Source organism: Ursus americanus, chromosome 17 (genome assembly GCF_024610735.1).
Source record: "Ursus americanus isolate L20-20 chromosome 17, mUrsAme1.1.p, whole genome shotgun sequence".
Taxonomy (NCBI): Eukaryota; Metazoa; Chordata; class Mammalia; order Carnivora; family Ursidae; genus Ursus; species Ursus americanus.
The window spans coordinates 53,913,997-54,058,175 of record NC_142143.1 but is presented as its reverse complement, the minus strand read 5'-3'; positions in this window follow the sequence as shown (position 1 = coordinate 54,058,175).

Here is a 144,179-nt window from a genome sequence, read left to right as displayed (position 1 = left end):
ATAATACTTTTACAGGTGGAACTATCAGCCACATGGCTTTGCTGCTTTGCTGGTATTGTTCTTTTCCTCCATCACTTTAAAGAAACACTGGATAATACAACTGGATTTATTTTAGCTCATACTTTGAGACATTTACTTTTCTTTCAATGACTTTGGAAAGGGCATATTCACTGAGTAAGACTAGTTATGATTTTACAGAACATATCTCACACTTCTGTGATCTGGGGTGTATCCTTAGAGAAAAAATTGAACATACACACCTCACTCCTAGCCTTCTGCAAAAGATAAATGGGTAAAAGCTGAGCTTCTGTGCATTTAAATTCTGAGTTGTGAGCTTCTCTTTCCTGTGAGAAGCTCAGTTATAATAAAAAATAGAGTGTGTGAAAGGAAAGAAAGAGCCCTTGCAAAGGAAGGAAGACTGTCACTGTTTAGAGTGAATAATTTAAATCAACTACCTATACAACTCAAAGTGTGCTGATAAGGGTTGAATTTCCTGCCTTATTTTTTATTGACAACATTCAGTCTTTAATGGCTCAAAACTCCCCCCCCCCATTTAATAGTAAGAACAATAGTCATGTCTTAGCTACATGAATGGGGATTACTTTAGGATTTTAAAAATATGCATTGCCTTGGGAGAAAAACATACAACCTTCAAGGTGAAACTTGAAATATTGCCTTTAAATTATTAATTATATTTTATGGAGATACTATTTCAATCTCACTTGACTTTTGAATTCGATTATTTAGTGCTTGGGGCTATACACAGCTACTATAAGAAATTAACTTCAGAAATATTTTAAAAGAAAATAAAGACAAAGAAAATGGAAACTTTGCTTCTTTATGAAAAACCTGAAAAATCTGTCTACTAATTTTTCAAACTGATCAAGTAGGTGATCTGTTATTTATCATAGTTATAATATTTTAGTAGTTAAGTTACTAATCACCAAGCTAACGTGTATATAGTACCAATTTGCAGGTGGTTTTGGGATGTTTTACATAAGAGGAAAAGTTAGATTTTCTTGAAGATGTAGCTAGTCTTTGCAATTTTGGAGGAGGCATGGAAGGTAGTGGTAGGCTGATCATTTCTAAGTATAATTTGTTTTCATTCACTTGGTCTACTTACCTAGGTTTTCCTATGTCAACATAAGTAGATAATGAGAAAAGGAAAAGATCAAATAGATACACATGGAATAACAGAGACATTTTTGCCAAGGAATACAGTCATTAGAAAAACTCCACAACAGTACCTCACAACTTCCTTCAAAACTAGGAGAAAATAGGTGATGACCAATGTGATGTTTACATAGATGAAAAGCATGGATACATTCAATGGTAGCAATTAAAAAGAAATTCAGTTTAGTAAGATGACTTCTTCAAACAAATGATCTGAATGCATGTTTTGCTTTTTGAGAGTTATATAGAGAGGAGCAAATCTCAGCGTTGGTTTGGTAGGATATGCATTCTCATGAAAGTGGATCACACGGTTACAGTGCCCACAGCTCTCTCTGATGGGTGACACAAGTAATGGTGAAATGAGGATTGAACTGAAATCCTTGTTCACTCAGACTGTTTACCGTCTCTCAGTGATGAAGGATGAAGGAATATGACAGGCAGGAAAACCCGAGTGTGTGAGTAAATAAAGTGAAAAATGATGGATAAGCGCAGGCTCATTAACTCCACAGCAATAAGAACATAAATGACAGAGTCCAAACTTCACGAGATTGAGAAATGATTCCAATGGCCAATACTTTTTAGTGCTTGTGATATACTAGAAACTTGACTAAGAATTGTATATCTCTCATATCATCTCTTGACCTTCCTGACAATAGTATATAGTAATTACTTTGTTACCACCATATTATGAGGAGGAAACCGAGGCCAAAGGAAGCTAAACAAATTGGATCAAAATAACAAGCTAAGTGAATGAATTATCTAGGTTTGGACCTTAGGCTCTGATTCCATAGCCTATATTTTCAATCTCTCACTGTGGTTCAGGGGTAAGAGAAGACTACATGACTCCCAGCATAGGAGATCTTACTATGACACCAGGATTAAGTATTCATTTGATGCTAACATTCTTGGTCAGTTTGATTTGAGGATCGAGTAGAATATCTGTGTCCTCTGGGTGACAACGGTAAATACGCTACGAAAACTCTGGTAAGAAACATTATCTGTAATAATTTAGATAAGCTGAAGGAAACATTCTTTAAATGTTCTATCTCTTGGCTAAAAGAATTCATTTAAGGGAAGCTGTGAAATAAATGAGGGACTAGGCACTAAGTTAATGATTGCAGCCATTTAAGATGATAACAAAAAGTCTATGTAGCATCAGAAAGAAAAGTGACGAAAATAATAATTAGCATATGCAGAGTATAAGTTGCATATATGTTATAATTAAGGGTATATTTTAGAAGGCACTCTTTAAAACACACAAAAATATATCAAATGCTAACAAACGGTTTTGTCAAGTTGTGAAGATTTTTTCTCCCTCTAATTTAAATTTTAAATAATGTAGTTCAATTATTTTTATAATAGAAAAGAATGAATAAATAGAAAACCAAAACAGAAAAACAAGAATATGTTTGAAAGAGACATTTAAGGCTTGTAATACACAGGATTTCTTGACCTGTGGACGTGGTTGATGATCAAAAAGGAGGAGCTGAAGATGATTCCTAGTTTTTCTGAAGAGTCAAATGCATTCTCCAAAACAAGAGGAGGAGGAGGTTTGGGAGGAAGGTAATTGAGTTCAGTTCAGATACTGTTGGATGTTGCAGTTAACACAAATTTTGAATGCAGGAGAAGGAGATAGAGATTTTTGGAGAAAAAAATCTGTTAAGTTTTTGTCATTAGGTTTGTTATATGCTGAATATCCATCAGACATCTGGTAATTTTATGCTGATGTTTGGAACAGAAGTTAGGGGTAGCGATTATCATAGGAGAGCTACCTGCTGATGCATAGCGACTGCAATTCTGAGAGTGTGAAATTATCCAGGAAAAAGATTCCAGGGAGAAAATTCTGTCCTGCCAATGACAGAATCTTGAGAGACTTGGGTGTGTGCAGTGGATTTAAGCAGGTGAGACAGGGCATGGAGTCCATTTCAAAGGCTGGTCCTCTGTTTCTTCTGTGAGTTACTGAGAACATTGAGAATGGAGGTCGACATGGAAAGTAAAAATGATTTAAGTGTAAAACTGTGTTAGAAAGGGGATGAAGAAGAAATGAGGATAACTTCAAGGTACCTACTGGTCTGAGAGATTGAGTGAAGGGTGGTGTCACAACTGATGAATGGGATAAAGAGGCTGAACAGATTTAGCAAAAATTCATGGATCTAGATTTTGAGTCTCAAATGTCCATGGTCCATCCAGGGAGAAGTAGCCAGTCAGCAAATAGATGTGATGAGTGAGGTCAGGGCCAGCAATAAAGACCAATGTGGAGATGGTGGTGAAAATCATGGTAGTGGGTACAATATTCTGGAAAGAGTAGGTCAGACAGCATCAAATGCTGCCAAAAGGGCCAGGACAAGGACTAAGAGGTGATCATTGATTTGGCTATGGAAAGAGTCATTGGTACTTTGGTCAGGGTATAAGATCAAAAGTCCAGCTGTGTTGGGTTGAGTAGTGAGTGGGAGTGAGAGAGTAGTAACAGCAAAGACAGACTACTTTCTTAAGAATGTTGGTAGTTATAAGGTGTTGAGTCTTTTAGACTGAGGAAGAGAGGCATGGCATGTTTTCAGGATGTTGCAAAGGAGTTGGAGAAGAAAGAATGGTTGAAAGTACTTTAATATGGAGCTAATGGATAAAGTAGGTTCTCTAGAGACGGTGTTGGGATGGAGTGGGAATGGAGTTGCCATGGAAAGAATAGTGATACTTAATGCTCTGAGGAGACCACCCTGAAGTGCTTTGCAAACACATGTTAAAACAATAGTTCTCTCCCTCTCTCTCTGTGCCAACTTAAATCTGTGTTACAACTAGACTGGCATTGTTCCAGAAAAATAATTAGCAATCTTCAAACTAATAAGTTCTTACCACTCTTCACCCTTGAGCTAGCTATTGGAATTACCCAAGTAAGAAGTAGCTCTATTAATAATCAGCTCCTGATATTTGGATTGTCTTTTTGACTTTCAAAGTCAAGTCCTTTTGACTTTGAAATCACAGTCTATTTCCTCTCAATCCTTTGGCAGTGGAGACTCTCTTACATTTGAGATGCCACTAGGCCTTCAATGTGAATATTCTGTGGCGCCTATATCTTAAGTCAGATCACCCCAAAATGTCCTCCAAATTTAGTGAAAATTCGTGAGGCAGCAATAGAGAAAAAAATCAATTTCACTTACATGTATTTTAAGCATATATGACATATTTTCCATCTCTTGCCCCAAACCTTCATTTTCAGAATGAAGAAAAACTTAAGATATCTGGAGGGATGAGGTAACTTGTTCGGGGTCCTAGAGCTGGTTGATAACACAACAGGAGCAATGAATGAGACTTCCTGCCCTGAATTCTAGTCCTTTATGCTGTGGCATACAGTTAGGGCTTTACATGAAATATGTGGATGCACTTTTGTTCTTTTACCTTTTTCCTCTAAAAGTATATCTATACATTATTGTAGGTGGCCTCCAACAGTAGGTGCATCCTCTTATGACCCTGGATGACCTAAATTCGGTCTGTTTGAAAGTTCTGTGACCTATGTATGTGAATGGAGCTGGCTGCCAAATAAATGAGATGCTATTTCTTCCAGCCTTACCGGTGATCTTATAAACCAGCTGTGAGTGGTCTATTTTCCAATTATCCCCTTTGTTGGGAGAGCTGATTTGGAGGACTTCTTCAGCTTTAACACTTGCATGGTACAATGTACTATGTCCTGAGTAATATGTAAATAAAAACGAGGGGTGCCTGGCTGACTCAGTTTTGGTAGAGCATGTGACTCTTGATCTCAGAGTTGTAAGTTTGAACCCCATGTTGAGTGTAGAGATTGCTTAAAAAAGTAAAATCTTAAAAAAAAAAAAAGAAAAGAAAAATGAAAATAAACAAATGTATCTTAGAACTGGTATGTTATTTGTCCCAGAATTTGGTTGGTTCCAGTTTTATAGATTTAAATATAAAACATATGAAAAGATTCTTTTGAAAATTGAGCCTTTAAGATTTTCGTAGAGGAGGAGGGTCTGCATGTGTCGATTGAATTAAACATGACATGGGATTCCCAGGGTGGAAATGCGAGCCTTTCAGAGAGTGTTAGGTGGTTGGACTGAAGGGACAAATAAATCAGACTTGGAAAGCTTATAGGTCTTACCAAATCGTATTTACACTCTTGGGGGTAGCAGTGTGTAAAACAAATTAAGATGTGTCACTATTGGTATCTAAATCCCATGATAGTTTTTCAGTGCTTTCCTGGAGTAATAATCTTCCTTAGTTTGGGTTGATGTCATTTTGTTTCAGAATTGGAAGTTCTTTTCTATTCCTCAGACCTTTGTCTTTCATTTTAATGATATTTTTTGAAGCTAGAGATTGAGCACAACTAAGCAAAACAAACCAATACCCATTGTTGACTGTGTTGTATTTAAGGGTATTCCTTCAAAGAGAAGACATAAATAAAGTGTATCAATTAGGAATAGGTTGGTCTAACTTTAACAATTAAGTGGGCAGGAACAGGCTTAAATTATAGCTCAGCAATTGGGGAAACCCTTCTCACTCTAAGAGGCTGAAGTCTGTAGCTTAGAAATAACACTAGTGTGTTAGAAGTTCTGACATGTAATCCTTATTTGCAGTGAGGATCGTTATAGTGCACACACTTTGGCATTTCAAGGTCTGAAAATTGTCACAGCAATATATTTTTTTATGTTTATATCAGGTGATTTTATTTTTCTTTGATTTAAAAAGACTTACATGCATCTTGTCCTAAATTTATAAAAAACAGAAAAATATGAATAGAAACTAATAGTCCCATATTAAACCTACTGTATAGAAGTAACCACTGTAAACATTTGGGTCTTCTTTTCTCCTAGATTAAAAAAAAAAGTTAATCATTATCACAATATAATAATACTAACAATGCCAGTAGTTATAACAACATTTATTGAGAATTATGAACCAATAAAGCCATAGTTTGTTTCTTGAATTTATCGAATGAAGAAATTAATGTAAGCACATAGAGTAGTGCTTTATATATTCTAGGTACTTTATGTAAGTTTCCTTATTTGATCCTCAGAAGCATATTATAGGGTAGGTGATATTACTGTTCCCATATTACAGGGGACTAAAATATGGAGAGGTTAAGTAACTTGCCCAAGAGTACACAGAGTAAAGTGGTAGAGTATTTGAATTCAAATTTAAGCAGTCTTACCCAAGAGTCTGAAGACTTAACCATTACCCTTTGCTGCTTATACACATGCTCATTTATATTTAATTTAAATCATACTTCAGAAGTGATGTAATATCTGCTTTTTTCCACAAATATATTATCACAAGGATTTCCCATGTTAATAAGTTCTTCCTAAACATAGTCACCTAAAACATCACTATATGACTATATCCTGTTATATGTAGTCATTCCCTTTAAGAAATAATTAGGTTATTTATAGATTTTTGATATAAATAATGCTATGATTAAGTTGCTTTTACGTAAATCTTAGCATTTCCTATCATTTTCTTAGGAAAGATTTCTAGAAGTCTACAATTATTGCTTGCTATGAAGACATTTTAATGTCACACTTTTAAAAATTACAATGAGTACAAGTTAATTTTGGAAAAAAAATTACCACATCTATAAATAAACTCCAAGTCTCTTTAAAAGTTAATTAATGGGAGTACCTACATTTTAGAAGCTTTTATGATGTGATGAGAGAAGGCAGGGGTCCAAGCAATGGGAAACCATTCTCTAACTCCAGCCTGACCTTTGCTCATTAATAAGCCACTGCCTTATCTTTGTATGAAACCCCTGGAGCTAATCCACACATGGATTGCCCATTGATTTTGAATAAACTGTCTTCTCAGAGCAGCTTTTTAGGGGCACCCAGAAAGAAAAGAAATTAGGCCAGAGATTGCAAAGCTCCTATAGATGCTTAAAAGTTACAACATGCAATGTTGTTTTTAATCACAATTCACAAAGACCTCTTTGTAACATGAAAATAAAATAACAAAATAGAACTCTGTTCTAAAGTAGCATTTAGCATGAATATGGGAATTTGAAGGTACATTATAAAATAAAGGCATGATGAACTCCCTACAAACATCTGTATTTTCACGCAGAAGCCAGTTCCAGTCAAGTGAGTAGGTCTAAGGTTGTGTTGGTGTGACTCAGTAGCTGACAATGTGGCAGGGTAACTCGCCTGCTCTTTGCTCTATTCTTGTTCAGTGCTTCACTTCTGTTGCTCATCGTGGCTTTATCAATCCCATCCCCTGACCCCAATCTTATTGAACCACCATGCTGCTCTCTTTTTGTCCTCTAATAGGTTCCTTTATATTTTCTATCTTGCTATCCTTCCCTGGACTCTCAAAATTAGAAAACCATTTATTTGGTTCTGTCTAGGTTTTTATATACATATATATATTTACATAATATGTACATATGTATAAGGATGTGTGTCTATACATACAAATGGTACACGTGTGTGTGTGCACACACACACATATTTGGGAATATTTTAAATATATATTGTCTTCATTAACCAATAGGCCTGACCCCCAGCTGAAAATGTTAAATCGTTATTCAGTGTTCTGTCTTTATTCCTTCTCTTCACATTCAGTGCTTTCTTACTGTCCTGTGTCCGGGCAGGTTTTCCTACCTGGGCCCAAATTTGTCACGACTACTTTCTGAAAAATGACAGCTAAGTAATTGAATGAGCAAGTTCAAGCTAAATGAAAGGACATGGTCCTGGCTCTGGTAAACTGAAAAATGAAAGCGAGAGGATTAAATACAAAGTGATTACAACGAGAATACATCAGTATGCACTTAGGATTGGCTAGGAGATTAAGTTCCTGCAGTTACACCTTTCCTTAAATAACATACAAATGCCCCCTTTCCAGTGCTCCCTCAGGGAAGGTAGAACTATGTATAATGTTACCTATTATAAAGGACTTATCGGTTCTTTATTTAGAAGCTTTAGACTGAAATTCCTGACTTTTAAGGAACACTCTGTGAAGAACTTCCTTTGGTGAGTCTCTAAATACTAAAGAGCAGGGGCTTCCAAATTTGGCCGCACGTTAGAATCATCTGGGGAGATTTATAAAAATGCAATGGGGCCTGGGAATTTATATTTTTCAAAAGTTCTGCAGCTGATTTTGATGCTTAGCCAGGTTTGGGAACTGCTGTTTAAGTGCCTGCTTGGATATTAGCTAAGTCAGCTTCTGTGCCTTGAGTGGGTATGCAGTAGGTGGTTAACAGTTATTGAGCTCACATGTTGTGCCAATCACCCTAACATTTTATATCCCAGGAAATTTGCCTAAGTTTGTAGGTGGCAGAAACTGGTCAAAGAGGTCAAAACAAGACTCTGCACACTCATTCTTATATAGCCTCTCAACAAAATGTTGATGACTAAGATACAAAAAAGGTAAGGGACAGGCTGAGGTTAAAAATTCACTCTTTAACTCTCACATTAGTCAATCAGTTTCTTCACCATAAAATGGAGATAATATCTTTGTAGGATAATTTTTACTTAACTTATTCTAACATAATTTCATTCTTTGAGAAGTTTTGCAAAGCCAGTACAGTCCTCCTATATACCCTTCACCTAGCTTCCTCTAATGTTAACATCTTATGTAATGTAATACCTAATATAAAGATTGTGTATAACCATGGTATATTCATCAAAACTAAGAAATTAACGTTTGAATTTCCCCAGGTTTCCCATTAATGTATTTTTTTCTCAATTTTGTTGAGAAATGTTAAAATACATCATTATATAAGTTTAAGGCATACGGCATAACGGCTTGATTTACATATATTGTGATATGATTATCACAATAGGTTCAGCAAACATCCATCTTCTCGTATAGGTGTAATAAAAAGTAAAGAATAAAAAAAGAAAGAAGGAAAAACATTTTTCCTTGTGATGAGATCTTATAAGGTTTACACTCTTAACTTTCCTGTATCTCTTTTTCTATGAGTTGGTGTGTGTGTTTAGTTTAGATCTGCGTATAAGTGAGCTCATACAGAATTTGCCTTCCTGTCTAACTTATTTCACTTAACCAATTACCTTCAGGTTTCACCCATGTTGTCAAAATGAGCATTTCCTTGTTATTTTTTAAGGCTAAATAATATTCCATAATTACCCCAACTTATTTATTCAACCATTGATGGACACTTAGGTTGTTTCTGTATCTTGGCTATTGAAAATAATGCTGCTATGAGCATGGGGGTACAGATACCTTTTGAGTTAGTGTTTTCATTTCCTTTGGCTATATTCCCAGAAGTGGAATTTCTGGGTCATATGGCAATTCTGTTTTTTTTGAAGTTCCTCCATACCATTTGCATAGTAGCTGCACCAATTCACAATCCCACCAGATGTGCAAAAGGGCTACGTTTTCTCCACATCCACTCCAGCATTTGTTATCTCTTGTCTTTCCTTATCATGGCCATTCTGAAAGGTGTGAGGTGGTATGTCATTGCAATTTTAATTTACATCTCTCTAATGAGTAATGATGTTGAGCACCTTTTCATGTACCTGTTGGCCTTTTGTAGATCTCCTTTGGAAAAATGTCTATTCAGGTCCCTTGCCCATTTTTTATTTTATTTTTTATTTATTTTTTTTGCCCCAAGAATAATTTATTTTTTATTTTTTTTAATAATCTTTTTTGTTATGTTAGTCACCATACAGTACATCCCCAGTTTTTGATGCAATGTTCCATGATTCATTATTTGCATATAACACTCAGTGCACCATGCAATATGTGCCCTCCTTACTACCCATCACCAGCCTATCCCAATCCCCCACCCCCTCCCCTCTGAAGCCCTCAGTTTGTTTTCCAGAGCCCTTGCCCATTTTTTTTTATTAAAGATTTTATTTATTTATTCAACAGAGATAGAGACAGCCAGGGAGAGAGGGAACACAAGCAGGGGGAGTGGGAGAGGAAGAAGCAGGCTCATAGCGGAGGAGCCTGATATGGGGCTCGATCCCAGAACGCTGGGATCACGTCCTGAGCTGAAGGCAGACGCTTAACCGCTGTGCCACCCAGGCGCCCCTCTTGCCCATTTTTTAATTGGGTTATTTGGATTTTTTGTTTGTTTGCTTTTATTTTCAACCTTTCACTGTCAAGTATAACAAATCTTTTGTTTGCTATGGATTTGTCATATATGGCCTTTATTATGTTGAGATATATTCCTTTCCTGCCTAGTTTGTTAAGATTTTTTATCCTAAATGGATGTTGAATTTTATCAAGTGATTTTTCTGCATCTACTGAGATGATCATGATTCTTTTCTTTCATTCTGTTAATGTGATGTGTCACATTGATTGATTTGCTTATTTTGAACCATCCTTGCATTTCAGGGATGCATTTCATGGTCCCTTTAATGTGCTGCTGTATTTAGTTTGCTAGTATTTTATTGAGAATTTTTGCATATTCATCAGTGATATTGGCCTCTAGTTTCTTTCCTTGTAGTGTTCTTTTCTGGTTTTGGTGTCAGGATTATACTGGCTTTGTAAATGAGTTTGGGAGTATTCCCTCTTCTCTGATTTTTTGGAAGAGTTTGATAAGGATTGGTGTTAATTCTTCTTTGTTTGGTAAAATTCACCAGTGAAGCTGTCTGGTCCTGGACTTTTCTTTGATGGGAGATTTTTTGATTACTGATTTATTCTCCTTACTAGTAATTGGTCTATTCAGACTTTCTATTTCTTCGTGATTCAGTCTTGGTAAGTTGTATATTTCTAAGAATTTTTGCATTCCTTCTAGGTTGTCCAGTTCTAGTTCTAGTTCCTTAGGGTGTAGAGTTAGTGTATTTATTTTAGTGATCATAGTGATCTTTAGTGATCTTTCTTGCTTCTTCAGGTAGGTGTTTATTGCTTTGAAGTTCCCTCTTAGAATTGCTACTACAACCCAGAAGTTCTGGTATGTTGTGTTTCCATTTTTGTTTGTCTCGAGAAACTTTTTTATTTCCTCTTTAATTTCTTCTTTTATTCATTGGTTATTCAGAAGAGTGTTGTTTAATTTTTATGTGTTTGCCCTGATGTTAGATGCATAAATATTTACAGTTGTTATAACTTCTTGACGTATTGACACTTTTTCATTTTATAATGACCTTTGTCTCTTTTTACAATTTTTAGTTTAAAATCTGTTTTGTCTGCTATAAGTATAGCTACCACTGATTTTTTTTTTTTTTGGTTACCATTTTGTTGAAATGTCTTTTTCCATCTCTTCACTCCCAATCTATATGTATCTTCAAGGCTAAACTGTGTCTCTTGTAGGTTGTAGGCAATGTATTGTTGAATCTGTGTGTGTGTGTGTGTGTGTGTGTGTGTGTGTGTGTTTAAGCCATTCAGCTATACTATGTCTTTTAATTAGAGAATTTAATCCCCTAATGTTTAAAGTAATTCTTGATAGGTAAGAACTTACTATTGCCTTATTGCTAATTGTTTACTACTTATTTTGTAGATCCGTCATTCCTGGTTTCTTCTCCTTCTACCTTTTTTATATTTTGGTGTTTTCGTGTTTGTATGCTTTGACTTCTTTATCATGGTTTTTTTGTGTAATTCCTACAGGATTTTTCCTTGTGCTTCCTGTGAAACTCACCCAAAATACCTTACACTTACAACAACTTACTTTAAACTGATAATAACTTCAACATAATTTTCAAACTTTAGACTTTTACTTCTTCTCCCCCTCACATTTTAAGTTATTGCTGTTATAATTTACATTTTTTATATTGTATAACTAATATGTTATTGTACTTATGGTTATTTATACTACATTTTTTTCTTTTAATTTTAAACTAGATTTGTAAGTAAATTCTGCATCACTATTACCACATTGCAGAATCTACAACTATATATTTACCATTACTGGTGAGATTTACACTACCTTTTTGTATTTTTATGATGTTAATTAGTGTTTGTTTACTTCCACTCAAAACTCCTTGTAGCATTTATGTAAGGCAAGTCTGGTGGTAATGAACTCCCTAAGCTTTTGTTTGTTCAGGAAAGTTTTTTTAATCCCTCCTTTGTTTGTGAAGGACAGCTTTGCTGGATATAGAATTCTTAGTTAAGAGTTCTTTTCTTTCAATGTTTTGAATATGTCATCCCATTCTCTCCTGGCCTGAAAATTTTCTGTTGAGAAATCTGCCTGTAATCTTATGAGGCTTCCCTTGTACATGACTACTCTCTTTTTTCTTGCTGCTCTTAAAATTATTATTATTATTATTATTATTATTATTATTATTATTATTTTTGTCTTTGACTTTTGACAATTTAATTATAATATGTCCCAGTGTAGCCCTATTTGGATTCAACCTATATGGGATCCTTTAGGCCTCATGGATCTGGATGTCCAGTCCTCTCCCTAGGTTTAAGAAATATTCAGCCATTATTGCTTCAAATATACTTTTGTCCCTTTCTCTCTCTTTCTCTCTCTCTCTCTTTTTTCTCCTTCTGGAATTCCCATGATGTGAATATTGTTTCTTTTCATTGTGCTCCACAATTCCCATAGGTCTTTTTCACTCTTTTTTATTCTTTTTGCTCCTCTAATTGAGTAATTTCCATTGTCCTATCTTCCAGTTTGCTGATGTTTTCTTCTACATGGTAGGTCCACTTTTGAAACTCTATTGAATCCTTCAGTTCAGTTATTGTATTTTTTCAGGTCTAGGATTTCTGGTTTCTTTTCTTTTCTTTTCTTTTTTTTTTTTTTTGTGGTTGCTGTTTCCTTGTCAAACTTTTCATTTTGTTCACACATTATTTTCTTAATTTTGTTTGGTTGTCTGTAATTTCTTGTAGTTCACTAAAGTTCCTTAAGGGGATTATTCTGAATTCTTTGTCTGACAGTTCATAGATCTCCATTTCTTTAAGGTTGTTTTTTTGGAGTTTTATTAGTTTCCTTTGTTGGTGTCATATTTACCTGATTTTTATGATCCTTATATTGGCATCTGTACATTTGAATAATTGATCTCCTCTTCCAGTTTTAGCAGATGTGGTTTGGCAGGGACAGTTCTTCACCAGTCTCCGCAGTTTGGGTTTCTGGTTGTGTCTGCTGGTAATGTCTTTAGGCAGGTGGGGCCTCCTATTATGGTCTATTTTTGGTCAAGGCAACTCTTCAAGGTTGTGGTTAGGGATGGGGGATGTACCACTGGCTGAGGTTAGTTGGATAAGACTGCCGGCTTGGTTCCCAATCCAAGTGAGTCTGTAGGATGGGCTCTGCAGTTCTCTGATCAGGCTCACTAGCTGGGACTGGGTACTGTATTCAGTAGTACACAGGCCTATGAATTAACTTCCCTGCCTTGGTAGGTCAGCAGTTCAGCACTCAAGGCCTGTACAGCTTATTGTTAGGGGATCCAAATCAGGCCAGAGTGTGCACTGAATTTCTTGGTCAGGTGAAGCCACTAATTTTGCTTTGAAGATGAGGGAAACCCATGAGCTGTACTCTTTGTTCAGGTGCCATTATGTATGTATGCATGTATGTATGGTATGTAGGGCTTTTGAATGGGCTGTGTAGCTTCCCATGTACTCTGGTTAGGTTCCCTAATCAGAAAGGCTGAAGGCTTTATTCGGTGATGAGTGGGGCTATGAATTCGATTCCCTGCCCAGGGGCAGTGGGAGAAGCATCTCCTAAGCTGGTAAAACTCTTTGTTTGTTATGTTAACTCAAGCTGACCTGTACCACAAGTGTCCTGACTGAACAGGGCCACTGGCTTTGGTCTGCAAACTGTCAGCTCTGCCTGTGCACCTCTTGGCTTGAGTACCACTGGGCTGCACAGCTTCCAGGAGTTGTCACCAGCCCTTCTTGTCAGATGGTGTGGAAAGACACTCTCCACAGTGGGTGGGGCTGTGTCTTAGCTTTCTTGCCTTGGTAGGAGGGGGAGAAGTTATTCTAGACTTACTGCCAATTTCCTAAACAGGCTGTCAGGTTAAAAGGGCTGAGAGCTACCCTCAGCCTTGACTATGAATTAATCCCCCTGCCTGCGCATTGCAAGGCTTTGATCTGGGGGCAGTCACTTCAGCCCACCTGTCTCTCAGCTCAATTACCACTGGGCTGCATTGCTTCCAGGAGTTGTCACCAGTCCTTCTTGTCAGACAGGGCCTGAAGATACTTTCCACAGTAGGTGAGCCTGTGATTCAGTTCCTTACCTTGGCGTGGGCAAACCAGGCTCTAGGGCTGGAAGAACACCTCATTTGAGGATCCAAATGAGGCAGATCTTCACCCTACTGAGTTCCCTGGTTGGATTGTGCCCCTGACTTTGTTTTGCAGATGAGCAAAGGCACTGGTTGGATTACTACTTGAGTACTGCAGGTATGAATTTGGTCTACTAAGATGCATGTGCTGTTTGTTGCAAACTTTTACTCCCTTCTTCATCATAGTTAGATTCCCTGTTGTTGAGCTCCTTAGATTCCCTTGCAATACCTGTGGTATGAAATCAGAGTAGAAGCTTCCATGAAGCAACCCACCATGCTGGGGGAAGGGAGTTGGTTGTCCCCTTCCTACCAGTTATCTTTTCCCACTGGAGGAGTTGGAGGCTCAGGGGAGACCTCCCTGTGTGGTGCCCTGGGGGAGGGAGAATGCAGTCACTATGTAGCCAGTTCTCTAATGCTTTTAATGCAGTCTGTTTGGGTCTTTATGGTGCAGGAGGTACTTCAGCCTCATTCCAATGTTCTAGGAGTCCCTCACTGGTGTCTTGTTCTTGAATAGTTGTTACTTGTTCTTCTCATGAGGGGGAGTGAAGTCAAAACAGCCTATGACATCTTGATGATGTCGCTCATCCTAATGTATTTTTTTGTTCCATTACCCAGCTCACAATACCACATTGCATTTAATCACTGTATCTCCTCCAATCTGTGATAGTTTCTCAGTCTTTCCTTGTCTTTTGTGATGTTGACATTTAAAAAAAGTAGTGGTCAAGTGTTTTGTAGAATATCCTCCATTTTGGATTTATCTGGTGTTTTCGTATAATTACACTGGTGTTATAAATTTGGGAAAAGTATACTATAGAAGTGACACACACATCCTTCTTGTTCCATTGCGATAGGGCCTTTGTCTGATTTTTGACAATGTATTTCCTCTCAATAAAGATTTTTAAGAAGACACTACATGACTATTTGCAATGCTCAAATAATCCTTGCATTAGGTAGGATCTTTGAGACCTTTTCCAACTCTAAAAGTCTAAAACTAGTAAGTGAACATCACAAATAAAAAACCACACATATGAGATGAATATGGGATTTGGGTAGAGTTCAAAGACTGGAAGTAATCAGCTCTCCAAAGAATAACCTCCATCTTAGAAAGTAGTAGGGTTTTCCTACATGGGGACTGAATTCAGAATGTGACATCTCCATTACATTGGGGGCTTTCCTTCACATGAAGGCTTTGTTAGAGCTCCTGAAGAGGCATCTGCAAGTAAATCTTTGCTGTGTGTAATTAAAGCCACTGGGTTGCTCTTGTGGTTTTCCTCTGTGTTACTAAAAATTAAATCGATGTGTAGTTAAGTGGAAAGCAATCTAATTGGAAGAAAGCAATGATCTGATTCTAACTATGACTGTGGTTTGGATATGTTAAGTTACCTTTTTTGCTTAATTTCTCTAACTGTGAATCCTAATTCTTACTGAAACATACTGTCTTATACTGGATTCAGATCATATCTCCAGGAGCAGAAGCTGTGGGCAGGTGACTGGAAGTGGTGCTTGGGATTTAACCTATACACACATGCCTTCCTGTCTCCTTTCCAGTTTGAGCTCGGGGGGGTTGTTTGGGCTGCCCAGTGAAAAGAAGTTACTTTCTAGTTCTTTGATAGGCCCCAGGTAGGGAAGGCAAAGCTATGTGTGCAATGGTACAGACTTCCTAGCTCCTTCCTTCCGGAACTTTTGCCAGCTCTAACTAACCCTGAAGGCATAGGGGGAAGAAATGCTAGCAGGAGAAAATTCTCAGAATTTTCCAGAAATGTTGATATTCGAAGTTGTGGAAGTACCTTCCGGGCTGAGGCAGTGACCAAACCATAAGAAGCTTTATTGTCATGCCTTCAGGATACGTCGACAGGCACCCTCTAGAAGTATTTATTCTTGTTAAAACCAGTGTTTCTGTTCTTGGTTCACTAGAAGTGAATGGAGTTATTAGCTCTTGCAAGGCAACTGTGAAAGATAAATACTGTAGCATGGAAAACAAAACATATCTCCAGAAATACAATGCCTACCCCTGGCAAATGGGATTAACATGGCTAACCTAGAAGAGTTAATTTCATATTTCAACATATGTATTATAAAGATGCTTCATTATAAAGTGTAATTTAAAGAATAAAGACACCAGGGGCTCCTGGGTGGCTCAGTTAATTGTTTGACTCTTGGCTTTGGCTCAAGTCATGATCTTAGGACTGTGGAATTGAGCCCTGAGTCGGGCCCCATGCTCAGGGTGGAGTCTGCTTGTCCCTCTCTCTCTGCTCCTCCCCCTGCTCTGTCACTTTCTCGCGTGTGTGTATGCGCTTTCTTTTAAAATAAATAAATAAATAAATTAATTAATTAAATCTTTTTTAAAAAAAGAATGAAGATACTAAATAAACTGATTTATTTGAAATGTACTAAAGTTCCTTTGGAGAAGTGGGGGACAACTGTGACACTGCAAATGCCATGTAGGAATGTTTAGTGTATATCTTGGAAAGACTGGTGCCAAGGAAAATGCTCTTGGAAATCAGAATGCCTGATTTAATACCGAGGATGCAGCCACCTACCAGAAGTATGCACCCAACAAATCCTACCGTTTGGCTTCTTCATCTGTTCCATTAGGAAATCAGACATGATTTCTAATCCAGTTTCTAAATTCTATAGTTCTTTGACTTTTTTTGAGATTTCTTCCTTTATATTGATGAAACCATTGATTCTGTATTGCTGTTATACTGTATGTAAATACATTATACTTTAATTCCTTTAATATTCAGGAAATATTTGACCATATACTTTTCCAGCTTAAAAAAAAACAAAACCTTGTAAGTATCCTCACACAGTTTAATCATTTGTTTGAAAAATTGATACATTTTTGTTTTTATGTTTAACTAGATAAAATGACTGCTTCAATCTCAAGGGAGAGAATAGTTTAGTTATGATTTGAATGTTTGAAATAGAAAATAACCTTATACATGAAGATATAAACAATTTAATGAATCAATTGTTTATCTGCCCAAGATCTTCCAAGATATTTTATTGGCAGGAAAATGGTTAAGTGTTTGGAAAACAGTTTCATTGTGATAAGTATAATCAACACATTTCCTGTACTATAGTTAGAGACCTGTTCATAAACAACATTAAAAGAAAAATAAAATGACATAATGTCTGGGAGAGAATTCTCTAATAGGAACAGACTCGAGTCCATGGTTTGTAGTTTTGCAAGTACACGCTTCCTTCCAGGAGGCTCTCTTGACAGATTTATCCTGATCATAGGAGTATTGTGTCGTTCTGGACAAAGGTGGGATCATTCCGCTGTGGCCTGTTCCATTCTGTTATCCTTGCTGACCAAAGATGGAGAAGCAAATTACCCAATAAACTCAAAACCATACTACAACTTCTGAAACTTTTGCCGGGTCTAACTAACCCTTGAAGGCAGAGGATTTTGAGGATCTTTAATGACACCTTCAGTAAATCCCCCATTACACTGAGAGGCAAATGGAGTTTGTGATGGGCCAGATGTTTCTTGAATAAATACACATGTCACTTCACATTAAATTCTAGTCTGAGACTAATCCCAATTTTAAAGTTAATTGCTTTAAAAAATAATGGGGAATCAAGTTCTTCATTAGTGGTTTTCTACAATGGTCTTAATAGTTTGTAATAAACAAAATAAAATAAACATGTGAACTACTTCGGTGATCACTTTCCAAGTCAGAATAGTTGCAACCTATATAGGAAATAGCAGAGTCAAACGTTTTCGACAATATATCTGAAACTTGTCATCACACTGTGAATAAGGATACCATACTTCATTGTCAGTTGTGTGATAAATATTTAACAGCTGGCTCTCTGGGGAAAAGCTCTGACTTTTGTAGTGTTTGCCCATGTCTGTGGTGTAAATATTTTCACAATGGCCAATTTCAAGCTACCAAGGTTACTGTATATGGAATTGGGAAGAGCTGTGGCAAGGTCAGCTCTCAGGAGCCAGTACTAGCAAGCTTTATCACAACACTGATTATGCCTGTTACACGAATGGAGAAAGAGGAAGAACAAGGGGCAGAGTTAGGGCCATGGATTAATAAACAGAGAGGAAAATGCATGTTTCCCAGGTTCAGTGAGGTAAGCCCAGCAATTTCACAGACATCCCTGTCTAGAAAATTAAGAACAACCATCTGTATAAAAGTAGATTAGGATCAAGATGTAATTCTTTTTTGATAAGGCTTTCTACCACTGTTTTATAAATTGGATTCTTAAGAATTATGTGTTTTTCATCCAAAATTATGTATGTAAGATACTTCCCTGTATGAACTTAGAGAGTACTCTTGGGCTGTTTGGCATACCAAACAGGAGAAACCACGTGAACAGTGAGTGTCCTGTTGTTGGACTTCCGAATGAATGCAACTCTGTAGATCTCAGCCAGTTCAGCTTCTTATAACTTTGAGGAAAAGAATTTGGGAGCTAGGACTTTGCTCCTGTGGGCTGTGCAGTATGACCTGGGTGCCTTTTGGGGTAATGTTTTAGTATAGTCACATCCCCTTTCTTACTCTTGGTCCGAATTGAGCCTTATTTCTGTATGTGTAACCAAAGAGGAGCTAAAGCTACTATCTTGGTGTTTGACAGGAAAGACTCTGAAGACAAAGCTGATAATGGTGACTTAAGAGTCTTATTTCTGAGAGTTTTTGTTTAAGTGTTTTATGGTGTTTGCTATAATCAAAACACATATAAGCCTTTTTGGATTGCTGGTATTCCTTAAGTGTCTGCTTAAAATAGCTCTTCTTCAAGCCCAGGAGTTTTTTTCCCCTTTTGTGAGGGGGAAATGAGCCTTAAATGTTAGCTTCACAATTTTTTTTTTTAAGATTTATGTATTTATTTTGAGAGAGAGAAAGAGAGAGAAAGTGTGGGGAGGGGCAGAAGGAGAGAATCTTTCAAGTAGACTCCCCGCTGAGTGAGGAGCCAGCCATGGGGCTGGATCCCACAACCCATGAGATCATGACCTGAGTGGAAACTGAGTCAGATGCTCAACCAGCTGAGCCACCCAGGTGCCCCTGCTTCCCAAATCTTTTAAACACTCTCTTTTTCTCCTGTTTCTTTTCCTTCTTTCCCATCTCTCCTTTTTGTCCTCCTGCTCTCCTCCCTCTCACCCCTCCCTCACCTCTTTTCAGGGAGAATGAGTAGAATAAACCTAGAAAATGAATTACCATCGAAATACAAATACAGGAAATTCCAGGGCTAAGCTTCATAAGGCAAAGTTAACTTGGCCATCAGTATGCTGCGTTTTTTATTTTTCTGAGGTACTGACTACATTAGTATAAGGTAACCAGATGTCCTGCATTAGGCAAGACATGTCTTAGATTTCAGGGTTTTTTTTTTCCTCATGACAGTATTTCTGCACAAACATTCCTACCAGGGCCACTCTGCTGAGTGGCTTATTTTGATTACACAATGCTAAAAACCTCCTGACCAAAATTGTCTTCTGGAGTCCTTGAACGTGGACATTTGATCTGACATAAACTGCAGAAGTCTGGAGAAGCAACATCAGAGAACTAAATCATTCACTGGTAAGATCTCTTCATGTAATGGATAGGTTACCGCTTATTACCATCTAGCAGGGAACACGGCCCATAACAAAGGACCAGGGATTTCTCTCTAGAAGGGGGAGTAAAAAAAAAGGTGCTTTGCTTGAGCAGCGTCAGGGCAAACAGCAACGGGAGGCAGGAGAAAAGAGAGGCTAGATACAGGTGGAAGTAAATACCTAAAGGAGGGTGAGAAAGTAGGAAAAGCAAGAGACTACCCGGGCACACTTGACTTTTCTGACTGCCTGGCGGCTCTTAGAAACCTCGACTCTTACCCCAATTCCCTGATCTTCTGTTCCTCACCCTTCCCTTTCTTCAAAATTCATTTGCTTTTGCTGCTCAGGATAAGATTCATTTGCTAATCCTTAGGGCATTTATTTCTCTAATTTGCATAACTAAGGAGAAAAGCCCATCCACCTGACTTGATTCATTCTCCGCTCTCTGCTGATGCTCCTGTACTGATTTGACACACCCCTCCTAAACTGCAGCGAGCATGCATTCCACATCTGTGCTAGGAATCTCTAAATTTGAAATCACATCGAAACATATGGTGACTTTATGCTAGTGATGGAACTCTAGGTTTAAATTTGTGCCATCACATAGTTAAGTAAATGGTGTTTGGTCAAATCCTATGGAACATGCAAGTCCTGACCCACTCTTACATCTGTAGTTTGACCTCCTGTCGTTACCTACCACCCCCCAAACCTGTGCTTAGTTACCAAACAATGTCACATACTGTTCTGTCTCTGCACAAGCTTTTCCTGGAGTACTGGAATGTACTCCTCCCAGTGTCTCTTTTCTCACTTCCGTTTGAAATGTGTATACTTTTCATAATGAAGAAGATAAAATACAGTTTATTTTAGAACTAAAGTATGCTAAATATTATTTAGTAAGGTAAGTGGACAAGAACAGGTTGAAAATTTTTGAAAAAGAATAGTAATGGAGCAGTAGTAGGAGATAGCCTAGTATTAACAATATTATCAGATAATAATAATGAGTGAATTAAATTCAATTAATTAAATTTTATAAAGGCTTGGAGAGGTAGATCTAAATATACAGAGCCACATAATGATAATGATCATAGATACAGAGTCAATCATGAAACAATTGTTAATTCTTCCTAAAGTAATTTCTAAAATAAATACTATTTATATTACAATTTCACAGTCTTTTTTCACGGAAATTGACAAGCCAGATCTGTTATGGAAAAATGTCCAAGAATTGACATTTTTTAAAAAGGAAGACAAAAGAAACACTTGCTCTACTATATACCAATAAAAAGTTAATAGTAATTAAAACAGTGTGGGGCTAGACGAATGAATCAGAGAGATACAATAGAATCTCCAAAATGGATGATATGTATATTAAAATTTGATACATGATAAATGTGACACTTCAGGTATTATGGGAATACTCTACTTTGAAAATACAAACTGTGTTTCTATTTCCCACACTTAAAGAATGAAAACAAAATGTATTGAAAACTTCAAGAAAAAATATAGAATAGTATCTTTAATGCCTCGAGCTAGTGAAGGCTTTCATAAATAAGTTGAAAATTGATTAAATTGATTTAAAAAATAAATGGTAAATAAAGTTTAAAAAAACAAATGAAAGATGGGATAACTACATGTAACACATATAACAAAGGGCTGTGTTGTCTGTATTTTAAATTTTAAATAATACCAAATTTCACTAAGAGAAAGGCCACCCAATAGAAAAATGGACAGGTATGCAAGCAGTCAATGTATAGAAAAGGAAGTATAGATAGATAATAAATGTATAGAAATATGTTTTACTTCATTAATAATCAAGAAAATTTTATAAAACAGAAATTAGCTGCTACTTTTAAACTGCCAGATGGGCAGTCTTTAAATATTTGCTAATAGCATATTTTGGGAAGGGTGTGGGGAAATAGGCACTCGCCACACAGCTGAGAGAGCAATGTGGCTCCATTTATTAACATTTAATTGCACATAACTTTTGAGCCACCAGTTTACTTCTCAGTAGACATCAGAGAGATTTGAACAAGGAAGCATTTGCAAAGATATTCACTGAGAAACTTATTTTGTTTTATTAGTAAGGGAGTGTCTAAACATAAAGAAACTATAATGTACTGTAGACATGTAAATGCATCTATGATGTATCATTGAGAAGAGGACATTTACATAAGAATAAATGATATTTGTTTAAAATGCATGTATACTTGGTGATTTCATATTTGTATGCAAATGTATAGAAAAAAACTTTGGAAGGATGTATACCAAACTGGTAACTTGGCTGTCTAAGGGGATGTGCCTTGGAGTGGGAAGGTAAATGTCCAGCCTCTACCAAAACAAATCCTCTCATTTTTCTGAAACACTGGTTCTGGCACTAGGCTATGATGTATCCATAAAAGTTTGTCTTTGCACTTTTACTTTCACTGCTCAGTTCAAAGGGACACAATTGTCCCTTTCAGCAAAGCTGTAGGTCCTCCTTGTTATCAGTAGATGCATATATTGGCAAGTCAACTTGGTAGAAACGCCAAAGAGTGACGGAAAAAGTCCTTCTGGAGTATATCCTGCCCTCTAACCTTTGCTGCAAGAGCTGTCAGGAAACAACCTAATATAGTTTCTCCACTACGGGATCTTCTTGTGAGACTGGGTGGCTGCCCTGTTCTACGTCCTCTGAGGAGGCTTTTCATTTAAGGAAAATTAGTGCTAACATGAAACTAGGTATTTTGGGGAAACTTGAATGTGAGACAATGCCACATGGTTAGGGTTACCACACGGATTTGCTGTTATGTTTACTGATATATCTCTGAAGGGAATCCTTGCTTTGAAAGTGAATTTTTGGGAATGGAGAACCTATTTTTTCCCCTCCCTTTGCCTTGTCATTCTTTTTGGCCAAATGGGTGCTTTGGGAACATCCACTGCAGCTCCTGCTGTTCTGAGCCACTGAAGGCTGTATATAAAATTTCTACCCTTAGGTCTTGGGAGAATCAACATTTAAAGCTTTAGTCTTAGGGGATCCAAATAGCCACAGTCTGGTCTTAGAAGATTATTTTCAGACTTCTTAAATGTGCTGGCTTTTTGTTCCATCCTTAAGTTGATCAGGTGGTTGTAATTACTTGGAAAGAGGTATGTATAGATAGTTGTTCCATTTGGAATAATTGATGGTGACTAGGAAAATGGCCACACAGAGATTTCTCTATTGAGAATCCATGTGAACGTTGAAGACCTTGAGCGTCTGACCTATGTGCACACGTGGTTGATAGGGCTTGAACCTAGTCTCTGTGATGTATTCTTCCCCAGACTCTCTTGAATTTTCCAGGTAAGAGCTTCAATTCCTAACTTTTCTGTGTTAGCAGAGACCTGATTTGTGTGGTAGGAAATGTTACAGTCTCTCTTACTTATTGGTGGGAATATTTAAAATGTCAAAAAGGATGCTGTTTAACTTTGGAGTCCTCAGTACACCTATGAGAGAGATGAATAACATTATATTCATTGGAATTTTAGTACACAAAATAATATCACATAAGCATCCATTATAATTTATATTACATCCAAGTTATATATTACGTCCAAGTTATATATTACGTCAGGGATACTAATTATGGTAAAATTTCAAATAATTTATTAATAATGGGCCAGTGAGTGACTAATACCACAATTCTGAGGGGCCAGCTTATGTTTAGTGTGAATTGAAATGTGTGAGCCCCCTTCTTGTTTCTTTAGCTCTCTTTTTGGCTTGGTAAATGTTAAAAACTTGGGAATGAATAGATTTTTGTGTGTGTTTTGAATTATCATAAACATTATTTACTTCCTCATCTTTATGTTAACAGTAGCTTGTTTCTGTTTTGTCTTTTTTTTCTCCTACAATTTCATCTGACTTTGGGCTGTTATAATGTACTGTTATAATGACTGGCTGTTATGATGTACAGTACTTAGGATTGGATGCCGTGTGGAGAGCATGGACTTTGGTATTAGGGAGGCTGAACTTCCAAGCCTATCCCTGACACACGCTAGTTTACTTGTTGTGTGACCTTGGGCAAATTATTCTTAACCTTCTTGTTTAATAATAACATGGAGTATTGCGGGGACTTTATGATAATTATGGAAAATTTTCTTCATGCGCTAATGCATACACGTATGTGTGTGAATGTCCATATACATGTATGTATGTACTTGTGTTTACAATAAACAGTACTCTATAAAAGATTAATTTGTTCATGTAGTATATGAATTTTTTTCATGTGTACATTTGTCTCTACCACTGGAGTTCAGTCTTCAAAATAGCATTAACTATGTATTATTTATCTGGCATTCTTCCGATGGTACTCAGTGTGGTGATTTGCACAAATTAGGTACCCTTTAAATGTTTGTTTCATTTAATAATTGAGGGTTTTTTTAAATATAAGAATAAGTTTTATTGAGACCTGAGATCTAAGGTCCTTGTGAATTAATTTTCAAAAATAAAACTTTGATGTATTAGCATCTTTTTCTTTTCTAAAAACAAAAGAAACCAGCTTTAGTTAAGTTCCTTGGCTTCCTTTTGATTTTTGGGCCAGGTCAGGGCTGGATATCAGATGGATGACAGGAAAACACAATACACTGAACTACTCTGGGGGAAGCCTCAGCCATCTAAGCACCCAAATGTTTGCAATTTTTCAGCCTTGCTTCATCTGTAAGTGATTCTATTTTGGAGACCAGGAAGAGAGAAGTTAAAGGTCAAGGGAATCTAGTTCACTGGAGTAGTTTGTAACAATCAGGAGAACACAGAAAGCTGAGGGAAGCCGAAGGTCTTCCTGTCCTGGCTACGTGTACCACATGGAAATCGATTTGCACTACAAAAAGGGGGGTGGTGTAGGGAGAGACCTAAAGAATATAAACAGATTTAGTTCGAAACTGTAATGAGAAAGGGGAAAGCAGAAATACAAAGCTAACAAATGCCAATAATTGGAATTTATGTCTAAGTTGGTGTTTTGAACCTTGCAATCTTTTGAAGAATGATCTAAACAAGGATATTTTTATGCTGTTCTTCTAGTGCTCCTTATTTCTTGTTGGTATAAAGACCCCACTGATGTGAACCTTCACTCACCAGGGGTAATGTGTGGCAATCCTAGCAGCTTCATTTGCCTAATCAACACGACATCAAGGTTGTGTTACTATGCCAGGTTCATGAGGCCACGGAGGCAAGAAGGGGAAGGCTTTGGTTTCTGATGTATGTACAAATGGCAAAAGCCCCAGCAGTCTTGAATCTTTCTAAGTATGACATGTGTATGTACTTAAATGTAATATAACTCATTATCTATATTATATATAAATTTGAAAGAAAAAAGACTTTAAAGTATTGTTCTTGAATGTTCTAGAGCAAATATTCCTCTTTCAAAATACAACTTTTGTAACACACAGATGATGAATAGTAGCCAAGTGCTTCACGTTTCATTCATGCAACGACTATTTTTGAGTTCCTCCTATATGCTAGATACTATATTAGGGAAGTAGCATTGGATAAGCAGTATCATTTTTAAAAAATATATTTATTTATTTATTTGAGAGAGAGAACAAGTAGGGGGAGGGGCAGAGGGAGAGACTCTCAAGCAGACTCCAGCTGAGCATGGAGCCTGATATGGAGTCTGCTGAGGGGGACCCCTGAGATCATGACCTGAGCTGTAATCATGAGTTGGACACTCAATCGACTGAGCCACCCAGATGCCTCTGAACAAGTAGCATCTTTATAAAGCTGATAGTTTAACAGGGAAAGGTGGGAAATAATAATGATAATATTAATAACAATATTAACAATAATAATAATGAATTGTGACCAGTATTTATACGATTGTACGCAGGGCACCTTAGTCCATCTACCAGGGAAGGATGGAAAGCTTAGCTGAGAAAAATTTTGTTTTATTTTAAAGATTTATTTATTTATTTTGAGAGTGAGAGAGAGTGAGGAAGAGTAGGGGGAAGGACACAGGCAGAGAGAGAGAGAGAGAGAATCTTAAGCAGACTCCCCACTGAGCAGGGAGTTTGATGTAGGGCTCGATCTCAGAACCCTGACAGCATGACCTGAACCAAAACCAAGAGTCGGATGCCCAACCAACTGAACCACCCAGGTGCCCTGAAAAACTTTAAGTTTTAAAATATTAGCTTTGAAAGCTGCTAAGAAGCAAAAGAACTTGATCAAATTTGCCCTTGGTAAGATAGATCATCCTGTGGAGAATAAATTGGGCTTCGGGATGGGGTCATGCAAGATGAAGGTGGAATTTTTCCTAGCTCTTTGGTGGCAGTCTTCTAGAAGCTCAGATTCTTCCAAGTAGGTACAAACACATCAAGGCACTATGGGAATACATTCCAGGACTGACGACGCATGTGAGGGGGTAGGAAGCAGGATGGTTGTCAGGTCTTGCTAAATTCAGGTCTGTGGAGAGTCATTGGCTCATTGCTAGGCAGGTAAGACGGAGAAGGCCCTAAACACTGGATACACAGTAATCAGGTATCAGAAGTCCTGAGTGTTCTCCCTGCCGGCAGTGTGCCTCTCCTGACTTGTCTGTGTTTTGACTTGTGATCAGCTTAGACCTTGACTCAACAAACATAACTGTTTTTCCGTAGGAGACTTTGCCTTTTGTTTTGCTGCTTCAGCTCACGACCCCCCCCCCCCCAAGTCTCTGGGCAGGTTTACAGCCCCCTTGCCAGTTGTAGAAAATTTCCTCTCTGAAATCAACTTTCTAAATGAAGCTTTAGGATTTTAAAGATATTGACAAATTGCAATATATCTCAGAAAATCTTGAAAGTTATTTAAAATAAAAACCCAAACAACTTGTCTGTTGAAGTAGAAATCTAGACATTAATAAATAGTCTCACTAGTTATTCCATTGCCACCCCCATTTTAAAATGTATGCATACCTTTTAAGCTCTTCACTATATTGCCATTGAACTTGGTTAGACACCATTTGTCAACTGCAGATTAACTGCTGCATTGCAGGTGGGCAATGCATTTCCTCTAGATTATAGCACATGCATGACTAGACAGCTGTTGCATGACTTTGTGCCTAATCCTCTATATGTGCACAATGGAAAAATAATATGAAGGGAGCAGAAGGCCAGTTCATTCCAGGAATGTCCTAATCCTTAACGTTGAAAGTGATCATCGGAGGAAATGAGTTGCTTAAAAAGGAACAGAATTTAGATATCCTGAAATTCAATTCTAAATGTAAAGTCAGACTTAGGACTCACCATTGAGAGTATACTTAAATCCTTGAAAAGTTCTTGCTTTGCTTTATAGTTCTTGATGATCTTTGATACTCGGAGTCACACAGGATTACACTATAAGTAATCACACATGTACTGTGAGAGAATGGTTTCTCATGCATACTGATATAGTTAGATTCGACTTTTTTTTTTATTTTGGCACAATACATAGCATAGTAATCAAATTATAAGCTCTAATTTTACTTGCTGTGTTTCCTCATTTATTTTATTGATAACTGGTATATGATTTATGAATATGTGTGCTTTTTTCTGCACATATTATGTGCTCATATTTCCCTTCTTTAGAGTTTTAGCTCTAATTCTTTCAGTAAGAGAGCTATTTTTATTTTAAACTAAATTATATTTTGCATATTTAGGGTAGATTTTATTCTCCTTGATAATCATTTATAATTAATGAAATAAGTTGTAAAGTCCTTAGTGGAATACCATTTGAAATTCCTAGAGTTTTGAAATTGGAACCTTAGTAAGGTTTAGAATGAATAGATAAAGAATGAATCATTTAATTAAAAGCAAATTTCTACCTAAATCTGTAAATGTGCCCTATTTTCTTCATATCTAAATTTATTTAAAACTATCAAGTTGTCTGGGAAATTTATTGTGATTTTTGGTTTTCATTAGTCATACTTTCTTTTGTATAGTAAACATACATACATTTTTGGCATAATCTTCACACAGTGTTTTCAGATTATGCAATGGATGTCTTTGGTAACATAAGTGCATATCATTTTCAAATATAAAACCATTTCTAAAATATACTAGGAACACATTCAAATGAATGCTGCAGTAGAACCTTTTGCAAAGTAAATAACACCATGATATTGACCATCTATTGTATTTTTTTTGTCTTTCTGGATTATTTTCATAAAACAGGGCTGTTTCCTTCCAGGAAAGGAGAGAGAAACTGCCTCTCCTCTCTGCTCTCACTTCCACCTGTGGCTCTTCAGTAGCTTCTTTCTCCAGTCCACATCTGGTAAAGCAGCCTCTGGACAAGAAAGTAGCTCCTGCAGGGAATGCATTTTTGGCCTCCTTTGTAAAGAGGACTTCAGATGAAGCCAGGCCTCATTAAGAGCTACCCATCATTTTAACGTAGCCTTTGCCGAATTCATCCGAGGTAATCTTTACATTCATTTGCAAGGGAATTGTAATCTGTTGTGTGTTAATTGTGGTTTCTGAGAGTCACTTCTCTGTCTTCCACACTTTTCTCTTAATATTTTCTCTGAGCCAGCCTGTCTAGCCCAGTCCTGAGTATAAATAGCTCCAAGTTTGCATGTCTTGAGCACTAATGCCTAATGCCCTGTGCTATTGCTGGGTTATGTGAAACCCTTTCTTAGGTTGAACACAAGAAGCCCATGATTATTGGTACCACAGATTCTCACATTCTTAATCAGTTCCACCTGGCCAATAAACAGTAAAGCCAGGACAGCTTCTCTTCTGTGTGGGTTTTCTACTTTATGGGTAATAAAGCTGTCCTCGGTGTGATTTAGGAATCCCTTTGATGCCTGCTCGTTTACTGTATTGATATTTCAGGGGTGTTGGCAGTCCCTGGTGTGACTGCACCACTGGCATCCCCACACTGTGGCGGTGAGGTGGTGTGGGCAAATCATGGGCGAGCCCCCGCTGGTAATGCATTGTTTTTTTTCAACTTAGGTCCATCAAGGAAAAAATTAGAAATGGTCTTGTTGAAGCAAGCAAGCTTAAGGGTGGTTAGATTTCTTTCAAACATGGGGAATGGAAAGAAAGACGAAAGGAATGGGAGGGGAGAACAAAGGGGAAGAGGAGATGTAATGTCATTTCATGAATTCCATGAAAATTCCCCATTATTTAGTTGCAGTGGTATTTTGTTAAAATCAAACCATTGCTGGAAATCAGGCTCCTGGTCTGCAAGTTAAAGAAATGATTGGACTAATTCTTAGCTTTTCTGTATCGAATTAGCTAGTGAGTCAAAGTGCTCTCTGCAATTTCAGGGAAGAGAGAGGTATTAAGAACATTCTCTCTTGGCCCTTTTCCAGCTCCAAGTTGAGGTCTTTTTATTTTCAAAGCATGGTTTTGGCAATGGTTTGGTAATATTTTCTGGGGGTGGGGTGGGGGGTGTAGTGGTCACGGTGGTGGTGGTTTTTATGTTTTTATTTTTGGTTTTTCTGGCTGATTTGTGTAAGATACTTGAAGTGGGAAAGACTAACTGGTGTAGGAGTTTAACTCAGATCAAAAGAGAGAAACTGAGGCATCCGCAAGAAGTTGATGCTTTGTGAACTTGGGAAGCTCTCATTGGTTGGCACTATTTATTTTGAACTATTTCTTTTAACCACATTAAGCAATAACTGTTAAAATGGGAACTCCTTTGGAATTTGAAACAGTTTTGCTACATAGTACCCTTCCTTATATTAGTATTACCTTTTCCTGTCTTTAAGTATCATGTGGATCACGTATTGACTGGAATAAATGCCATAAGCCGTATCATTACTATCATCACCACATTTTAATCATAAGCAATAGTACTTGGCTACAGCTCAAAGAGCTTGGGAAAGTTCTAAAATATACAAAAGAGAGCTCTTCTGTGAGTCCCTAGAGGCAAGGGGTATTTATCAAATGTCAGATAATTATTGTCGTCATCTATGTATGTATATTTTAAAGATCCAGATTTTCTCCTATAGTATTCCCCCATCAGTTAACGTAACTTAATAAATATTTTCAAATTATTTGTATAGCTTTCAAAAGATTTTACTGTAAATATTTATTTATTTTTACTGTAAATGTTACTCCATTTTGCAGATGGTAAAATAAGCTATTACTAGAGACTGTATATGGGATGTTAAGAATGAGCAGAATCTGTATATATGTGGGAGACCATCTGACCTACATCTGCTAGATACTGTAATAACTGCTGGAACTAAAAAAGTAAGGAAGGCATAGTGCGTGTTTTTAAGAACTATACAGTGTGATGGAATGATAGATTTTCAACTCATTAATTATAATAGAAAGGGACAGAGCTGAAATAGAGGCTAATTTTGTCTGAGGTTGTTGAGTCAAGCTCCCTGAAGAGGTAGCTTTTGAATTGAATTCTGAGTGATGAGTAAGGGTTTGGTAAAAACAGGGCAAAGAAGAATACTGCAGATAAAGGGAGAAGTCGAAAAAGTCATCCAGGAGTGAAAATCCATGATCTGTCTGGGAAGAGCTGGAGTATGGAAAAGAAACACAAGAATCAAGCAATACAACTTCTTCTCTCTGCCTAGTTTTTACTTTTTAGCTGCTCTGACAGAAAGTTGATGAGAGAGCAGGTTGACACTTGTGTTCAATGTCCTACAAATGTAAATAATTGGAAGTAGTTTAGAATAGAAGAGTGAAAAAATACAGCAATTCTAAACCAAAATGGTGGAGTCTGTAAGCAGTACCTCATGACCACATGTCTAATTCTCCCAGGACTATTATGCCTGCTTCTATGAATTCTTTATGCATGTATGCAATTATTAGTAACATATTCCTGGCCTTTTAAAAAATATTTGAAATAATAATGATTTTGATAAGCTTAAATTATTTGATAGCAACACAGGAATTTCTTGCGTTTATGTAAAGTCAACATATCTGGTTGATTTTAAAGAACTAGTTATTGATAAAATTGGGTTTCAGTAAATCTTGACTGTGAGGGGAAAGACTGTTTTATATTAGTTTTTTCTTTTTTGTCTACCAAAGTTAATATTTATAATACTTTGTCTCATGTGTTTCTCCATGGAAATACAATTTATTCAAATACTAGTAAGTTAATGTGCCATCTTAATTGAAGCTTAGCAAGTAAGAGATGCTCAGTTATACTCCCCACATTCTACATGGCCTACCTCTTTCACCCTTGGGGCATCTGGGAAGGGAAATGTCAAAATATCTTTTGAAATGCTTTTATTTTAAAACTTAAAATAGCACAGAGTACGATTTTTGGCTTAGGAAATGATGTGGGATATCGCTGAAGAATACCTTGCTGGACAATTAGAAGTTTCCTAGAGAAATAAAATATTCTATGGAAAATTTAAATATTTAACCTATATTACAGGGTAGGAAAATTTTGTATAAAAATACAGGATATTACTCAATCTTATAAAAGAAGGAAATCCCATCAAATGCTACAATGTGGATGAACCTTTAGGACATGCTGCTAAGTGAAATAAGACAGTCACAAAAAACAAAAAGTACATAATTCCACTTATATGAGGTATCCAAAGCAGTCACACTCTTAGTGCTAGAAAGTAAATTGGTGGTGCCAAAGGTTGGAGGTGAGGGATGAAAGGGGGAGTAGTTGTTCAGTGGGCATAGTGGTTCAGGTTTGCGGGATGAAGAAACTCTAGAGATCTGTTGCACAACATGTGCATATAGTTAACACGAACGTGCACTCAAAAATGGTTAAGATGGTAAATTGTATGTTAATGTGTTTTTTACTAGGCTAAAAAAAGCAACGAAACAACAAAAGCAAAAGGTATTCATTCTACCGTGAAGATTCACATTAGAAAGAATTTCGAGATGCAGCCTTTTAAATTCTTGTAATGTACTGTGGACATATTTTTGAGGCTCTGTCTGGGCACATAAAATTTTAATTTAAGTCAGTTAAAATATGTTAATTAAAGATGTAATTTGTGATACGTGATATGAAACTTTGCTTTAATTCGTTCTTTCAGTTTATGGTTGAGTACTTTATAACTTGTAGATGTTGTTCCTTGCCAAATGCATTGTTTCATGCATTTGGGCAGGAAACCATTTCCTTCCCCTGAAATCACAATTCATTATCGCTTTGTATTTCATACATGGGAAAGGCTTATCCTGACTGCCTTGCATTGCTGCTGACTGGGTAGGAAAAACCAAGAGTGAGGAAATATAATGACTCTGGACTATGAGAAGTTCTGGGCTTGCTACTTCTTACTGCTTGATTTCAGAGCAAGGAGAAACTGTTGGGGGAGAGATGGCGATGAGACCAGTCAACCCAGATTTCGTGTTTTGGGTTTTTTCTTTACAAGTAGGGGGATGGGCTGGTTCCAGCCAGAGTTGTACTTGGAATTGTATTTTCTTGGGCTGTAGGGTTTCCTGAGCCCCACAGGGTGGGTCAGGGTGATGGAGTATTGAAGTGCACTTAGGAGAGTGCTTCCAAAGGACTATCCAGTCAGTGGTTTGCAAAACTATCCTTGTCCCTCCTACACCCTGATGACCTCAGCGTTAAAGCAGACAGAAAACTCACTTGTAATTTGCTGATGTGTCCACTAAGGGAATCATTAGAAATTTTCACAGGAGTCTTAGTAAGGCCAACCATTTTTGCTGCTTCTTCCTTCATAGTCTCACCTTACATAGTATCACTATTCACCTCCTAGCATATGATATAATTTACTTATTTATTATGTTTTTATCTGTGTTTCCTCCACTCCTTCTAGGAAGATAAGCTCCAAGAAGGCAGAGATCATTTTGTCTGTTTTGTTCACTGATGTATCCCAAGCATCTAGAATGGTGCCTGGTCTGAGTAGATACTCTCTCAATATTTCTGGAATGAGACTTAAAAAATATATCCCTTCCTTTGATTACTACCGACACACCAGTGACTTGCAGATCTCTATCTCTGGTCAGAACTCTAGCTTGATGTTCAGGTTCTCGTAACCAACTACAGGGATGGTTTCAGGGACGCCTAACAACTGGCTGATACCCTGTAATCCAAATGCTAAACTGAATAGTCTTAAAAGCAAGACCATGCTATCATATAGACAAGGATTTGAAGCCTACAGGTTGTGTAACTTTGGATACATTGTTTAAGTTCTCTGAGACTCAGTTTCTTTACCTATAAGAGTGGTACAACAATATGTAATTATTGGGGTTGTCGAGAAGAGTAACTGGTCTTGTTTGTGCATGACACATAGTAAGCTGTTAATGAGTGATAGCTGCAAGGAAAAGGAATAATTATTCTGATAGGTAGAGCTCTTTGATTACAACGTTATTGAAAGTATTTCATTTTCCAACACTGTAGTAGGACCAGTGTCATCCTATGGAAGATCAGTACCGAGGCCATGTTTTTCATGATATCTTTCACTAGCAGTACCAGGTAGGACCTTCCCAGAATAACAGTTATGCTTTATATAAATCAAAGATCAGTTTGCCATTTCTGATGAATGATCAAGGGCATCCCTTGAGAAAATCCCATTAGTTGTAATGATTACCATGGGAAAAGATGGAAAAGGCCGAGTATTTTTTCTACTGGTTTACATTTCAGGCAAATTTTTAAATGCATTTGAGATCCTTGAATAGAATTCATGGTGAATAACCAATTTCCTGACAGATTGTTACAATCATTTTCATCCCCCTCATGTGTTCTCAGAGTGAGTTCTAAAGGCTTTACCTTTACACATGGAACAAGAGTGTGAACACTTTGAGGGCCTTGAGCTATGAAGAGATGCTAGGTTATAGGTCCCTGACTGGCATGCGTCTGCTCTTGAAGCCACCAGCACCTATAAGAACTAGTCAGACTCTTTCTGGAAGTGCCTCCCTCAGCGCTCGGGTCAGTAGCTGCTACATGATCTTGGGCAAGTCATTTCTCTTTTTCATATTATATGATTTTGTTTTTCATGGCCAAAAATGCTATCCTATGGAGTTTAATATCTTTTTGAAAGCTTAATACTTTCCCAGGATAATCATTATATGCAGAGATTTTGATTCCTAAGCAGTCTGACAAAATGCATATTTGATAAGCCCTCATTTACACGTAAATAAGATGAAAAGGGTGAATGGTGTTTGTTAGACCATACTGACATTTGGTAAGCTCCCCAGGTAAAGACAAGATAGCCTGGGAGCCAATTAATAAAAGTTGAAGAAAATTCGATCATGTGATGTCATTTTCTCCAAATTGTTCCCTTTAGCAGAATACCATGTATTACGATCCTGGCTTCACTTTATTCTCTCTCAGTTGTCCACCATCTCAGGCTATTCTGTTAATCAGTCACAAAAGGCATATGACTTAGGACCCGAGAGCTATTTTAAGTCCCTTTGAAAATATTCGAGTCCTGGAAACAAATGATGTGCTCCAAAATCTGCAAAAGAAAACCATAAAACTAACATTGATCAATGTCTAATTAAATGTGTGCAGAATATAATATTAAATCAAGTTCATTAATTGTTAAATTACTATTCATAAAATTTTCATGACATTTGGAAGCAATCTGTAGTTTAGATTTCCCTTTTTGTAAGAATTCCTGAATATGCAAGATGTTTATTATAAAATATAACCAATTATAAATTTACTGAGATGTCTAGCCAAAGAATTTCAGAAGCAAAACCATAAAAATCCTTTCATAATTTTCTACTAACAAAACAAACTTCTGTGTGATTTGAGTGTATTTTAACATATTGTTATAGTAAGTATAATAACAAGAATAATAAAGGCTAACATTTATTTAATTTCCATTATGTGCCACATATTATTGTAAGCTCTTGTTCAATTATGTATGTGCCACTGTTTTTTTTCCCTTCCCTCTGCCTCATTTCTAATCAGTCTCCCGTCCAACATTTTACCTGCAGTTTTCCCTTAAAGCAGTCTAATTCTTTTTCTCTCCATTGAGACTTGCCTCTTCCCCCAATCAGGACCTCACTGTCTCTTGACTGAACAATTGCAAAAGTATCCATGCATCCCCTCCTGTCTCTGCAGTTCAGTCTCCAGTGGTAGAATGCTCCTTCAATCTGAAAGTCCATTTAAAGTCCTTCATGTCTCCTATTACTCTTAGGAGAAGGTATAAAATCTTAAACATAGCCTACAAATGTCAACCGTCTTAAAAGCAGCTTTTTCTCAGGAGCCCCCTCTTTATGCTCTGGCCAGAGGAATGAGATGTGTCCTGTAGCCTTCTGCCTCAGGAACCAGGAGAGAGGACACAAGCTGCTTAAGCTGTGTGTGTCTGATATGTGGAGGCATTGGGAGTAGAGGAAGATGTATGTAAAACCGAGGAGACTGTCAAGGAGAGACTGAGAACTGGTGAGGGAAAAGAAGAAACACATATTTGTTGAGACTTGAGGCATGCAAAGTCTGGCTAGGTGCTTTACGTGCGTGGTGTCATCTGGGAATAATGCTTGGCACAGCCCGTGAGGTTAGTGTGGTGATTGAGTGCGCTGATGGGGAAACAGACACTAAGGCTGAGCTGCCAGGACAGCGCAGCTTGTGAACATCAGGGTTGGGGTTTGAAATTGATTCCAAAGCCAGTGGTTTTCCCACTCACTACACCATTGCTGTTTGATCACCATTATAACTCCAGTTGCTTCAAGACACCAATTATCTACCCAATAAATGATGGGGACATTGAATCCCAAGATAAGTCACCTCCAGCTTAGGGACATCACTTTTGAAGCAAACCATCCCGCTTTTTCCTAGGGCTTGAGGTAGTTTCTGTGGGGGGCCGAGTGACTTTTTCTACATATATCTTTCTTCACAACTGTATTCTAGAGATTTGAAACCATATTAGTAATTTACTGTTAGGGACAAATCTGATTTTCATATATCTGTATACATAAATTCTTTCAGCATGACTGCTGGGAAGTGTGGTTTTCTCAGAAGTAAAATTCAGCAATTCCCTGAGTACAATGACACAGTATTTCCATGACTTTTAAAAGTACCTGGGTACATTGTACTTTTTAGTTTTTATTAGCATGTATGCATAAATAGTTTAAAAGTTCCTCTGGAGTGAGGCAGGTAACCACTTGGAGGCTTGCCTGGCAGCTGCTTACCACCAGCCAACAAATTTCTCATGCCAAAAGCTCCTTCTCTTGGCAAAGGAGCCGATGAGCACCCAGATGATAGCCACGTCTGAGAGGTGGCGTGTCAGCCTCCATCAAAGTTCCTCAGAAGCTAATGCATAATTCTTTTTTTATTTGTTGCTTTCTCTCCGTGTAGTTTAAAAAATCTGTTTAAAGATGTAACAAAGACTTATGACACTTTTAGATCAGCTCTATGACTCAAATGGAAACCAGCAATGGCTTCAAATTGTTCTCTCAGGGTTGTTCCCTGAATGTTTAAGCTAACAGCTATGAATATTTATTTGTACAAGCTACTACTTAGTATCTCCTTATTGAAAGTTTTCATTATGGGAATTTTTGATTATATTTTCTTTCCAATAAATCAGAATTCAGCAAATAAAATATCTCATATCTGATTAAATGTGAGATGAGAGGAAAAGTATGGCTGCCCAGGAAGCGACTATAGGCATATAACTGATGTGAAGGGAAGCCCACAGTGGCTCTGCACTTTGTTTTTATTCCTGGACCTTACCTCTCCCTCTCAAATCAGGTACGGAAAGAACTTGTAGCTCACTACAGAGGATAGCTAAAAACAGGGCTCCTCTGGGATGGGTGAGAATAGTGAAGTAGAAACTGGGGCTCTGTTGCATAAGCCAGAAAGCACTCATGCCCTCAACACTAAAGTGTGTTATAGCTAGGGAGTTAAGATGGCGGAGGAGTAGGGGACCCCTTTTTCAGCCGGTCCCCTGAGTCGAGCTGGATAGGTACCAGACCAGCCTAAATAACCACGGAATCAGCCTGAGACGCAGGATGATGCATCTGGATCTCTACAAATGAACATCTCCAGCGCTGAGTATTGAGGTACGAAGAGGGGAGCTGTAAACCGTGCACGGATATCGGAAGATAAACGGAAGGGGGAGGGAGCCGCCGCGTTTGGGCGCCGGGAAGCGGCAGCCACCTGCACGGGGGAGCGGGGGACACACAGAGGGCACCCGCGAGAGAGCGGACTGAGACCGGTGAGCCGTGAACGCGCGCGCGCCACCAGGCATCTCCCGGAACACCGGAATCCCGGTGTGCTCACGGGATCCAGACTGAGACCGGGAGCTCCCGGAGCGCGCGCGGGGCGGCTGGCGGCTGGCGGGCCACCTGCACGGGGGAGCGGGCGGACTCGCGGTCGGCACCCGCGAAACAGCAGACTGAGACCCTGAACCGGGTGCGCGCGCCACCAGGCTTCTCACGAAACTCCGGAATCGAGGTGTGCTCACCGGGCATAGACTGAGACCGGGAGACCCGGGAGCGCGCGGGGCGGCCGGTGGCTAGCGGCATTAGAAACACAAAGGACAGAGACGCGCGGGCCGGTGGCTGGCGGCATTAGAAACACAAAGGACAGAGACTGGGCGGCCGGTGGCTGGCGGCATTAGAAACACAAAGGACAGAGACGCGCCGGCCCTGGAAGTGAGGGCAGGGTCGCCGAGTTGGTGCGCACATCCCGGGACGCCGCAGGGTTGAGCAGCACCAACAGTAACAGAGTTAAAGTGGCCGGAACATCAGTGGAGAACGGGCCGCAATCCCTCTGTTCTGCGACAATGCAGCCTCTGCTGCTCTGACCCTCAGAAGAGGCATAGCCGGCCGCCAGGGAAAGCCGCCAGAGAACAAAAGCCTGGAAATATCGGCTCAGAGAGTGCCCATCCCCATCCTCCCTCGCAGGGGACACGGAGACTCTAACCAAACAGGGCTGCCTGAGTATCTGCGCGGCGGGCCCCTCCCCCAGAACACAGAAGGCAGGCTGAAAAATCAAGAAGCCCACAACCGGAGGCGCCTGGGTGGCGCCGTCATTGAGCGCCTGTCTTCGGCTTAGGGCGTGATCCCGGCGTTCCAGAAAGGAGTCCCTCATCGGGCTCCTCCGCTGGGAGCCTGCTTCTTCCTCTCTCACTCCCCTGCTTCTGTTTCGTTCTTGCTGACTGTCTGTCTCCCTCTCTCAGATAAGTAAATAAATAAAATCTTTAAAGAAGAAGCCCACATCTCTAAGATCCCTATAAAACAAGAGGCACGGCCTGGGACCCAGTCAATAATTTTGGGCTCTGGAAACCCCGCAACCTCTCTTCATCAGAATGACAAGAAGGAGAAGCCCCCCCCAGCAAAGAAAAGACAGTGAGTCAGGGGCCTCTGCCACAGAAGTAACGGATATGGATGTAACCAAATTATCAGAAATGGAATTCAGAGTAACAATGGTCAAGATAATGAGTAGACTTGAAAAAAGTATTCAGGAAAATATTACTGAGAATATACAATCCCTAAGGGCGGAAATGAGAGCGAATTTGACAGAAATTAAAAATTCTATGAGCCAAATGCAGGCAAAACTAGAGGCTCTGACGGCCAGGGTCACGGAAGCGGAGGAAAGGGTTAGTGAATTGGAGGATGGGTTAATAGAGGAAAAAATAAAATTAGAAGATGGTCTTAAAAAAATCCACGCCCACGAATGTTGGCTACGGGAGATTACTGACTCAACGAAACGATCCAATGTTAGAATCATCGGCATCCCCGAGGGGGTGGAGAAAAACAGAGGTCTAGAAGAGATATTTGAACAAATTGTAGCTGAAAACTTCCCTAATCTAGCAAGGGAAACAAAAATTCGTGTCCAAGAGGCAGAGAGGACCCCTCCCAAGCTCAACCATGACAGACCTACACCACGTCACGTCATAGTGCAATTCGCAAATATGAGATCCAAAGAAACAGTATTGAAAGCGGCCAGGGCAAAGAAATTTCTCACGTACCAAGGCAAAGGCATCAGAATTACATCAGACCTGTCTACACAGACCTGGAATGAGAGAAAGGGTTGGGGGAGCATTTTTAAAGCTCTTTCAGAGAAAAACATGCAGCCAAGGATCCTTTATCCAGCAAGGCTGTCATTCAGAATTGATGGAGAAATAAAGACATTTCAGAATCGACAGTCACTAGCCAATTTCGTAACCACGAAACCAGCCCTACAGGAGGTATTACGGGGGGTTCTATAAAAGTAAAAAGGCCCCAAGAGTGATACAAAACAGAAAGTCACAGCCAATACAAACAAAGACTTTACTGACAACATGGCAGAATTAAAAGCATATCTCTCAGTACTCAGCCTGAACATTAATGGTTTGAATTCTGGTTTCAAACGCCACAGGGTTGCAGATTGGATAAAAAGAAATGACCCATCCATTTGCTGTCTTCAAGAGACTCATTTCGAACCCAAAGATGCATTCAGACTGAGAGTAAGGGGATGGAGTACCATCTTTCACGCAAATGGACCTCAAAAGAAAGCTGGGGTAGCAATTCTCATATCAGATAAATTGGATTTTAAACTACAGACTATAGTTAGAGATGCAGAAGGGCACTATATTATTCTTAAAGGAAGTATTCAACAAGTGGATATGACAATTATAAATATATATGCCCCCAACAGGGGAGCAGCAAGATACACAAGCCAACTCTTAACCAGAATAAAGAGACATATAGATAAAAATACATTAATAGTAGGGGACCTCAACACTCCACTCTCAGAAATAGACAGAACACCCTGGCAAAAACTAAGCAAAGAATCAAAGGCTTTGAATGCCACACTCGACGAGTTGGACCTCTTAGATATATATAGAACACTACACCCCAGAACCAAAGAATACTCATTCTATTCTAATGCCCATGGAACATTTTCAAGAATAGACCATGTTCTGGGACACAAAACAGGTCTCAGCCGATACCAAAAGATTGAAATTATCCCCTGCATATTCTCAGACCACAACGCTCTGAAATTGGAACTCAACCACAAGGAAAAATTTGGAAGAAACTCAAACACTTGGAGACTAAGAACCATCCTGCTCAGGAATGACTCGATAAACCAGGAAATCAAAAATCAAATTAAACAATTTATGGAGACCAATGAGAATGAAAATACAACAGTCCAAAACCTATGGGATACTGCAAAGGCAGTCCTAAGGGGGAAATACATAGCCATCCAAGCCTCACTCAAAAGAATAGAAAAATCTAAAATGCAGTTTTTATATTCTCACCTCAAGAAGCTGGAACAGCAACAGAGGGACAGGCCTAATCCACGCACGAGGAAGCAGTTGACCAAAATTAGAGCTGAAATCAATCAAGCAGAAACCAGAAGTACAGTAGAGCAGATCAACAGGACTAGAAGCTGGTTCTTGGAGAGAATCAATAAAATTGACAGACCACTGGCAAGACTTATCCAAAAGAAAAGAGAAAGGACCCAGATTATTAAAATTATGAATGAAAAAGGAGAGGTCACGACGAACACCACTGAAATTGGAAGGATTATTAGAAATTTTTATCAACAGCTATATGCCAATAAACTAAGCAATCTGGAAGAGATGGAATCCTTCCTGGAAACCTATAAACTACCAAGATTGAAAAAGGAAGAAATTGATTTCTTAAACAGGCCAATTAATTATGAAGAAATTGAGTCAGTGATAAACAACCTTCCAAATAACAAAACTCCAGGCCCGGATGGTTTTCCTGGGGAATTCTACCAAACATTCAAAGAGGAAATAATACCTATTCTCCTAAAGCTATTTCAAAAAATAGAAACAGAAGGAAAGCTACCAAACTCATTCTATGAGGCCAATATTACCTTGATCCCCAAACCAGGCAAAGACCCCCTCAAAAAGGAGAATTACAGACCGATTTCCCTAATGAATATGGACGCCAAAATCCTCAACAAGATACTTGCTAATAGAATCCAACAGTTCATTAAAAGGATTATCCACCACGATCAAGTGGGATTCATACCTGGGATGCAAGCGTGGTTCAATATTCGCAAATCAATCAGCGTGATACATCATATCAACAAGAAAAGACTCAAGAACCATATGATCCTCTCAATTGATGCCGAAAAAGCATTTGACAAAATACAGCATCCTTTCCTGATTAAAACCCTTCAGAGTGTAGGAATAGAAGGTACATTTCTCAATCTCATAAAAGCCATCTATGAAAAGCCTACTGCAAATATTATTCTCAATGGGGAAAAGCTGGAAGCCTTTCCCTTAAGATCAGGAACACGACAAGGATGCCCACTCTCGCCACTATTATTCAACATAGTACTAGAAGTCCTTGCAACAGCAATCAGACAACAAAAAGGGATCAAAGGTATTCAAATCGGCAAAGAAGAAGTCAAAATGTCTCTCTTCGCAGACGACATGATACTCTATATGGAAAACCCAAAAGAAGCCACTCCCAAACTATTAGAAGTTATAGAGCAATTCAGTAACGTGGCGGGATACAAAATCAATGCTCAGAAATCAGTTGCATTTCTGTACACGAATAACGAGAACGAAGAAAGAGAAATCAGGGAATCCATCCCATTTACAATAGCACCAAAAACCATACGTTACCTTGGAATTAACTTAACCAGAGACGTAAAGGACCTTTATTCTAGAAACTATAAATCACTCTTAAAAGACATTGAGGAAGACATAAAAAGATGGAAAGATATTCCATGCTCATGGATCGGAAGAATTAACATAGTTAAAATGTCCATGCTACCCAGAGCAATCTACACTTTCAATGCTATCCCGATCAAAATACCGAGAACGTTTTTCAAAGAACTGGAACAAATAGTCCTTAAATTTGTATGGAACCAGAAAAGACCCCGAATCTCCAAGGAACTGTTGAAAAGGAAAAACAAAGCTGGGGGTATCACAATGCCGGACTTCGAGCTGTACTACAAAGCTGTGATCACAAAGACAGCATGGTACTGGCACAAAAACAGACACATAGACCAATGGAACAGAATAGAGAGCCCAGAAATGGACCCTCAGCTCTTTGGGCAACTAATATTTGATAAAGCAGGAAAAAACATCTGGTGGGGAAAAGACAGTCTCTTCAATAAATGGTGCTGGGAAAATTGGACAGCTACATGCAAAAGAATGAAACTTGACCACTATCTCACACCATACACAAAAATAAACTCCAAATGGATGAAAGACCTCGATGTGAGACAGGAATCCATCAAAATTCTAGAGGAGAACATAGGCAGCAACCTCTACGACATCAGCCAAAGCAACCTCTTTCATGATACATCCCCAAAGGCAAGAGAAACAAAAGATAAAATGAATTTATGGGACTTCATCAAGATTAAAAGTTTCTGCACATCCAAGGAAACAGTCAGAAAAACTAAGAGGCAGCCCACGGAATGGGAGAATATATTTGCAAATGACACTACAGATAAAGGACTGGTATCCAAGATCTACAAAGAACTTCTCAAACTCAATACACGAGAAACAAATAAACAAATCAAAAAATGGGCAGAAGATATGAACAGACACTTTTCCAATGAAGACATACAAATGGCTAACAGACACATGAAAAAATGTTCAAAATCATTAGCCATCAAGGAAATTCAAATCAAAACCACACTGAGATACCACCTTACGCCAGTTAGAATGGCAAAAATAGACAAGGCAAGAAACAACAATTGCTGGAGAGGATGTGGAGAAAGGGGATCCCTCCTACATTGTTGGTGGGAATGCAAGTTGGTACAGCCACTCTGGAAAACCGTGTGGAGGTCCCTTAAAAAGTTAAAAATTGAGCTACCCTATGATCCAGCCATTGCGCTACTGGGTGTTTACCCCAAAGATACAGACGTAGTGAAGAGAAGGGCCATATGCACCCCAATGTTCATAGCAGCAATGTCCACAATAGCTAAATCGTGGAAGGAGCCGAGATGCCCTGCAACAGATGACTGGATTAAGAAGTTGTGGTCCATATATACAATGGAATATTACTCAGCAATCAGAAAGAATGAGTTCTCAACATTTGCTACAACATGGACGGCACTGGAGGAGATAATGCTTAGTGAAATAAGTCAAGCAGAGAAAGACAACTATCATATGATTTCTCTCATCTATGGAACATAAGAACTAGAATGATCAGTAGGGGAAGAAAGGGATAAAGGAAGGGGGGGTAATCAGAAGGGGGAATGAAACATGAAAGACTATGGACTATGAGAAACAAACTGAGGGCTACAGAGGGGAGGGGGGTGGGGGAATGGGATAGACCGGTGATGGGTAGTAAGGAGGGCACATATTGCATGGTGCACTGGGTGTTATACACAACTAATGAATCATTGAGCCTTACATCGAAAACCGGGGATGTACTGTATGGTGACTAACATAATATAATAAAAAATCATTATTAATTAAAAAAAAAAAAAAAAAATAAAGTGTGTTATATCCTCTGGGTGAGTGCGTGTTGTCGGTGTTAGTAGCATGGAGGAGGGAATAGGAGTGAGAGAAGTATAGATCTGGGCGGAGTTCTGTTCCTACTGTTTTCTAGAGTATGACCTTGGCCAAGTTTTCTAACTTCTCCAATCTTAGTTTCCTTATCCGTTATTGCAGATCACAATACCTTTCATAGTATTGCCGTAAAGAATAAATTAAAGCAAATGCATTAGTTTCTTAGGGCTGCCATAGCAAATTAACACATACTAGGTGGCATAAAACAGCAGGAATGTGTTCTCTTACAGTTCTGGAGTCTAGACGTCCAAAATCAAGGTGCTGACAGGGCCATGCTGCTTCTAGGAAAGAATCTTTCCTTGCCTCTTCTAGCTTCTGATGGTTACCAGCAGTCCTTGGCATTCCTTGTCTTGTGGTTACATAATACCAGTCTCTGCCTCTGTCTTCACATGGCTCTCTTCCCTCTTCCCTCTGCATCTGTGTTTCTCAAATTTTTCTCTCTTTATAAGGACACTAGTCATTGGATTTAGAGCCCACCCTAATCCGGTATAACCTCATCTTAACTTGAATATGTCTGTAAAGTCCTTATTTGCAAATAAAGTCACAATCATGGGTCCTGGGAACTAGAACCTTAACACAGCTTTTTGAGGGACACAGTGTGAACCACAATCGTATATAAAATGTTTAGTACTCTGACCATATGTATGCCCATTTGGAAGCTTCTTATGGTTTCAATTTTAGATATGTGAAAAACATATTGGAGAGCTTCCCTTTGATCCTGTAGAAATCATTTTTGTGAGCTTCAGTTTATTCCCGTTTTCCTCACTATATCCCATGGTTCGTAGACCACTATATTCCTACTTTTGAGACGTCAGAGTCCTGGAGTGCAGCTACCCCATGCAGCTAGTTCTGGAATAGGTTCTAGAGCATCTCTGACAAGTTGTTGTCTAGCCCCTGCCGAGAGAGCTGCAGGACAGGATCCTCAGAACCATGCAAAGAGACTCTTTCTCCTTCTGATTATCAGTAAGTTCTTCCATGTCGAAGGTTCAGTCACCAGTCCTAGGTCTAGATCTGAGAGTAATATAACAGCAAGTCTCATTCCTCTTCCTTATCTCAGCCTTTCACAGAGTCCAACACAGGGATCAGGCACATCTGACTCCTCATTTTTTCACACTAACCAACCCTGAGTCTTTATCTGGGCTTCTCTGATAAGATTATAAGTTCCTCAACATTTTGGTTATGTTTTTATTAATACTCTTCAATTTGCCTATAACAAATAGGGTTATTTTCCTTGTCGGAACAAATAGTGGAATAGAATCCCTTGGAGGTTTAGCTCTGAAGCTGGGTGATGAAATGGGTGCTGGGTCCAATGCCAAGCGAGAGTACATCTGAAGCTGAGCTCTCGAGGTTAGCCAGTGGGCCCAGGAAGGGGACCAGAGGGTGCCAGTGACTCCAACAGTGTCTGTAGTATGGCTTGTATTTCAAGTAATGCAAAAAAAGAGATACGTATGTACTTCATATAAATAAATATTGACAGTTTGAGCAAGTTATTTTAACTCTTTGAAAATGGGACAGTCATAATAGGCAAACCATTTAGACTCATAGGGACTACATTTCTCCAACCGTTAAATGATAGTACAGGCAGAACTTGTGTTTTCTATCTGAATTTATCTATGCATTTTTTGTTTGCTATTGTTGCCTAGTATCATATTATATTTCTGATTGTTATGTTTTTATCTACTTATTTGCAAGTTTCTACCAATGTCCAGCAAACTGATGCATGAACTCATCAGTATCATTTTCATCCATATTGCTATCATAATATACTTCATGAAAGCCTGCTGTATGCACATCAGTATGAAATTCACAATCAGGATAGAAGGCATGTGTGTAATCAGGGTTTTAACACATATACACACAAACATAAAATGTAATCCACAAGTATATAGTGCATTAAAAAAAAAACTGGGACTACTTGTATCGATTCTACGTAAAATATCCTGGCTAATTCAAAGATCAAATGATACACGGTATGAAAATAACTTTACCAAGTGACAGTGGACGCTTAATGAGAATCACTGTGTGCCGGCCTGTGTTCTATAAGCTTTACATGTGTCACTAATTTATATGCCTTCACAACAGCTCTGTGTGGTACAGGCTAATCCTTTCACTGGTTTATAGAAGGGAAAACTGAAGCACAGGATGGCCAAATGACTAATTGAAAGCCGCATGACCAGCTAGTGGAGGAGTTGAGATTCAAATGCAGTCACTGTCTCTCAAAAATCTGTTCTCAGAACCACTATGCTTTACTGCTACTCTGGAAACCTACCTAAAAATATAAAGTGGCCTATTCATGTAGTGTATTACAAAATGGTATATTTTGCATGGAAATGGAATTGCTAGAAATAGGCAAAGTTCAGTTAATTTTTGAAGTTTACATTTACTTGATTATTTTAGTCTAAGATCAGCAAATTAGATATTAGACAGGCATATTAGGATAGATCTAAATATTAGTAACTGTGAAGTCTGCATTATGTTACAGGTGTTTCGTGCAATATTAGGATGTCCTTGTACTTGGATTTAGCTATAAAAAATTTTTCTCATACCTTTTCTGTGTGTGTGTGTGTGTGTGCGTGCGCACGTGCGTGCCCTCTTGGGAGAAAAATTAAAAGGACCACTTTTTAATAACATAGAAATTATATTCTACTAGTCTGAAAGATTGGTTTTTATCCCTTGATTGTTAGAGGGTTTACTTCCCCAATAAAAGCAAGATATTCATAGTTTGCTTTAAATCCTGTTCTCATGTCTGACATACCATACTCATAATCAGGCGACACCCCTACTGTGACCGACTATGAGTTTCTAACTTTTGCTTTGTACCAATTTGAAAAGGAAAACTGTTGATAAAACTCGGTATCTTCTAAATTCTTCCAGTACTAAATACTTCCAATACTTTTGGTGACATTGATAGATGAAGTAGCAGGTGATTCCCAGGGATGTGTATCCTGTTCCAAATCTAATTGATTGTGGCACAAAAGCCTTTTATGTGTTTGTCCCATGACCAAGGGAGAGGTCAGGAGATTATATCCACTGCTCTCACAACATGTGGGAAATCAGTGTTTGAGGAACAGTCCTCATAGGGATGGCTGGATAGATAGTGATTGGAAGGAGGATTGTTTATTTCTCCCATTTAACTTTTGTTTGTAAAGAACACTAATTAGATATGAGGTTAGTGGAATGTAGTCTGTGCTATAGAGAAAGAGTAGGACATGATTATGAGTAGGACATGACAATTTCTAGAATTAGATTCCTTAGGTTCAAATGCATCTCTTATTGCTTCGTAGCTCTGTGTTCACAAGCAAGTTACTTATTAACTCTGGGCTTTAGTTTCCTCATCTACAAAAGAGGAATAACTGCAGTAGCCATTTCATGGTTTATTATTAGGATTAGCAGTTAATCCTTGTAAAACACTTAGAATAGTAACTGACACATAGTAAGCCCCCATTGAATGTTAGTGATTACCATTATTGTCAATGAAGAATGCCATCATTTCTTCTTCCATTTATGACAGGCAAGCTTCTGTTAATTCTTGAATATCCCATTATCCCCTCCATAAAGTCTTCTCCAACAGCCATTTGCTCCTCCTTGGGACTACCATATTAAATTCCCCACCACTTTCCAAGAATATGCTTTTATATTTTTCTTCTCCATTAACATTTGAACTCTCAGATATCAGAAATTATTTAATTTGGGGACAATACCCAGCACAGTACTTAGTATATTAGACAGCTGTGATTAGTAAGTAAGTAAAAATTGAGAGTTTGCTGAGATACTGCATAGTCTTTTCTATATTTATTATCTATTCTTTCTCCTAAGTATGCTACCAAGATGCAGTTCATTGCCAGAATCCATTACTGGTAACAGCAAGACAGCTGAACTAACCTAAAGAAGGTTACCAGAATCCCACTAAAATTGAGGAGATGGTTTTGGAATTATACTTACTTTTGGCAGAATGATAGGAGGTCATACAAATTCCAAAAGTCATAACTGGTTTCCCTGCCTTCAATCTCAATCCTTTCTAATCATTTCTACTTCTTTCCAACAGATTATTCTTTCTAAAACACTGCTTTCAACATTTTTTTTTCTGCTCCGAAGCTTACAGTGTTTTCTGATACAATTATAGATATAATTATAATAGCTAAAATTTTGAGTGGTTATTTGGTGCCAGGTACTCTGCTAAGCACTTCCATGTGTATCTCACTGGATAAGCACATGTAATACATTTATTATTATGATATCCTATTAGAATGGAAACTCAAAGAGATTAAGATCCCTGACTTTTTAAGTCAAAAATGAAACTATTTCCAGATTAATGCCTAATTGACACTCTCAAAACATCGAGTGAATGAGTTAGGCATTATCATCATTACTGTTTTATAAATAAGGAGAGTAAGAAACAGAAAATAACCCAGAAAATGAAAGCTAGAGCCAGGTTTTTAACATGTATAGTCTGTCCACCTCTTGGACAGCCTAAAGATTAAATGCCACACTTTTCAGCCTAGCATTCAAGGAGCAACAAATTCTGCTTCACCTCAAGTTTTAGACAGGCTGCTTTTCTCACCTGTTCATTGAACTTGCCATGCTCATTTACAGTGGCAAAGTGTTTGCCCTCCCTAGATTGTCCTTGTATTTTTATTTAATTTTGTTGTATGTATTGACCTTGTTCGTCTAAATGGACTTTAGCTCTTAGAAGGCAATGTGTTTTACTATCCTTTATTATTTCTCAGTGGTTCAATTCCAATAGTTAAGCTTTACACGTAAGAAACATTAAATATTCATTAATTCAGTGAATATTTATTGAGTACGTAGTATGTGTCTTTTTGGATATGGAGATGAAGCAGTTTTCATGAAAGACAGTGCCGTTATTTTCAAGAAACATATCAGAAGGCAAAAAGTAAATAAATATATTAACACAGAGATGAAGGTAAGTGCAGTGAAGAAAATAAAACTGAGGAAAGAGCTGGCAAGTGATGGGAATTGGCAATGTTTGATGGTGGTGGTGTGGGGGTGGGGGATGGGTGAGGAGAAGCGTATCTGAGAAGGTGGCACTTGAGGTAGGTTTGTGAGACTTGAAAGAAGGAGGCAGCTGTAAGACAATCTGGGGCAGAGTGCTCTGGCTAGAGGCAACAGTGAATGGAAAAATAAGAATAAGCTTGACATGTCTGAGGAAGGAGGATTTCCCACGTGGTTGGGTCATGGTGACTGGAGGGACAGACATAGGCAGTGGCTAAAGTATGTAGCATTTTGTGCGCCAGAGAAAGAGGTTTTGAATTTATATAAACTGCAATGGAATCCCACAGAACGATGTTAAACAGCGAAGATAAAGACTTGCTTTGTATTTTTAAAGATCATTTGTATTAAAAGATAATTGTGTAGCAACAGGAACTATCACTCATTGCTAATTAGGATGCAGAATGATATTCCATTTTGGAAGATAGTTTGGCAATTTTTATAGAACTAAGCCTATGCTTACCATATCATCCAGCCATCACATCCCTTGGTATTTACCCAAAGGAGCTGAAAACTTATGTTCACACAAAAACTGTTCACACAGTTATTTATGGCCAGATTTATTCATAATTGCCCAGACTTGGAAGCACACAAAATGTCCTTCAGTAGGTGAATGGATAAACTGTGGTACATCCTGTCAATGGAATATTATTCATCACTAAAAAGAAATGAGCTATCAAGCTATGAAATAACATAGGAGTGTCTTAAATGCATATTACTAAGTGAAAGAAAACGGTCTGAAAAGGTTGCAATACTGTATGATTCCAGTTATATGACATTCTGGAATAGGCAAAATTATGGAGAAAAAGATCTTTGGTTGCCAGAAGTTGTGGGTGGGGGGAGGGATGAAAAGGTGGAGTACAAAGATTTTTTAGAGAAATAAAAATTCTCTGGATATATATGTTATTATATATTTGTCCTAACCCATAAAATGTACAACACCAAAAGGAAACCCTCATGTAGACCGTGGGCTTGAGGCACCTGGGTGGCTCAGTCAGTTAAGCATCTGCCTTTGGCTCAGGTCATGATCCCAGAGTCCTGGGATCGAGCCCCACATCAGGCTCCCAAATCAGCGGGAGGCTGCTCTTCCTCTCTTCCCTGTTCATGCTCTCTTCTCGCTGTCTCTGTTGCTATCTCTGTCTCACTCTCTCAAATAAATAAATAAAAATCTTTAAACAACAACAACAAACCCATGGGCTTTAGGTGATCACAATGTGTGTTAATGTAGATTCATCAATGGTAATAAATGTACCCCTCTGGTGGGGGATGTTCACAACAGTGGAGGCTATGCATATGTGGGGATAGGAGGTATAAGGGTTACCTCTGTATCTTCCTCTCAACTTAGCTTTGAACCTAAAACTACCCTAAAAATATAAAGTATTTTTTTAAAAAGTACTTAGAATAGAGTAAGAGGAGAATAATGGAGAGTTGTTAGTAAGCTCTTGTAGTAATCCAGAATAGAGATGGTAAAAATGTATTCCAGGGCAGAGGAGATAGAGATGGAGGGGAGAATTCAAAAAAATCAAGCAGAATATCATTTGATGAAGAGCCAATAGAATTTATTGATGAATTGTGCATGAAGGATGATAAAAAGAGAAGAAATAGAGATGATTCCTAGGTTTTTGGCATGAGATCTGGGTAAACAATGGAGCCATTTACTGAGGTGAGGATGGCTTGGGAAGGGACAGAGGATAATGACATTAATCAGAGGATCAAGGTTAACCGGTGGATAAAGAGATCAATCATAAGTACTCATTTAGTTTCTTACTTATTTGCCACCTCAACCCATAAAGGATCTTCATGAATCATCTTATAGTGGTAACACATATTTATAATAATGATAAAATAGCCATAGATAATAAAAATGAAGGGGAGCCTGGGTGGCTCAGTCGTTAAGCGTCTGCCTTCGGCTCAGGGCGTGATACCGGTGTTCTGGGATCAAGCCCCGCATCAGGCTTCTCCACTGGGAGCCTGCTTCTCCCTCTCCCACTCCCCCTGCTTGTGTTCCCTCTCTCGCTGGCTGTCTCTATCTCTGTCAAATAAATAAATAAAATCTTTAAAAAAAAAAAGGAAAGAAAAGAAAAATGAAAAGGAACATAAGCAGAAGTAGAAAGTCATGTGCAGGGTAGGAAAAATATTTGCAGGTGATTAGACTCTAAATAATTACTATTATTCAGCCTCAGATTTGGCTCTGATGGAAACGGGAACTTGGTCAGTTTGTTAATTTCCATGATCAGACGGACAGAGTATAACCATGCCTCAGGAGAGGAAAAATTTTCAGGCTTTAAGTTTTTAAAACAGATTCTTCACAGTGAAGCTTAGAGGAGGGTGGACTGAAGGATGCAGTGTGAGAATTTTGATTCAGCCCCCATCAAGAGCCTTCTAAAGAGACCTAAAATGCCAGAGTAATTCAAAGAAGTCAAAATTGTGACTAGCAACTGTACCTGAGGATTGCCCGGCCCTTATAGTTTCTAAGCTCAAATTCTCCTTAAAGGCTGTCCTGAATGATACTGACGGGCTTCAGTAGAAAGACTCAGCTGCTAGTCTCTTAGCTGCATTTAGCTATTGTTACTCGCTGAGGGCTCTAAATAGTCTACACTAACCCACAGTCTACACTAACTTCGTACTTGCTGTATGATGATAAATGTCTTGGTTTGTTCTATTAAATCTCAGAATGACTAGGGATTCAAATTGCAAAGGCAAACTTCTCTGCTGTTTTTTTTTTTCCTTTTCTTTTCTCCTTCAATATTTTATTTCAAAAAAATTCTTTCCATGTATCCCCAGAGACAAGTTCTTTGCAGAACCAGATGTAGTGGCATTTGTTGATGAAGAGCATACACTCCTCAATTCTACACAGACCAGGTTATCTTGAACTTTGGGCAATGTCTCAAGACACACATGTTTATTTAAACATCTGGTTCATCTGGTAATTAAAAAAAATTTGAGGGTGCAGCTCTGTTTCTCTGAGATAAATCTGTACAAGCATTTTATCTGCAATCTGTGGTTAAGGATGGATTTAATAATTTGAACATGAGAATCTCTCCTTAAAATGTACTACAGATGTAGAAAGATAACTTTACAGCATGGAAGTCTACTCAATGTGTTTTTACAATAAAATATTCAATCAAGTAGAATGAATATTTCAAAGTATTACCTTTCTTTGTATATGTAATGAAAATGCTTATAATACATAGAAGAAATCATTTATAGGAGAGCTCTATAAAATTCATGGAAATGCAAAGTTAAGTTTCATATAACTTAAAATTCCAGATATTAAATATTTAAGATGGGTGATGCAAATATTTTATTCACTTGTCTTAGTCCATTTGGGCTGCTATAATGAAAATACTGGGTGGCTTAAACAGCAAACATTTATGTCTCACGGTTCTGGAGGCTGGGAAGTCCAAGATCAAGGTGCTGTCAGATTTGATGTCTGGTGAGGAACTACTTCCTGGTTCATAGATTGCTGTCTTCTGGTTGTGTCTTCACATGGCAGAAGGGCTAAGGGCACCTTTCAGATCTCTTTTATAAGGACACTAATCCCATTCATAAGGGCTCTGCCCTCACGACCTCATCAGCTCCCAAAGGCCCTACCTTCAAATACTATCACGTTGAAGATTAGATTTCTGTATATGAATTTGGGGGGGGGATACCAACATCCAGTCCACAGTAATATTGTAACATGCAGAATTGTAAAAACTAATGCCAAAAGGACAAAGGCATTAGTTCGCTAAAAAAATAAGTACTTTCAAAGCAAGGTAATTCCATAGAAACCAGAGGCAGTATTGAGTTGTTAAAACCATGGCAATAATAAAAACACAATGTACTAATATCATGTTACATTATATTTAACGCTTATCTTTGAATGATCTCACTATGTATTAGTATATGTTATCTTGATTTTTTCCCTATGATGACAGTCACACTCTGTATGTTTTAAAATCATAAAACACATACTTTTGTGCACTAATTTATGCAATTACACAAGTGTTTATTGGGCACCTATGTATAAGGCCCTATGTTAGACATGGCCAAGATGATTTATAGTCTAGTTGAGAGATAGTTTAAACACAACTAACTCTAATAAATGCTTTAATGAAGGACAGTGAACTAAGAATAGATTAATTTCTATTATGTAAAAGGTCTTGTGAAACTGAGAGGATATGGAGGAAAGAAATGAAGTAGACTTCTGCTAAATGGACGTGAAGAAGTTTCTAAACTTACTAGAAATGTGTTAGCATATTCCATTCTATTCATCACCTCCTATTCTTCCTACTAGTCTTCAGATATTACGAGACAATGTTATTAAACACTGCAAAAAAAAGTTTTTTCTTGGTTCACACACACACACACACACACGTGTTTGTGTATACGTGTGTGTGTATGTGTTTTGTTCTGTTTTGCTAGATTGCATGATAATTACCATTACTCTGAATCTAGCCTGTAGGCTGAAAAGTCCCTGTTCAAAAACTCACATGTATTTGGCTTCTGGCTTCTCTCTTCCACTGGTAAGGAGTATTGGAAGCCTAGGGTTTGGTGTTTGATATCAGAATACCTTGTCAATCATTAACTTCTTAACTAAATTGAAAGTAATGGAGCAAAAAAAGATTTTCCAGGCAAATAGGAACCATGTACTTGAGATAAAACAAACAAAAAACAAAACAAAGAGTCTTCATAAGGGACAGAGACATTTGTAGAAAACATACGTAATCATCTATAAGGTAGATTGGAAGGAAAGACGACAAAAGAATGATGCTCAGGTAGGACGGAAAGGAATAGGACTGGGGATAGTATGTGATAATCAGAAGGACGTGAACTAATGGTGATAATGATGATACGTGCCATGTTCAATTCTACCCATCTGATGATGCTCAAAAGAACAACAGTAAAAGGAAGAGGATGGCGATGGGTGCCCTGAGAGACATGCAGTTAGAAAATATGAAGGTGGCGAGGGAGCCCTTGATTGTCACGAAATGCCATATTTTGTTGTCTAATGTGTTGATGGAAAGATACCCTCATGACTACTTAGGGGAATTATATAAACTAGCAAATCAGTTCAAGGACTTTGGCATCAAACAGACTTGGGTCGAAATCCTGACTCTACTTGTATTAGATGCGTGACCTTGAAGAAGCTGCTTAATCCAAGCTTCAGTCTCTTTTTTTATAACTGGCACAAAAGACCTATCTTGTAAGGATGATATAAGGATGAAATGAAATAATACATGCACACTGTTTATTGCTTACCATGTGATCCCTTTAAGAAAGGTGTGTTTCAATTCTCTTTCATTTCTCTGATAATGTCTGTTGTCTTTATATCCTCTTCACTGCGTATAGGATTCAGAGTCAGTCTTGCCTTTTTCCTCCTGTTTGAGAAATTCACAGCTGCAGAGAAATACGAGACACCAAATTCATTTTCCATTGTAAGGCACTTATTTCCTTAGTTTTGGTTATTTTTGGAATATTTTCTATGTCTTTGCATTCCAAAAACTTTGCCGAAATATATGTAAGTATGGGTCTAATCAGTGATTTAATCTAGAACACGTGTGACTTTTCAATCTATGTATGTTTGTTTTTCAACTCAAGAAAAATGTTTACTGTATTTTTGATAGTTGCATTGGTTTCATTTTTAGTGGGGTTTTGTGTTCTAACATACTATTAATCTTTACAAATATTCCATGCATGATGCAGTACACAGTCTGATGTGTGTGCATGTCTGTGAAATAACCTTATTAATTATATTATCTTCTACATTCATGTTTGTTTTTGAGTATTAGAGGTTTGCCTTTCAAAAGTTTAATTAGCCCTCTCTAAATGCAGTAACTCTTTTCTTCCCTGAAAGACAATTTTCCTACTTTTTATAAGGACTTGAATTTTTAGTATGTGTTGATTTCACAATGACATATTGAAACATAAATTTAATGTTCCTGAATTTGATCTGTTCAAGAATAACTGTCAATACTAAATCTCCTATACTATTGTGATTTGGTCATTTCTCCTTGTATTTAACAATATTTAATGAACTATAATTTAGGGCATAAAAGCATATGTCACTTCTATATGCACATGCACAGTAAACACACCCTTTAAATGTTAAAATTTCACTCTTCTAAATGGTTTCATTTGATTTTTCTTTCTTTTTTTTCTGGTGTTAATTTTGGAACACCTAAACTTATTCTGCATTTGCCTAAAAGGTATTTGTTCATTCTTTTTGGATTTTTGTTACTTTTTTTTTTAAGGTTTTTTTTCTTATAAACAGCATCTAGTTGGATTTTATTTTTTGATTCAATTCACAAATCTTTTAATGTGGGTTGATTATACATCTAATGCTTGTAAATTTTTAAATAACTGATGTATATTTCTGTCATGTTGTCCTTTGCTTTACATTTTTCTATATAGCCCTCCTCTTTTGCTCCTTATAAATTTTTGTCTTTTTTTCTGTATGGTCTGTGTTTTCTTTACTGTTATATCCTCCATTGTTTTTGGAAAGTATAATCTTTGTAAAGTGGTTTCCTTTAAATTATTCAAAGTTATGTTTAATCTCTAGTCTACTAGTTTTCAAAGTTGAATAAAATCGTATATTTGTGTGTCCATAGTTAAGGCATGGCATTTAATATGCTGTTACTTTCTTTGATTTCTTCCCTCTACGTCCTTTTTCGTGTAACACGAAATTTTAGATTTATATAACTTTCATAATACTGTATAATTTTTAAATCATACTTTTATAATGAATTAAAAGTTATATTGCAGAATTATATTGCTTTTTTAAGCCTCAGCTCAAGTATCACCTCCCCCTTTTCCACTCCTACTTAATAGAGTCTCTGATTTCCTTATCTGGACTTAATCACTTCTTTCTCTTTGAATCTACTACATGTGTTCTTTCCAGCCTGATACCCATTGGTATCATAATTATTAGTTTAGATTTGTATATCTTCAACCAATGGTGAATTTTTTGCTGATAAGAGCCACCTCATTAGTTCTGTATCTATAGGACTCAGTGTAATGTCTAACATTTAATAGAAGCTTAGTAATATTTGATAAATAAATGAAGATGTAAATGAGTATGGAATGTCTAGCTTTGTTTCTGGAACTCTATATGGATTTTGTTAAAGTAGTAAGGGGGAAGTTTGTGACTTTGCTTCTAAAAAATCAAGTACTTAGATTTTATATAACAATGCTAGGAATATCATCAGATTAGCAACTGTAAAGGGCTAGAGCCTGAAAGCTACAGTCATTGCTCTTAAAGAACATTCATTCACTGAATCGTCAGAATGTTCAACATTGAATAAATGCCTACAGTTTGCCAGACACTTTATACATAGTCCATCTTCTCAGAAAGGATTCTGAGATGTTACCATAAACCTTGAAGATTGCTGTAAGGTTGATGATCCATTTCAATATGTTGATAAGTTCATTAAGGTCCAGCAGGTAAACTCAAAAAAATTTAAGTGACTCACAAAGTCCTTAATTTTCCAATCCTCAGCATCGGGATTTGCCTAATAAAAGAAGATCATCCATGGTTTGGCTGTGAATCCATTTTGTCTAAAATCATTTGGTCATGCATTCTAGGTACAAAACATATTGGCAGGCACTGTGGAAGAGTTCCGTAAATTTAAACCACTCTCACAAGCTTTACCTTGTTGGATTAGGGTCATATAGCCCTGCTCTCTGGTTAGTATTGATTCTACGTAGTAACTCATATAAATTCTTAGTATACCTTTATTCTGATTGAAATTGTGTTTTTTTCTCCTAGATGGGAGATGAGGTATGGAAGGAAGGAATTTCAAATGATTTGGATTTGGGTTAAATGTATTAATTTCATTTTCTAATTGAGCTACTGAACAAGTAAGATGTTTTCTAAGCAAATCAAGCATGACGCTGTGTCCTTTGATACCCTGTGCTCTGGTTTCAAACACGCTGCAGCTGCGGCTGATGCCCCCATCACTGGGAGCAGATATTCCCTCCCTCACGTTATTTGTGTTACTGATATTATTTATGATTCTGTACACACCACTCATTGATAATGCACTGTTTTACTCTTAAGACTACTAATCTTATTGATTTCTAGGGTGTATCCAAGTGATGTTACTAAATTTCAAACTTATGTTTGTCAAAATTAATAGGAAATTTGCATAAGAACTATCTCATTTCAAGTGTAAATAACATATCTGATTATTATAATTCCAAGGGTTAAATTGAAATATCAGAAAAACGTATATGTGTGTGTAATACACATATATGTGTGTATATGTATATACATAATAGGCAAAAATAGACTCATTAGTTTCTGCTCACATCATCTTATTTATTATGCAAGTTATATTATCTTAGAACACAAAAATGAAAACTTTCGGTAAAAAAGAAAGAAAGGAAGAAAGGGAAAAGTAGGGAAAAGTAGTAGAAAATGAGTTCTCTTATTCATTCCTTCTCACGTCTCCAGTTAACTTCAGTGGTATCAATTGACTCCTCTCCTTCCCCACTCCTCCCTACCACTTTATAAAGCTTTGAAATTCTACTCTTCTGAAAGAAAAAGGTGATACCCTTTGCTTACATGCTTCCTTAGCTAGGTGAGATAGATTTCTCTCTCTCTCTTTTGTTCACCTACTGAGTCTTGTAAATACATAGAGACACTACTGTTTTCACAGTCATTTGCTTGCCTTAAAAATTTTCCTAACTTACACTTCCCATGTCAATTTGAAACTTTTCTTTATAATAAAAATATATGAGAAAGTTTCAAATGACATGGCTAATGATATATGTAGAAAATCCTGTACTTTCCTTCTCCCTAAGAGAATAATGTAGGGGCTATAAGGGTGTATCTTGTTGACAGGAAATAGTTAAAACTGTGCTTTCATATGTTCTTAACAAGAGCAATTCTTTTGTTCCCCTGAAAACAAAGGATAGGGCCCCATGGGGAGGGGGGCCAGTTTGTCTGGTTTCCTTCTCTCCAATCTTTAGTGAAGGGCTTAGCCTAAGAAAACGGAGTAAATGTTGAATGAATAATTTTTGCACAACTTCTTTAAAGAAAGAAGTGGTTGGGAAGGAGTGTTTGATAGTTTTATAATGTGTTCCTTACACATTGTTGAATTAAGTAGGTTTTCCTATAGGAAATTTTTTTTTTATACTTAGAGATAGTATACCTCCGTGTGGATAAAAGTATATCTAAGTTCATAAATACACACACACACACACACACACACACACACATAATTTAAAAAACAGATTTGGAAGTTTTAACAAATTAAATATACTTTCACAACTTCTACTTTGAACCAAGATAAAGTAACCAGGGCTGGATTAACTGTCCTATATGAAACAATAAGAAAACAAGATGAAATATATGAGAAACATAGAGTCTCAGGTAGTAATGGACAGTGTTCCTTGAGGGATGGAAAATTCATGGTATGAGTCCTGGGATGGTCTCAGCTCATTGCCTTGAGAGAATGTTGAGGCCATTGTATAGATAGAGGAACCCAGGCAGAACTTAGTGGATTCCCTGAGTTGGAGAGATGGAGCTGGGACATGAAGGGATCAAAAAAGATGGAGTTCAGGGGACAGGGTGCCATAGGAGAGAGGGCTGCATGAGGAGAGAGAGTTTAGAAATCTGAGGAGAGTTCCATTTGGATATACAACCGAGTACTGGTGGGCCTGGTGGGCACAAGTATGTGAGGAAAATACTTAAGGCTTAGGAAGAACCATCTAAAAGTATCAGAGGGAAGAGTGACTGGCAGTCACATAGGGCTGTAGATGGTCCTACCAGTCAGGTGGGAAAACCTCATAATTCATAGGGCACAGGGCAGAAAACTCAGAAGGGTCTTGCCTCATTAGTGAGGAATAATTAACCTTATCCTAAATGCTGTTCTAATACCACCTGACACAAAATTACCCAAATCAAACTCCTAGAGAAGAAAACTACACTTTCTAAGATGAAAAATATACTGGTTGAAATTAACTTGCAGATCAGATATTGCAGAAGAAGAAGTAGTGAACTTGAAGCTGTAGCAATAGAAACTATCCAAAATGAAACACAGGGATAATATGCACAAAATAATTGCATAGAGCATCACTAAGGTATAGGACAACTTCAGACATCTCAATGTATGTGTAATTGGAATCCCTGAAGGGGGAAGGCAGAACAAATATTTGATGAAATAATGGCTTAAAAGTTTCCAAATTTGATGAAAACTATAACTGTATAGATCCATAAAGCACAAAAAATCCTTAGCAAAGAAGTATGAAGAAAAATATACCAACACACATCATAATGAAATAAAAGATAGATTGTAAAGAAGGAGGTAAAACTATCTTTATTCATGGATGACATGATTGTCTGTGTAGATTGATGGAGAAAAGCTACTAGAATTAATAAATAAATTTAATAAAATTGTAGGATACAAGATCATATAAAACCAAATTGTATGTCTATAAACTTGTAAATAATATCAAAAATTGAAATTAAGAAAACATTGCCATTTATAATAGCATAAAATGTGAAACATTTAGGCATAAATCTAACAATGTGCAAGATCTGTACACTATATCCTAAAAACTATAATCTAATGATAAAAAGGGAAAAGAGACAAAGGGAGAGAGAAACCCTGTGAGTAGGCTAGGAGATTCACTATTGTCAAGTTCTCCTCAAATTGACCTGTAGATAGAAGGGAATCCCAGTCAAAACTCCAGCAGACTACATTTTTAAATAAATTGACAAGCTGATTCTAAAATTTATATGTAAATGGAAGGATCTCAAATTGCTCCAGCAACTTTGAAAAAGAAGAACAAAGGTGGATTTAAATTGATTTCGAGACTCATTATAGAGCTGTGTTAATCAAGACAGTGTGGTATTGCTATCAAGGTAGGAATATAGACCAATGGAGCAGACTAGAGTTTGGAAACAGACTACATATATACACCCATTTTCAATAAAAGTGCAAAGGCAAGCCACTGCCTTTGAAGGATAAGAAAGAATAATCTTTTTTAACAAATGGTATTGGAGCCGTTGGATATACATATGCAAGAAAATATTGATCCATACCTAGTACCAAATAAAAAACTCAAAATGGAATATAGTTCAAAATGTAAAATCTAAAACTATAAAATTTGTAAAAGAAAACGTAGGAGAAAAATTTTGTGACTTCGGATTAGGCAAAGATCTCTAAGATATGATAGTTAAAGCAAAACTTACAAAACAAAACATTGAGAAATTGGACTTCATAAAATTAAAAACTTCTGATTTTTGAATGACAGTTAAGAGAATGAATGAAAAGACAGCCATGCACTTGGATATCATATTTTCCAAGCATAGTTCTGATAAAGGACTTTGATTCAGAATATGCAAAAGAAATCTCAATATTCAGTAGTAAGAAAACAAGCAATCGGATAGAAGTGGGCAAATGATTTGAGGATACTTCACTAAATAAAACATATATGACACACAAGGGCATAATAAAACATTTGCTATCATTACTTACTAGAGAAATGCAAATTAAAATCACAATAAGACTACAGTATAGGCATATTAGAATGGCCAAAAGTAAAAAGACTGACCAGAGCAAGTATTGGTCAGGATGTGGTAGGCATGCACACTGGGAAACAGCTTGGCAGTTTCTTAGAAAGTTAAAAATAAATAGTTACCATACGATTCAGACAATCCTTAGGAATGTACCCCATAGGAAAGAAAGCATATGTCCAAATACCTACATGAGTACTTTTTTTAATGATCTTTATTTCTAAGAGGCAAAAACTAAGAACAATCTAAATGTCCATCAACAGATAAGTGGATAAACAAGTTGTAGTATAGTCATATAATAGAGCACTACTCAGCAATAAGATGCTACGAGCAGTTGACAAATACAAGAGCATGGGTCAGTCTTGAAATGATTGTGCTGAGTCAATGAAATGAGGCAAGAAAGAGTAGATACTGAGTATACTGTACATACTGTGCCAGATTATTTTGTTTGTATAAATATTGTTTTAAGTACAATATTTAATTTATAATATTTATTTAGATTCTAGGTAGGAATCTCTACAACTCCTTACTAAAATAATTCATAATATTGATCTTGATTCTTACTATTAAAAGAGTAAATTATTTGGGATTTAGGATCGTTTTTAAACTGGCTTGAAAGAGCATTAAATCTTTTGGGAATTTTTGACTGAAATTAAAGAATGTGAAGTAGATTTTTCTTTTTAACTCTCTCACAAAGATAATGTATACTTCTTGCTTAAGTTGGATGTATGGTGTAAAAATATCTGTTAAAGTTTATATAGAAAATTGTACGGAATATGACTTCAGAGAGTAATAATGAATTCAGCATATTTTATCTTTTTAAATGGAGGATAAACGACAAATAAAACTGTAATAAAATATACAGGGTGTATACAGTGTGATTTTTGATATATGCACATATTGTGTAAGGGTTCCTACCATTGAGTTAATTAACACATCCATTGCCTCACATATTTACCTTTCTTTTTGTTGTGGTGGTGATAAGAACACTTAAGATCTACTCTCTTAGCCAATTTCAATTATATGATACAGTATTATCAACATTAGTCACCATATTATATATTAAATCCTCAGATCTTATCTTGTAACTGAAAGTTTTTATCCTTTTATCAGCCTCTCCCTATTTCCTTCACCCCCAGCTCTTCCTGGCATCTACCATACTACTCTTTTTTTTCTGAATTCAGCCTTCTCGTGTGTGTGTGTGAGTGTGTGTGTGTGTGTTTGGTTTTTATTTTTATTTTTTTTTTAGATTCCACATTTATGTGATACCATGCAGTATTTATCTTTCTCTGATTGGCTTATTTCACTTAGCATAATGCCCTTCAGGTTCATGTTGTTGCAAATGGCAGAATTTCCTTCTATTTTATGGCTAAAGAGTATTCCATTGTGAGTGTGTGTGTGTGTGTGTGTGTGTGTGTGTATCGCTCTGTTGGATAAATCACTTATCTGTGTTTCATTAAGATTACTTGCTGGAGATTGGTCTTGTTCCCTTTTTTGGAACATATTTCCTTGTTTCTTTGATATTCTTGACTCTCTTGGCTTCTGCACATTAGATAAATGTGGGAGATGAATGTCATCAATCAGCCTGGCCCAAACTTCCAGTTGCCTTTCAAATCTTGGTGATTATCCAAGCCATTGTCTTTCTTCTTAGTGGCTCTCTGTAGTTAAGGGTGTGCCAAGACCCATCAGTGTCCCAGAATGACGATGGCAGCCAGCACCTAGATGCAAGGGGATTAGAAGCTTGACCCTCAGGCAGCAGGTGGGAAAGTATGTAATCAAACCCCCTCCAGAGAGGAACGGGGAGATGGGTATTTTCGTCTGCTTCCTCTCTGCTGAAAGTCTGGATGTATACCTCCAGTGGCTGCCTCTGTACCTTTTTAAAAGCAGCTTCTTTTTTTTTGCTATAATCCTGTGGGATTCAAGAATACCTTGCTGCCTATCAGACCTAGGTGATTAGGGACAGTTCTTTTAGGGAACAGCCTTAAAGGTACGGGTGCTAGACATGTGGTCCAAACCCTTCACCCCTCAAGGAGAAGCTGGAAGTTGGGGTTTTTCTCCTCATAATATGCTGTTGTGGTAGGGATGGAGTTTATGGTGATACTGTGCCTCGGCCTTTCCCACCCATTTTAATGTTGATATTTTCTCAGTTGCTGGATGTGTAGGAGTCACTCAACTAGTTTTTGATTTTTCTCAGAGGAAAGTGCTTTGTGTGTAGCTGTACATTTGGTGCGTCCATGGGAGGAGGGAAATTTAGGAGCCTCCTATGTCACCATCTTGGTCTGGAGTCTCTCCATTTTTTCTAGGTTTTTTTTTTTTTTCCTCTAAAGGAAAAACAATGAGGAAAATACAACTTGTATTGTTCCATCATCAGTAAACAAACTTGAGTTGAAAATGTACTATGAGATGGGTATGTCAATCCTTCAGAAGCTATAGAGACTTGTCTAGGTAGGGAGTATCTTCTGATAATGGAAAACTCTCCTGGGAATGTTTGCAAAGTGAGACTTTATTTTGGCCTTAGTCTCTGCATAATTTCTAAAATATTTTAAACCAGGTTTTATGGTATTTTGATTTTTAAATGAAGAATAACCTCAAATATACATCAGGGTCAGTCCATTCAGGGTAAATCATGTCATGTGACTTGTGAGGGATCATTGAGTTTCCTCAACTTGAAATGTCAAAGAGGACATCTTGGCATGCACTGTATAGTAGCATCTATGTTTTCTAGGGAGATAATTGCTCATCTAGAGTCTTTTTGAAATTTGAGATTATCAGGAAGAAGTTACGGTTCTTCTATGACTATGTACATATCCTCTTTAGAAACTCTGCATTGTTCCAGTGTGCCATTTTTCAAATTTTGTATTCATCAATAAGTTTGCTATTGGCATTCCTTGACTTTATGTATTTATTATTTATTTTAGACCAAGAGATGGTACAAAAAGCATCTGGGTAACAAGTAAGCCTGAAGGAAGATGTGTAAGCATTGGCAGTTAAGTTGAATACAATGCAAAATGTTCTTTAAATAAATTTATAATGTTAGGCTGAATTTAGAAAAAAATTTCGACAGTTAATACAGACAGTTTTTCCAAATATACATATATTCATGCTCTGTCCGGATATCTGACTTGCAGATGCAATAGCCAATTGAAAAGGGTAATCATTACAGTATTTAAATTCCAAAAATAGTCTCAAATTAAAAACAAAAGGACAGATTTGGTAATAGGCTGATGCTGGCCAGAAAGAAAAAAAAAACTTCTCAGTGTAGCTTTGTGGGTCATGTTTTTAATAACAAAGATTTCTGTCATTTATAGTTAAGGAACAAATTATCAATAGTTCTTTTTGAAGTGTTGGAAGAATGGAAGATCAAAATTGAATGTGATGATACCATATTTAATTGGATGGATTTGCTTAAATAATCCTCAGGACAAGAGAGCTTTGAGCCAGCCCTATCAGTGAAAGTTGGTTTCACTCACCAATTATTGTTGTTGTTCTCTATGAGAACATTTTTTTAAACCCATTAAAAAGAGAGAAAGAAGATGGCTGATATTCACAGGAAGGGTGCTCCCCCCCTTTTTTTACAAGTTTCACTTCTGTTGAATTAGAGCAGCATGTGTAGCTGTGTTTTTAGCCATTCGTCTGAGTAAACTTCCACAATTGTACAGCATGGAGATCGTAGAACACATCTTCAAAGCTAATTAAATCAACATGATGGGCTTCTACTGCTGCTTGCTTTTTGTCTATGACTTTCCAGTGCGTAAAGCAAGTGTGTGGTGTTGGGATAATAAACTTCTTGCTTGTTTCCACCCCCCTAATTCCTTCTCCTCTACATATCTTTACATAGTTACCATCAAGCACAATTTCATCTATTCGTGCTCTGTATTATCATCTACATTAAACATATTTTGAAGAATGTTTTAGTAACACAACCATATTTTCTGTGAACACTATTTTATCCACTTTGATCCAATAATAACTTAATTCTTATATAGGAAATGGAAAAAAGTCTTCTCTACTGAAATTATGAGCCTGAAGAGAGAGTACAATTTCTATAGCATCATTAATATTTTGAAGTGTTTTCATATCCATTATCAGTAGCCAAACTGCAAATATTTAATGTATGCTTATTATTTTATTGTTAATTCCACAGTAATCCTATGAGGCATTTTACCTTCAATTATCAAGAAAGGAGAGAGTAAGGTAACAAAGGTAGAGTGATTTCTGGGCAGAGAGAGCTGAGATTAACATCCATTTCTTTTGATTTCCACCTTAGTTTCTTTGCATTCAAGCAGAATATTGGCTTTGGAAAATAACTGGGATCTTTTCATTGAGGGAATAGACTATATTCTTTTTTTTTTTTTTTAAAGATTTTATTTATTTATTTAACAGAGAGACAGCCAGCGAGAGAGGGAACACAGCAGGTGGAGTGGGAGAGGAAGAAGCAGGCTCATAGCAGAGGAGCCCGATGTGGGACTCGATCCCGGTATGCCGGGATCACGCCCTGAGCCGAAGGCAGACGCTTTAACGACTGCGCTACCCAGGCGCCCCTATATTCTACTAGCGTTAAATAATTCCTTTCTATATTTATTAGCCAGATAACTGTGAGCAACTTATGGTCAAGTTCTTTTTTGCTTCCTTGCTAACAAGAAATTGCCTTCCCTACAACAGAAGAGTGCAGTTTGGCTTATCCTGACTTATTTCTTTCAGAGGTAAAACTGTTCAGTTATGTACATGTAACTCTTGATTTTTTCACTGCTGTCCCTGAAAGTAGGGCACTGAGGACACCCCCATGTAATTAAAGGCAGAGCAATTTGCATGTGACAAAAGAGAAGCTAGTTCTTATCCACCACTTTCGGTTAAGTTTTTCTTACTCTTTTAAAGAGGTATTGCACTGCAACCATGCACATAACATATTACATATGCATGTGTGCACACAGAAACTTGCAAAAGATAGATTTGAGGTGGAAGCGGCAGCCTCAAGTTTCATGGAAGTGTTTTCTATTTCAGAGCAGAGAAGTCTATTCTTCCAAACCATCTGGCTCCTATTAGTGCAGGTTCTGCTGTCAGCATTTACTTAAGTAGGGAGAGGCTACGCCTGTGTCACCTTAGGGAGGATCATTATTGAGTGGCTGGATTGGGTTAAGTTTTTATTTATCTAATAGGAAAAAATGGTAACACAAATAAATACTTTTTGAGTTAGAGATGATTCATTTTCAGAATTTAATCATATTCACTCAAATATAGCTTCAGTCGTTCATTTCCATCAGAATCTTTATAAACTGAAGCTATCTTAGGAGACTGTCAAAGCAGCATAAGACAGGCATTTGACTATTGACACGACTACTGGAGAATATAATACTTAAATTTTTTTCCAGATTCTGTTTTGTCAGAGTTGATACATTTGATAGTTCCCTTTCTATCCTTACAAGAAATAGTATGGTGTGGTAATTAAGAACCTGGACTCTGAAAACAGATTGCCTGCATCTGAATCCTACCTCTGCCATTTACTCACTGTGTGACCTTACACAGTCACTTTACCTATCTGTGCCTTGGAATCCTTATCTGTAAGATGGAGATCTTCGTAATACCTAATTTATATGTGTTTGTGAGGAATAAATGAGTTGATGTACGTTTAATGCTTAGATATTGTCTAGTACATAGTACTTAGTGTTAGCAGCTATTTTATTATAAGGGAGTATATAAAAATGACTTTAATGTTTTCTTTGAAATGTACTGAATAATTTTTTTGCCAAAGAAAATTTGACATTAATAGTCATTGTTAGAGTTATATTTTCCATCTATGCATTTTAAAAAAAGACATGCAAATTCTTCTTAAGGCAACTCCAGTAATTGGATATTTGGAGACTAAGAAGGAAGTAAGTTTACTTTATAACTAGACCCATTGGGGTTAGATGTAAATTCATTTCAAATTCTTTCAGAAAATTCTACTTCCTCTCTTTTAGTTATTCTCTCCATACTGTGAAGAGAATATTCCCTCAGGGGGTAGAGAGAAGAACTTTAATACCCGTCTTCTCCATTTCCTTGCCCCAATTTTATTTGGTCAAATAAAATCTGGGAATCTCAGTCAATTGCTCTCTCTCTCTCTCTCTCTCTCTGTCTCTCTCTCACACTCTCTCTTTCCCTTTGTTTCTCTTGCACTCTCTCAGCCTCCCTCCCTGCTGTCTCTCCTATCCTATTTTCTCCTCCCTCAGCTGCCTATGAAGCCTTTCTTCATTTTGCTTAGTAAACTCTTATTTACTTATCCTTTGAAACTCAGCCCAATTTTCACCTCCCACAGAAAATCTTTCACTAATCTTCCAGAAAGTGTTGCTTTTTCCCTTCTCTGTAGCCTCACCAGACTTTGCTCATTAGGACTTATATCGTAATTAATTATTTAATATGCTTATTTACCACTCTCGACTGGGGCTTTCTTGAGAATACCAACTTTGTCTTATTGACCTTTGTAGTGCCAATATGTCACGTATCGTCCCCTATATATTATGGAGTCAGGGCGTATTTCTTGTGTAAATGAATTAGGTGGAAGGTGTGCATCAGGATCCGGGCAGAGTTTTACTAGATGTAACTGGAGAAGGTGTCTACCCAGTATTATTTGTAATGTACCAAGGAACCCAGTCTCTTCAATTTGTCTTTACAACTGGCTTGCTGCTGGCATTTATAATTCCCTATTAGTGATTACTTAAAGGTCTTGGTGTATTTTAATCTAATTAAGACATTACCTTATCTAGGATTAGTGAAAAATGACAAACCAACCAACCTATTAGCGAAGATTAGCTTATCGGAGAGTGAAGAGATTGATAGAAATGGTAAATTATGATGTTACTAGGGTCTAGCGTATGGACTATTGGAGGGGGTATTAGTCACTAAGAATGGTCTGGGACACTGAACACTTTGTGAGTAGGAGTGGGCGTGGAATGGAGTCCAGATGTTGATAGGAATATCCCCAAGGTCAACCTATGTTAAAATTCAGCTAAGATCTGGCCTGACTGAGCTTAATACTCAGTAAAGGGGGAGCTCTAGGTGAATGCTTTGCTTGAGTCTGAGTGCAGCCCTTCTTTCTTTCAGAGGCTGAAAACCAGTCTCCTTGTGTTGGTGCTCACTAGGTTCTTTGTGGTTATGCAGGACAAGGCTCTGCCTACTCTTAGCAAAATAAATAAGGTTCAATGAGATTTTTTAAAATAATTCAATCCAAGGCAGATCTCTGCCTTATCATTTCTCTCTTGAATCCTTGCTCAGTAGAGTTGCTCAGAAAGTTAATCTATTCACACGCAATTCATCACATCTGTTTGTATTTCAAAAAGTTGCAGAGACGGAAATTATTGGCTTTACAAACCCTGTCTGACTAACTATTAAATCATTTGCAGACTGTCAAATAGTGTTCCTTTTGGAGGGGTCGGGAGGTCCCAGAACTGCAGTGCCCCCATTTCCTCCCCTGGAAAAATCTGTTGATATGTGAAAAATAGGTATTTAAATAAGCTATCCGATTTTTCAGGAATGACTGCAGGCATTTTCAACCATATGTGCAGTTGGGTAGGGTAACCTCACACACAACATTGGAGCCAGATTTACACAATGTTTCAGATATACTCTCTGGCTAGAAATTAGCCATGTTTGGAAATTCTATGAATAGTTTTAAATGGCCAGTTTTATTAGCATTAATTACAACATCTTCTGATTTACCCCTTTCCCGTCCATTTCCACAGATACAAATAACAGTGCCAAGACTGCCTTTACCTCTTCAGGATTTGATACACCACAGCAAGAATTAATTTTCTTTGAATGCCATTTTGATGATCTCTCTCTTATTTTTATACACGAAGTGGCTCTTCCTTCATATTAAGTCCCCACTTTAATTTTGTAGTTCAGGACTGGTTCTCAACATTATAGACTACCCTCTGAACAACATCCTGTCTTATACTCTCTGCTCTCCCCCCCAAGGCATCTACTACATCTGCCCATACAACTTCTAGAAGTAGCTTATTGGGAGCTTTTGTGTCCTGTTCTCAGTATCTAAAAATTCTTACCTGTTCATCTTAGCCAATGTTTCCTTTTTTCCTGTAAGACTTTTCTCTGAGGCACTGATCAATCAGAATAACCTGGGGCTTTTGTCCTTAGTAAACCTTAATGTGTTTTATGAAGAATTGCAATATAATCAATTAAATCAATGAATCGATCAATGGATTACTGATCACAATGTCCTTGTATAGTAAGCATTGTAAAGATTACAAAATAATTATAAAGATAGTTCTTAATTGTAATAGCCCTTAATTGTGGTAGAATGACCACTTAGAGCACACTACTAACATAAAAGACTAAATACTGTGACATAGAGACTGATAGTATATGATATACTCAATGGTTTAAGAACAATACTATAAACCCTACAGACATTCACTCTCTCAGGTACTTACTTTGTATCAGATTACTGGTATTCTTCCTTTAGCTATCCCGTCCGGGGCTAACCACTACCTGGTTCTAGTTTTCTGATCTGTCCACTATGGTAGCCATTAGCCACATGTTTGGCTAAGGTGCACTTGAAATGTCACCAGTGTGACTGGGGAACAGAAATTTAATTTTCTTAAATTCTAATTAATATAAATCTAGATTTAAAAACTAATATTCAATTCAATTGTTGGAAAACTTTTATATATGTTTGGAATAAGTTGGGTTTGTGAGTTTACTTTTCCAACTGTACATTTTATCAATCTAAATACAGGTCAGATATTATCAGTGAAAATTTTTCATCCAAGTTGATATGTGCTGTTAAGTATAAAATACACAGCGGACCATGAAGACACAATATGGAGAAAAGAAAGTAAAATATCTCATTCGATTTTTATATTCACTGCATGTGGGAATGATAATATTTTGGATATATTGGGTTAAATTAAAAAAATACACTTTACTTCTTAAAATGACTATAAGAAAATTTTAAATCACACACGTGAATTGCAACATATTTCTATTGGATGGCGCTGCTCTAAATAAATAAGAGCTATACTGGATTCCTATATGTTCCTGGGCCCCAGGACCAGGTACTTCAGTGCTGTTTCTTGATCATTCAGAACTCTAGTGCATTTTGGCTTCCTGCTCATTCTACCACACAAATCTGTAGTTTGAGATTGTGTTTAAAAACACAGTCCTGGACTGTCCTGTGCTGTTGGAATAAAATATAGACCTCTGCCCCTGTGGTCCATTATAAATGGATATGCCATATAACTTTACTTTGATGTTTGTCTCTTTATGTGAATATGTTTATTCCCTCTTGTCTACTCCCATGTGTATTTGGTACAATGGCTTTAGTCTCTGTACTAGAGTTTCTTCTTTTCCTTCCTGAATCTTGTATGAAAAAAAACGAGTTCATATTTTGCATTAGTTTCTCTTTGCAATCGTTACATTCTGGGAAAAGCTTTATTTTACATGTTGGCTTTGAGCCTTTCTTCCCTACCCTCTTCCTACCCTGTTCCAGGTAAACAGATAAACTGGAGGATAATAGGAGCTTTGGGGAAAATCACTCAAGTTCTATGGACATAAGTCCATGCAGACTAGTCAGTGTCATACTCATGATGCTTTAAATACAAGAGGCTCTGGGCCCCTGTCTTTTTACATTCTTATTTTTTGCAATCTTCTGTATGAAGATTGCTTCACTAACCAATTATTCATCATTCGTCAGTTTAGGTCCACAGAAGCAATTTCCTTAGGCATTTCCTCTCTTTGAGAGAAGTCCAGAATATTCGTTTATTTAACATTCTGCATAATTTGGCCCTAATTGAGTGTCCATCTTTACCTTCAGCACCCTAACTCTACTCCATCCTGTCTTTCCTGGCTCTCCTAGCATTAATTCTTTATATCACATTCTAATGCAGCTCGTCTTGATTTTCAGTTAAATGGAAATAATAGCATTTAGGATGACCGAGAGTTGTGAAGCTATAATAATAGTAGTAGTAGTAGTAGTAATAGTGGTAGTAGTGAACATTCGTATAGTGCTTAACATGTGCTAGGTACTGTTCTAAACAATTTATATACATTTTCTCACTGCATCTTCTCTCAATAACTTATGAAATAAATATTGTTTTTTTAAACGATTTTATTTATTTATTTATTTATTTATTTATTTGAGATAGAGAGGGTGAGAGAGAAAGCATGAGCAGGAGGCAAGGGGGACCAGAGGCAGAGGGAGAAGCAGGCTCCCAACTGAGCAGGAAGCTTGATGCGGGGCTCCATCCCAGGACCCTGGGATCATGACCTGAACTGAAGGCAGATGTTTAACTGACTGAGCCACCCAGGCACCTCTGAAATAAGTACTTTTATCATCTCATTTCACAGGGGGAAAGATTGAAGTACAGGGAAGTTAAGCAATTTGTTCAAGACCACACAGCTAATAAGTGGCAGAGCTAGAATTCAAACTAGGCAATCTAGCTTTCAGGTCTATATTTATGCATTGAGCTAAGTTGTTTTTGGATACTTTGTCCCGGGCACTTAACATGGATTTTATCATTTAAACTTCACAACAATAGGTGGGGAAAGTGACCTTAGAGGGTAGAGGAACAAAAAGGGTTTTGGAAATGAAAGAGATTCCACTGGACACATAAGGCAGTTACTCAAGAAGAATTAGTCTTGACAATGCGCTAGACCAAAAGTTAGGCCTGCAGGTGAATTGTAGCCCACTACTTGTGTTTTGTAAATAAAGTTTTATTGTATCACAATCACACTCATTCATTTATTTGTTATATATGGATGTTTTTGCCTGGCAGTGGAGGGGTTGAGTAGTGTGGCAGAGGCTATATGGCCTCAAAGCCATGTCTTTTCCATTTGGCTCTTTATAGAAAAGTTTTCCAACCCCCATTCTGCACCACACCTGAAGAAATGAACGCACTCTGCAATTAATGTTAAGGTGATACAATAAGAGAAGTGACTCTTTATTATTGCCTTCCCAAACCACTATTTTTTTAAGACTCCCTTTATGTTCTCTGAGAGGAGATTGGGAACTCTCTATGAAGAACTAATAGGTTTTTCATTTCCTGTGGTTCAAATCAGTGCAACAGCCTTCCCTGCTCCACGTCGTATTGATTCCTTCTAGGGCAGGTGTCATGCGGCCAGATCCAATTGATGTGTTCTTGAGAAGCTTAGGTTAATCAAAGTTTGGTACATTAAAACACATTTTCTGTTCATTTGTATTATAATTTGTGCAAGGCTTTATCCATTTGCAATGGCCTATGACTTTTTAAAAAATGTTGTGTGGCTGTACTTTCACCATCTCCCCAATACTTGCACTGCAGTTTCTGCCCAGTTGTTATTGTTCTATGGAAGGAGATACATCCGCAGTGTCAGTGCTGAGGTTATAAAAACCCGTTGTCATCATCATTATAAAAAATAACAACGAATTATGAATGCTAACTGTAGCACTCTAAGTGCTTAACCTGCATGATTTAATCATCCCAACTATCCTATGAATTCAGTTCTACTATTGTCCTCATTTTGCAATGTGTATTTTGTAATGTCTCCTTTGTAATGTATATTTTACATTAGTGGAGGAAAAACTCAATCTACTTGTATATAAAATAAAAGATTAATTGAGTTTCTTTTAATTTTTCAGTGAGTTATAATGCTATATATCTAAGAGTATCATGCTTTTTTTTTTAAGCTATCATGATATTTCTAAAAAGCAGAGTTCTGTGAATAAAGGATAACATTTGGGATATTTGAAGTTATCTATTTAAGACCAGAAAATTGAGAAATGTGAGATAAAATCTAAATATTTGTGGGTTCATGTATTCAATTGTTATTTAGCGTTTTTTTTTTTTATTGAATATTTACTAGTCCATTCCTCATGGATCTTATATTTATAAGCAGGGAAGGATTCAGCAAGCAAGTAAATATACTACTGAAGATTGTGAAAAAGACTGCGAATAACATGAACCTGGTGGTGATATAAAGAATAAGAGATCATATAGGTTGGTCAGGTGAAGTTCTTCTGGGAGAACCTAAGCTTATAGCTTAAGGACGTGGGAGGGGCTAGCACATATAAATAGAAAGAGCAGCATTTTTGAAGAGCTTGACTTTAAACTCATGGATCCATGGGTACCTCCCCCAGGAGAAAGTTTTATGGTCCATCCATCTGCTTACTTTTGCTGGTCCCTACTAGCAAAACCACATATTTATTAAAAACTTCCTTCATCAGAATAATTAGCCATAGGCACCTCGGTGGCTCAGCTGGTTAAGCACCTGACTCTTGATCTCCGCTCAGGTCTTGATCTCAGTGTCGTGAGTTCAAGTCCTGAATTCAGCTCCATGCTGGGTTTGGAGTCTACTTAAAAATAAAATACTTTAAATAGTTAAAATAAAAGAAAATAAAATAAGCCATTATTGTAGCTGCATTTGAAAATAACTATAATATTGATATTAACTAGTGTAGAAATTTTTTTAAAAATCCTAAACCATTAAATATGAGCATGTGGGGTACCCCTTAGCAGACTCCTGGAGGGCTGGCTGACAGTGAGGCTGCCATGGTGCTCATTAGGTCAGTTCTCAGCTCAGTTGCATGCCGGCTCTGTAAATTTGGGTAGTGTCAGTAACCTTTCTGAGTTTTAGTTTGTTAGCGTAATGGAGAGGACAATATGTACATATTACTATGAAAATTGATTAAAATATGTTAAAAGTACCCTGTGCTATGTTTGGCATGAAATCAGCATTTACATATCACTTAGAGTCTATGTTATACATGTTAGTGATAGCAATGATTCCTGTTTATTGAGAACTTACTATGTACCAGGTGCTCTTCAAGAACTTTCAGTGTTCTTAACTTACTTTATCCTTGTAACAATTCTATGGAGCAGTAACAATTTTATATATTTCCTTATTTCACATGTAAGGAACCTAAAGCTCAGAAAATTATGCAACTCACCCAAGATCACAGAAGTAAATGGCAAAGCTAGGATTCAAACCAGGCAGTCTGGCTTTGGAACTTCTGCCCTTAATATGTTTTCTTGTTTAGAAAGAAATCATTCAAAAAAATTGAATCTTGTCTCTCAGGTAAACAGCAGAATGCAATCAGTGCTTTGGGGTGAAATCTGAAGCTAAAACAACTTGCTTGCTTTACACAGAACCTATGCATTCTATTAATAAGTGACCTCTACACAGATTAAGGCCAGTTTTCAGGAGGAATATAAAAAAAGAAAGACAAATTGGCCATTAAGATATACAGGTTGTTATTATAAAGGTTCCTGCATGGGTATCACATAAAGGATTTACACAGCAATTTATTGTCAAACAGATAACAGCATATAAATTTCCAAGAATCAACTTGGCATCACTGGAAAATCACACTCTTGAGGCCCAGGCATTGTAGACAGTTCCACAGCAGCTGAATCATAAAGACTTTTATAGATCAATAACCCTCAACCTTGCTGCATTAAAAAGCATCTTCATCAACAAAGAGAGTTTCAGGGAGCCACAAAGACACACTGGGATTATTAGAACAGGTGGATTTTGCATGTGTGTGTGTGTGTGTGTGTGTGTGTGTGTGTGTGTGTATGCTGCTTTCACAAGGTCATTGTTGCATGGCTACCTTATGATTTAGTTTTGATATTCCTATGTAATGTAGTGAAATGGTATGATATCCAGACACATGTTAATGTCTTCTCCTTTTCTGGGGGAAAAGAATGCTTTGCATACTATCCTTAATCATTCGAGGAGAGATGAATTACTGGAATACATTTGGTTTTGGGCAACAATCTAAATTACTAGTCTGACTCGTACTGGATCCTTGAGCCTGGTTTCTTCATCTGTAAATTTAAAGATTAATAATAACCACTTTTTAAAGTTCTTGATCCCCAAAGGACACATATCATGGAGCTACTTACCTGAGAAAAATATGAGAAGTTTCATTCTATAACAATTTATTCAAGAAAAGTTGAGATTCCTAGTTATCTTTATCATCTAACATAAAAGAACAAGTAAATTCTTGTATCTACTTAATGGAAAAGTTAAAAAGTTGTAAGTATTTGTTAAATGATTACCATCTATTGTTACTGATCATCTGGGACAGTCGTATTTGAAATATTGTACAAGATGTTTAAATCACATTTGAACTAAGGATGATTTTTAGATTGCTTCCATCTAATTGTTGAGTATTGATTAGGAGGCTCCCCAAGGAGGAATTTATGGAGTATTTATCATGTGGCAGATGGTTTACACACATTGAACTCATGTAAGTCTCACACTAGTAATAATGGCATTTTTATCCCCATACTACAGAAGAGGTTATTGAAGCTCAGGCTATTAACTAGCTAGTTGAAGTTAACAAAGTCATTAATTAAGTAGCAGAGTAGAGAATGGAATGTAGGTTTGTGTGCATTCCAAAGCTCTCTTTTCATAACCTCACTGCCTCTCTATGTTAATATTTTGGAGTTATCTTGGCATAATCTAATTGCTTGATTAATAATCAACTATTCTAATGATTACATAATTTGGCATCTATATGACTTGAATATGATGTGATTGATTTGATCCAGTGTATACATACTCAGATGCTTATTTTTAAGATGGGGCCTGTAACCACAGATGGCTTTACTGACTTGGCTGGTTAATACAGGGGAAGAAAACCCTTATTACAGTATATAACTGAATTTACCAGTCAATTCAATTAAAATATTAGATGCGGATGATATGTGTACTAAATTCAGACTAAATATTTACATTTAGATATTAGTATGGAGATAATAAATTATATACACTCTATTCAGTATGATACAACTGATGAATTTACTAGTAAACATAATCAAGTATGACATTAAAGGATTATATTAAAATGGAATTGGAGATTATGTAAAATCAATTAGATATATATACTGAAATTTAGGTAAAATAACATGATGTCTGAGTTTTGCAGTAAAATATTCCAAAACACACACACACACACACGCAAACACACACACACACACACACACACACACACACACACAAAGTGCTTGAATAGAAGAAATAAGATTGAAAAAAATCTTAAAATTGAATGAGTGTGTAGGAATTCATCTTTTGTACATATGTGGAAACTTACACAGTAAAGAGTTTAGAAAAGCAATCAACTACTCCTGTCCACTAGGTTGAGGCTCAGAAACGAGATAAGTTTGATTGCTCTGACTGAATATGTGTTTGGGATTTTTAGCTGTTCTATGTGTGGAGGCCTGTATTTCATATTGTTGGTATAATCACTAAGCATCCAGAATGTATATTCTCAGGAGGCACTGATATCTGATCTCTTTCAACAATTTTTGATAAGATATATCTGTTATTTAAAGTTCTTATTAAAATGGGGTCGAATATATAACTTTTTAATACCAAGAAACTGGAATCCTTTAATTTTATGTTTTTTTTAAGGTGTGCAACAGATGAGAAGTTATCTTTCCTTTATTGCTAGAACACTTCTAGTTGCTTGCCTTTTTCTACTCAATTTCAAGAGCATCTTTTTTTTTTTTTTTTTTAATAAATCATCAAGTCCAGTCACTTCATTTTCTATGAAGCATCTTTCTTTGGCCCTAGCCAAATCATGAAGTAAGTTTGACTTGGTTTCCCTTTAGGTTTTTGTTCTAGTCACTTCCTTTTTTCTTGTGGCATCCTTTTCTTCCCAGACTCACAATTACATTGAGAAGCAGTGCATCACCAGAATTGAGGCACTTATCCCTCACTGCTAGCCTTTTCCCTGTTACTGAATCTCTATCTCCACCCACTCTTTCCATTTAAAAAAGAGGAATCAATTTTAAGTAGCCAATGCCCATATTTGCAGCATCATGCTAACTGATCATTAATGGCTTAAAGTGTACCAACCCTCAGTAGATCTTCCAGGGAGTGTCAGAAGCACCACGCCCCACTATCTTCATATGTCAGTTTTAATCCAGATAAGCACTTCAATTTTTGTATCAAATCAAACAGATACATTAGGCAGCAGTAAACACAATTTTCATGTATTTTAAAGCTATACAACAAGACTTTAGGGAAATTTCAGGTTGGAGGTGGGTTGCTTTGGGACCTGCTCTCCAACCTCAGGGTGTATGTATTCACTCTTCGGTTACTCCCTCATCAGTGATACCCCCATAGAAAAACTTAAGAAGTGCCAGAATGTGACTCTTCTTATGCACATTGATGTTTTAATTTAGTGTGAATAACATAGCCAATGTGGCATTCCATGAAACAGTGGAAATATAGATAATTTGGAAAGGGATGGTAGAATCTTACTGTTTTCAAATTGCTCCTTTGTAGATAGTTACCTTCATTTATAGAGATTCTGGGGGTATTAATAGCATATGTATTTTGTTTAAGAAAAATAGCAGATGTATCCCTTTTCTTTAAGCAATGTATAACCTATTAAAGGAATTTATAAAACAAAAGCAAAAACCTATTGGTGCAAGAGTGTCCAAGATTAAGAGGTAGTTGGTATAATGGACACCATCAATTCTCCAATTTTCTGTGGAAATGAGAAGAAAGACATACTTAAGAACTGGAATTTATAAATTATTTTTCCATTTCCTATATCAAGTATATTTTAAAATGTACTTGGTTCTAAAGCTCACTTTTCTTTTAATTTTTGGGTTTTGTGTTTTTTTAGGGGGGGGGAGGGTGGGAGGAGGAACAGAGAGAGAACCCATGCTTAGCATGGAGCCTGACACAGGGCTCTATCTCTGAGAGCATGACCTGAGCCAAAATTAGAAGTCTTAACCGACTTAAACAACTGAGTAGTCCAGGTGCCTCTCTTTTAATTATTGTTAAAAACAAATATCTGAAAGGTAAAAAGTTGTTTCAAAAGTAAAACAATAGATCACAGGTCCAAGATGGCAGAGGTGTAGGAGACCTTAATTTTTTCTGGTCCCAGGAATTCAGCTAGATAGCTGTCAAATCATTCTGAATATCTGTGAACTCAGCCAGAGATCTAAGAAAAGAATTGATGCAACTCTATGCATAGAAGAGCAACCTCTTCTGGAAGAATGACAACATGGAAAAACTCACCTCAAGAAAGAGAACAAGAGGCAGTACTGACTGCCAGTGACCTAATCAGTATGGATATAAGTAAGATGTTGGAACTAGAGTTCAGAATAATGATTACAAAGATATTAGCTGGGGTTGAAAAAAGTATAGAAGACAGTAGGGAATCTCTTTCTGGAGAAAGAAAGAACATAAATTCTAATCAAGTCAAAATCAAAAAGGCTATTAATGAGATGCAATTAAAAATGGAGGCTCTAACTGCTAGGATAAATGAGGCAGAAAAGAGAATTAGTGGTATAGAAGACAAAATGATGAAGAATAGAGAAGCTAAGAAATAGATAACAACCGGATTATGAGGGGAGGATTCGAGAGATAAGTGATACCATAAAGCAAAACAATATTAGAATAATGGGGATCCCAGAAGAAGAAGAAAGTGTGTGTGTGTGTGTGGGGGGGAGGCAGAAGGTATATTGGAGCAAATTATAGTGGAGAACTTCCCTAATCTGGGGAAAGAAACTGGCATTCAAGTCTAGAAGGCACAGAACACCCTCCTGGAAAATCAATAAAAATAGGTCAACACTTCAAAATAATAATAGTGAAGCTTGCAAATCTCAGAGACAAAGAGAAAATCCTGAAAGCAGCTCGGGACAAGAGGTTTGTAACCTACAAGGATAGAAACACTAGACTGGCAGCAGACCTATCCACAGATACCTGGCAGGCCAGAAAGGACTGGCATGATATATTCAGGATGCTAAATTAGAAAAATATGCAGCCAAGAATACTATCCAGCAGATGTCATTCAAAATAGGAGACATAAAAACTTTCAGGACAAACAGAAACTAAAAGAACTTGTGAACACTAAACCACCTGTAAGAAATATTAAAGGGAATCCTTTAAGTGAAGAGAGAGCCCAAAAGTAACATAAACAGAAAGGAAGAGAAAATATACAGAAACAGTGACCTTGCAGGTAATAATATGTCACTAAATTCATATCTCTCAGTAGTTATTCTGAATGTAAATGGGCTAAATGCCCCAGTTAAAAGACACAGGGTATCAGATTGGATTAAAAAAGCAAGACCCATTGATATGCTGTCTGCAAGAGACTCATTTTAGACCCAAAGACACCTGCAGATTGAAAGTGAGGGGTGGAAAACCATTTATCATGCTGGTGGACATCAAAAGAAAGCTGGGGTAGCAATCCTCATATCAGAGAAACTAGATTTTAAACCAAGGATTGTAATAAGAGATGAAGAAGGACACTATATCATAATTAAAGGGTCTTTCCAACAAAAAGATCTAATAATTGTAAATATTTATGCCCCTATCATGGGAGCAGCCAGTTGCATAAATCAATTAATAACAAAAGTAAAGAAACAGATTGACAACAGACCATTCCATCCTAAAACAACAGAATACACATTCTTCTCGAATGCACATGGAACATTCTCCAGTATAGATCACATAGTGGGTCACAAATCAGGTCTCAGCTGGTACCAAAAGATTGGGATTATTCCCTGCATATTTTCAGACCACAATGCTTTGAAACTGGAACTCAATCACAAGAGGAAATTTGGGAAGAGCTCAAATACATGAAAGCTAAAGAGCATCCTACCAAAGAATGAATGGGTCAACCAGGAAATTAAAGAATTTAAAAAATTTATGTAAACAAATTAAAATGAAAACACAACTGTTCAAAACCTTTGGGATGCAACAAAGGGGGTCCAAAGAGGGAAGTATATAGCAATACAAGCCTTTCTCAAGAAACAAGAAACGTCTCAAATATACAACCTAACTTTACACCTAAAGGAGCTGGAGAAAGCAGCAAATAAAGCCCAAACCCAGCAGAAGAGAATTAATAAAGATTAGAGTAGAATCAATGAAATAGAAACCAAAAGAACAGTAGAACAGATCAATGAAACTAGGAGCTGGTTCTTTGAAAGAATTAATAAGATTGTTAAACCCCTGGCCAGATTTGTCAAAAAGAAAAGAGAAAGGGCCCCAAAAATAAAATAATGAATGAAAGAGGAGAGATTACAACCAACATGGAAGAAATACAAAGTTATAAGAACATATTCTGAGCAACTATATGCCAACAAATTAGGCAATCTAGAAGAAATGGATGCATTCCTAGAGGCGTATAAACTACCAGAACTGAAACAGGAAGAAATAGAAAACCTGAACAGACCCATTACCAGCTAGGAAATAGAAGCAGTAATCAAAAATCTCCCAACAAACAAAAGTCCAGGGCCAGGTGCCTTCCCAGGGGCTTTATACCAACATTTAAAGAAGAATTAATACCTATTCTTCTGAAGCTGTTCCCAAAAATAGAAATAGAAGGAATACTTCCAAACTCTTTCTATGATGCCAGCATTACTTCAATCCCAAAACCAGACATAGACCCTACCAAAAAGAATTACAGACCAATATCCCTGATGAATATGGATGTCAAAATTCTCATCAAAATACTAGCCAATAAGATCCAACATTACATTGAAAGGATTATTCACCAAGACCAAGTGGGATTTATTCCTGGGCTGCAAGGGTGGTTCAGCATTTGCAAATCAATCAGTGTGATATACTATATAAATAAAAGAACAATAACCATATAATCCTTTCAATAGATGCAGAAAAAACATGTGACAAAGTACAGCATCCTTTCTTGATTAAAACTCTTCAAAGTGTAGGGACAGAGAGAGCATACCTCAATATCATAAAAGCTATCTATGAAAAGCCCACAGCAAATATTATTCTCAATGGGGAAAAGCCAAGAACTTCTCCCCTAAGGTCAGGAACACATCAGGGATGTCCACTATCACTACTGCTGTTCAACATAGTACTAGAAGTCCTAGCCTCAGCAATCAGACAACAAAAAGAGATAGAAAACATCTGAATCAGCAAAGAAGAAGTCAAACTCACTCTTTGCAGATGACATGATGCTCTATGTGGAAAACCCAAAAGCCTCCACCCCAAAATTGCTAGAACTCATACAGGAATTCAGCAAAGTGGCAGAATATAAAATCAGTGCACAGAAATCAGTTGCATTTCTATACACTAACAATGAGACAGAAGAAAGAGAAATTAAGGAGTCGATCCCATTTATAATTGCACCAAAAACCATAAGATACCTAAGAATAAACCTAACCAAAGAGGCAATGGATCTGTTTTTCAGAAAACTATAGCACACTCATGAAATAAATTGAGGAAGACACAAAGAAATGGAAAAACATTCTATGCTCATGGACTGGAAGAACAAATATTGTTAAAATCTCTATGCTACCTAGAGCAATCTATACATTCAATGCAATCCCTATCAAAACACCATCAGCTTTTTTTCACAGAACTAGAACAAATAATCCTAAAATGTGCATGGAACCAGAAAAGACCCCAAATAGCTAAAGGATTGTTGAAAAAGAAAACCAAAGCCAGTGGCATCACAATTCTGGACTTCAAGCTCTATTACAAAGCTGTAATCATCAAGACAGTATGGCCCTAGCACAAAAACAGACACATGGATCAATGGAACAGAATAGAGAACCCAGAAATGGACTCAAATCTATGGTCAACTAATTTTTGATAAAACAGGAAAGAATTTCCAATAGAAAAAGGACAGTCTCTTCAACAAATGGTGTTGGGAAAATTGGACAGCTACTGCAGAAGAATGAAACTGGACCATTTTCTTACACCATACACAAAAATAGACTGAAAATGGATGAAAGACCTAAATATGAAATAGGAATCCATCAAAATCCTAGAGGCAAACACAGGCAGAAACCTCTGTGACCTTGGCTGCAACAACTTTTTGCTGGACACATTTCCAAAGGCAAGGGAAACAAAGGCAAAATGAACTACTGGGACTTTTTGAAGATTAAAAGCTTTTGCACAGCAAAGGAAACAGTTGACAAAACCCAAAGACAACTGACAGCATGGGAGAAGATATTTGCAAATGTCTTGTCAGATAAAGGGCTAGTATCCAAAATCTATAAAGAACTTATCAAAGTCAACACCCAAAGAACAAATAATCCAATCAAGAAATGGGCAGGAGACATGAACAGACATTTCTACAAAGAAGACATACAAATGGCGAAGAGACACATGAAAAAATGCTCAACATCACTCGACATCAGTGAAGTACAAATCAAAACCACAATGAGATACCACCTCACACCAGTCAGATTGTCTAAAATTAACAGTCTGGAAACCACAAATGTTGGTGAGGGTGTGGAGAAAGGGGAACCCTCTTACACTGTTGATGGGAATGCAAGCTGGTACAGCCATTCCGGAAAACAGTATGGAGGTTCCTCAAAAAGTTGAAAATAGAGCTACACTATGACCCAGCAATTGCACTGCTAGGTATTTACCCCAAAGTACAAGTGTAGTGATCTGAAGGGGCACCTGCACCACAGTGTTTATAGCAGCAATGTCCACAATAGCCAAACTATGGAAAGAGCCAGGATGTCCATTGACGGATTAATTGATAAAGAAGATGTGGCATATACATACATATATATATATATATATATATATATATATATATATATATGTATATATATATATATATATATATATATATGTATATATATATATATATACACACACACACATATATATATATACACACATATATATATACACATATATATTCACATACATACCAACATACAGTGGAATACTACTCAGACATCAGAAAAACATGAAATCTTGCTATTTGCAATGACATGGATGGAATTAGAGGGTATTATGCTAAGTGCAATAAGTCAATCAGAGAAAGACAATTATCATATGATCTTGCTCAAATGTGGAATTTAAGAAATAAAACAGAGGATCATAAGGGAAGGGAGTGAAAAATAAAACAGAGTGAAATCAGAGAGGGAGACAAACCGTAAGGAGGGTTTGTTGGTAAACAAACTGAGGGTTGCTGGAGGTGAGGGGTTTGGGGGGATGGGGTAACTGGGTAATGGACATTAGGGAGGGCACATGATGTAATGAGCACCAGATATTATATAAGACTGATGAAATATGAACTCTACCTCTGAAACTAATAATACATTATATGTTAATCAATTGTATTTAAATTAAAAAAAAAAAACTTTTCTTTAAAAAAAGTAAAATAATACTTCACAACTAAAATTCTATTGTACTCTAAATACTTTCCTTGAAAATACTGAGAGCTTTATCATCACAAAACTGGGACTTAGAAATTAATACAAAAATGAAATAAACAAAAATGTAGGATAAAATATGCTAAATGAGCTTTTCAATGAAACAAATGCCTGCCATTCATAGAAAAATGGGAATCTCTGAGTTTGGGCTTTATTTCAGTCCTTTTTTATTATAGTTATTATGAAAAAATAAATAAATAGATGGAGGCAGGGAAGGCTCCTTGCTAGCAAATTGAGTTCTTTGGGGAAGAAGGAAAGGAGAGAGACCAATTTAGTCGGGAAATTATAATACACCAATCACCATGATTGATCCTGCATGAGCAGTAGGCACATGGAAACAATTTAAATGTCCACAAATACCGCTTTCAGACTTAATGGCATTTTATTTATCAGGATCACTGCTTTCAGAGGCACTGTCGAGTTTCTCTCATTCCAAGAAGGAATAAGAAGTTTGGTACCTCTTCCTTGGGATTAAAAGTGGAAAATGTAGAGCAAGTGGGGAGGCAACTACTACCACTTCTTATTTCTTCGTCTGATGCTTCTCTGAGAATGAGAATTTTCCTCTTAAGCTCCTGTATTCAAGTGATTAATGCAAATACTCCATGTGGGTGTGTTTTAGAGAATCTGGAGAAGGCATTTCTATAGTGTTCCAACTCTCGCCCTTTATTTATTAGCTAACTTAGTTTCCATCTAGGAGGTAGGAATTCACTTAGTGTGGCTTGCCTTTATAAAACTAAAGAAAAGACTATTATTATCATTATGGGGGTTTTACATAGAAATACTCTTTCTGTTTTGAAGTATGACTTTTTCTTGGAGTCACTTGAAGGTAAGACAAACATACATGCATACTTTTCTTTCTTACATATATAGGAAAAAATAAAACTATTGCAAAGAAGCGACATTTTTTTTTCAAGAAAATTCTTCTGGTCAATTTCTTGCTTTCATTTGAGGTAGATTTCCCCCTAGTGTTGGTATTTTGTTTTGAGGGGAAAAAGTAATGCTTTTGTGATGATGGCATTTAGTACAGGGATTACCTGATCCTCCAAGGTCATTTGGAAACTTTGGGCTTGGCAGGAATTTTTTGGTATTATGCTAGACTGATTTCTGATTGTGAAGATTATAAGCTTATGATTGATTGAAAGGAGGGGAAACATTCCTCTGAGTTGCTAGCAAAATAATATGTTTATTTTTAATGGATACACTTTTTCTTACAAAAATGGTAAAATTGGTTATTTGAATAAATTGACTTATTTGAAAGTCCTTATACAGATCATATATCTAGAGCACATGAACAAATACTTTTCTTCAGTTTTGTATTTGGTATTTGAATTCTTTGTTTATTGACTTTGGGAAATATCAGTTAACATTGCTAAACTTTAGTTTTCTGGTCTGTAAAATGAGAATGGTAGTACTATTTGCCTCATGGAGTTGTTGTGTTGTTTAAATTAGATAATCTATTATCACAATGCCAGCACAATAAACATTAGCTATTAATATTCGGGTTCATAATAGCATACCTGGATTTCTATTTACCTTTTAGGAAAAGGGTCAAAATTCATAATTGCTTATAGAGAGAGAGAGGAAGGCATTTTTCTTCTGTCAAAAAATCGAGAAGCTTAGACACACGGAACTCATGAACACAAGTTACCTATTATGCGGCCTCTATTTCTGTTTTGTTTCCACTGTCCACATTTCCCCATCCCCAATCTTGCCAAGCTCTTCTCCTCTCCTGTGTCTGTTTTCTGGTCCTTGTGTATGGTGCTCTTCTTGCTACTTGCTGTTCCTTAAATCACTATATAACAGGTACTAACATTTCCTTCTTTGGGCCTTTAGACATGTTATTCTCTCTGACTGAGATGCTCTTCCCCTCCAATCTCTCTGCTCATTGAATTTCACGCAAGTGGTCAAAGCCGCATGCTCTAATTTCTATAAATTATTTTCTGATTCACTAACGGGATGTTCTTTACCCTCCTCTAAGCACTGACGGTATTCCGAATCTCTCTTAAACCATTTTTCTAACTGTGATAGTAGTCATTTATGTACTTGATTTTATATGTCACCATAGTGCATATCCTATGTGAGTAATGGTCTATAGGAAGTGGTAGGTTATAGAAAAGGATCTGTCAAATAACCATTTAATTTTGTGGACATTAAACTTCGCACAGCACTTGATTTCCTGTGCTCCATCACATCTTCCATTGCTAGGAGATCTATGCTTCCCCAAACCCTGACTTCTGGGAACTTCCCTAATAATAGAGCTGATCTGAATTCCTCCTGAGGATAATGATCTACCCAGACAGATGGAAGATGGGAATGTACTGCACGCAGCCTACAAATCTATGAATTTCCCATTGCATTTCGTTACCTTCCATGTCTTTCACTAAACAGAATCAGTGTGTGTGGGACATACTCTTCTGTAATGTGGACAGTAAGTGCACAGGTTCAAATGAAACCTTTCCCTTTATATTTCTGTGTACCCACAGCATTTGGTATTTATCATTACTCTATTTCTCACATTAAATTCTAGCTATTTGCATAACTAACTCCCTCTCACTGGACTATGAGCTCTTCATTTTTATAATCTCGCCTTCCCACACATTTCAACCATCCTCTCTTGGACAAATAACAGTACCTGTTATATAGTAGATGCTCAATTTACTCAAAAATAAATGAATAAATAAGAACAACCCCAATTTAAATAAAATATTTAAGTAGACCAAATTAGTTTTAGAATGGAAGTACTTACATGCTGTTAATGTTAGTCCAAATTGACCAGTTCATCTTATAGTAGTCTAACATATGCTGTAATAATCACAGTGCCTTGATAAGTGGGTGGACTCTCAGGATATATGCCTTTTGTGGGTTTCTGTTTTTTTTTTTTTTACAAAACAAACAACAGCAAAAAATTCCTGTTATTTTACTGTAATGAATTGCCTAAGTAAGAGCAGCTATTTTTTTCCTTTTAAAAATTATAAGACCGTTCTCAAGTCAAAAAACTTAGATTATACTGACAACCACATATGAAGACAATTTCTTGAAGTGCAAAGTTCATAGATTAACAATGCTGATTTGTTGACTTTCGCTAATATTTTAGCTAGTGAACTAGACTTTATAGTCCAATTAAAATGCCTTTTTTTCCCCCTGAAAACCCTTCAGTGTCTTTGGAGGGCTCAGTTATAGAGTGTGATTAGTTAAGAAAACATGCACATTCAGTTACTTAGTTACGTTGCCTTTGAGTCTTGGATTTTGATTTTAGATCTCATCTTAAACATTACATAGACTCTGGTACCCCACTACTATTTTTCAAGTGTTAATGGAAAAAACTTCAAAGACCTGGATTCTTTAGTAAGGAAAAAAAAAAAAACAACAATTGGAAAATTCTCACAGTTATTTGAGGTTTATCTGGTGTAACTGAAATTATTTGAGTTGTACTCTTATCTTATTGATTTTTTTTTTCTTTTTCTGGCAAGATTACCCATTCCAGACTAGAACTCCTTGATATCCAATTTGAATGCCTCATCTTTCCTCCAGCTGAAGAAAGGACTTTAAAAAGATGCTGGTTGAGCATTTTAACATTATCAGAGAATAGTTTTCTCAGTATCCAGTATTGGCTTTCACTCCTCTGTCTTTGGGCAGAATTGAAGAGGTATGAAGAAAACTGCTGAAGAAGAGTTAAATAATCAACCTTTTCCGAGTCAAACCGTGGGCCTCCTGGTTTGGGTGAGATCAAATATCAGCAAACATTTTCTAACTTGTGTTCTTTAAAAGGGTTCTTTTCAGGACGCTGAGAGGAATGTGAGGTTTGGCCTCCTTTTCACATAGGAGTTGCTGAAAGGAGCACTTTATATCTTTCATGACTATATGTTTCATGAAGAATTTTTAACTTTGTCACAGTGTATAACTAAAGCAGTATTTAGTAGCTTTTAGCTCTCCATTGGTGTGCACCTCCATAGCTAGGTCCAGCTACTTCTCCTGTCTGCGTGCTTATACGTTCATCTCCTTTATTCCTGCCATCCAACCAGTTGCCAGTTTTATGGGTTTCCCATTTGAAATGCTTCTAAAACACACCCCTTCATCTCCTTCAGGCCTTTCTGTTTTTTAGTCCTTGTTCTATGTTCTCATTGATTCAAGCCATTCTTCATGGAGCTCTCACTCAACTTCACTCCCCTTCTCAGAAGCTGCCCTATTTATTATATTAAATGTAAATTGTTCTGCCTAGTTTCCAAAATGCTGTTTAATCAGTTCTTATCTTCCACACCCAATCTTTCTTTTACTGCTCTTTCCCATATACACCCAAGTTTCCTGTTTCTCAAAGTAGGGAATTTTTAGCACATGCTTCAGAATCAGAGCTGTTTGTTAAATAACATAGACTGCTGATTTCAGACTTTCCCAGCCTGGAGATCTGCATTTAAGAGGATTCCTCCAGGTGATTCTTTCTTTTTTAAAGATTTTATTTATTTGTGTGTGAGGGGGGGGGGGTGGAGAGGCTCAAGCAGACTCCACGCTGAAAGCAGAGCCCTACGCAGGGCTCAATCTCACAACCCTTGGACCAAGACCTGAGCTGAAATCAAGAGTCAGATGCTTAACCAACTTAGCCACCCAGGTGCCCCCCTCCAGGTGATTCTTAATGTGCCTCAAAGTGAAGAATCTCTACCCTCTTGCTTTGCCTGTCCTCATTGATTCCCCCTGTCCGTAATTCTAGAAAACATGCCCCTTTCACATGGGACACAGCCTCTAGTACATGTTAATTGTGTTGCTTTAATTGTTTGCATTTCTTCATCTGGAGTGTGACATAGTCCCTGGGACAGAGGTCACGTTTATACAGCATGATAAGGTAGAAAGATCACTGGGCTGGGAGTTGGACAAGTTGGCTTCTATCACAAGTTCTAACTTTGAGGAAAAACATGGGTTCCTATAGTCTCACTTTGCTCTTAGGCAAGGGTGAACCAGAGAAGATGATGTCTAAGTTTCCCAGTGCTCTAAAGAGCCTGTAGTGTCATCGTTATGGAAAGGTAGGAGCTTCTTCCTCATACCTGCGTTCAAACTTTAGCTGTGCCCTAGCTTCATAATTTTAAGTGAAGAATGATTTCCCTGAGTCTCAGGTTCAGTGGAGTAATAACATACACCTTTTGAGGGAGGTACGAGGATAATATATGAAAAGTGCCTGGCACAACAGACCGCATATAAAGGTCTTGGTTGTTATTGCTTTTGTTCTGTGTTCTCCCACACCTCTCATTATGCTTGATAAAGACAGGCCAAATGTGACCTCTTAGATGATCACATTCTTTTCTGAACACTGTGCTCCTTCATAGCTTTCTCTCTGTAGATAGTTTAGTTTAATGATAACACATGAAATTGGTCGCATTCAAACTTGGCTCCGCTAGTTAACAATTCAGTGGCTCTGTGCATGTTACTTTAACTTTTTTGAAATGAGGATTCTACTACTATCTCTACCGTAAATTTGTTGTGGGGCTAAGATAAAATAGCAAATGTAAGTGCCCAGCCAATGCCCAACCCAGAGTGAATGTGAATTATTATTTCTTGTGCCCAGGGTTAGCCTGATCCAACTGAAAGTGCATTGTTCTGGGAATCAAGAGACCTGCAGTAAGAGTTCTCAAATAGATCCTGGGTTGGTTACGTCATTTGCCTATACTTCAGTTTCCTGCTCTACAAAATGATGCTAATAATACCCCATTCCGTGGGGCCACAAAAGGATTAGATAAAGAAACACATGGGGAAATATATTCAAAAGGCAAGGAGCTGTACCAGGCATTACTTATATTTATTGTTATTATTTTCTCTGTATTTATAAAGTGAAAGAATTAAACCAGAAAATAGCCAGTGTTTATTTAACATTTACCATATTACAGGCATCTAATCCTCTTTCTTAATCCTCACAAAATCCACTGAAATAGATTTTATAATTCCTCTTTTATAACACGTGAAAATTGAGGTTCAAAGAAGCCAAGTATGTTGCTCAAGGACTCACACCCAGTAAGTTGCAGAACTGGAACTGGAAACCAGGAAGGCTGATACCAAAGAGCAAACAGTTAACCACTATCAAATGACCTCTGAGATCCCTTCTGGCCAAGTGATTCTGTCCTTTTGGTTGTGGCTCTTCATGAAGAGATTGGACATGGTATTGGAAAAACAAGATGGAGGCTTTCGGTGCAAGTAAAAGAACCCCTAGAATTTAAAAACAAAACTAGGTAGTGGTTACACGCCTGACCTTGGCCTTCAGTAGGGACTCTGGACTCTTCATGGTGGGAGATAAAAAGCACTGCGGGCCTGCAGCCCTGTTCTTCATCTTCCTGGAATAAGGAAGGCTGTACTATTTAGTTCCCTCACAGAGAAGACTAGCTCCTGCCTCTGCTTAATTTTCTCTGTATCTTAGATCACAGCAACACTGTGAGGTATTACTAACCTTTTTGTAGATGTGGATGGAAATTGAGGCTCAGAGTGGTTAAGGGCTCTGGTCACAAAGGTAGAGCTGTTGGGACTTGGATATATGTCTCTTGATACCAAGTCTAGTATGCTTTCCATTTCGCCACTCTCTCCAGATGATGTTCTAATCTCTAACTGGTCTAACTTGCAAGGTGTGATTTACATAAATATTACCGAAATATCTTACATTGACATGGTGTGTTACAATACATTCATATCTCATTTGTCTTTACAACAGCTCTTGAGTGAAACTCTTTTTCACACATGAGGAAACCAAGGTTTAGTTAGGCTAAATGACTTGCCCCAAATTCAAATAGCTAATCGGAAATATAGCCAAAATTACATTTGACTCTTCCACATGGGTTTGAACTGTGTAGGTCCACTAATAGACAATTTTTTTTAAATAAATAGAGTACAGTACTATTGATGTATTTTCTTTTCCTTATGATTTCTTAATAGCATCTTCTTTTCTCTAGCTTACTTTATTATAAGAATACAGTATATAGGGGTGCCTGGGTGGCACAGCGGTTAAGAGTCTGCCTTCAGCTCAGGGCGTGATCCTGGCATTGTGGGATCGAGCCCCACATCAGGCTCTTCTGCTATGAGCCTGCTTCTTCCTCTCCCACTCCCTCTGCTTGTGTTCCCTCTCTCGCTGGCTGTCTCTATCTCTGTTGAATGAATAAATAAAATCTTAAAAAAAAAAGAATACAGTATATAATACAAATAACATACAAAATCTGTATCAGTGGACCATTTATGTTCTTAATAAGGCTTCCGATCAACAGTAGGCTGTTAGTAGTTAAGTTTTGAGGGAGTTAGAAGTTATATACTGGGGGTTTTCAATTGTGCAGGGGGTTGGCATCCCAATCCCTGCATTGTTCAAAAGTCAACTGTGTGTTTCTTTATGTTTTTTATATTGCACAACACCATTGATAGTGACTTGGACAATAAGATACTTCAATCATTATTCATTTTCTAGAAAAGGTAGGAAAACCAAAGAATAATATCAAGAATTCAAGTCACCAAATGTTGAGAACATTTGCTACAACATGGACAGCACTGGAGGAGATAATGCTAAGTGAAATAAGTCAAGCAGAGAAAGACAACTATCATATGATTTCTCTCATCTATGGAACATAAGAACTAGGATGATCGGTAGGGGAAGAAAGGGATAAAGAAAGGGGGGGTAATCAGAAGGGGGAATGAAACATGAGAGACTATGGACTATGAGAAACAAACTGAGGACTTCAGAGGGGAGGGGGGTGGGGGAATGGGATAGACCGGTGATGGGTAGTAAGGAGGGCACGTATTGCATGGTGCACTGGGTGTTATACACAACTAATGAATCATCGAGCCTTACATCGGAAACCGGGGATGTACTGTATGGTGACTAACATAATATAATAAAAAATCATTAAAAAAAAAAAAAAAAGAATTCAAGTCACCAGAAAATCACATTTGAAATTGTGTTTTCTCTTAAAGTAATTGGAGGGATTCTTTTAAAGGTCTGTTTTAAAATTGAAGAATAATGATAGAGAGTTGAGCTAAGAGAAGTCAGTACTTTTTTCTTTTAAGAAATGAGAGAATTGTTCTATTATAATATTCACGTGATAACCCCAAAGAGGCTTTTAGCTTTGATTGGGATCTTAAGCAAATTACTGAAGACATCTGAAACTTATATTCTTTCACTGATTAATTAATTTTTTCATTTGTTATTCAGCAACTGTATTGTGCCAAGCGCTATGCAACATTTGTTGTACTAATGATTACAAAAGAAATTTCAGATATATTTATACACAAGTCAGAAGTAGAGCTAACTAGTTTGGCTTTCATGCATAGAAGATTAGACTTTATGTCATTCCTTTATTATTTCCATAGACACGACAATGTCGATTAGCGTCCCTCCAGCTCCATTTAATCTAAGCCAAGATGAAGAGACAAAAAGGAGTTCAGCTTGTAGTTGAATAGTTCTTATTCTTCTATTTTGCAGGTTTTCTTTTCTTACCTCCCAACCTTTCTGTGTGTGTGTGTGTGAGAGAGAGAGAGAGACTAATTTGAGGTTTATGTTTTCAAAAATTTTTTATTTTATGTATAAAGATAAACATTAAATGAAACTGCATTTAAAGAATCAATTCAACATTGTTGCTCTAGATATTTAAAATTTAATTTTTTAAGAACATTCAAAGTTGATTTATTAAGGGAATGGGAGTGAGTAGTTGGCCCATAGGCCAATCCATACATCTTGAAAAAGCATGCCAATACAAGTTAACAAAAAGGGAGCCTGACAGTGGGTGTGACGGTATAAAGATTGGCCCTATCAGAGGCCAGGCTGGCCCACCATCAGCCACATTCTGCTGGCTCACACAGCTCTGCAGGTCTCCGATCATCTCATCAGTTCTTCTGACCCTGCCATTTAGAAGCAGGCTGCCGTCCAACGCAAGAACTAAGTCCATCATTGCACAATCTAAATGAGAAACAAACAAAAAGCCCTAAGCAAGTCCTCACTTGTCTGATTTAGGAAATAACATCCCTGACGATCCCTACACACGAGATTGGCTAGAGAGGCTCTTCTCCATTTCTACCATATGCCAGCCATTTTTGCTACATGTTTAAATGTAGAAGGTAATAACATCTGATTGGACTGCCCTATTAACAATTTCTGCACACCCACACTGGGGTTTTCTGTAAGAAATTTTTCCTGTGAAAGTGGAATACTCTTTAGCTCTCACAGAATGTAGTTAATCCTTGAGCCTTTGACTATACAGTAATCCTGAAGTCTCCTAAAAACCAAAAGCTGTTTCTTCACTGAGAATCAAAAAAAAAAAAAAAAAGTCCATGACCCCAGAATAACTTTCTTTCTTAAGAAAAAATATTTCTCTTTTGACTGTAACTTTAATTAAACTCTATTAACTTTAATTTAATTTAAGCTACTTAAATAGTTCAAATGCTATTAAACTCAAAGAACACATTTTTTTAAAAGGTATTTAGTTCCTGGGCATTTTTCCTCTATCTCAAACAGCCTTAATTACTACCCACTTATTGTTAAGTGTATCATAAAATAAAATATACTGTATAAATTGCATTAATCTCCATAAAAGTAAACTTGAAGCAGAGCCATAAACTAACCAAAATCAGAGTACAATAAAAAGGCAAAGTGCATAAAACATCTTCAAATACTTGGACCTCCATGGATGGTGAACAGATTTTTGTGCATTCTTCTATTATTTCTATGGAAATGAGAACAGGCATTTTCATGTATGGAGTATTATTATATAATTTTTCCTTCTATTATGTGATTTTCTTCTTTTCTCCCTGCCCTATGTTAATGTCTTTTCCCCTAAAAATCTTCTCTGTATCTATAATAATTTTTGTAGGTTCACCAACACATTTTCACTAAGAGGAATGAAGTAAATTTGATTTTGAAGGAATACATTTTCCTTTCATAATTACTCATGTAATTATGACACTCTGGCACATACTAGTAACTAGGGAAAGAAGACTATTTAATTATATTCAAATGAGCATTTGCAATTGTACAATTTTTTAAATCCATAGGAAATTTAGAAAAAAAAAATCTTTCCAGATTATTGCTTGCATTCTATTGTCAAAAATACTGTCCATTTAATCACTCTGAGTCAAAATTTTCATTGTCATGAAACTATAGATGTTAACCTCAGGATATAGAATCATTGATTCTTGGGTTTGGAAGCAATTCTAGATGTCTTCAAGTCCAGTTCTTCTATGGCCTAACAGATGTTTTATTAAACCTTTTCTAATTTGCAGTACACAGTTGTTAATGAGACATTGCTTAAATATCTCCAGGGATGTAATGTTTACCATCAGAGAAGCCAGCCTGCTCCAGTGCTGAGCAGTGCTAATAATCAGCAGATATGTCTTGAGCACCTAATATGTGCAAGACACTCTACTAGATGTTATGTGGGATATAATTTGAGTCAGACTTTACTTACAGTACATCAAGTGCTGATGCTCAAGTCAAGGATAGAACATGTTTTTATGAAAGACACGGCATGGTTGGCTGTAGTAGAGAATCCGTGTTCACTCATCCATTGAGATTTCAGGTGCTTTGACCTCCACTAGACAGACACTTGAGGCAGGCCAGGGATGACTCCCTGCCACACATCATAGCCTCTACTTTGAACACTGTCTCTCCCGGATCCCCTAAGCTGCATTTCCTTGAGTTTGTACCTCAACTTTCCTTTCCTGCCCCACAACCTTTAATTGACAGCACATTTACATAAGCATCTGGGAATTGGACTTGGCACTTCCTAGAGTCTCTTTGCCTAATTACACTTTCAGTTCCTGTGTCACAATTCATGCCCAAGCAGTTCCCACTCTCACATCCTGTATAAGATTCTGGAACACTTGGACACAGGTGCTGGCCCAGCCTCGATGTCCAGCCCTGCTGGAGCCAGTGGAGCCAGGCGTGTATATCATGGAGAATAGCTGGTCATAGAGACCAGCTAAATGCATGTTCTCCTTTAAATGGGTCCATTGAGAACTGGAAAACCCTTCTAGTGAATGTAAGAACTACTACCCTTTTCAAAAATGGAGTCACTTTTAACCTTTGAAATCTCCTGGCCAGTCATCTGATACAGTTAACATTATTAGTCTATATTGATAAAGAAAATAATAATAAATATTAACTGTATTCAAAATACTTTTATATTTCCGATTTTACCAAATTTAATATTTTAAAAAATAATGGCATTTATGCATGTGAGACATTATTTTCTCCAACTATCAGCAATGCTTAATGTATTTATGGCTTATGAAACCCTGGCAATCAGCACTCCCAGGGATACATGTTTCATGGAATTTGAACCAAATGATGATAAAAATATAATTATAGAATCATACTGTGCAAAGCAGATTATACATGCTATCTATTTTAGGAACCTGTGGGATCCCTATGGTATCTGCATGGTCATGCTCTATTTTATGAGTGAGAAAACTGAGGCTTCCAGAGAATAAGTAACTTGCTCTGGACATAGAGCTAGAGGTGACAAAGCTGGGGTTTAACTCCAGTCAGACCTTTCTGCCCTGCAGTCCCCTACCCTAAGCCTTTAGAACCCGGCACCAGAAAGGGGGTTGTAAATAAAAGTAAGAGTCTGAGGTGGTTGTTTGCAAGAACTGCACCCAGAATTACTACCATGCCCAGCCCAGCCACCTCTGTTGTGTTAGCTGATGTGTCAGCCATTCTCCCAAGCTAATAGGAAGTTGACAGTGAAAGTAACAAGAAAAGTGTGTGTTGGCGGGGGGGGGGGGGGGGCGGAGGGGGGGAATGTTGTTTCAGTTTTCTATAGCAGCCACTGAGTTGATGTTAAAATTTGGTTTTTAGTTGATTCCACTCATCCATACAATTGTGTTTTCTTAGCATTGCTTTTCTTACTGCATTTCTGCAGTGTGATAACCACTTAGATTTGCTGAACACATTCCTTGGATTTACCTCCTAACCAAAACAAGATAATCATGTAATAAATAATCTAAGTCCTCCAAGTGAACACGAGGACAATAAGAAGTTTCGATTGCAATAAAATATAGGAAGTGTCAAGTATAATAAAAAGCAAATAAAATACAATAGGAGTTAAGAGGAAGGTGGTATTTTGACCTTATTAAGTCAGAAGAGGCTTTATGTAAAAGTAAGTTGGTATTTTTTTCTGGATGTTGAGGAACAGTTGGACATTGGGAGTTTAAAGTTGATAAGGGGTTGGGTCTCTACATAGAGGGAGCATTCCTTTGTCATCTAGATCAGGACATATTGGAAAGTAAAAGGGGTCACTTTTAATAATTACACCTAAGCAACAGACCAAACTTGGACTGTCCTGGGCAAGCCAGCATGTATAGGGGAAAGGATAAAATAGCTCTACTTAGCGCAAAAAAAAGGGGAATTGTAAAAAATTAAATGAGGAAAGTGCATTGGGATTACATTGTGAAGGACCTTGAGTGCCAGGCAGTATTTTATAGATGTCTAGTCATTGAAAGTTTGTAAATAGGTGGATACACGATGTAAATGGAACTGTCTTTCAGAAAGGGTAATCTGACAGTAGCGAGTAGGGTGAATGGCAGGGGCAGACACTGGAATATTTACTTGATATGCTCATGACTTCTTTTCTATCTACAAGTCTTCTTAGAGAATTTGTCTTGTCAAAGTTTAAATAACGATAGCCCTATGTTTCATGTATACATATTTTTCTTGATTACACTTGATAGAACGAGGGTGGACATATGACTTTTGCTGGTCCAGGGAAATATTTTCCTCTTCAAAAATTTAGAGTTGAGACCAGAAAGCAACTTTTAAAGGTGTAGGAATTCATCCTTTTGAAATACTTTAGGTGGGTCATGAGCAGAAAGATTGGGCCATGAGCAAAAAAGATGGTTTAGCAGAGAACTTCTATATGGAGAGAGATCAATGCTGCAAACGTGCAAAGTGGGAGAGAGGAAGAGAGCTGCTGCTTGATGGCTTTGAGATCCTGTGATACCCGTTATACCTCGTGCTCCACGATGTTCTTTTGTGTGATCATTATTGACTAATTTTTTTTTAATATTTTATTTATTTATTCGACAGGATAGAGACAGCCAGCGAGAAAGGGAACACAAGCAGGGGGAGTGGGAGAGGAAGAAGCAGGCTCATAGCGGAGGAGCCTGATGTGGGGCTCGATCCCATAACGCCAGGATCATGCCCTGAGCCGAAGGCAGACGCTTAACCGCTGTGCCACCCAGGCGCCCCTGACTAATTTTTTCTTAATATGATTTGATCAAGTTTGTTTTTCGTGAAAATGAGGGTGCTCTGAGATAAAATGCTCTCCAGTAAGATTCACCCTTTGATTCTGGATCCACCTTTTTGAACAACACAAAACAAATCTCATGATATCTTTTCAAACATTTCAAGATCAGCATTGCTGTTTTATACAGCTTCCTCTTCTTTGGGTTAAATATTTCTCTCTTCAGCAACACTGTTTGATCATCTGTTTCTTGTTAAATAAGGTGCTCAACTGAGCACCCTATCTGAGATATATTCTGACCAGTACAAAAACCAGACAGGCTATTGCTTCACATGCTTCTTTTCTCCTTGTGTCTCTTGACTACAGAGGCAAGAAGATTAAAGCATTCACTCTCCCTGTTTCTCCCAGGTACGGGAAGGTGGGGAGGACTTGTAGAATATCCTTAGCTAATGTTATGTAGCTAGAAGTCTCTAGGAAGAACATTTCTTCCGAATGAACAGGCAAAAATCCTCTAGGAGAAGCATCTTTTATCTTGTCTAGGATGAGGACAAGATGTCTGGAAGGATAGCATCCCTCATGCAAATATGAGGATGTTGCAAGGATGCTGGTGCTGGAGAATAAAAGGAGCCCGGTTCTTAGATTCTATCATTGAGCTAGACTGCCCTCCATGGACTGCCATCACCACAGTGCTTGTTGCCTGAGAAAACAAGATCCTTTTTGCTTAAAGCAATGTAGCATACTTTTTTCTAACTTGCATACAAATTTAATTGATAAACTTTCTAAGGCCTGGATATGATGCTTTGTAAATATGATTTAAGATTATATTGGCTTTTAAAAACCCTCAATATCATATAAACACTGTAATTCATTCAATCCTAGTGAAATTTTTCCTAATTTTCAAATTTATCTTCTGTGACAAATATTCATAATTTCTAGCTATAAAATATAGAGTTTAATTCCATTTCCTAAACACTTCTGTGTACCTGCTTTCCTTCTCTCTTTTATAAGAAAAAAGAGAATAATCAACGTCTAATAAATCAATATAAAAATCTGGCAGAAGATTTAAAAATTGCTAAGGCTAAGTTGTAATACAGGATAAAGAGAAGAGTAAATCACGATTTGAACACTGTGGGACCAGTGAGGAACTGAGGACTGTACACGTGCCCCGGCCTCCCAGCCCTGCCACCAGGATGTTTTCTAGGACTCTTGATGCTGAGAAGCTGCCTTGGGAGAAAAGAGAAGATACAGGGCTGGGGCATAACTGAGAACTCATGTTCCTCAAAATAGACCAAGTAAATTGCAAGAAACTAAGCGTCAAACAAAAATCAACTATGCTACCTAGAATGGGTATTTTTTTTCCATCGCTATACAGAGAAACAGAGGCTTGTGATTAAAACTACATTTCTTCACATCTGACTTAGAATGTGTGAACTGTAAAGTCACTTTAAGTATAGAATACTTGGTAATTTTAAGAAAGTGGTAGGTACAAAGGCATAGGGGAGTTCAAAAGAGGATCTCACTTATAGTCAGAGGATTAAGAGGTGACATTTGAACAAAACCATAAAGGAAGTGCATGGTTTTTAGTGGAACTGAAAAAGAAGAGTAAAGAAGGACATTTTAGTCAGGACACTGGAGCAGAGGAACAGGGCCTGCTTGGGAAAACAAGTTGTCTATAGCTGGAGCAGATCTACATTGACTGAAGCATAAAGTTTCAGAATCAGAAAGGATATTAGAAATGTATATATGTTTAATCTGGTCATCTCATTTTACAAGTGAGGCCTCTTTTTTTTCTTTTTAAAGATTTTATTTATTTATTTGACAGAGAGAGAGAGACAGCCAGCGAGAGAGGGAACACAAGCAGGGGGAGTGGGAGAGGAAGAAGCAGGCTTTCAGCAGAGGAGCCTGATGTAGGGCTCGATCCCAGAACGTCAGGATCACGCCCTGAGCTAAAGGCAGACGCTTAACGACTGAGCCACCCAGGTGCCCCACAAGTGAGGCCACTTAAGCACAGGGTAGTAAATGGTACCGTCACCCTCATACTGGTAGGGATCAGTCTTAAACCCGGCTCCCCCAGGTGCAAGTGAGGGCTCTGTTCTCTACGTACCCTGCAGAATTGCAGAAGACCATAATATGAGCTATTTCATTGGCTGTGGAAATTCACAGACTGTTTTTGAGATGAGGATTTAAGAAAAGTAATCTGTTTTATAGAGATGAATAGAATCGATTAAGGGGAGGAACAGGATAGACAGATTGAGGCAGGAGAAAAGGAACTTCTAAAGGATTATTGCATTTGTTCAGGGAAGAGGTAACAGAGCTAGGGTGTAGCACTGTAATAATTATAATTTTTGGATTATAACTATCATTGCTCATTAGGCAATTTCCTGAGGTTCTCTGGTTTCCCAGTGACTAAAATCGTGATTTTTGATCGGGATTCTTGAATGAACTGTTGAATGAATGAGTAAACAAATTAAGGTTAGTGATCATAGAAATGCAGAAGGAAATTTCAGGGAAAGAAATATTTTTGAGTCTCATGACATCAGCCGACAGTCAAGCTTTGGAAGAGAGATGCTGAGTTGATTTGCACCTACAGAGCTTGATGCAGAGAAGTGACTTCCACAAAGATTTCTCAGTCAGGTAATCAGAAAGTGAGCCTGGAGCTCTGAAAAATGTTGGGGCTGCAGATGTACAGATCTATGAAAAAAATCAGAAATATGGTGTCAGTGATTTCAAGGTGCTACACAGGGCTCTTTACATAGCTAGCAAAATGAAAACTGGTCCCACTCTCCCCCTACCAAAGGGAATTGTGCCCTCCAGTGAAAAATTAGAACTTGACCCTCATATATTGTGATTGGTCTCTTTTTTTGGTTTTGTTTTGTTTTAGTACTTTCCTAGCACACATATCAGCAGTTATAGTCAGCTGAATTCTGAAACTGAATAATGCATGGGTGTGGTGTTGTTTACTGGGAACAAATAATTTATTTTATTGTCTAAATCTCAAATTCTTTAGTATGTTTCCTAAGAAGTCATCTGATTTGGACAATTATCACAAAAATAAAACTGGAGAACAAGAACTAAACCCATGTCAGTCAGGTGAAGTGAATTATTAAGTGTATCTGTTTTCCTAGAATGTTTTTACTAATAGAAAATCAGTGTCTCCCATTCCACACTAAATAGTGTGAAATATTTAAATTATTAGTTTGAAGATGTGCCAACATCGCAGCCTGCATGTCTCAGTCCTATGCTTGATGGAGGAAAGGAAGAAAGAGAGAGAGAGAAAGAGGGAAAGCAAGAGAGAAAGAGAGACACACAGAGAGAGAGAGAGACAGAGAGAGAGAAGAGGAAGGAAGGAAGGAAGGAAGGAAGGAAGGAAGGAAGGAAGGAAGGAAGGAAGGAAGGAATTGGAATAGTAGAATAGTATCCCAAGAAGAAAGTTTCAGAGAAAGGACTGTATTTATGTTTTTGCAAGATGGAAACCTTCACACCAGCAACATTATAGCTATTGTCACATCCCAGACATTCATTGTATAGAATTAACAGTAACAGTGAGTGGAAATGTGTTAGGCATGGCAGCTGACTAACTTCATAGCCCCCAGCCTGTGGATAAGCTGAGAGCCTTCACAGATCATCCTTTGAGAACCACCACTCTGATGGCATCAACACTGACCTTGATGTCAAGGGACTCACATTCTTGTTAAGGCTCTGTCTGTGGCTAACCATATGTCCCGGGGAAAGTCATTTAGCGTCTGCTTTAGTTTCCTGTCTGAATACCTGACCCTTCCTGCTTTACAGTGATGTTGCAAAATGAATTAGAGAAGGTATGAGAGAATGCTTTGTGTTCTCATAAGAAAGGTGCTCTGTCATTCTAAAAGATTATTATTAATTCACCCAGAATAAAGACTATAAACTAAGCTGAACAATAAATAGGCCTGATAAAAGTGCTCACAGTTTCCTGCCTGTATAACGCAAATCTCTGCCTTGGCTACTATTAGCACCAAATGATCTCAGCTGCTTGTTCCAAAAGTTTAATCAGTAATTTTATGGTCGTGCATTTGGAGATGTTTAAATGAACGTGCATAGAGATGAAACTAATGTTATCTGGGGACAGACTGATCCAGAGATGGAATTTTTGTAATTAAGAACAGTATTTTATACATCACCGCAACAAGCACCCAAATAATTTTTTAAACAAAGGGACAGAAACCAAGTGCCACCTCATGTTGGATTGTTTAGTTTAAAGATTAATCCCATAAATAGCCAGCAATGGAATGTTAGCCTACAAAGGACTGAAGTATCTTGTGGCAAATCTTTAATTTGTGGCTAATGACTAAATCTATCCCATGTAATTTCTAAGTCAGGAAATCTGAGAAAATAAATATATGAGAGGTTGAAGACCTGAAAATAAAAGCCAGGCAACTTAAACCCTCAGCAGTTAAATTTATATTTAACAGTGATTAAGTACCAGGATCATATAAGGGGCTGTAATTTCATCAGGAGGCATGAAAATGGCTGTGTTCATTTTTAACTGAACAAAGCAGATTTAGTGCTTTCCTAAGAAAGGAAGGAGAAATTGAACTGTTAGCAAGACACAAATAATTCTAATTGACTTATGGAGGGCTAAATAGAAACTAATTTTTGAGGGAGTCAATAAAAATAATTTTTATTGGGTAGTTTTCTACAATATCCCTGAATCTATAAGTTTGTGATTTATAGGTCAGCTATCCAAAGAATGTAAACAGGAACATTTTCTTCATATATCTCTTCCATTAAAGAGTTAAGATGAAAATAACATTGATCTGACTTCTGCCTCATCTCCTGCAGCTGTTCCGACAAATCCAGCCGTCAAGCCAACTGTGACAGGGTCTCAGAAGCTGCCATGTCTTTTCTTGGGGGGGGGGTGCCTCTTTCTGGAATGTTCTTTGCTACATCTGGTTAACTCCTGCTCATTCTTAGAGAATCAATCACTCCTTCTATTAATATCTCTGCAGACCCACTCTCCCTTGCATCTCCTGCTGCACCACAACTGAAGCCCCACCCTCACCCTTTCTGTTCTCAGATCTTTATGCATTTGCCTTTATTCTATCCCATACTGACTTTTGGAAACTTGCCTGGCCTCCCTCTCCCTATAAAGCCAGAGATCGATAAGCTGTATTTTCACTTTTTGAGCAGTGTTCTTCTCTGCCACTATCACAGAGAAAGCTCTCCTTCATTCTAGATCCATGCAGTAGTACAGGTTTTGGACTAGTCGCCTCATCTTAGAATCTCTCTTAGCCTTTGAATCTCTTGAAGAATTTTGACTCAGTTTCACTCTGAAGTGGATCTTTCTGCCTCAGTTCAACTCTGTGATGATTTTCTGGCCTCTAGCACCTAAATTCCATCTTGAGTCTGCTGGACCACAATCCCAGTAAGATGCAAGTGGAGGGAGAAATGGCAATTAATGCATTTATTATATTGTTTCGTGATAGGTAGTCTGCTTGTCTGTCTTCTCCTGTTGACTACAAGTTCCTTGAGGCCAGGACTTGTCTTATGTTCCTCCTGTCATCTAAAAGACCTGGCACAGTGCCAATACATAGCAGGGGCTTATAGAACAAATGAAGTATCTTTGAATTAGAGCATGATATTACTTTTATAGTTTAATCCCTGCATGAGATAATTTATTCTTCAACTAGGACAAAATAGGTTTGTTTACAAGGAGGCCAGAGGAAAACATGTAGATATACTTGTCAGAATGAAGACCTCCTTCTCCTCTCTGCTTTTTACCAGTGCGAGAGTATTTCATGGCTTTGTGAAACTTTGAAAAATACTTGTTTAGTAGACTCTGATTGTCATGTCTCCTAGTTACTTATTTGTATTCCGTCATTGTCTTGAGTGGGGAAGTCTGATCTGAATGTTGGCCTCTGATTTTCCTGCCAAGGAGAGCTAGAGCCTGGCCCATGAATACAGATCCCTTGCTGGCTTTCTGTTGCCTGTGAACTAAGTTTCCAGATTGCAGTGTCCATCATGTTGATTGTTGAACCTTAACGTCAAACATAACATCGATAACATAGTAGACACCCAATACGTGTTTGTTGAAAGGCTGAATGATGATCTCCAAGGTTCTTGTCTGCTGTCTCCTGCCCTGGATCCTCTGTCATAGGCCATGTCCACCCATTAGGAAATCATTATCTCACTTGGCAGCTATCATGTCCTGCCCATTCAGAAACACCAATTCTGGACGTTGTGTGGTATATCTGGTACATCTGGCTGTGCTTTCTAAGCCCATTTCTTTAGAGTAGTCAGTGCTCTTAATATTGGGTTCCCTCTAATGCTCTGGGTTTCGAGTCAAAGACCAGCGGTCTCTTTTTCCTCTACTTTCTTCCAAAGCCCTGAGTTGCCCATTAACATTTTTTTTTTTTTTAAATCTGGGATACACTTTATGATGCTGTGCAGCTCTTGGCACCCACTTGGCCCACAAAGGTTGGCTGGATTGAATTCAATTTGAATTTCCATGGCTAGATGCCCATTTCCCTGTGTTCTCGGTTACTGTGCACAGTGGGCCTCTATGATAAGGGGAGATTAACCTGCGAGGGCTAAGGTTCAAGCCTCTGAGTGCTGCTCTGACATTCTTCCAGATTCTTCATGAGCTTTGGAAGAGGCCACTTAAATAGGAACTCATGTCCTTAGTAGGAAGTTGTCCATTTTTACTGAAATTAAGATTAAATTAATAATAAATTCAAGCCCGATCTGTTTCCTAATTGTCATTCTAGGTGGAGGCAAGTTTTTAGAAATGGGGCAAAGTCATTGGAGTGATTTCATTCACACTGTGGATAGCTAGAATTCCAAGAGACCCAGCCTCTTTCCCTCCCTCCTCCCGTCAAGTCATTCCCTGCTGAAGTAAGCCACGGCAGGATATGTTGTGTTGTCTGTTTTGATACAATTTTTAGATATCTTCTTTCTAAGTTCATTAAAGCTTTTCTTTTCTCCCCTGCAAGTGTACGTTGTTAGCCTTGGGGTTCTGGCCAAATTCCAATTTAAGCAATTAATTACATTTCAATGCTCAGCCCTCCCTGCAGTTTCAGAAAGAAGATGCATTCTTTGTGTTCCTCAGCAAGTAACTGCTGATGGTGAAGCAGCTGTTGCTGCCTCCCCAGAGGAGAATAGTTGCAGAAGTGGTGAGAAAGCTTCCTGCCTCTTCGAGGGAGCTGCTTGCAAAGTGATCTGGGACAAAAGGCATCCCTGTGAACGTGAGGCATTTTTACTACAGTGGCCTCCAAGCCATCCATCATTCCTCTTTTGAACCACTGGCTTAGCCCAGAACAAAATGGGAAGTGATTGTGTTTTTTTGAAGAGCTGTTCCTGAATGTGATGGCTTCCCTTGAAGCCCTGTCAAAGGGATGTTTTTATTTTGTTTTTGTTTTTCTGAAATCCCTTCAGTTCGCAGCCACCTCCTGCAAGACCTCACACCACAGCCTGACATCGTGCTCAGTACCTAAGTGGCTGCCTTCACAGCTAACAAAAGACAAAGAGTATGCGGATACAGTGTGTTCTAATGGAATAACTTAAAGAAATGAAAGGTGTTTTCTTTTTAACTTCAAATAGCAAAAGCAATTAATATTCGTTGGAAAGCACAGGTGATAACACAACACCCAAATTCACTTGTAGAGGTTCTCTGTGACATGATCTAACAAGTCAGAGATGCAGTAAGTGTAGTTGTATCCTGCTAGTTATTTTGGAAAGGTATAGGAATAACCCTTTCTAGATGCGTACTCTATGTTTTACTTGGCCCAGACAACAGTGCCTGATGGAATGATAATTGGATGTTGATGAAAAACATCAATCATCGTTGCATTGTGACTCGAGTTATATTTGTTTAATGTTAAACTTTAAGTTGTGAAATCAACCATTTGAGCTGGGGAAGGCCGATTGCGTTTCTAAAACTTCATTCTTTTCACTTATTAGGCAAGAGTGACTCATTCCTTATATCAATAGGGCTTATTGAAAATTCTGGGTTACTCACAAAGGTTTGAAGCATTTGTCAGGTAAAGAAAAATCCTTTTTCAGGTTGTTGTCTTTAAACTCTCCTTCCCAAAGCTCATGGTTTTTGGTGAAGCCCTGTTGCTAACATTCTTGTCCAGGCAAGCTGCATTTACTTTTACATTTTTCAAAACAGATCACCTATATATTGCTCTGGGACCCACTACTTTTTATTCATTTCTTGGCAGCAAACGCCAGTCTCACAAATATAGGTCTCTCCATGCAAACAGCTGGTGACACTCAGTCTCCTCCCATGTTTACCCATCATGAAGGGAAACAGTATCTCTTCCTCACCATTTCATTCTCTTTCCCCTTCTGGCTCATTCCCTCACAGGAAGCACAAACAAATCCTCTTATTCCTGTTTTCACCAATCACAATTCAGTTCATATTTCATCCCATAGATCATTCTCACATATGAGCATCCTTCCTGATTGCCTACCCTAACCTTCCTCCGTGTTCATCATCCGGGGAAATCCTTGTCCCTGTCATTCTCACCCATGCATCCCAGGGGCATTATCTCAGCCTTAAATTATAAATCTGTTCTGAAATATCTCCCTCACTAGACTGTTGACAAGAGGACAGTTTCCCCATCTTCATTGGCACACTGTTTTTGTTTGTTTCTTTGTTTTGTTTTTCCTACTTCCAGTGCCCAGCATAATGCCTGGAAAAAGACATTTGTTAGATAAACAAAAAATCATGAGAAAAACTCCATGTAATTTCAATTTTCATTACTAAACATACTTTCTTTTAAAGTACCAAGATATTTAGATCAAGATATTTAGATTTTATGTGGGAACATAAATTTAATCCCTCATTTTGAAAATGTCCATGTTTATTGATTAAGAATGTGACAACAATATATTTTCTTCTGATTTATGTTTTTCATTGAGCAGGCATATGTAGTGTGGCTATCTAGTTCTTTTCTTGTGAGCTACTTGGAATGTAACTACTGTCTCTAATATCACTTTGATGTCGAAAGGAAACTTATTGAATCAGGCATCATGCTAAGTGCTTTTGCATATTTAAATCTATTCCGTCCTCACAATAGTTATGTAGGGTTGATACTTTTAATTATCATTTTACAGAAAAAGAAATTAAGGATCAGAGAGGTTAAGCGGCTTGCCAGGGTCACATAGCTAGTTCATAAAATTATCAGGAAGATCTGTATAACTCTAAAGCCCATGCTTCCTTTATTGTTTGAACTGACTTATAAATAAATATTTTGAGACCAAGAAAGGAAGACTTCCTAATTAGGTTCTGTTTTGGATTAGTGAAATCAACCTTCCGACGAAACCAACAATACAAGCTAGACAGATTGGTTAATAATTGAACTAAAACTTTTGTTCACCAAATTGACCATCCCTTTGCGCTGACAAAATCAAATATAATTTTGGCATAGACGTAGCTACAGGCTGTGTTTAACCATATACGTCAAACCGCTACAAGCTTACTCATCAATTAAAACCAAAAATTCAAACTTGATGATGTGGAAGGTCAAAGGCTGGGGCCAAGACTGGTGGGCGGGTGTCAGAGGGACTCTCTAGGATCCACAGACACTGGAGCATTGCCCCTGTTAAATATTACCCAATGATGGCCCTGAGTATTAGGGGCTAGGAAATTTGTCGAAAAATATAGAACTCTTATGAAGACAATCTAGTCACTCCAGCTGAATTGCATCATTTCTGGAGAAGGGCAGAATGTCTGACAGACCAGCAACCAGACAGTGGCTCTCACCTCATGGTATGTTCAAAGTGCTGCCTGTCAGTTTTCACATGGACAGCAAAATATCTTTCTGTTTCTGCATGCAGTCTAAATTCTAGTACTTTAAAAGCAAAAAGTGAAAACACAGGTGAAATCGGCAAGAAAAACGACATTTTTTGGCTGGGACTGCATGATACATAATGTTAAATAATCAAATTGATTGGATTTTTCAATTTGTAGTCCGTTATTTTGGCTTCGTGCGCTCACGGTTCTAGGCAGAATGGATTTGATTAGAGAAAACAGCTTACAAAGATTCATCTCTTATTTGGGCCTCATGTACCCAGGAACATTTTTGAATGGCCAAGCTAAGACTTTATTTACATACTTATATAATTTTCTTTCATCTTGGGATTTCAAAGAGCTTTATAATGTTGCTTTTTGAGTTGATTAAGCCTCACAACTTCACTAAACACTGTAGTGCAATATTACAGATGAACCAGGGGAAGAAGCTGGATTTCAGTTTCTTGTATGGATTTTCTTTGTGCTTGAAACTAGCTAATAAAGACAGAGCGATGCTACATATAAAGGTTTCTTTTTTAAATGAAATTTTCATTCTGGAATAATTTTTGATTTACAGAACAGTTGCAAAGGTGGTCCCGAATTTCCCTATCCTTTACTCAGTTTCTCCAGATGTTGACACCTTATAGAACTGTGCCACACTTGTCAAAACTAAGAAACTAACATTGGTATAATACTACCAACTAACTTATAGACTTTTTTTGGATTTCACAAACTTTTCCATTAATGTCCTTTTTGTGTCCCAGGGTTGAATCTGGGACACCACACTGCATTTACTTGTCATGTATTAGTCTCCCCTGATCTGTGGCAATTTCTCAGACTTGCCCTGTTTTCATGACCTTGCCAGTTTTGAAGAATTCTAGTCAGGTATTCTGAAAAGTGTCCCTCAACGTTTTTCTCGTGGTCGGGCTGGGCTTATGGGTTTTTGTGAAAAATACCACAGACATGAAATGTCCTTCTCATCATATTATCACATTATGTCAGGGAACACGTGATATCAATGTGACTTATCACAGGTGAGGTTAACCTTGATCATTTGGTTAAGATGTGTTTCCCACACTTCCCTACTGTAAAGTTACTATTTTTCCCCTTTCCCTACTGTATTCTTTGTAAGAGAGTCACTAAATTCAAAATCCAGCCACTCTCAAATGGGAGGGAAGTTTAAATAGTAGAGGGAGAGTATCTACATGTTATTTGGAATTCTTGCATGAGAAGGATCTGTCCCTTCTTCCCTTTTTATTTATTTACTCTATCATTATTTATAACAGTATGGGCTCATATTTATTTTATGCTTTGGGTTATAATACAATATCACATTATTTTATTGCTCAAATTGTTTTATATTCGACTATTGGGAGCTCTTTCAGATTGGCTCCTATATAAAGGCTTGTTCCTAAATTATTCTTTAGGAAAGAATATTCTTCAGTATATTTTTATTCAGCCATATATTCCACCAATATTTTGGAGATTTTTACAATATCAAATGTATTATGCCAAGAAAATATTAACCCATATTTATTGAAGTACCATTTGCCAGGTGCTTGTAGACATTATCCATTTAATCTTTAAATCAGTCCTAGGAGATATTGTTATTCTCCTTTAAGCGATGAGATAGCTCTAGTTTAGAAAATTTAACTTAGGTTCTTCAAATTAGTAAGTAGCAGAGAATTGCAGAAGTGTTATATCCTTTGTAGATGATAACTGGCATGTGTAATGGGAGGCAGTATTTTTCCAAAAATTTAAGGATATGATAATTACCAGCAAATACAGTGGGAAAGCATATCTTGGCATCAAACAAATCTAGATCTTTTCAGTTGCCAAGAATTTCCAATCTGCCATCCAACACGCACGCACACACATGCACACACACACACACACACGCACACGCACACACACATACGCACACACGCATGCGCACACACGCGTGCGCGCACACACGCACACTCACACACACACACGGACATTTCCTGGTATACTTACCTAGCATCCAGTTACATCAGCTACAAAAAAAAAATAGATTACACATATCCGTTTCGTTTACAGTTTAGTAAATCTCTGGTAAACTTTAGTAGGGATTTTTGTCTCCTTCCCCTAGTTTTGTTTGGTACTCCTATTTTCTAATGTTTTAGCAGCTAGTTTTCAAATTCAGTTTACTAGAGGGCACTGTGATTTGTCAGCATCCCCTTCTCTGTTTCTAAGAATGGTCTGTGTCCATACTAGGCATCGAACACTGATGCATAACTCATGGGTTTCTCGAGGGGAATTAGATAATATTCAATTTGCCATCTCTGTTAACACACCACCCCTACCACACACACACACACACACACACACACACACGCACAATTGTAATTGGAGCCACTTTCTGATAATAGCAGATGGCAGAGTTATGGAGGGAAGGTCAAACTCTAGAAATAAGAATTGGTTGTCAAAGGTTTTATGCACAAATGAGGGATGCTACATTAATGTTTCCTTTGTCCTGGAATATGTAAATGAGAAAACTGGTTTACATTAAAGCAAGAGGAATTTCAGTTGGCAGTGCATAAAGAAGAATCTCTTACAAAACAGGGAAACTGGAATGTAAAGCCCTCATAGTAGAAAATAAACTAGTCTTCATGAGTTGCCATCCAGAACATCATTTTTTAAGGATTGCCAAACTCAAATAGATATGTGTGGCCACCTACTAATATGTCAGACCCTTTCTGGGAATTTTGGAAATAAGATGAAAAATGACTTTGCTCTTAAGGAGATGTGAAAATTGTTACTGGAACAGAATACAGAAAATCGACACATACAGAAAATCGATACATATATGTACAAAATTTTAACCTGATTCTGAATATATAATATATATCTCAATCAGCATGAGCCCATGGTTAGTAGTCAGTAATCATAAATAAAGTAACTAAAGTAAGACAAACACGTCTAATGTCTTAATTTCAAAGCACCCTAGGTATTTAAGTGCCTATTGACATAACACTTTTGAAAACTGGCCACTGATTCAGAGGACTGGGATTGAGTGGGTGTTGGGTTTCTGTGTGGCATGGGGACCAAAGGACAGAGAACTGATACCCAGCTACCAATTCTCTACTTTCCATCGGTAAGAGAAATATACACTGGCACACTTCTGGCACACTGAATGTCACTATTGACAGAAAGTGTGCCATTAGCAATAGGCTTGTACATTAAAAAAAAAACAAACCATTTTTTAAAGACTCATGGCACTTCTCTGTATGTTTCTGGGTTTGTATGGGATTCTTGTCACTAGTAAAGATGTCCAGTTACCTGCAAATGGGGAATTCAGTAAGTTGGCTTCTTGAAGACCTTTTTCATTCTCTGATTTTAGAATTTAAAATTCATTTTCATTCCATTTCTATCCTGTTTTTAAATTGTGCAACACATTATGATTGGGAATTTAAGATAAAAGTTTAGAAAATGGCTTTTCATTAGTGATTTACAATGAAGAGTAGTGATTTACAATAAAGAGGTGAGGTAGACAGGTATGTAATAAAATACAATATCATGTAGAAGGAAAGTGTGATTTGGAGAGCAAATACACATCCTATTTGGTAGAAATGTGGTAGAGAAAGACACTAGAGGATGCTCTTCCAAAAAGAAGTATTTGGGATTGCATTGTGGAGACCAAATTTCTCTGCTTCCAGAGTTGTCAACCTCATGTTTAGTTCCCGGGTAGAACCCATAAGTAGTTCAATCATTCGCTGATTATGTGGGATAGAACATTTCTTCAGAAGAGAAAACTGGTTGAATTATCTGATTTTGCTTAATCCTGTAATCTCCTGGATTTCTTCCAGAAACAGAATTAGATGGCATATTTGCAGACATGCTTATTCTTGCTGCCTTGTTTCCTATTTACCTTTTCCAAGCTGAAAGTATATTCAATTAAGCTATGTTACACCATTGAATCATTGGCAGTTAGGTCTTGGATGGTGCGTAGTTTGTTTTAACAACCAGTTTTTGAGGCCAGGGCATTATACCAGGCCAGCACAGACATGCTTCTCATTAGCCCATCTATTTTAAAGGGGAACACACTGTATGCTGAGCTAACTGGATTGCTACTCACTGAAGTTTGTAGCAAAATCATCTGAAAATGGCCTCAAGGGATCTCACTTCAGATTTTATTAAAGTTCATCAACTATATATTTTGCAGATACATAAAAATAGATTAGCAATCATAAAAGAATGACTCATGTTTATTACCTTGAAGAGTAATTGCATAAGACTAAAAAAAAATGGAACATTGCTTAAGCTTAATGAAGTTGAAGAGAACTACTTCCTCTGTCAAGCACAGCAAAAATAGTTTTTTGGAGAGAATGCCACATTATATCTATCAGCTGAGCTATTATCATATAAAATTTCATTGATGATTTTAAGATCATGAGAGTCAATATGAATCCAGAAAAAATGATCATGTTACATAACTTTTGTCCTGTGTGGCTAAAACCACTTGCTATATGTTAATTGTCTCACGGAAAATGCCCAAGTATTTATGGACAACAAAGTCCAATCCGTAGGAAAACAAAACAGCGCAAACCTCTTCATGTCTGTGTGTAGTTATTATATGTAGAATTGTGTCCTCTCCCCAAATTCATATGTTGATGTCTTTGCCCCCAGTACCTCAGAATATGACTGTATTTGGAGATAGGGTCTTTACAGAGATAATTAAAATGAAGGCCTTAGGGTGGGCCCAAAGGAACATGACTGACCCTAATCGAGTAAGAAGTGGGAATTTGGACATAGATACATACTGAGGGAGACTATACAAAGACATAGGAAAAAAGCTGGCCATCTGAAAGCCAAGGAGAGAATCCTGGCACACGTCTTTCCCCTCAAAGCCCTAGAAGAAACCAACCTGGCTGGCCTCTTAACCTCAGATCCAGCCTCCACAACGGTGACGTGATAGATTTCTGTTGTTGGAGCCCCCCAGTTTGTGCCACTTTGTTACAGCAGACCTAGTGAATGAGTAAAATAGGAATACCTGGAAATTAAGTCCATTCACCAATCACGTGCTCCCTGTCTTTCGAAAGCATGTTCCGGCGCTGTTCACTGCTAATGTTTGCAGGGCCAGAGGAAGGAGAACATATGGAGGCCTATATATCACTTAAGAAAGATAAAACACTGATTAATTGATCAAATCATTCCCTTTTAGCATGAATAAAATAGATTGTTGCATGATAAAGTATTGTTTCCCGGTAATTTAAATATTTAACAATTATAAATCCAGCAAACTGTCAAATGCAAGTGTTTTATCCTTTTGCATTGACACAGCTTTCTAATGATAACAATTTAAAAATATGTTTCAGCTATGGTTTTAATATAATTGGAAGGAACTAAAATGTCAGACAAATGAATTTAATTATTGTGCAGATATGGATGCTCTGTTGATGAACTGGCAAAGTTTGGGGTAATAAAATAAAAGCATATGAAATTTGTAAGTTATACATTTATTGAATCAATTTTATTTTTATCTTCATTTCAGCATAACCGCTAATTATTTAACTATAATCAAGACTTTTTTCTGATTTATGTTCTATTATAATTTTAACTTGCACAGAATTTGAATATATCTTCATTGCAATAGAAATGAAATAAAGTAATTATTTTAAAAGTGTATACAATTTGAGTACATTATCATCAGAAATTTAAATAGAATGCAAAAAATTAAAATTATTTTCATAGTTTTCTTCTAAAATATGCAATATTATCTAACAAAATTAAAATGTAGGCTTCGAGTTAAAACTAGTAAAAATAAAAAATCAGATCTTAATTATTTACATAAGAGTATTATTTTAAATATTTAGCTAATTAAATATTAAAAAATAAAACTATTCACAGTTCTCATGTTCAGTGTTCATGTACTGAACAAAGTAAAGAGAATCATACTTGATGCGTGTCAGATTTTGACATCTATAGATACATAATAGATATATATACCAGTTTGAGTAATATTAATAGTTTAATACTGCAAAATGTTCCTCGGCTGCCAAGTGAACCTTTGGTGAATACTGTACTAGTTCACACACATTTTGGGTCCCAAGTTGGATCCACGAATTAAAGCATGAAAAGAGAAACAAGTAAATGGACACTCAGCACTACCTGGGAAACAATACTTAAGCAACAGTGTGTTTCATTCATGCTATTTGGGAGGAAATATTTGGCAAATGAATGAGTCTCTTTCTTACTTGTTTGCAACACTTGTACTCTTGCTGTACTCAGAACCACTGCTGTCAACCCACATACTTATGGCATTCCCCTATAGATGCCTTTCCTAAGGGTGTACAACAGTACGTGAGGAGAAGTGGTTCCCGGGGGGCTTGATTTCTGTTAGTTGCAGAGAGGGTGTATAGGCTTACGGGTTGGGCTCCGATAGTGCTAACTGCCAGACCTCAAGTTACAGAGGTGCTCACGTATTCTGTAATAAACATATTTTTGCATGTGTGTCTGGATGCGTGGCCATATTTTTGTTTGTTATATGTGAGGCTTTCTGGAGAGTGAGGACTAGCGTTGGGATCCCTCCAGAATTCACGTCCACCTAGAATGTCATTATGTGACATTTTTTGGAAGTAGGGTATTTGCAAATGTAATTAGAAATCATTCTGAATTTAGGATAGACCTTAAATCTACTTTATAAGGACAGTGGAGGACATAGACACACATACTCAGGGAAGAAGTCCATGTGAAGACAGAGAGATTGGAGTTATGTTGCCAAAAGTCAAGGGATGCCTAGGACTATTACAAGCTGGAAGAAGCAAGAAAGGATTCTTCTCTAGAGCCATCGGAAGGAACATGGCCCTGCTGACACCTTGATTTTAGACTTCCAGCATCCAGAATGTGAGGGAATAAATTACTGTTGTTTTCAGCTACCTAGTTGTGGTATTGTGCTACAGAAGTCCTAGGAAATTAATATAGAGTGATACTGGTTACAATGACTCTCCTCTGGACATTGACTCCTGTCTTTCTATAATCAGTAAGAATAACCCAAAAAATCTTTTTTCTTCATGTACTCTAGTAATTTTTATATCAGCCTGATGGAATCTCATTATAGATCATTTGACTTAATTAAATTTGACTTTTCAAAAAAGAAAGGAAGAAGGGGAAAATGGTAATTTCAACAATGTTGACGAGTGGTATATGTTCACCACTCACTATGTATGTATCTCATTCGGAGTGAACTTCAAAATTGAAATATGAATCTTTGGCTTTCTCTCAGTCTACTTTCTTTATGTTGCTTACAGTGCCAGCTCCTTTTTTCTTTCTTTTCTTTTTTCTCTTCTCTTCTCTTCTCTTCTCTTCTCTTCTCTTCTCTTCTCTTCTCTTCTCTCTTTTTTTTTATAAGAGATTTTATTTATTTATTTGACACAGAGAGAGAGAGAGTGTGTGCAAGCAGGGGCAGAGGGAGAGGGAGAAGCAGATTCCCTGCTGAGCAGGGAGCCTGATGCGGGACTCAATCCCAGGACCCTGGGATCATGACCTGAGCTGAAGGCAGACGCTTAATAGGCCCTGATCAAATGGAACCTACTATTCTTTTTTTTTTAACCTTTTATATATATATTTTTTACAATATTTACAAATTATACTTTCTTTAGAACTATTTAGTATCACAAGACCTGTTCTAATTAATAATAGCAATAAAAAAAGAAAATCATGTGATTTTTTTTTGGCGTGTAACATCATATTAGTTTCAGGTGTATAACATAATACTGCGCCCTATGTATACACTACAAAGTGGTCACCGTAAGAAGTCTAGTTACCGTTCTTCATCATACAATGACCCCTTTACCTATTTCACCCATCTCTAACCTCTGGTAATCACTATTCTCACCAAACTGTTCTCTGTGAGTTTTCTTTTTTATTTCTCTTCTTTACTTTGTTGTTGTTGTTTTTCGATTCCACATATAAGTGAGATCATATGGGGTTTCTAGTCTCTGTCTGATTACTTCACTTAGCGTTATACTTTCAAGATCATCATGTGGTCACAAATGGGAAGATTTTCTTCTTTGAAATGGCCGAGTAGTATTTCTGTGTGTGTGTCTCTGTGTGTGTGTGTGTGTGTGTGTGTGTGTGTGTGTGTGTACATATATACACCACATCTTCTTTATCCATTAATCCATTGATGGACTCTTAGGTTGTTTCTATATCTTGGCTACTGTAAATAATGCTATAATGAATATAGAGGTGCATATAACTTTTCAAATTAAAGCTTTAATTTTCTTCAGAAAAATATCCAAAAGTGGAATAGTTGGATCACATGATAATTCTATTTTAAATTTTTTGAGGAACCTCCATATTGTTTTTTTTTAGTGGTTGCATCAATTTGCATTCCCAGCAACAGTGCATGAGGGTTCCCTTCCCCTTTCTCCATACCTTTTCCAACAATTATTTCTTGTCTTTTTGATAGTAGCCATTCTAATCAGTGTAAGGTGATATCTCATTGTGGTTTTGTTTTGTATTCCTGATAATGATGTTGAACATCTTTTTCTGTGCTTGTTGGCCATGCGTGTGTTTCATTTGGAAAATTATCTATGTAGATCCTCTCTCCATTTATTAATTGGGTTGTTTGGATTTTTTGCTGTTGAGTTGAGTCTTTTATATATCTTGGGTATTAACCACTTATTGGATATATGATTTACAAATATTTTCTCCCACTCAGTAGGTTGCCTTTTGACTCTGCTAATGATTTTCTTTGCCATGCAGAGACTTTTCAGTTTATAGTATTTCTATTTGTTTAATTTTGCTTTTGTTGCCTTTGATTTTGGAGTCAGATTAAAAAATTCAGCACCAAGACCAATGACAATGAGCTTACTGCCTGTGTTTTCTTGTAGGAGTTTTATAGTTTCAGATCTCACATTCAAGTCTTCAATCCATTTGGAGTTAATTTTTATGTATTGTGTAAGACAGTGGTGCAGTTTCCTTCTTTTATCTATGTCCAGTTTTTTCTGTTGTTATTATTTTGTTTTTACTCAAGAGATTGTCCTTTCCTGATTGTATATTCTTGGCTCCTTTGTCATAAGTTAATTCAGCATGTATGTGTGTTTGTTTCTGGTCTCCCTATTCTATTCCACTGAGCTATGTGTCTGTTTTTATGCTGATACCATACTGTTTGGATTACTATATCTTTGTAATATAGTTCAAAATCAGGGTGTGTGATACTTCCAGCTTTGTTCTTCTTTCTCAAGATTGCTTTAGCTCTCTTCAGGGTTTTTTTGTTTGTTTGGTTAGTTTTGGGTTTTTTGTTTGTTTGTTTGTTTTTGTTTTTTGGTTCCATACAAATTTTGGAATTATTTGTTCTAGTTCTGTGAAAAATGTCATTGAAATTTTAATAGAGATTGTATTGACTCTGTAGATTGCTTTGGGTGGTAAGAACATTTCAACAATATTAATTTGTCCAATCTATGAGCATGGAATATCTTTCCATTTATTTGTGTCTTCTTCAGTTTCTTTCATCAATATCTTAGAGCTTTCAGTGTGCAGGTCTTTCTCATCCTTGGCTAAATTTATTCTTAGGTATTTTATTCTTTTTGATGCAGTTGTAAATGGGATTTTTTTCTTAATTTCTCTTTCTGATTGTTGTTATTGTGTAGGAATGCAACAGATTTTTGTATATTGACTTAATATCCTGCAACTCTATTGTTATTAGTTCTAACATTTTTTTCTGGCATCTTTAGGGTTTTTATATATAGTATTGTGTCATCTGTAAATACTGACAGTTTTACTTCCTTCCTATTTGGATGACTTTTATTATTCTTTCCTATTTGGATGACTTTATTATTCTTCTTGCCTAATTGCTATGGCTAGGATATCCAATCATATTTTGAATAAAAGTGAATCCTTGACTTGTTCCTGATTTTTAAGGAAAAACTCCATTCTTTTTTTTACCATCAAGTCTGATGTTAGCTGTGGGTTTGTCATATATGGCCTTTATTATATTGAAGTACCTTCCCTCTACCCCCACTTTGTTGAGAGTTTTTATCATAAATAGATGGTGATTTTTGTCAAATGCTTTTTCTGCATCTATTAAGATGATCTATCGAGATGAATTTTATCCCTCATTTTGTTAATGTGGTATATCATTTGATTGATTTGGAGATGTAGAATCATCTTTGCATTTCTGGAATAAATCCCACTTGATCAGTGTGTATGATCCTTTTAATATACAGTTAAATTTGGTTTACTAATATTTTGTTGAGAACTTTTGCATCTGTATTCGTAAGGGATATTGTCTTGTAATTTTCCTTTTTTTGTTGCCTTTGTCTTGTTTTGGTATCAGGGTAGTGCTGCCCTCATAAAATAAGTTTGGAAGCCTTCCTTCTTTTTCAACTTTTTTGGAAGAGTTTGAGAAGGATATGTATTAAATCTTTGAATGTTTGGTATAATTCACCAGTGAATTAGTCCTGGACTTCCATTTGTTGTTAGTTTTTTGATCACTCATTCAATCCCCTTGCTAGTGATCTATTTATATTTTCTATTTCTCCCTAATTCAGTCTTGGAAGAGTGCATGTTTCTAGGAATGTATTCATTTCTACTAGGTTGTCCAATTTGGGGGTGTAAAATTTTTCAAGAAGTCTTATGATCCTTTGTATTTCTGTGGTATCCATTGTAGTTTCTCCTTTTTCATCTTTGATTTTGTTTAAGCTATTTCTCTCTCTCTCAGTTTTTTAGTGAGTCTATCTAAAGGTTTGTCCATTTTGTTTATCTTTTAAAAGAACCAGGTCTTAGTTTCATCTTCTCAATTTTTTTTAAGTTTCTATTTCATTTGTTTCTGCTCTGATCTTTTTTCTTTAAAGAACTACTTCTTTAAAAAAAGGATTTTATTTATTTATTTGAGAGAGAGAGGACGAGGGCGGTGGGGGGAGGGGCAGAGGGAGAGGAAGAGGCAAGTTCACTGCTTAGCAAGGAGCCTGACATGGGTCTCAATTCTAGGACCCTGGGACCATGACCTGAGCTGAAGGCAGACCCTTAACTGACTGAACCACCCAGGTGCCCCTCTGCTCTGATCTTTATTATTTCCCTCTTTCTACTAACTTTGGGCTATGTTTGTTCTTGTTTCTGTAGTGCTTTTAGGTCTAGAGTTAGACTGTTTATTTGAGATTTTCCTTATTTCTTGAGGTAGGCTTGTATCACTATGCACTTCCCTCTTACAACTGCTTTTGCTGCATCCCATTGATTTTGGAATATTGTACTTAATTTTAACCTGTCTCAAAGCATTTTTTGATTTTCCCCTTTCTTGGCCTATTTGTTGTTTACTAGCGTGTTGTGGAATCTACAAATATTTGTGATTTTTACAGTTTTCTTCTTATACTTGATTTCTTGTTTCATACCAGTGTGGTTAGATACGATCATGTGATCTTGATATGATTTCAGTCTTCTTAAATTTATTGAGGCTTGTTTTGTGGTCTAGTAGGTGACCTCTCCTGGAGAATGTTTCATGTATACTTGAAAGGAATGTATATTCTGTTTTGGGATGCAATTTTCTATATATATATACTTCTGTTTGGGTATTTTCTTAGCTCTTTATTGAAGTTCTCATTGTATCCATCCATTCTTCTCCCAAGTTCAGTGAGCATCTTCATGACCATTACTTTGAACTCTTTATCAGGTAAATTACTTAACTTTTTTTGATTAAGGTATGTTTCTGGGGTTTTATGTTCTTCTATTTGAAACATATTTCTCTGTTTCCTCATTTTCTTTGTCTCCCTGTGTTTCCTTCTACATATTCAGCAAAATAACCGCCTATCCCAATGTTGAAGGAATGGCCTTGTGTTGGTGAGGAATCTTATCGTACAACTTTGCCCTAGCTCTTGGTTGTCTCTCAAACCTTTGTGATTGTCTAAGCAGTCTCATTTATTCTTAATAGGTCCTAGTTGAGGTCGTTCCAAGCTCTGTGAGTGTTCCAAAGGGACGAATTTCAGTCAGCACCTAGATTCAGGCTTATTAGAAGCCAGACCCTCAAGCAACAGCCTTTAAAGTATGCAAATATAAACAGTCCTGTGGGACCACCGTGGCAACTCATGCTGGCCTCCAGACCAGGCAGTTTAGAGGTGTCTCCTTGGCAACATTTGCAAATACTGGGGCTCCAGATAGATGTATATGGTACTTTCTGGGAGGTACCAGTAAACTGTAACAAGGCCAATAGAGAATGCAGATAGCATGCCCCAGCCTACATTCCCTGAAAGCTCTTCCATAGCCTCTAGATGTGTGGTAAACATGAAGCCTGCCCCTCAGGCTGAAACTCCAAGAGAAGTAAATAGGCCTTTCCCACAGGAAGTCTGGAGTTGTGTTTCAGTCTGCTATCTGCTGTCTGTGCCATGCCCTGGAGGTGGTAGCCTGCCAAGAAATGTCTCTCTGATCGTTTCAGTCCGAGGGGCCCAGAAAGGCAGGCTCTCCTGGCCACTAGGGCCAGATGCTTAAGGGACATCCCCTGTGTGGACCATGGGCACCAGTTTGACAGGTCTTGACAGGGTTGTGGGGGTCTGGGGCAAGGGCAGTTTTGCTCTTTGTGGTGGGGCTACAGGAGAGCTTGGAGCAAGGATAAGCCCACCAGCTGCAGTGGGGCCACAGGAGTGTGCAGAGCAGGGCAAGCCTGTCTGTCTGTCACAGGACTGTGGGAAATCCTAAGGGCTGGGCAAGCTTGCCTGCCTCAGTGGGGCTGCTGGTGGTGGTGGGAGAGGGCACGGCAGACCAACTGGCTCAGTAGCAAGAAGGAGTGAGAGTATAAAATGGTACCTGTTAGCACCTTTATCCCTGGAGAAAGTCCTGACACACCCCTGTGTCTCCAGTAAATGCTTTAAGATTAATTAATCTCCTTCAGGTATGGTCTGTGTGACTATTTCAAACTGCTGCTTTTGTGCTGGGTTCCCAGGGTAAGTCTGCATGCGAGCCCTTTAAGAGCAGACTTTCTGTTCCCCACACCTTTCTGGTTCTCCTGGACATAAGCCAGTTTTTGAAACCAGACACCTTAGGGGCTGCTCTCTGTCAGGCAGGTCCCAAGGATTGGGGTTCCTGATGTGGGGCACAAGCCCCTCACTTCTTGGGGATGCATTTTTTATTTATGAGATTCCTTCTGATTGTGGTCCGCTGCTCTGTGGGTGGGGTTTGGGGTGAGACCACACCTCTGCATCTCTTACGTCTTGATGTGGTCCTTTTCCCATTGTTGTGGAGAAGCTGTTCAGCTGGTTTTCTGGTCTTTTTCCTCTGGTATGGGAGGAGGTGAGTTCAGGATCTTTCTACACTGCCGTCTTTGGAACTTACTATTCTTTACCCTACGTCCCAGAAACGTGTGTGTGTAGAATATGTTTGTATAATAGGTATTACTGTAGTTAAGACTTTTTTTGGAATGAGCAGTACCCATCAACAGCAGGTGTATTTTGACATGATCTTCTACCTGAAGTGATTTCAGTTGGTGCTGGTGATTGCTACTTCTACTTTCAGACAGTTTTGTTACATTTAATATTCTGGGAACACAGAGGATAATCTCAAATCAAAGTTACTCACTCCCCATTACTAGTACTTCTCTCTTCTGAATGCCTAAGCTGGAAATACCTCTGGAAAACATAACCGGAGTGGAGGCACCGGTGCCGACTGTGAGGCTCCACGCTCGTTCTCTTTAAAGCGGTAGATGTGAATTCATCTGTTGATTCGCAACGGAGAGCTTAATTATGTGCTCTCTCAGTGGCAAAGTAGAGTATATTTGTACTGAGACCAATTAATATTGTAAAGCCTAGTCTACTTGGTTTTTATTTTTCATTAAAAGTCACCACCACTTGCTAATCGTCCCTCCCATCTTGGCCAGGACAGGATGAATTTTACAGGCTGTGTTCAGAGTACAGACAGTCTCATGGTGCACTGGAGACAACCACAGTGTTTAGAAGGCTTACAGCAAATTATTTTCCACTTAGTAGTCCTAATATTTAGGGTTCAGAAAACCAATTAATACAGTTTACTGGTAAAGAAAGGGAATTAGGCCGGATTAAGGTCAAATTCAGCTCAATTTTCTCTCCTCTACTGGTGCAGAAGCTAAAATAAATAATAAAAAAGAAGGAAAAATCTTAAACTGTCTTCTGACATACCTGTAATCCATCCACATATTATATAAATTTTATGTTGTTCTGAGGTCTTAATTCTAATAAAGATCTGGTAAATATTTGAGATGTTTAATATGCTATTGTTTTTATTCAGAACTCTAGTCAGGATCTGTTAATATTTTTAGTGTTTTGTTTTGTTTTCTCTTTTTACTTAGGTAAGCCTTATTGGTCTTGGAATCTTTCTGAGAACTACCTCTTTTAAAGGACTTTAAATGATGCCTAACCTCAATCTTCTTTATATTACTAAGACCATATTTCACAGAAAGTAGGAATTACTAAGAATAAGGAAAATAAAAGCCGATCATTTTACTTTTATTGTTTTTAAAATCAAGTGACTGAAAAATAGGCATACCTTTTCACAACACAATTTGAGAGCTGTGACTAGGACCTACTATGTACATGTGTACCTAAAATTCTAGCAGGTTCATTCTTACATTCTGCTGCCTCTGAAAACACGCATGCAAGAGGCAGAAGCAAAGTAGAGAGCAGAGAGTAGGGCTAAGAGGACAGCCTTGTGACTGGTCAGGCCAGTGTAGTCTCCAACAGCTTACGTACTCTTTCTCATTTATAACATAATATGACTTAGCATTTATATAGCATCGACTATGTAATAAAACATTGCAAATTTCTAGCTCATTTCTCTTAAATGATTTACTCATTTCATGAACCCAGAACAACAACAACAACAACAACAACAACAAAATACACTGCAGGGTAACAGGTGCTTAAAAGCACCTTGAGGGGAATACATCTATCAAAATGTCATTGGTATGTTGTATACATGTTATTTTTTTAAAAGTATTTTTCCTTCCTGGTCCTGAGGTAGAGTTAGCACCTGTAACCCACAGTAATGCTTTTTAAGGATGCTTCCACTTTCTAGGCAGTTTTTATCAAAACATTGAAGTTTTGTGGCTGTGACCTCCTTTAGATATTTCATATATACCACACTTTTCAGCTAATGTGAACATAAAGAAACAGAGTTACAGAAACTCATTTTCTCCACTACCTCTTCCACATCTAAACATCCACTTTAAAATAATATTTGTATATCCTGGAGTATACCCTCCCCTTATTCCTGCACTCACAACTTTGTGTCTCCCTAGTATCAGGTTGGAATACCACATCCTACATGTTTTCTCAATGCATCGTAATTATAGAAAGATACATGCTATATAACTTTATGCAGGTTTTCCTTGTTATAAAAATCCAATGTGCTAACAACCCTTAAAATTTCTCATTTCCTTCACCAAATATAATGGTTTTATGATTTACACAGGGTGCTGCAGCGTAAAGGAAGTAAAACCATTCTGAATGGATTATAAAACAGTTCTCTATGGTAACTAAGGATCCATATGATTCTATCCTTCCCCATAGTAAGATTTCTTTTCTGGTGTGTGAACACTTAGGAAAAAAGATGCTTTGGTATAAATATGGTCTTTGGCTTTAACAGCTGACATGAACTACAAAGATTTTTTTTCAAAAAGTATAAATATGGTCTTTGGCTTTAGTTTAACAGCTGACATGAACTACAAAGATTTTTTTTCAAAAAGTAAATGTGATAAAGGGGAATAATGGAGCCAAAAATTGTTGAAAGCTGGTGATAGGGCCATAGTTATGGGGTAGATGGGTCTATCTTACTGTGTGTGTTTTTCATTTATTTTTTAAAATTTTAATTCCAGTATATTTAACATACAGTGTTATATTAGTTTCAGATGTACAATATAGTGATTCAACAATTCCATTCATGACCTGGTGCTCATCAAAAGAAAGTGCATTCCTTCATCCCCATTACCTTTTTCACCCATCCTCTCTGGTAACCATCAATTTGTTCTCTATGGTTGAGGGTTTGTTTCTTGGTTTCTCTCTCTCTCTCTCTTTTCTTTTCCTTTGTTGATTTGTTTTCTTAAATTCCGCATTTGAGTGAAATCATATGGCATTTGTCTTTCTCTGGTTGACTTATTTTGCTTTGCATTATACCCTCTAGCTCTATCTATGTTGTTGCAAATGGCAAGATTTCATTCTTCTTCATGGCTGAATAATTTTCCATTATATATATAATATAAATATCTATATCTCTATATATCTCACCTCTTCTTTATCCACTCATCTATTGATGGACACTTGAGCTACTTCCCTAATTTGGCTATTGTAAATAATACTGCAATAAACATAGGGGTGAATGCATCCCCCTGAGTTAGTGGTTTTGTATTTTTTGTGTAAAAACCCAGAAGTGCAATTACTGGATTGTAGGGTAGTTCTATTTTTAACTTTTTGAAGAAACTCCATACTGTTTTCCACAGTGGCTGCACCAGTTTGTATTCCCACTAACAGTGCACAAGGGTTCCTTTTTCTCCCTGTCCTCGCCACCACTTGTTGTTTCTTGTGTTTTTGATTTTAGCCATTCTGACAGGTGTGAGGAGATACCTCATTGTGGTTTTGATTGCATTTCCCTGATGATGAGTGATGTTCAGCATCTTTTCATGTGTCTGTTGGCCATCTGGGTGTCTTCTTTGGCGAAATATCTATTCATGTCTTCTGCCCATTTTTTAACTGGATTATTTGGTTTTGGGGTGTTGACTTGTATAGGTTGGTAATGTATTTTGGATACTAACCCTTTATCTGATATGTCATTTGCAAATATCTGCTCCCATTCCATAGATTGCTTTTTAGTTTTGTTTATTGTTTCTTTCACTGTGCAGAAGCTTTTTATTTTGATGTAGTCCCAATTGTTTATTTTTGCTTTTATTTCCCTTGCCTAAGAAGACACATCTAGAAAAATGGCTGATGTCAGAGACATTACTTCCTGTGCTCTCTTCTAGGATTTTTATGGTTTCAGGTCTCACATTTTGATCTTTAACCCATTTCAAGTTTATTTTTCTGTATGGTGCAAAAGAGTGGTCCAGTTTCATTCTTTTGTATGTAACTGACCAGTTTTCCTAACACCATTTGTTGAAGACACTGTCTTTTTCCCAGTGGATATTCTTTCCTGCTTTGTCAAAGATTAATTGACCATATATTTATGGGTTTATTTCTGGGTGTTCTGTTCCATTAATTTATGTGTGTATTTCTGTGCCAGTGCTATATACTGTTTTGATTACTTCAGCTTTGTAATATAACTTGAAGTCTGGAATTGTGATGCCTCCCAGTTTGCTTTTCTTTTTCAAGATTGTTTTGGCTATTTGGGGTCTTTTGTAGTTCCATACAAATTTTAGGATTGTTTGTTCTAGTTCTGTGAAGAATGCTATGGTATTTTGATAGGTATTGCATTAAATCTGTAGATTGCTTTGGATAATATGGACATTTTAACAGTATTTATTCTTCCAATCCATGAGCATGGAATGTCTTCCATTTCTTTGTGTCATCTTCAATTTCTTTTGTCAGTTTTTTGTAGTTTTCAGAGTACAGGTGTTTCACCTCATCGGTTAGGTTTATTTCTGAGTATCTTATTTTGGGTGCAATTATAAATGGAATTGTTTTCTTAATTTCTCTTTCTGCTGCTTCATTGTTAGTGTATAGAAATGCAGCAGATTTCTCTACATTGATTTTGTATCCTGCAACTTTACTGAATTCATTTATCAGTTCTAATAGTTTTTGGTGGAGTCTTCCTCCTGTGTGTTTCTATTTCTTTTTTCAAAGTATGTACAGTTACTTATTCTATTTTTTTACTAGTTAGGAAATATCATTGAGCAAGTATTTGGCAAAGGTGAGTGCATGTCCTTCCCAGAATAGTTTGGCTCTAAAAGATGTTCTCATTAGATTTCCAGTACACTGGGCCATAGAGTAAGCTGCTGAAAAAGAGGAAGTGGTTGATAGTCTTAAGAAATAGTCAACAAAAATAATAATAAAAAAAGAAATAGTCAATAATTATATCAATCAATTTTGTTTTTCAATTGCTGGTGTCAAAAAGCCCAACTCGAAGTAGCATGAGCAGGTAAGGGTGGTTTATTGGTTCTTGTAACTGAAATGCAGTTAGCATAGTCATGGAACTGGCCTTAAGGTTGATGGAGACCATCATTTGAGACTCTTCTGTGTGGGTTGGACTTATTTTTTTTTAAAGATTTTATTTATTTATTTATGTGACAGAGAGCCAGAGAGAGAGGGAACACAGCAGGGGAGTGGGAGAGGAAGAAGCAGGCTCCCAGCAGAGGAGCCCCATGTGGGACTCGATCCTAGAATGCCAGGATCACGCCCTGAGCCGAAGGCAGACGCTTAACGACTGTGCCGCCCAGGCGCCCCCTGGACTTATTTTTTTTACTAATGCAGATGGATTTTCTCCATGTGTGGTACAAACTTCAAATTACATTCTTCCAGCTCCATAATCTGAGAAGAAAGTAGTTCTTTCCCTCCCAGTTCTAGTTAGTAAATTCTCTGGTGCTGAAAATTTCTGGAGCTGGTTGCTCACACCTCCTATCTTCCTGAGTTCTAACTGAAAGAGGATAGACCAAATAATAGACTATTAGCCCAAATAATAGAGTGATTATAGAATAAGCTTACACCTTCATCAGCTCTCTTATAACCATCTGTACTTCTAAAGGATGCTTCTACAGTCCACATATCTACCCAACTTCACAGAACATTGGAAGCCCACCTCAGACGTTCCTTGGCTGGCAGAAATGAGAGAAAGGGGAAGATATTTTGGGTGGGCTTGTCTGTAGAAAGTAGATCTTATGGACCCTAACTTTGTATGACAGAAAGGAGAAGAAAAGAGACGATTTTGTTTCTTAGAGTTCCAATAAAACAGGCAACGTGATGAAGTATAGGAACTTATTACTTATTTTGAAGAGTAGTCATCCCACCACATAGCCAGTGAATGTCAAGCTCTGACCAATTCTGTTAGCCATTCTTCCCATGGTTTGGAGGCCTGGTAACAGTGTTCCTCTAACACTGCCTTCTCATGAGGAGTAGATGTTCTGTATCCTTCGGAAATCTGAGATGGGGGGAAAATATTTCTCTTCACTCTATAAAGAAGAACCCTGATTGGTTCAGGTGAGGTCACATCCCTTACCAACTTATTGAGACCAGGAGAATCAGATACTATGACTGATGCAGTCTGGGACAGTGTCTATACTAGTGGCTGAAAGGGTGCCATAGGAATTTTATCACAAAGAGATGGATATGGGTTTTATTATTCAAACATGACCACCAATAATCATTTTGAGCCATATAACCCCAAAGTAAGGATAAAAGGGTAGGTTGGAGTGTTAATTTGGAAACTTTCATAGAGGAGTCAAGGTATCAGATACCAAAGTGAGTAAGAGACAGACCATACACAAAATTGTCAATGAAAAACATTTAGAAGTGTGCCACAATTTTTGATCCTCTTAGATTCTTTATGAATATAAAAGTCTAGTGAAAGTGGAAAGAAGAGGAGGATTTGCAATATTTCTTTGGGGAGAGAAGTTACCCTGTAAATCTTCATCTTTCATCCCAAGGTGGGTCCATGGTATGCAACCACTGAAATTGTGGGGATGTTTTTGCTGCCAACTTTCTGGTGAGCTCTGCTGATGTAAGGACAGGTTGAGAAAGAAAGTTGCTGCTATTTGGGGAATTAATGGTGGTCCTCCAAAATGGCTGGTCAAAGGTACATGAAGTCCAGGAACAGATGTAAGTAGAAATTTGGGCCTGAAATTGTTTCTGCCATGGGATAAAAGGCCACAAAATTGAGTTCGTGTAGGCTGAGCATTGGAAAACCAAAGGTATAGGGAGAATTGGCGATGTCTTGCTGAAGACCTACCCCCATTATCATAGGAGTTGAAGCCAGACTGGGTGGTAGTCTGCAGTCCTGTTTACCCATATCCAGTGCCTTTCCTTGCAGGAGGATTATAAATTCCTGCCGTGATGAACTCAGTGTGGCCAATAGCAGGTGATTATAGTGTTGTGTGTCTCTTATGGGCAGGTGTTGGTAGAGTCAGTGCTTGCTCCTGTGCTCTTTCTCTGGTGCCTTGATCTTAAAAGAATGTGTTGTGATGTGGAACCTTCCTTAACCGACTCTCTGAATGACTACAGTAAACAGAGCTTCTTTGCCCACTTACTCCTGATGTACGTGGTAAGTGAGCAGAAAATAAACTTTGTTGTCTTGAGCCAGTGATTTGGGGGGCTGGTTATTTGTTAGCACCACATAAACAATTCTATCCTAACGGAAGACAGGGACCTCCAAAGGTCTCTCAGAATGACTCCTGAACCTCAGCCTTAAATATCTGCCAATCCCAGAGAGGGAGGCCAGGTACCAGCCAAGTAAGAATTCTTTTCTCTGATTCCTTCACTGCTTCCTTTCTCCCCATCCTGGAAATCTTAACTGGCAAGAGAGAGGTGATGGACATCTAATGATGTTAATATTTTGGATTATTATCTGGGACTAGATAATATAATGACTGAATTGAGATTGTATTGGTGACTTAATGTGATCATAGACTATTTATTGCCTGCAAGGGACCAGAAAAGATAGGATACTGCCAGAGTGTTGATCCAGTGGCGAGACAAAAACTTTTCTCTACCCACCCCACAGCCCCTAATTAAAAAACTAAACTAAGCAAATCAAAACAAAATAAAACAACCCAAAGCTTTCCTCCATAGAACAGAAATATAGGAGAGTGGGAAACCATACAAAAATGAGAATTTTATTTTATTTTATTTTTTTTAAGATTTTATTTATTTATTCGACAGAGATAGAGACAGCCAGCGAGAGAGGGAACACAAGCAGGGGGAGTGGGAGAGGGAGAAGCAGGCTCCTAGCAGAGGAGCCTGATGTGGGGCTCGATCCCAGAACGCCGGGATCACGCCCTGAGCCGAAGGCAGACGCTTAACCGCTGTGCCACCCAGGCGCCCCAAAAATGAGAATTTTAAACACATCTTCTACATTATGCTTGTTTAACATATCAGCTACATAAATAAATCAAGAGTTGATAAACAAATGAGCAAAAGGGGGAAAAAAAAGAGAGAGAGAGGCAAACCAACAAACAGACTCTTAATTATAGAGAACCAACTGATGGTTACCAGAGGGGAGGGGGTTGGTGGGATGGATTAAATAGGTGATGGGAGTTAAGGAGTGCACTTGTGATGAGCACAGGGTGATGTATGAAAGTGTTGAATCACTATGTTGTACACCTGAAACTAATAGAACACGTATGTTAACTAACTGGAATTAAAATAAAAACTTATAAAAAGAGTTGATTTTAAAGTAAAGTATTTTTTTTTAAAGATTTTATTATTTATTTATTTATTTCATTTGTTTATTTTTTAAAGTAGGCTCCATGCCCAGTGTGAAGCCCAGTGCAGGGCTTGAACCCACAACTCTGAGATCAAGACTTGAGCTGAGACTGAGAGTCAGACGCTCAACCAGCGGAGCCACCCATAGGCCCCTAGAGTAAAGTTTTAAATTGACTTCAGAACTAAACTGTATTTTTAAATGCAAATGAACAGAGAGCACTTACATCATACATTTATATATAAAAACAACATTAGGCATTAAAATTTAAACATCAAGGTGGTGGTTTGTTTTTGTCAATGCATGTATCCTGTGGTAGAAAGAAACTGAAACACAGAATTTCATACCCTAGGAAGACGTGATCCAGTTTTAAGAACAGCACTGAGAGTCTGACACTCTTGCAATCTTGTCTTCACTGTTTTGCTTTGTGATTTTGGGCAATTCACTTAACTTTCTATATTCCGGTTCCCTCATCACACAAAAAGAATAACTTCATGAAGTTTATGTGATGAATATCGAATTAGTGCCTGTAAGAGTTTTGAAAATATAAAATGCTCCAGAAATATTAAATGGTACACATCTTCTTTGTGAAAATTATAGGATTGTTAAAATTTGAAAAGTTTAGATCTTCATTCCTCCAAAATGGAAAGGACTGTACTCCAAATAGGGAATCACAGAATATTTTTTTAAATATACCTCACAAGCTGAAAATTTGGTTTTATACTCACGTAGATGATTTCTGAGACATTTAGTCAACTCAAAATAAAAACATGCTATGCATATTTGCAATAATACTGGTATAAATTTCAAAGTGTTCCCATATTTATTACTTTAATCGAATCACAGAATTGTAGGATAGGGAGAAGTCTTAGCCAACACATAGTGTACTTCCATTCTCCTTTTTATCCAAATTTTGCGATCTGAGATCATGAAAGACTCAATAACTTTATTCGTTGTCTCACAAATAATGAATCTGATCATCCCATAAGTCCCCTGAGGTAAGGAGGGGATTTTATTTATCTTCATTTTCTAAATAATGTATCTGATTCAAAATGTTTTGAAGGTTTTAGAGAAAAGTCTCAATTTTGGATTAAGAAACAGCAATAGTGAAGTGAGTTGGCTTGAATGTTGGCTTATGGACAGAATTGGCAGGAAAACCCAGGTTTTCTGACTCTTAATCCTGGTGTTCTTTCCACTCCACCTAGCAACAATTAATCCTTCCTGTCACGTTAGGCCCCCAAATAAAGGTCTGAGCTGTGTAGCCTGCAGTTTAGGTTTATATCACATATCTCAGGGCTGGTAGAGTATGACAGGAAAAACAAATGACTGGCTTTGGCTGGCTTGGCATTGTGGGAGTGAGATCCCAGAGCTGTTGGAAAAGGACTCCGTTTTTAACCAGAGAGAGAGGGAGGGAGGAAGAGGGAGATAGGGAGAGAGACAAGGAGAGAGAGAGAGAGAGATGGCATGCAGTAGCTTGATTTGAAGAGTATGGACCTGTAGGTGAAGGACGATAAGATACCTTGAGGAAATGCTTAAAGTTTCTGGCCTCATTTTCTGTGAAACTGTGTCTGAGACCTAAAGGCGAAGGAGCCAAGAGAAGCAATCCCAGCAGCCTCAGTCATAACAAGGTAACGCTTTCTCTGTGAAGACACAAGGACAGTTGCATAGAGACTAACTTTGGTGTGTTCCATGACTCTTAGAGTTATGTTCCAGTAACTCTTCTCTCTTCCATGCAGAGAGTGTTGGAAAGGAAAGTTGATTGGCCAGAGTGGAAAAGAGAAAAGTATTTTGCTGAGTATGTGAATTACTCAGATACTGATAGTGGCTTGCCTATATTCCACATGGTACAGGGCATTAAGAATGGCTTGTCAGCCTTCCCATTTGCAGGCAGTCTTACTCTTGACTCATCTTTCCAATGGTGACTTTTCATTTCTCAAGCTCTCCATACCCTCCTGTGTGGACCCCTTGAGATGGATGGTCTATACTTGCAGGTAGAAGACTGGGGTAAGGAATGAACATTAAAGACGGTGGAACATAAAAAGGTCAACTTGCTGGTATTAAGAGTGAACGGCTTAGTGATATAGCACAATGGTCCAATCTTGAAGGAAGTACATGGTGTAGGCTCACTAATTTTATTTGTTCAGAACATTTTCAAATTATTGAGTTTTGTTTTTTGTAAATAAAAGTCGAGAACAAAATGTTCCCGCTTGTAAGTTTACAGGTATGCTTCTTACTGTTTGCTCCTCACTTCTGGCCACCTCTTTGACCCATCTGTTTTCCAAAAATAGGTTTAAGGCCATGACTAGGGTAATTAATGTTAAGAATAAATATCATTCTATTAAGAAACATATTTGTTATAACTCTTTCCTTTATGTACCACTGCACTCTCTATTTACCACGATCTTTATTATTAAGTGACCTTAATTATCGATTAGTGATCAGTTACTTTAAAATACAATATAATTATATGTTTATATCATGTAAATATATTTTCACATATGTATATTCACATTAATGTATGGAATCATGTAACTAATACCCTAACTCTACATATCAATAACTTTGTGCACACTTTTCAAAATCTCTGTCTTTGGGGGCACCTGGGTGGCACGGTCAGTTGAGCGTCCGACTCCTGGTTTCTGCTCAGGTCGTGATCTCAGGGTCGTGGGTTTGAGCCCCACATCTGGCTTCACACTCAGCATAGACTCTGCTTGAGACTCTCTCCCCCTCTCTCTCTGCCCCTTCCCTGCTTGCTCGCACGTGCACACATACACACAAAATCTCTGTCTGTGTGTATAGAAGCCATGCTGCTAAAACAAATATATTCTCAAGGGTTCTATAACCCATTAAAGTCCTATAGGGCCATCAGAAACCTAATGTGTGGTATAGTTGCCTGGGGGCATCCTATGATTGTTTAATTTAGACTTGTTTCTTAGTACTTGGAAAAAAGAAAATAACAACACATCTAAATCAGATGGGTCATTGTGCATTTTAATGAAAAGCTTTTTTTTATATGAAAAAAATTCTAATAAAATACCTGAATACTAATATGATCAACAATATCCAGGGATCCTCAAAGGATTTAGTGTTCTGTGCTGTGGCCACCAGCCAACGAACAGGTAACTAACATATTAGACACTCTATGGATTATACCAGGAGATATGCTTTGACTCATATTTTAGCTGTGAATTCATGCCATTGCACCGTGCTTATTAATTGTCTTTTATTCTGCATGCTTCTCGGTTGTAGATGATTCTGCCACACCTGGATTCCAGTACTTCCAGACCTGATCCAATTTGACTTCCTAAGTAACCCCTCAGGCTCAAAACCATCCGTCCTACTGGCTGGCACAGTAGCTGAAATTTCTATCATTAAACTCATTCCTTTAGGATAAATTTCATTGTCCTTTTATATATTATCTAGAGAGAGTAACAAATCTTTTCTCACTGCAGTAATAGTTTCCACCCAAAGTGCAAGAGATGTATAAATAAAGGGGGAAGGAGCATTCCTCACCCATTTCCTTTTAGGGAGAATGGGTTACACAAACCATGTGAATTAGGGAGAGATGATAAAAACTGACCGTTGATAGGAGGAAGGAGAGAGCATGTAGGGAAGTTTTAGACCACAGATACCTGCTTACAGAGGGCAAGTTGGATACTAGGGAGTAAAACCCCAAACAGCTGTGTGGTCAGCATAAAAAGACCAGGTGCCTGGAAAAGGAGCCCTTCTGGGTTGGGTTGGGTTAGGGAAAGAGAGATGCCAACGCAGAGTGGATCGACTTCATAGTTTTGAGCTTTCTTTCAGTAGACAGTATAATAGAACCAGGTGAAGGAAGGAGACAGGGGATCTAAATTATTTATGGGAGTGATAAGACTTGAAGAGTTTAAAGCAGGTGGTAGAGACAAGTGAGGGGAGACTGAGGGGAAGGGTATGAACAACAGAGGGGGTCTTAATAGCTTTTTTGAGGAAGCAGTGATGTCAGTGGTGCAGGTGTGGATCCAACTTAGACACCCTGTTTTAGTGTATAAGTGCATATTTTCTTTTTACACGGCTGGGTTAAATTACTTCCTCTAGGTCATCCAATTAATCACTTGGAGAGCAAGGAGTAGAATTCAGCATTCAAGGCTCTCATTTCACATCTGGAGCAGGGAAGCCAGGCTTCTCCCTCCTGAAACACCTCTCCATTTTAAAAAAGTCTTTTGCAAATCAATGAAGTTTTGAGCTCTTTTATAGAGAATATGCGAAACCCTCTTTCTATTTGTGTGATTTAAAACTGGGGTAGTGTTGGTAAGCAAAAACACTATAAATTGCTTTCTGGCTAATCTTTCATTCAAGAATTTAAAATATCTATCGAAATTACTTTGACTCTCGCCTCCCCCCTCCCAGTTTTCAAGCTATTATTCTGGGGAACAAAAAAAAAAGTTACAGATCTGAGAAAGCAGTGTGTGCTTAACTGCTGCATGACTGATTGTGTGATATATTGCTCTTTTCTCTAATAACCACAAAGCAGGTAGAGGCATGGCAGACTAATTTGGTTTATATGTCCAGCTGTAAGGCTAGACACTGCATCATTCTTTTCAGAAACCAGTGACTTTAGGCATGTGGAACTCGTAGTCATGACAACAATAAACCAGCTTTGAGTCTGAGTTTCAGCTCAGAAACTGCCTTGTCTCCATTACTTCCTGCTCATGACCTGACTTTTCGTACTCTCTGGGGCTGGGGGCTGGGGATTTATGAAAGATCTATTGAACAGAGCTCCAGTATATGTTTAATGCTTGAAATGTCTGGGTTGAAAGTTTTGCTTGCACAGATGGCTAAAGACTGGAAGGAGGATAGATCAATCATTATTATAGCTAATGACACGGTTATAAGGGCATACACAAAGGTGAGCTGATTTGGAAAATGGGAAAAGGCAATGTGAAAATAGTGACTTGGAAGCATTTCTTTGAATAACATAAAAATATCTATCACAAATAAAATATTCTTTTAAACACATAGGGGAATTAAACTAAGATTCTGAGAGTACCTATCCAAAAGGCACAATGAGAAGTAACGAAACAAACATTAGTACACAAAGTTGAGTGAGTGTGTGTGTGTGTGTGTGTGTGTGTGTATGCATGCAGTTTTTTAAATCTGAAGACACAACAGATGTTTGTGACAAAATCTACAAGTGATCATTTTTGTCCCATATGTTTAATGGATTTAATAATGACTACTTTAAGGGACAGCATGCTCCATGACAAAAGTATGACTCCATTGGGTTTAATGGCCTCCCCAAAATATCAGCTGCAATATTGGAAAGTTGTCTAACTATACAAAGTCTCTGGCTATTCAGCTGTAAAGAGAAATGACACGATTTGCACTGTTGAGTTGTTGAGAGATGAAATGAGATAATGGAGAGAAGTGGATCCTGGTGCCTGGGAGAGAGTAAGTACACAGTGCTGGGGGCTGTCACTGTTGATGCTGCTGGTGTTGTTGGTTTGTCCGGTAATGGAAATCTGTCCTTCACAAGATTAAAATGATTGAAACATTCATTGTTACAGAGATTGTTACAGAGATTGATCACAGAGATGGGAAGCCTTTTTTTGAGGGGGACAGATGTTTTCTGGCTTTGCTATTTTCTCCATATAATCTACCCTTTAAGGAGGGTAGAGAATTATTGGCTGGAGAAGGCAGGAAGTGCAGGGCGTGAATTGCTAACATAAAAGATATGTCTGGAGACTTTTGTGCCTTTTTACTACACATCCCCCACACCCCCCACACCCCCCACAGGAAGTCAGAAACTCCAGCATCATTTTTGTTTCCTATTCCTTTAGCACATTGACCTAGTTCTGTATGATTACCTTTTTTAAAGCTTCTATTTTCCAGCCAGTTGCTACCCCAAGCCATTAGGCAGAGAAATAAGACATAGATCAAATCCTAGAGAGAAGCCAAATGCTTCCTTTCTTTTCCGTGTGCTGAGAAATTGAATGATTTGCTTTCCTCAGAGATCAACTTCATGATTTCATGATCGTGTGGTTAGACTTCCTAGTGAACGAGGTGCTGCCCAGAGGCCATTTTATTCTCCGTGACGTGGCAGAGTGTGGATCACCACGTAGAAACCTGAGAAAGTACATTTGTTTGTTAAGTTATAATTTGAGAAACCATGAACCACAAACTGATTATGTTTTTTTCTTATAAAAGTTTAGTGGTGTTGCAAATAATTGAATTTCTCTTTGCATTAGTCTCCAGACTGGCAGTTACAGTTTACGGCAATGTAAAATTATTTTTTGGATTACACAGATCACATTTTTATCTTACAAGTTTATGAAAGAAATAAATTTTCATATGCTCCTCATTAGCATGAAAGAGTTAATATACCTCCAGAAAAAGAGAAATGTATTACTTTTCTCTAGTAATATTAATTTTTGTACATTTTAAATTGCTCAAGATAATAGGCTGATTAATATGAGAGAAATGTAAACATGAGCCAATAGGACATTTGGAAGTATAAAATAAATATACATCATATAATTATTGTATTGCAGAAAAGATGTGATTGAGTGAATAACTGTTGTGGACATCACAAGCATTAATGAAAAGTATCATTACAAGCTTATAAAGAACCATTACAGTAATGTTACTATAAAAACAATATTTTTCATCCAAAATGGGTTTGCGTTGATAGTTTTTCACCGTCTTCTAATTAGATTCAGATAAAAAATGTAGCCAAAGTTTGAAGAATTTTCCTCTTGTTTCACAAGACCTCATAATTTCATAAATAGTGGTCCTAATGTTTCCAAGCTTTAAAGGGGATTTTGGAAAGCACAAGTCATTTCTTTTTACAAAGTTAGAATGTTTAGTCTATGCAAAAGATAAATCTTTTGAAGATTCAGAGTCTCTAAATATACCCAGAGGAAGCAATTGTCTCCTTAGGAGTTTCTTCTTGGAATATTTCTGTCTCTTCAGTATTGGTATATTTTTGTTATTGCTCACAAATGTTGCTGATAAAAGCGCTTCAAGAAAGGAAATTGAAACAATGGAAAAATAAATCTATTCCTTAATATGTAACAGAAGGCTGATTCATCAAATGTGGATTAATGTTTATGATGTGCTTAACAGCAGAAAGCTCCAATTTTTCTGGTGGACATACAGGAATATTAATGACAAAAGGCCAGATTCTTCCCCTTTGAATTCTCTGTGGATTTCTCTCAAGTACCAGGGCAGAGGTGGAATCCAGGAGTATAAATACAGACTTAGTCAAAGTAAGCCTCTACTCCAGAGCTTGGTTATATAATGTATGTATTTATACATAAAATATATAAAATATTTTGAAATAAAATATATAAAAGAAGAAATATATATTTAAAGATATTCAAGGTTTTTACTAATGAGTACAATACGTCAATTGATTTGTACTTGCATAATATCCAAGTTATTCTTTAGCCCGGTTTTCTTAACTTGGGCTGGAACTAAAAATACCACATCGTCTAGTTTACAGCAAACTTTCTGCAAAGTTAGATACTGCTTGCAAAGATTCATCATAATTTATTGCCAAGAATTGATATACAGTAGCGGGACTGATTTTTTGTGGTTTATATTGATATATATTATGATATCATTTCATGTTCCTTTACCTTTTGTCAGACTCATTATTTATGCATTATTGTTATTAGTAGTAATATTATTATGCTCTGAAAACTTTCAAATGATTTTGTGTTTATTTTTTGTTGTCTGTCTAGCATTATCACTGTTAAATGTGAGAAACTGTTTTCTTCTCACAGACCTTATCTTTTGCATATTCTGGTTATTCTTGAACCAGTAGCTTAAGGATAGATGCAAAAGTGATGAGAGTTTGATTTAGCTTTGGCTTTTATTATCGGATACCCACAAGGAAATAAAGCTTTGATCTACTTCCTTGGAAAGTTAATCCTAGTGATTATGTGGAGATGTGTGCAGTGGTAGCTACAGGGATATACATCTTTAATCTCTTGGTGTTGAATACTTAATCCAGTTTGGATTCTTGGCAAGGAGATTTAAAGAAAGAACAAAATAATTACACTTTTCATGGGCTTTGTTTTCTGGAATGAATATTTGGTAGCTCTGCTTGCTCTTTTCCAGTTTAACAAGCATACTTAGGAAAATAGACTGAAGCTTACATAGAGAGATGTAAAAATTGATTTTTGTGGTCCTCAGTAGGTAACTTTGAAGTATATATATTAACTATGGGGCAGTTTGGGTGGGGTTTTTATTATTCAGCTTGTGTATTTTGGCCGAGTGAAGGTGAATAAAGAATATGCTAGTCTCAATGGAATAATTTAAACATTATTCTAGAACTGCAACCACTATTATTAAAAAGTGCTCATCTTCCTTTTTTCATAGATACTTTGTATGCTGTTGTTGGCCATAAAACAGCCACTAAATTTAAATATAACACAGCTTCATTAGAAAATGTACTTAAGCCAAACACATTTATTTTCAAATTGCTATTCCATTTTATTGAGAAAAAGTTAGGTTAAAATATATTTAAGTCAATGTTGTTAATTAATCCATTTGTAAAGGTAATATATATTACCTTTCAATTTACATTACCCATTATAATTATTTATAAACTACATTTATATTCTACAATGTATATAATACATTTATAATTATTTATAAACTACATAAAAAGGAAAATAAAAAAATAACCAAAATCTCATCAACCTTATGTAAACATTTAGCATGCATGATATTTTAATGTAGTACATATACAAGTTCATATCTTTTTAAATTAATATTATTTATGAAGTTTTTCACATTCTTCCTCATTAAGCATAATCTTATACCTGTATAATACGCCATCGAGTATATTACCATAATTCACTCACCTACACTCCACTTTTCTTTTTCTATCGTGAATAATACCAGAACTTATATGTATTGAACTCTGAAGTATTGGCAAAAGAAATAATACCATTTCATTACTAAATCTACATTCTTGATTAAAATATTATAAATAGACCTGTTAGAAATTAATCCTGATATCAGAACAAAGACAAGTAAGATTTTTGTACAGGTCTCACTGATTTTCGTTCTAATAATTAATAGTTTTGAATAAATTGCTATATAAAGCAAATCTTTAAATTATGAGATTATCTCTTAGAAGTATTTTTTGGTCAGTGATGTATTAGCAGTTTGGTAGTAATTCAAATTCAGCCATCTATGTTAGTTTATCACAAACAGAGGTGGCCTTATGCACCATCCCTTCCTTAGGTGTAGTTCTTGTTTCTTTTGTGATTGGGGCTTCCAAATTTTGTAGCCTTTTTTATTAGCTTGTAAAAGTACGTGTTCCAAGTGAGGTAAGATTTAATCTTCAGAACTTGTCCTAGTAATATATGAATGGCAACTGGGCAATAACTGAAAAAAGCTTTCTGCGTCATTTGGGGGAAGACATATTTGATTTTACATTGTATCAAAATGTACTTTTTAGGAATTCCTAAAACATTCCCTGAAAAAGTGTGCCATGGTTTACATGGATCCAAAGTTTTCATAGAATCCCCAAAGAATTTTTAGCATAAGCACATATAATTTAGGAATATACTTTGGGTTTTATAGACCCCTCCAAAGAAGAATTCAACTAGGTGTTTAAATTGTGCTTGTGTTGGTCTTGAAATGAATTGATACGATGTCCTGGCATTAGGTAGACAAAGGATAAATTCTGTTTGTAATCAGCTGTAAATATTCCTTATCTTATATATCTTTGCTTCCTGTGCTTTACCTACTCTGCTCAGTGGCAATTATAGGGCTGGGTGACCTTGGTACTTTCTCTGTTTATTATGCAGGAACTTTCGCAAGACTAGGGAGAATAAAATCCTCAAGAAGAATTTTTTTTATTTGGCATGAATCCTTCTCCCCTACTTCCTTTTGCAAGCTAACCTCAAAATTGTAGGTGACACCTGGCTGAGGCAAAATTGCTTCCTTTTCCTCTTGATCCCCTGGCTATTGGTGTACATGTATGAAAGGTGTGTGGCAGTGGCAGAGAAGAGGAAGCTGGTAGGGAATGAGCCCTCATGTGCAGAAGAGACAAGATTAACCTCATTCTTAGGGAGTATGTGTGCTTCTTCAACACAAAAGGAAAAATCAGTTCATTGATTAGGTGAATGTCAGTCCTTGCAACCCAGACTTTTGGAGTGTTTTTTTTAGTGGTTATTTGGGTATTTTTCTTCTTGTCCATATTGCAAAAGCTTTAGTGTACCCAGATTTCCAGGTTAACTCTATGAGAATTTACTACGTCAGTTGTCACTCAACATGGGTTTAAGGACCCATATGGGTCCTAGAACTGTTTGTTAGTAATTCAGGATGAGATAAGGGGTTGGGGCCAGACTGACAATCAGCCAAGTTGCTAAGTACACTGTTTAGTTCACCCGATGCTTATTATATAGCAAGACTTTCTTGATTATTCCTGGAGTGCTGGTAATAAACAGTTCAAAGACAGACTACTTCAAGTAGCAGTTATTTAGATCTTTCTTTCAGACTTTGTATTAATGTTAAATATGTAAAAACTATTTAAGTACTTGATGTGAAAAATGAGTGTTTGCTGATAAAATTGGACAGCTGCGTGGGGGGGCAGGGTGTCAGAGAAACTGGGTCTTGGTGTAGACTCTGCCACTTACCAGTTATGTGACCTGAAGTGAGTCATTTAATCTTTGTGAGTTTGAGTTTGTCTCATTTGCAAAATGACCTGGAATTGTTCTGGATTAAATATTTTAATGAAATGTCACAAATTCAGTGAAACTAAGTGCACGGATGCATCACACTCTCATATCTAGACCTATGTTGTTACTATGAAAACTGACTATTGATTAAATAAGACATATGCTCGACATGTTAGTTTAAAAATTCAACTTGGGGGGCGCCTGGGTGGCACAGCGGTTGGGCGTCTGCCTTCAGCTCAGGGCGTGATCCCAGCGTTATGGGATCGAGCCCCACATCAGGCTCCTCCGCTATGAGCCTGCTTCTTCCTCTCCCACTCCCCCTGCTTGTGTTCCCTCTCTCGCTGGCTGTCTCTATCTCTGTCAAATAAATAAATAAAATCTTTAAAAAAAAAAAAATTCAACTTGGACAACCCCACATCTCTCCTCCCTTGAATATTTCCCATCTTTAAACACACACACTTTGGTCTTTGATAAAGTCTTCTTCTGTGGCCATAGTGTCTTCACTGCATATAGTAATAATCTGGAATTCAACCTTTGGATTAAGAAAATACACTTTAGCTAAAATCCTCATTTACCATGACAACATCCGTTTTCTCTTCTGTACAGTCACAAGACCAAGCAACCTGTATTTTTTATTTTTTTATTTGTTGTAACCTTTAATCTATAGGAGAATACATTTAAAATTGTCACCTTTTTCCTGCACTTTTATATATGGCAAGAACTTACTCATTCTTATTCATGACAAAAACATTATAAATAGATATTGCAAATATTTTAGGAATAGTTCAAACTCTTGTCCATGAGAACGGCAAACTAAATACAGTGAAGAAATTGAGGAAAGATATTTTCTTGGAAATGGAAATGGCATCAAAAGAGAATTGTTTTGGGGGCGCCTGGGTGGCACAGCGGTTAAGCGTCTGCCTTCGGCTCAGGGCGTGATCCCGGCGTTACGGGATCTAGCCCCACATCAGGCTCCTCTGCTATGAGCCTGCTTCTTCCTCTCCCACTCCCCCTGCTTGTGTTCCCTCTCTCGCTGGCTGTCTCTATCTCTGTTGAATAAATAAATAAAATCTTTAAAAAAAAAAAAAGAATTGTTTTGGGAAAAGCTTTCAACATTACCAAAAAAAAAAAAAAAAAAACCACGTTAATTTTCTCCTTCTTATTAAACAGGCTAATCATTCAATAAGCTGGTCAACTCATATCACTCCAATTATCAGGGTAGAAGGAGATTTTTCCTCCGTGTGTGTGTGTACACATGCATGCATGCGTGCACGTGTGTGTGTGTGTGTGTGTGTGTGTATTTTGCCGTTATTGTGCTCCTTCTTCCATTTTTCTCAGTCACCATCCTCTGGGGTTTATTGCATTGAGTCTCTCTTTAGCACCTCATTTCAGGTAACTGCACAGTATTATAGTATCTAGTTATTTCTCGGCTTCTTTTCACTCTACTTCTCTAGCATCCTGTAACTCAAAGTAGACCATGATCCCAGATCACTTCCCTTACACCATATCCCTTTCTTTTGCTTTTATCTCTCCATCTAGAGCCTTTTGTCTAAATTGACCAATTACTCTTTTTTTACATTTGAAGTTAACTAGCCATCATCAATTATGTTTACTGCTGTATTTGGATAGGATAGGTGCTCAAATAAATATTTGTTAAATTGCATTATTGAAGGGCGATCTGCCAGGAGCTGGGCCAGTTGCTTCTTTGTTTATGTCTATTTCTTAACACTTTAGTTGGATGTGATTGCTACCTCCCTGAGACCCATAGCACTTTCTTTGAACCTGTCTTGTACATCACTTAGTATGTAAAAATGTAGGCTTTGTTGTCAGACAGATGAAAGTTCAGACTCTGGCTCCTACCTAACTATATAATCTTGAGCAAGTTGCTTAATCTCTCAGGAACCCACTTTTTTTCTACCAAGTGAGGATCATCATGTCCCCGCTATCACGTTTCTATGAAGATTACATGGTGTAACATATATGCAAGGTATTTTGCTTTTAGTAAGTATTTAATAATAAGAAGAACTAAGACTTGTATGATACTTACGTTGTAAGCATTGTTTTAAATGGTTTATATTTATTAATTCTTTTGTTTCTCACTACAGTGTAGTGAAATAGGCACTATTCTCCCCATTTTGCAGCTGAGGAAACTAAGGCATGGAAGGGTTAATTATCTTTTTAAGGACACAGAACTGGCAAGATGTAAGAGTCAGGATGGCACCAGGGTGCCTGACTTCTGCACTAACCACTTTGCTGTGCAGCGTCTCAGTCTGTGTGTATTAGTCTCTCCTTGTTGTTAGGAAGAGCACAGTGTAATGGAGTCATAAACCTGAATTTTACTCCTAGTAAATTATCAGCAGCTCTTTACTCATGGGTGAGTCACTTATTCTTTTTAGGCCTTAACTCAATATTCTTTTTTGTTTGTTTGTTTTGTTTTTTAAAGATTTATTTATTTATTTATTTATTTATTTATTTATTTATTTATTTATTTATTTGACAGAGAGAGAGACAGCCAGCGAGAGAGGGAACACAAGCAGGGGGAGTGGGAGAGGAAGAAACAGGCTTATAGCGGAGGAGCCTGATGTGGGACTTGATCCGGTAACGCCGGGATCACGCCCTGAGCCAAAGGCAGACGCTTGACGACTGCGCCACCCAGGCGCCCCTTAACTCAATATTCTTATCTATAAAACAAAAGAATTGTGAGGTAACCTCTTTTTGTCCTCCCAGCACCCTTTTCATTACGGACTTGCCCCTCCCCCAACCTATCCCAAAGGGACTGTCAGTCACATGGTCACCAGCTTCCTTACTGCAGGGCCTCCAGAGTTTTCCAAATCCCCATGTAAGGTGATTGGTCCATGACTGAACATGTAAACTAAGCAAGGTTAGAACACTGTGTGTGTGTAGACCATATGAAATCAGGAGAAAATGAGCCTTTTTAAATTTTCAAAATATATAAGCTGAAATAATCATGAAGGCATTAGGCTGCCAGGGACCATTTTTCCCACCAGGTGGAGAGAATCTGCTTAAGAGTGAATCCAAACCAAAGAAAGAAGGGCTGTGAAATTGGGGTTTGGAGAGAGAACGAGAGAAAGGTTGGGAAGGGGAGAGAGAGAGAGTGTAAATGACAAGAACGGGCATAATTATTTTGATACCTGGATTCACCTATATCTGGTCAGTGTACCTCTAGACTTTGAGTTTTGTTATTCGACAAAATACTTTTCTCCTCTTAATACTACATTATCTGTCATTTATTAGAGGAGTAGTTTGTATTCACACAGATTTAAAAGGATGATCTCTCTTCTAGTCATAGCATTCTGTAACCGTAAATTTTGTTATATCCTCATAGTACTAAAGAAGTATATTTTTTGAACAAAGCAGGTACTAAGTAAATATTTTTTAATTAGATCAAATTGTTCAACCTGCAATCCAGGACAAAAAAATTAGGTGTGCTTGGGATCAGGAGCATATATTTCAAATGACTTTTATAGATTTCTGGTGATTGACTACTTTGATAATGATCTAAAATAATTAAAGCCAGTCTTCCATTGGCTTAAGAGATTGTTCCTGAACCAGCTGACGGCTCCTGGACCTTTTGGAAAGCCAGCTATAACCAGTGGACAGATTCAAATAAAAGGATGGTTTACTGGGCACAAAGATGAATTTGTTCCTGAAATTAACAAGCAAAACAAAAGAAGGACTTATCAAGGGATATGTAGGATGTAAAGAGATTTTTCAAATATTGTCCCTATAGAATATTAGGGTCAAAAAATTCAAAGAGGCTCTTGGAAGAAAAGAACGAAATGGCTCTCTCTTTTGGGATCATATCCACTCTATGTTAGGTCCACTTACACCTACATACCCACACCTGCACACACAACACTATTTCATATTCACGAAGATGAAGAGAGATTCAGATGCAATGTGTGAGCAACACACAAAGGTATTCAGAACTGCTTTCAGTTTGATAAATATATATATAAGGTTCAGGAGATGCAATACACACACACACACACCCCTACTGTTTCTATGTCCAAATGTATTCAGATACTTAGAACTACATGAAGAGATCCCTTCATAATCATCCACAATTGAATCCTTCAAAAAGAAAGCAGACTGTCTTAAATCCATCCCGTGTGCCAGGAAGTATGTTAAATGCTTTGTGCATGATCTCATAATCCTCTCAACAGAGGTATGAGACAAATAATATTATCATCCCCATTTTATAGATGAGGATATTGAGATTTAGAGTTTAAATCACTTGCCTAAAGTCTCATACTTGGTGAGTCGTGCTAGTTTTTCTGACTTTAAATGCTCACCTTTCATCACCACACTTATGCTACCTCTACCAGATCTGATTAGTTTTAATGATAAAAATACAGAGATATGGCCTGCCCCCAAAAAGAGGGAGTAAATAGTTGAGCTGAGATAGTGTAATATTGTGGGAATGAGGGAGAGGGAGTAGATGTATGGTACATGGGAAAAGAATCAAGCTATAAACATTTAGCGAGCTAATATTGGACAAAAATAAAACTAAGACACACAGTCCCTTCCCGGGTGATAAATCCTTTCCATTTACTGTGACTCGGTTCATTTCATGTAAATTCTATGTTTAACATGAACTCATAGTTTCATAGCTCAAACCTGCTTGGCTGCTAGCATCCTCCTTAGGGCTCTGCCAGGCAGAAAGTGAACAGTGCTGCCAGCAACAGCAAGGCCATGCGTGCTGCAGCCTGCCAGATGTAGCTGCTGAAATTCAGCAGCAGATTTAGTGTTTCCTGTAGAGGCCTTCTGAGAAGGAAAGTTCCCAGCTTGCTTGTATGGGACTAGCTTGTGTTTCCATGATGCCTTGAACCATGGCTTCTTAGGGGTCATTTCTTTTCATAAACAGTGTTCTGGCTCTATAGGGAATCAGCTACATTCACACAGTCGTGCTTATGGAAACAGTGACATTTGATTTTAAGTGGAAAATATATTGTTTTCTATGAACTTACAAAAAAGAATTTTCAGAGTCATGGAAAAGATTAGGGCAGTGTTCAGTGCAGTGTTCTTCCATTTATTGAGGTGATGGAGACAAGGTAATGCTCACTGATGAGATAAAGCTTTCAAAGCCACAGAAATGTGGGAGGTCTTTATAAGAGGATGCAAGGAACACCATTTAACACGATACAACTGAGTTAGCTGCTCACATCTGTATGTAGCTGAAGCAGAAATGGCGGTGGAGTCTCTTAGATCTAAGGATTGGTTCCCCATGGCCTCACTCCAAAGAGTTACAGAAGCTTTGGGGAATAGCCTCAGTGTGACTGCACATATGGTGCCTTTTTACGATGTCAGTTGAAGAGCTGATTCAACATTACTGAACCTTGGAGTTTGGGCTCAATCATTTCTTTAAAAGTTCAGCAGATGCAATACTTCTTTATACCTACTGTATTTATTACTTAAGCTTTTATAATGAATTGTGTTATGTGAAAAATACTTCCCATTTTTACTTCACAAGTATATTGGTAGATTGAGATTTTTTTTATCATTGATATTTACTGAAAGCTTTCTATATGTTAGACATAGGATCTATTTTACTCTCTATTTAACCTTAAATACCTTTTATCTCTTTGCTTTGTTTATTGCTGTCTCCTTTTACTAGAGTGTAAGCACCACAAGGGAAGGGAGTTTTGTTTGTTTTATCCACTGCTAAATCCTAAGCACCTACAATCATGCCTGGCTCCATTAGGCTTTCAATAAATGTGTTTCCCACAAATGAACAGGGACTATGTGAAAGGTTTTGTAACCGTATCTTTTTTTTTCATAATAATATTTTTCTTATATTATGTTACTCACCATACAGTATATCCCTGGTTTTTGATGTAATGTTCCATGATTCATTATTTGCATATAACACCCAGTGCACCATGCAATGCGTGCCCTCCTTTGTAACCGTATCTTTTTGAATCTTCATACTAACCCATTAAAGCATTAAACCATTAAAGTATGTTATGTTTCCATTTTACTGATGAAGAGAATGGGGCTTTGAGGATTTAAATAAATTTCTCAAGGCTGTATAGCAGATAGATTACAAAACCTGAGTTCAAGTATAGGACTCTGTCTCCGAACATCATATTCCTAATCTCTGGCTCATGCTTTTCTCCTGAGGAACAATTCTACATAAAGTCTGAGCCCACATGACTAAAATATCTGGCCCTCTTCTGGATAAAGCCCCCGTGGGTGGGTGGGGGTGGGGAAGGTTGTCATGTTCTCCGAAACCCCAGCTGTGTCTGTCAGTAGACAAAGTCATACCTTCAGATGTTTCTGGGATGCATCACTTTTTTTGGTCACCTATCTGACCGTCAGAAGTCTGTGGGAGAGGTCACCATCTTGGAGTTTCTCCTTCACATACCTGACAGATGGTGAACCACCTATGTAGAAGAAAGAACCAGACCCATGGTGAAGCATTAAGAAATCATTCAGAGCTCTGTCTTTCAATGTCTCCATGTGCCTGGGCGTGTCTCATATTCCAGAAAATACACACGTTGTACAGGGTATGTTTGTGGTTTGGGTTGAAAGGAGAACGAGAGAGGAGAACATGACAGAAGCAAAAACCAAGGTAGTTAAGGACCCTGAGTGCCTCCAATATGTGAAAGGAATAAAGTTCTAAAATAAGCAGTAGGGGCACCTGGGTGGCTCAGTGGGTTAAGTGTCTGCCTTCGGCTTAGGTCATGATCTCAGGGTCCTGGGGTTGAGCCCCACATCGGGCTCCCTGCAGGGAGCCTGCTTCTCCCTCTCTCTCTGACCCTCCCCCCGCTTGTGCTCTCTTGCTGTGCACGCTCTGTCAAATAAATAAATAAAATCTTAAAATAAAACAAACACTAAAACTGACATCTCCATTGTAAGTTATTCTCTGTCTAGAACAGGAGAAAAGTTCGCCACAACACTGGTGACAGAAGATACAAAGACAATTCTTCCCAGAACTCTTTGGGTCCTGGCCTGCCCCCAGCCACTTGCCACTGTCCTTCTGCCCACCTGTAGTCTCATCCTCTTGGTCATTCTCCTTTACTCCATCAGCCCTTTGTCCATTGTTTCGCATGTAAGTCTGAGAGGTGATTCAGACATATGTAAGACCTACTTTGGGGGCCAAGATTTTAAAAATGATATGTAGCCACTACCTGACGTGCTTTTCCTATGCAGAAAAAACGTGTCCTAGGATTCTGTATCAGAAAATCCTGAAGAAGTTTCGCCAGTGAAGAACTAATGCCTAATACCCCGGTCCTCATTTTGGGGACCAAGATTTAGATTGAATATTATCTGTGATCTTTTAGTCTACCTATTCAATCTAAACTGAAAAGCTAAAATTTTTTCATTGAGAGCAGTATTCTGAAAATGAAGTGTGTCGTGGGTAGTGGGGAGGATGAAATAGGTGGACAAAAGTTTGCTTTCTCCCCCTTTGATT